The sequence below is a fragment of the Melopsittacus undulatus genome, chromosome 18 (assembly GCF_012275295.1).
Source record: "Melopsittacus undulatus isolate bMelUnd1 chromosome 18, bMelUnd1.mat.Z, whole genome shotgun sequence".
Lineage (NCBI taxonomy): Eukaryota > Metazoa > Chordata > Aves > Psittaciformes > Psittaculidae > Melopsittacus > Melopsittacus undulatus.
The window spans coordinates 2,026,161-2,163,909 of NC_047544.1; the positions used below are offsets into that span (position 1 = coordinate 2,026,161).

Sequence of the window (137,749 nt, forward strand, 5' to 3'; positions counted from 1 at the left end):
TCAGGCTGGTCCTGGCTCTCCAGAACCGTCAGGTTTGCCTCATGTTGACTGATGATTTCTGATGGAAGAGCAGTATCATTTAGTGCAGAGCAGATCCATGGAGCAGTTGAGATGGGAACAGCACCGGATGAATGCCTTGCCCTGAAAGTACTCCTAAAACTGCCTGTTTTCCTCCTCCAACGTTCTAGATTCAACCCAAAGCCTGAGCCAAGACCTTTTGTAACCTCCATCTCTCCCCTCATTTAACTGCATTGGTTTGTGTGTGGTTGAACCCTGAGGAATAACAATCCAGGATCTCCCTTTCTGGCTCTGCACGTTCTCTGCTGCCTCACACCGGCCCTGTCGCCTTCCTGACGCTTCCCAGATGTTGTCCCATCGTGCCTGGCAGCAGCTGAACCGTGTCCATTAGAGCTGGCTCTGGCCAGGAGAGCAGCTGCTGACGCAAAGCCATGAATCAGCCTCTATTCGGGGACAAGAATCTGGGGTTGTTTGGGCTTTTGGGCAAGGGGAGAGGAAGTGGAAGGGAAGTTTAGATGGAAAAAGAAAAGGGGGAGGGAGAAGATGCTTTCAAGTGGGGCTGAGAGGATGCAGGAAGTTGGGAAGCCTGGTGGTTGCTTAAGGAGAAGTAAATGCTTAAGGGTAATAAAAAGGGGTCAGGAGAACATTTGTGGAGGAAAGGGAATGAATTCATTCCTGTTCTATTTGACAGAAGCAAAGGCCTCTGGCAGTGCAGTGCAGAACGAAGAGCAGCCTGATGCTCACAGGGTTGTCTGTATGGATGGCCCCAGGGAAATTCTCTTCTTTACAGGGACTGCTTTATATCTAATATGGAAAAGAGGAGGCATTTGGGGAAAGAAAGAAGGTCTGTTGAGCGCTGGAAGAATGCAGATCCAGATGACTTCACTCTTTGACATATTGCATTCTGAGCAGGGCTGTCCTCCAGAGTGTAAGTCTCTGGATGTTCAAATGTCAGTAACTGTACGGTAGCTCATAGCCAGGGTTCTGTTTTCTCTTGCAAAATACCATGAGTTTCCAGGTATTTCAAGAGATTGGAGGACTTCACTGCAAACATCTTGTTTCTCCAACCCAGGGCCATGCCACAGCAGTGGTGCTGCTCTGCTGTAGACCTGAATGCAGTCGGTGCATCAGCCCTTTCCTGTGGTAAAGCATTGTGCAAGGATGAAGCTTTCCTCCAGAATGGGGCTGTTTTGGTGCTGATCCATTACAAAAGGATCTTTCCAATGTTCCTGCCACACTGGGGACCTGCTGCAGGAGCTCCATGGCTGGTTGGGCTCCTGCTGCCTTGCCATAGCTCCCTGTGTGTGGAGCTGTATCCTTCCCTTCATCCAGGTACCAGATGCTGCAGCCAAACTGCACAGCTCATGGCTCTGCTCCTCTCATCCCTTCTGGAAGATCCTGGCAGTTGTGGGTTTGAGAACTGCCTGACCCATAGAATCCCAGACTGGTTTGTGTTGGAAAGAACCCTAAAGTTCATCCAGTTCCAGCTCAGCACCTCGCCACCCTCACATAAAGAGCTTCTTCCTTATCTCCAACCTGAACTCCCCCTGTTTCAGTCTGAACCCATCACCCCTTGTCCTATCCCTACAGTCCCTGATGCAGAGCTCCTCTCCAGCATCCTTGTAGCCCCCTTCAGACACTGGAGCTGCTCTCAGGTCTCCTCGCAGCTTCTCCAGGCTGAACAACCCCAATATTCTCAGCCTGGCTACAGCACTGAGGGTAATAGGAGAAGCTTCTGGTTCTAGAGCAAGGCTTGGATGACAAATAAGGCTCTGGCTGAGCGCTGATGGATGAGGATAATACTGAACATTATTGAGCATCATCCACTCTGGGCACTCAGCAAAGCAGCTGTGTCAGGGAAAAAAACAGTTAAATAAGCATTTATATGGCTTAATGGGGTATTATGCACAGCAGCTCTGGAGAAAGAACAGGCACCTGACTTGAGGCTTTTCTCTAGGTTATGAGTGCTTCAGTTTATGCATCCTCAGTGATGTTTTCCTGTTGCTGTTGTGTGGTGTGTTTATGTCATTATGCACTTTTTAATGCTATGAAGTTGCTGGAAGGACGTTTGGAAACAGGATTCTGGAGTCCTGTGGCCTGAGCCAGTGGATTATCCCCCCAGTGTGGTGTTTATAAAAGCAAAGGCTCATTTTAAGTCAATCTTACAATTTCTTTTATGTCTAGAACAAAGCGAACTGAAGTTCCCAAGCAGTGTCCTAGCAAAGGACACTTCTCTTAGTAGCAAAGCTGCTTGAAATATGGAGGTGAATAAACCAGACGAGCACAGGGTGCCCAGAGAAGCTGTGGCTGCCCCATCCCTGGCAGTGCTCAAGGCCAGGTTGGACACAGGGGCTTGGAACAGCTGCTCCAGTGGAAGGGGTCCCTGCCCATGGCAGGGGTTGGAGCTGGAGGAGCTTTAAGCTCCTTTCAAACCCAAACCAGGCTGGGATTCTATGACTCTGTGATTCTCTGCTCTTTATCTTTTCATATGCGTTCTGTTGTTAGCAGCAGATTGTGCTCCCCAGGGCAGAATGGAGCAGTTCCTCTGCAGGCAGCTCCTTACCACTGTTGGTGGTGCGAATGGCACCAGCTGGGAGGGATGGTCACCAGTGGCTCCTGGCTCAAAGATGCTGTGTGTAACTGGTTTCCTACCGCTTCCCAGAGCCAGGTTCCATCAAGAAGGGAAGTCAGGCACCAGACTTGTACCAAGTGGTGACATTCAAGCATAGAGCCAAGGAGTCAAGCTCGTGCCCACGCAGTGAGCTCCCAGGGAGGCTCTGCTCCCAGAGATGGTGTGAGGAGCACAGCAGTGGTCTCTGCCAACTCAGGCACTGGGTAAGGCTGGCAACAGGGTTTAGAGCAAGCACCGCACCCAATGCTGCATCAGGCATTGGAACAGGCTGCCCAGGGCAGGGCTGCAGGCACCAGCCCTGCAAGCATTCACACACCCTCAGTGCCATGGGTTAGTGGTGGCCTTGGCAGTGCTGGGAATGGTTGGACTGGATGAGCTTAAAGCTCTTTTCCAACCTGGTTCTAAGGTCCCTTCCAACACAGAGCATTCTGGCATCCTATGAACTATCTGTGGAAATGAAAGGGAGAGAATGTCGTGACTCACTTGGAGTGAGCTATGACTCCCCATGGTATAACTACAACCATAAAACCAGTGCTTTATTTGAACAAACAGCACAATCTGCAGCAGCATCTCTGCTGTTTTTCTGGTGCCCATCATGCAGGAGCACTCAGAGCAGCCCTTGTGCTCAGGGTTTCGTGCTTTCTGTCAACTGCAATTAGCCAAATCCAGCCCCACTTGCCACGGAGAGGCTCAGTGCCACGCTGTGCTCTTCCAGCAATATGGATTTTGCTTAGCGTAAAAGAGACGTAAAAGCCCTGCAGGGCAGGAAGAAATGACTCGGCACAAAGGTTCTGTCCCTTCTAATCACATTTGTCCTGTGCTCCACTCATGCCCTGGTCTAAATTAGTTTCTCCATGTTCCCCCCATACTCCTCCCCCTTAAGCCTCATCCTTTAAAGCCCCAAGTATCAGCCCATTCATACAACTGCCCCTCATATCTTCTGCCTCCCCTTAGGCATGGGTTAGTGGTGGACTTGGCAGTCCTAGAATAAAGGCTGGACTTGACAATCTTAAAGGTCTTTTCCAACCTGGTTGATTCTATTCTGTTCTAAACCATTCCTTGAGCTTTCTCCCAGCCCCTCCTTGGAGGGTTTGTCCTGCTCTTCCCAGTAAGATCTCTACCTGCAAAGTACCTCCAGGACTCCGTGGCTGATCCCACCTTCCTTCTTGGCACCTGTGCTGTGTTCCAGAGCTGCCGCTCATCCCTTTAGCAGGTGAGTGTAAACTGCACTTAGAGCTTTGGTTTGCCTCTTCCACTCAGGGATGTTGCAGTCCTGCCTTCATATTCTGCCTTCTCTGCCTGGTGTAAAGCAATGGCCTTTACCTTTTTCCTAGAGCACTGGGGTAAGCCCAGCCGTGTTGTGCATTCCCTATGTGAAATATGGATGTGCACGTTCACAGCATTTCCTTTCTCCTTCCTTAACACTCAAGCAGCTTGAGGTTGTTAGGAATGCTGGGTTTAACTAAAAATAGCCCAGACAGCTTAATGCCATGAGAGATTCCTGCCTCCCAGGAGAACTGACTTTGTTCTGTGACAGAGCCAAGGGATAAGAGGAAGGAGGGGAAAAAACCTCAGGGGGTAAAAAGCTTAATTGTGGATCAGCAGTGATTGATTCCAAATGATTTCATGGATTGGTTTTGCCTATGAAGGTGTTGGGAGACTTGTTTTAACTGGAAATAATGCAGTTATTAGGAGGTCTGTTTTTGTGGCCTGCATGGACAGAGCTTGCTTACAACAAGAATCAGGAAGCCAACACTTCCTTCCTCTCCGCTGCACTTGCTGGATACCAAGCCATGATGCTGGCCTTCATCTCTGGAGCAGCATAACGGCTACTTTGGAGCTTGCCTCTCTCCAGTAACACATAATCCATTCGTGAATCCATACAGAGCTTTTCCAGTTCTCAGCAATTACAGTAAGGACCAAAACTGTGACCGATCTTCTTTGAGAGGACTCTTTCTGCTCTGCTGAAGGAGCTGCTTTGGCACTGAACACCTCAGTTCTGTGGAGGAATCACCATTCAGGGGTGTTCAGATGGGGGAGAACAAAACCCATTAGCCACCACTAATTCATTTGATTGTGAAACACTTACTTGGACTGAAGTAGGAGCTGCTCTTAAGTCTTTAAAGGATTAACTGCCTGCTGGTCTTCCGTGCCTGCAACCATTTATCTAAGCTACTGCTGCAAATCGTGCTGTTAACCTGTCAGGCAAGGCTTGAACCTTTGTTTCCTTGTGGGTGGGAAATGCGTGGTACATGTGGGATTGCTGATGGGATAGTGGGAAATGACTACATCCACAGTCAGAATGTCTGGGTTCTTTCCCCAGCTTCTTAAAGGAGGGAAAAGACAGAGAATGAACATATTGATAATTGGTTACTTGAGGATATTGCAAAACCAAATGAGTTTAGGGAACATGAGATGTTTGCAAATGCATCCTGCCCCCTGCTTCCATCTCTTCCATGGGCTGTTACCAGGGCAGATAATTCCTCTCCCTCCTGCTGACCTGTCAGCACGCAGCATTGCCATCCTGCTCCATCCTCAGGCTTGCATTTGTCGTCCTGTGTTGCATCATGTTCAGCACAAGAGGTCAAAGCAACTGGTCAAAAAGCAGCTGCCAGGGGAGGGTTTGCTCATGCAAGAGCATCAGTTTCTGAGCTAAAAGCCATGCTGAGCAAAGGAGACTTTCATTCCAGCAAGAATCCTTGAAGAAAGCTGGGAATTCACCTCACAAGGGTTATTTCTTCCTCTTACACACATAGTATCTTCAGTGTAAAGGGAAAGATCTCATGTCCTTAAGCCTACAAATACTGATTAGCATCACCCTCTAATTTTCTAGCAGTTGTTACCATTGGTATGTCATTAGGAAAAGTCATAGTGATTTTCCTTGTCTCTCCACACACCAGTTCATGTTGCAGCATGACTTCTCCACTGCTATTTCGGGTGCTGCTTTCCCAGACAAATATCCCCTTTTCTTTGCGTTTGATCCTGCAGGTCAAGTGAATCCTTGCTGCCATTGATTGCCTGAGAACAGAGGTGGGATTGTAACATGGGCCAGGGCATGGTCTCCAGCTTCTAATGCAGAAAACTCTATTTGTCAAAGTTTCTCTTTGTTGGGTGGCTGCGTTTCAAATCACTTCAAAGTTCAGCTCACAAACAGCTTGTGTTCTAATCCTCCCCATGGAACAAGGGAGGCTCTTTGACTTGTGCCCACAGCCACTGAGACGCTGAAGGCTTGAAGCTGGAGCCTGATCCACTCCCTGGAGTTTATCACAGAAGGGATGGAGGGAATGTTGGAAGGGATCTGAAAGCTCATCCAGCTCCAGCCCCTGCCACAGGCAGGGACCCCTTCCACTGGAGCAGCTGCTCCAAGCCCCTGTGTCCAACCTGGCCTTGAACACTGCCAGTGCCTGTGCCAGGCTATAGCCAACCTGATCTTCCCCTGTTTCAGTCTGAACCCATCACCCCTTATCCTGTCACTACAGTCCCTGATGAAGAGCCCCTCTCCAGCATCCTTGTAGCCCCTTGCAACTCAGACTGACTGACACTAATCATGAGTTGTGGAGAGGTGGCACTTGAGGCAGGGAAGGAGTTAACGCAATAAAGGGCAATTTGCTGGGGAGAAGTTGGAGTTCATTGTTCAAGGCTCTGCTGTGGATTTCCCTTTTATCCTCCCCGAATCTTGGCTCTCATCATAAAAGGCATTGCTAGTCCTTCCTCTGCCTGTTTTTATTTAGACTGTGAGCCCTGCGAGGCAAGGACTGTACCTTAACCTGTGTGCAGCAGTGCAGTGGGAAAGCTTCATCGGCAGGGAGCTATAAATAGTGAGCCTGGGCAGCCCTGTGGCATCCATGCTTGCTATAATTGCCTGGTTTGTGCTCCTGTGACAAGTGTTAGTTCAGCTGTCAGGGAAAGGAGGAACTAAAAAGCATTACCAGGGACAACTTCCAGCTCTCGGGTTGCCCATTGAGCTTCTGGGCTCAGTTCTCCCTCCTGCCTCCGAGTTCTTCTTTTCCTATGTGTAAATGATGCTCAGTGGGATTTGGGCACTTCCAGAGCTGCAAAGGGCTTGTCGTGGTGCTGCCTGTTTCCATCTCGTGCCTCAGCACCACACATTTATTCTGTCCTTTTCCACTTGCTGGAGGAGGTTGATTCTGCAGCAGTGGTTTTCCTGTTGCTCCTGACATCACTGTGTTTTGTTACTACATGCTCTCATGAGGAATTAAATGAGTCATGGGGCAATAGTGGATAAAAGCAGTGACAAAGTCCAAGCCCACCCTTCTGTGGCTGGGCTGTCAGGATGGCTTGCAAGTGGGTTTAAGTGATGAAAGGTTAAACCAGCAATTCTCCCTCTGCTACCACTAGGAAGGTCTGAGTAAGCAACCACGAGAGTGCTGCTGCCTATTCCTTGTACCATAAAGGGCCTTCATTTGAACTCCCAGTGGAGATGGCTTAAGAAAACATGGGGTTTATTCTATGCTATAAAGTTCCTCTAATGGACTTACTGATGCAGTGTGCCAAGTCCACATCCTTTTGGAAGCAGTTTCAGTGGAAGGAAGTTGTGCTGGTCCTGCCTATGCACATCTGTCAACAGAAGCTGCCATTTACTGCCACAGCTTTCAACAAGAGCCATGCATGAGCTTGACAGGAGGTGGCAAAACCAGCTTGTCCCCTGCTTGGAGACTGTCTCTCCAAGTGATGTGGGCTTCAGCTGATGGGTAGCTACAAGCAAAGCACCAGTGTGAATGTGCACCAGCACAGCAAAAACGTCAGGAGCTGTCACCATGGGCTCTGCAGTGCCTCTTATGCTGCCACAACGTCTCAGTCAGATGTGGCCCCAGCAATTCAGCACTATTGGCAACTAGAACCTGGTAGGAAAAGAGAACAGGGAGGATAAATGGGTTCTGCTTTCCTGCCCCCCTCCTGCTCCCACTCTTCCCAAGGTGTAAGAGCTAATTTCAAGGGCTGTGCCTTTGAAAAGAAGGCTGGGAATGAACTCTGAGAGGTGACTAAGCCCATCTCCTCCTTCCTCAAGCCTTCCTCCTGACTCAGCAAGTTAAATCTCATTTATTTGCTACAGCCCCTCAGGTACCAGACATAACAGCATCAAGAAAATTAGCTTCCCATCCAAAGCATGAGCTGTGCAGATGAGTTAGTGTTACTGTAAGTGTTCTTGCTTACTCTTCCTTCCCTATATTCACTGAAAACACGTGGTCAATGTGGTTTGAACAGCCCTAGAGCAAGAAGCACAGGAACCTGCTCTGGGTTGTTTGTACTGTGCTGGCTGCCACAATCTGCTCTCCATTTACAGACAAAGGTGAAGGAAAGGTCTCGTCTCTGCAAAAGCTACCAGAGGTAAAACCATCTTGATAAAAGCAGCAGGGATCCAATAATCCTGCAACCATACAGATTGTTTTCTCCTCCTCCCCTATTGATTTATGATGTGAATTGAGGCAACTCTAACTTTGCAGCCCCTGCCATTTATCTCCCTATATAGCAAGCACAGCAGTACATCTGCCTCTTGGATCGCTGGCTGAAGCCTCAGTAATTTGAGTACTTGGATCAAAGTCGGCTGAGATCCTTGGACCAAAAGCCCTCTTTGCTATTAAGAGCACTTTGCACTAATTAAACTTCATAGAATTCTCTTTGGGTTTTCCTGCCTCCTTTTTGCAGCTGACACAAGTGAGGGTTTAGCTCAGATGAGGTTGTTCAGGTTTAGAAACAGTTCTTAGAGATCGGTTTTTTCACTGTCTCTATTTCCATATAAGATAAGAGGGGAAACAGCAATCGGGTCATGGCTTTCCCCAAGAGAAACTACGCATTTAGGGAGGTGGAGGAACCCGAGGTGGTGTTTTCCACTAGGTGGTGGTAGACAGCATTGTTTAAGGAGGGTTATTCACTCTTCCCCTCTTTACCTGGTACAACAGAAGGGTCGGTCCTGTTCCATGTTCTCTTTCCATTGCAGTTACTACTCCATATTCCAGGGAAAGAAGCCAGAACATCACTGCTGGCGAGCTTCTAACTCTTTTCTTGGGGAGGTTTCTTTCCACCTCCCAAGAAGCTGTTGAAACACCAGAGTTCTCGTTTCTATTTGTGCAACACAGTAAAAGCTATTCCCATTATCCATATACATGTGTGCTGGGTTGGTCTTAACTCCTGGATCCCTCCATAGGAATCACATAAAATAGTGTTGATCTGCTGGGGGGTAGACTATTTCCTTGTATAAAACAACCCTCCAACCCAAAACACACCACGAAAACCAGCCAGGGAACTGGAAATGAGCCATGGATCCCAGACCCAAACCAAGCATCCTTGGATCGAACTGGATGTGAAGTTTGGATTTGGTCTTTTGGAGCTCCCAGCCTCAGATCAATGATTCACATCCCTGTTTGAGGCAGCACTTTGGTTTAAAATGGAAATATTGAGTAAACAGAAGGGATTCCAGCCAAAAACGTTTCAGTTTCGGTTAAATTTATGCCGCTAACGTCTAGGCTGCATCTCAAGAAAACCCTGACCTTCTGTAGCCCTGTCCTTACCCTTCTGTTTGCACAGAGCCATGAAGAAACAAACAACACCAAGCTGGCAAGCTTGGGGAACACACTCAGTAAAGGTTACCTCCGACTATCGCAATAGTCTTGTGTTCTTTGGCTGCAGAGAAGGACACAGAGCCCAGCCTAAAGGCTCCACTACAACAATATCTCCTTACAATGACTTGCAGCTCCACATGGGCACAACCTCACCACAAAATCAAGTCCCTGCTTGCATCTGTGGTAGAGATGCTGTGGTGATTCAGGCTGGCAGGTATCACAGAGCACAGTTTGCTCATGTGCTCTCTATCGTTACTACTGTGATTACATTAACACTATAATGTTTATCCTGAGTTATGAAAGCAAACGTAATGAGTGATTAGTACAAAGAAGAAAGGGAGGAATTTGGACTCCAGGAGTGCAGTGTGAGCTGCAGAATGTCAGTGTTACAGGAACTTGGGCCAGTTAAGGCAATGGCAGCAGGAATTGAGGCTATCTCATTTTGATGGACAGGTATCCTATACTGGTTGAAGTGGGAAGACTGGTGTAAGCCTTCTATTGTGCCTAACTGTCACCTAACCTCACCTGATCAAGTAAATCCTCAAGTGAGCTTTCAGGAGCTCAAATAAGCTCCTAGATTAGAGGAACCATAGCAAAGAAAATAACAGAGACTTTAGCTCTGCACAAGAAACGATTTAATGATTGCTGATTTCTCTTGACAGCATTATTCTTATGAAGGACGTGCACATGCACATCCTGCGTCTCCAATTCTTCCGACTGTTTTATGGTCCTGTGAATCATTCAGGCAGAAAGTGACCGAATGTCTTTATAAACACCTCATGGTTCGTCACTCCATCTTAATAACAGAAATTATATATGCCAAGTATTCCAGTAAAACAGTTATTACTTCTTCTACAGCATAAAATGGGCTCTGGCTCCCTGAAGGAGTGAAATGCCAGGGCATTTGCTGGACCTCCACAGCACACAAGGCCACCTGGAGGGTAATTTACCTATGTAAGAGGAACAAAAGGCTGGAAAACACATCTGCTGGGTTTGAGCCCATGGTTCCAAGGGGTTAAGCTGCGTCAAATTCAATTCTTGGAGCAGTAAATCCACTTTTATCATCTTTGCCCTGCTTGTCCTTGGGATTATTGTGACCCCAAGGTCTCTTTCGCTGTTCCATTTCAATCTGACTGATGCCCAGGTCTGCACTTCTCTTGTATCTCTTGTGTTGTCCCTTGCAGCTCTCTTGTGTTACCTGTATTTCACTCTGCCAGCAGAGGGTTAGGGAATTATAACACTCATAAAGAAAAGCTGTGTCTCTGCCAGTAATTTCTGAACACAGAAAGGCTGCATCACTGCATGCATCTGATCCATCTTCCTGCACAAACTCCTGTCAACAGCGAAACTGCTGCAGTCTCAATCAATCTTGCATTACTAAAATGGCTCTTCCATCACAGTACTATGCTCCTATAACCTAACAAACAAAGGCTATTACCATTTAAAAGCTGCACTAATTCCATGGGTAGGTTTGGGATAAGGCCAGGCACTGAATAATGACTAAGGGATCAATATTCAGGCTGTTCAACCTGGAGAAGAGAAGGCTGCATGGAGACCTCATAGCAGCCTTCCAGTATCTGAAGGGGGCCTATAAGGATGCTGGGGAGGGACTCTTCATTAGGGACTGTAGTGATAGGACAAGGAGTGATGGGTTCAAACTGAAACAGGGGAAGTTTAGATTGGATATAAGGAAGAAATTCTTTACTGTGAGGGTGTTGAGGCACTGGAATGGGTTGCCCAGGGAGGCTGTGAATGCTCCATCCCTGGCAGTGTTCAAGGCCATGTTGGACAGAGCCTTGGGTGCCCTGGTTTGTGTGAGGTGTCTCTGCCCATGGTAGGGGTTGGAACTGGGTGATATTAAGGTCCTTTCCAACCCAAACTATTCTATGGTTCCTAATCTAGAGCAGCACTAGAGATGTGTTGTGATTTATCTGGGTCTTATCCACTTCTCCATATGGTTCACTTGAAGACCTTTTAGAAGTGTAAGGAATGTATTGTAGTGACCATGTTAAAAAGACATGCACAAGGAGGATGAGAGGCACAAATGCTCCAGAGGCCTTGTAGGGTCTCTGCTCTTAAGCTCCTGGGTTCTAATGGGATTGGATGAAACCCTCTTTAGAGGGCCAAGGGGATGGAAGGGGTCAGCCAATGGGTAAACATCCTGGTACTGAACTGTGCAAACAGCAACTGGAAAGGCAAAGACCTGAAAGATCAACAAAGAACTGGAGGTCTGGGTACAACTGATGCAATGGTTCCACTGCGTGTCACTGGGCTCTGCTGTTGACTGCCGGCTACCAGGCACCTGCATTGAGTAAACAAAGGTAGATATTAGGGGGGTACAAAGGAGGTGGAAAGGGGACAGAAAGGAGGTAAAAAGGAGGTAAAAAGGGGGTAAAAAGGGGGTAAAAAGGGGGCAGAAAGGGGGTAAAAAGGGAGCAAAACGGAGGCTCAGCTCTGGCTTCCCAGAAGAGCACCAAGTGCCCAAGGTTCAGCTCTTGGCACAGCCGAGAACTACCTACTGGAAGGGGCAGAAGCCAAGTGAGAGCGAGTTGATGTTATCAGACCCCATTAGGGATTTTGGGATGTGGGAGGCAGTGTCCATCATCTATGGGGTATGGGGTGTGAGAACAGCCAGCCCCATGTGCTGGTGAGGGATCACAGTGGGTTCATCCCTGTTAACATGAGATGCTGGGCTGGAGGGATGTGTGTGGTGGAGGTGACATCTTTGCAGGACAACCAACGGGTTTTTTGCCCCCTAAGTTCTCTCTCCGGTTAGAAATGATGGATTTTTCCAGAGGGGAAAAGAAAACCCAACCGGAACACACCAAAACCCAACCGGAACACACCAAATCCCAACCAGAACACACCAAACCCAACGGAACACGCCAAAACCCAACCTGTACACACCAAACCCAACCTGTACACACCAAACCCCAACCAGAACACACCAAACCCAACCAGAACACACCAAACCCAACCTGTACACACCAAAACCCAACCGGAACACACCAAACCCCAGGAAGGGCCATGGCCGAGGTGACACCGGCCAAACACCATCTTCCTAGGGGCTGAGGATGGACCCTCCTTGACAAACCCCCTTTACCACAGCCTTATCCCCCAGCCCATGCCGCCATGCCAGCAGGGCCCTGAGGGGAGAACGGAGCCCGGCGGCCGCCATCTTGTCGGGGGCGGAGCATGGCCCGGCCCGCCCCGCCCCGTGCTCTGCCTGCCGGGGCCGCCCCGGCCTCGCCGCACTCGCCGCTGCCGCCCGAGCGGAGCCGCAGCCCCGAGCGCCATTGCCGCCCTCCGCCCGCTATGGCAGGTGAGCCCCGTCCTCGTCCCCTTCCTCCTCCTCTCCGCATGGACGGTGCCGTTCTCCCCTCAGCCCGTTCACTGTCACCTCCATCCCTCCCCACCCCGAGAGCCGCGCTCCATCCCCACACACCCGCGGCTCGCCCCTGAAGGTGGCTCGGGGCTCCCCGGCAGCCTCCACCATGTTGCCCGGCCGCCCTTCACCTTGGCCGCGGGGCTCGGCGCCGGCCGTGCCGCTCCTCCTGAGGCCTTTCCGCTTCTCTAGGGCTATTTTAAACCCTCCCCGTGGGCTCCGGGCCGGCGTTCCCCGCAGCCGGCGTTGGGCGGAGGGGAAGGGGCTCCTACCTGAGCACGGGGATGCCTGAGGGGAACCTGCGTGCGGGGCCTGCTTTGCTCCGTGCTGTTATCGGCTGCGGGTTTTGGGTGTTTTTCTCTCATTATTGTTATTTTATGTGCTTAATCCGACACAAAATGGGTGGCAGAGCCGCAGGCTCGCAATTGGGATGGAGAAATGCAGGTTAATTCTTCCCTGGTCCTGAAGGGGTGGCCACGCTTTCTTCTCTGAGCCCGTTCTCGTGATAGGCTTTGGGGTGGTGGTTTTTTAACCCCCTTTTTATTTATTTATTTGGGATATTTTTTTGAGGGGGGTATTTCGGGCCTTTTTAATTGCTTTTTGTGGCTTTTCATTTATTTTTTTCCCAGGGCAAATCGCAGCCATAAATATTTCTATTTTCTGCCTTTTATTTGGTTTGGTTTTCAAGCCCCATATCGTGTGTGATTTTCTTTTGTTTTAAGGCACACTTTGGGTAGCAATAAGTGATGGAGGTAGCGCAGAAAAATGTCTGAACAAAGCTTGGTGAAAGCCTTCAAGGAGGTTCCCCTTGCTTAATGGATAACATCTACCTACCTAGAGCATGCATTGCTGTTGGTAGGGGGCTTTTGCCTTTCCTCTTGAAGGATGAGGATGCAGGCAGAGGTTTGCACAGCTCCATTCCTCTCCTTTCCTTTTGGAGCCGTCGTTGTCATGTCATAGACTGGGCAGACTCAATGCAGTTCAAGGGGATCCCACACACCCCATCCTTTACCTTCACCGGGTAAGTGCAGGTAGGGGCTGGCCCCCAAAGGCAGCTGCAGGCAGAGGCAGAGGGGCCGGCAGGAAAGAGAACTCCCCAGATGTATTTAACACAAGGTAAAGACCTTGCATTTTAATTTTTTCCCATCTTATCGCTTGCCCCATCGAGTTCAATGCCAGGTAAATGCTCCCTGTTGCTGTTGAACTTGACCAGCTGAAACAACACCACCAAAATGCTCCGTTTTGACAGGGAGCTTGATACCTCTATGCTCATATTGCCAGCCTTCAACAAGCTTCAGATTACCCAGTTTAAGCTTAAAGGAATAGCTGGTTTGGGTAGTGGTTTTGCTGGCAGCTGGAGTTTGGTGCAGGCTATAAAACCTAGTGGAGAAGCTGGACAAATGCTGGAGGGATGAGCTGCTGATGTGTTGCGCAGTGCCAGAGCTGCACACCTTGATCTGCCTGGTGATTTCACTACAGATAAAGGATTACTGCAACAAGGAGCTCAGGTTAGTAAACTGGAAAATAATCCTTGAGATATGTAGAACACTTGGATTAGGAGTTGATTTGCTTCTTACAACCCTACTCCTAGCTTCGAGTCATCATCCAGATGGGTTGGAAGTAGAGCAGTGTTAACATGGAGATGCATTGAAACAAATCCAACCTTGCTGAGGTTAAACTGAGATTTTTATCATGGATTTAAACAAGCCTTTGGCTTTAGTAAAGATGCAAATAGGAGCTGAAAATGTCTTGTCAGACCCCTGCAGATAAGGGAAGGAGTTATTGTCAAGGGTGGGCTGTGCTCCTGCTGTTCCTTAACAGACTGAGCTCATATGGTTTAAAATCCATCCCAATCTGTCTCTTGTCTGTAAGCCCTGCTCTTAGCTAGGCTTAGATGTGGTGAACTTTCTCAAGGCACCTGGCTCTTGGTTCAACCAGATATAAGGAGCTGGATGGAAATGGGATTCTCTGAATATGGGTCTCTTGCTCCTTCTGCATCCGTAGCACAGCAACAAATCTGAAGGCAAACCAGCTTTTCAAATAGTAATTTGGGCTGCAGGTTGGTGACTGTTTCCTTTGGTAGCAGCACCAATTTAAGTAGCCCCCATCCATCACTGGTTGTGCATTCCCAGCCCTGCAGTGACCCCTCAGTGGTGCTGGTACCCACTCAGTGGGGTCAGGGATGCAGCATTTGTCTGCAGTTCAAAGGTTTTTAAACTAAACCAAGTCGAGTTTTCTTTCTTTGATGCTGTCAGTTTGTATCTTGGGTTTTGTTTGGTTTTTATTTCCTGATGTAGCCAAAGCTGTCAACTTCCTCAATGTAATGAACTTTCTTATTGTGCTGTGAAGTGGTTTTGTTGTGCTGTTAAGGTTGATTGGAGACTTGAAAAACTAAATGGGTGAACCTTTACCTATCTTCAGTGTGAACTCATCCAGAAGTGGCTGTTAAGCTGCTCTGAAGACCTAACCTGAATGTCAGCAGTTAACCTCTTCTGATCCTTGTGTGTACAGGGTTAAGACAACTGATGCACTCTGAGCTGTTCCAGCTGAGAGCAGCTTACAAATTGGTGTCTTGCATCAGATGGTTTTTGGAAGGTCTTACTCTTCTGCAGCTCTTCCTGTCAATGTATGTGAACCACATAAGAAAAATGGAAAGAGAACTCAAGCCCAAAAAGACTCTGTGGGCCACTTCAAGAGATTTATTTGACTTTCCAGCACCTTTATGCATTCATCCGTATGAGAGAAAATGCCGAGAATGGTTTTTCTTCCATTGAAGATGATGGTTCTCGCATTGCTGGAAAAATCTATTTGTATCAAGTGTTCTTATTTATGAGTCATAGTGGTCATGGAATGGTCTGACAGCAGTTACAGTGGGCTTTATTTTACTAAAAAGCTGCAGGAAGCAAATATTGACAGTTAGGATGAGTAAAGGAATGAAGTAAATCATTGCAAATGAAGGCCGTTTGCCATGTTCTCCAGCCGTTCCCAGGGGTGACATGCACTAAGTCATCGTGCTAACACATAATGCTCCCATCAGAACTGGGGGAGCATGTTTTCTTTATTGCTAAATATTTTTAGTTGTTATGAGCTGTCTTCTGACAATGTTTATTTGAAGGCAATTTGCTGATGTTTGGCCATTTCCAGGTTACGGGAAGGAAAGGTCTGCTATTTGGGTGTTCTTCTCTTAGAGATGGATCTAAATGTGGATTTCTTGCCATGGTAATTTGGCCATGAAATAGGTAGAACTCAGAACACTCCCTTGGGAAAGGGAATTGGGCTGTTGAAACATTGCTGGCACTCGGTGGAGGAATGAAGTAGGAGGGAGAACTAACCTTGTAGTTAAAGAGATCTCTTGCTCTGGTTTTATTCCTTGCTCTCAACCTTAATCTTGGCCTCTTTTTTGGCCAAACATAGCAATAAGAATGTGTATGGCATCAGAATCCACCGTGTTCTCGTACACTGCATGCTCAAAGGTTGGATTAACTTGGTTTTTGGTACTCAGTGTTGTCACCAGTGTAGCAGTGAATCATCCTTCACCTTGGGTCTGCAGAGAGCTCTGATTGTCTTGGCTGTGCCACGGCCCCAGAATAGAGTTGGGCCTTTTGGTTTGGGAAGGACCAATTGGCCATCGAGGCTGTTGCAAGGGAATCCCAAGCCACATGTTTGGGGAGGGTCTCCATCCTGTGTGGTGGGAAGAGACTGAAATACTCTTTGTTCCTATCTGACAACTCTGTTTGATCTGCAGAGGAGGCTCGAGGTAATTGTAAATCTAGTCTTTTAATGGGTTTATAATTAGACATTCTATGATCTAAATCTCTGTGTGTCTCAGTTCTCAGGCCAGAAGATGAAAGTGGTAGTTGTGGTGGGCTGGAAATGCACCAGCCAAGTGGCTGGTCTTCAGTTTGATTTGCTTTTATATTAAAAAGCAAACTGCTTCAGGAGAGAATAAACTTTGCTCTATTCTGGTGAAGGGGGATTTCCAGAGTTTCTTCTCGCCACGTTCATGCAGCCAGAATGCTTTATTTCCCCCAAACCTGTGTTGATAAGCATGTAATAAAATTGATGTGTATTGCTAAGAGTGTGTCCAAGGCCAGGTCAGACAGAGCCTTGGGTGCCATGGTTTAGTGTGAGGTGTCCCTGCCCATGGCAGGGGGTTGGAACTGGGTGATCTTAAGGTCCTTTCCAACCCAAACCATTCTCTGATTCTATAGGTGATGATGGTATAGCTGGAGTTTAGCTTGTGTATTGTGGAGCCTGATGGATCTTTCACCTTTGAATGATGTTTTGCTTTTATTTGTGTCAGCAAAATGCCTGAGAAAACAAGCTCTGATAGTTGTGTTTTTAGGAGCAGATTAGTCCGGTTGTAAGAGCTGGAGGAGCTCTTAGTAGCAGTGCAGTACCTGTGAGTATTCCTGAACTCGTAGGCTCTTGCGTGGCATGAAAGCAATAACTGAAGTTTATGTGCATTTAGATTGAACCAGCATTCCTTTGTCACCTCCTTTGTGATAAAAGGGCCTGGTTTAATTCAGCCTTCCTTCATGCTTCAGATGAAAACTGCTTCAAGTATGGGCTCAAATTAGTAGAAATGATGAGGGAGAGATTGAGTCACCGTTATATTTTGGTTTGGCTGTTTTGCAATGCTGTGAGTCACCGAATGGCTCTCAAATGGCTCCATGTCCCCCAAATTTGTTGTCTGAATTTATATTTAATAATATTGCAGTGCTTGTGTCGTTCAGCTGAAGCATTCTGAGACTGCTGGTGGACAGCAGTGCAGGAAAGGCAGTAAAAAGCCATTGGGAGGGGGGGGTCTGCACTCGCATTCCTGGGCATTAACATCACCTGGAGATGCTTTGAGGAGTTTGAGCTCTAAATGTGGGGCATGGGGATTTCCTCTTGATGTTGCATGGCCATGAAATGGCAGCCTCAGGCAATAAGGCCATTTTAGTGGTGTGCTGGCTATTAGTAGCTTGTAAGATTGTTAAAGTTAAGAGAATAAAGCACAGTTTGGAAGCTTTAATAGGAAGGTGCCTTAAACACTCCTTTCCTAAGTGTGCTGTTAGCTGTGTTTATATGATGAGGCAGTTAATGTGCTGTTAGTGAGTTTATCCTGCTCTTCCAGTGCTCTGGATGCTATTGTTGACCTGGTGGTAGCAATTGGAAAGCAATGCTGGAGCATTAAGCATATCTTTACTGAGCAATCTTTCTTTTCTAGCACAGAAGTAGCTACCTAAAGAGTTTCTTTTATCCTGCCCTTGTTCCTTTTATCACTTACCTGTATCATCTTGTATTGAAGCTCAGTGTGCTCTTTTGTTGTGCTGTTCAAGAAAACCGTGTGTATGTATTCTTATGAGTATTCAAGGTCATGAAGAGCATCTCCTAGAAATGGGCATGTGGCTCCACATCAAGAATTTCACTTCTAGTCGAGAAGCTTGGAATGGAAATAAAATGCTGGGCTGCAAAGTTATTTTGTGGGCTGAATAAGATGAAAGTGACCCAGAGCTAAGCGCTTAATGGACTGTGCTGTGACCAGCTTGGATGAATCCTTGTGGCAGGAGATAAAAGTCATAAATTCATCAATTTTGCCCTCTGTTTTACTTGCTCTTTGTGTGGAGAATCCCCTATTCAGACCCTTACCAAAGAAAACCCATCCTTGAGCCTTCAGGTGATGAAGCACCATTAGCTTCACAAGTTACAGCAGCTTTTCTTCTTCATATTTGATATAAAATGAGTTGTATCTGAAAGCTGAGGAGATGTTCCTGATATAGGAAGCATTTGCTTGGTCATATTTGAACAGACTAGAGTTTGTGCTAAAAGCCTAAGGAGTATGATTTCCTGAGGAGCACTGCATTGTATAAAGGCCAAACCTAAGGCATAACTGGGATTCAGACTGATGAGAAGGAAATGGGAGATGCAGGACCCTATTCTGTAGGATCAGACCCCAAGATATTACTGCAGTATTCTCATGCTGTTCGGTGCCCTTTAGTATATAGGAACAATAACAGTTATCAGCCCTTTGCTGATACTGGAACTGTGTATTTTGCATGGGTACCATGTAATTTTGTGTGCAGAATTTTGGGAGGTTATGCTGTGCATAATAGTTGTTATCAATGTAATAACTTTTATTGCTATATACCCAAGTGTTGTGATTTTGTTGTAGTAAAATGGTGTCTCTATATATTTCATCATAGGATGGTTGTAAGGGACTTAAAGCTCCTCCAGGTCCAACCCCCTGCTATGGGTAGGGACACCTTCCACTAGAGCAGCTTGCTCCCATCCCCCCTGGCCTTGAGCACTGCCATATTTTGTATTTGCTCTAGTTAGAAACTGGAAATTGAATGGGAACAGCTCAATTTGTGCTGTGTTCATTTCAGAACAGAAAACATCAAATCTGGCCTGGTATAAATTATAATCTCTAGTATTGACTGCCCTTATGGCTTGAGTTTTCCTGGGCTGCAGGGTACATTCTGACGTCTATAAACTGAGGTGGCTTTTACAAGGCTTTCGGATGAGCCTGTTTTCATTGTCTGTGTGCCTTGTTTGCAAAGAGCAGAATAGGCAAAGGATAAAGGCTGAGCTCCTTCCGAGACAGTACGTGATCCTTCTGGTGAAAACAGAGCTCTAAAAAGGCCCTTGTGCAGACAGGGAAGAACTCCTGTAATCTTGAGCCCTGGGTACTTGTAAACATCCATTGCTAATGAGCCTTCCTCTTCTCTGGAAGGGATCAAACACATTTAATGCTTTTCATGAAGATGCCTAATAAGGCACAGTTGAATGAAGCAAAGCTGTCAGTGGAGCCTTCTGTTAAGTTTCTTAGGATAAATGAGTCTAAACCCCAAGCGTTATCTGAGCTCTCCTCCTTGGCTCTTTGGGTTTGCTAAAGACTCATGATCAGTATTAGCCTGATATTTACTCTCACTTAGGAGACCTGTTCTTGCTGTGTGAACCCACTGAATCGTAGATGCAGAACAGTGCACAGAGTGTATTAAGACCTGAATGTAATTCCTGTTGTTGTTCTGGGGGCTGTTGTGACAGAGGATGTTTTGTTGAATGGCAGGTAAGAGATTTATTGTGGAGGCAGCACAGCGTGTGGGTACCTTCAAAGGAGACTCAATGTATGTTGGCCTTTCCTTCACTTAATTATTCAAGTGGGTAATTTGGTTTGAGGGCAAAATGTGTGCCTAAGTGATGTGATTCCAAATAGCAGCAGCAAAGAATTCCTGCATGTTAAGGGATGCCAATTAGGCAAGAATAATTGTGATCATTTTCTTTTAAAGTAGTGCCATGCAGCCATCTGCAAAAGAGCGTGAAGATGAAGGAGCCAGGAAGGTACAATATTGAAACCCGAGTATACTGGCAAAAAAAGGGTTGTATTGCTGGCAGAAATCACAAAGAAGTGTTGAGCTAAGTGTTGCCAAAATACTTTCTTGTAGAAGGTGTGTCTTGTTGGAAAGATAAAGCTTTTCTTCAATAAACTATGGTTGCTTATTTAAAGTAATGTGAACTCTGTCAAAATATTACAGTTTCATAGAAGCTGGAATGGTTTGGGTTGGAAGGGATCTTAAAGCTCATCCAGCTCCAACCCCTGCCATGGCAGGGCCCCTTCCACTGGAGCAGCTGCTCCAAGCCCCTGTGTCCAACCTGGCCTTGAACACTGCAGGGATGGGGCAGCCACAGCTTCTTGGGGCAGCCACAGCTTCTCTGGGCACCCTGTGCCAGCGCCTCAGCACCCTCACAGGGAACAGCTTCTCTCTTAGATCTAACCTGACCTTCCCTTGTTTCAGTTTGAACCCATCACTCCTTCTCATATCACTACACAATCCCTTGTGCTTTTCCTGAGCAGTCAGTTTGGTGTTAAGGGGACTGTTCCCATTCCTGTCACTTCAGTTGGAGAAGAATTCACTGAGCCTCCTTGAACAGTTTTGTTGCTTGCAGGGATGTTTAATGCATCAACATATAATTTAATGCATTCTTAATTAACTACTAATGTATGAAGGGAAATCTTCAAAGCTTTTGGACTAAATTACAACTTGCAACTCCATGTGGTAACGTGTTATGTGACGTACAGGTTAGGTGTCAGCAGGGTTTCAACATGTTCTAGTCACCTCCTGGCTTCACTCCTTGTCCCTGTGGAGTCAGAGGACTGGACCAGTGGCGTCACGTTAACTCCCGAAGCTATGAGTAAGATGTAGAATGCATGTTTATGAGGAAGCAGATGGTGATAGACGTGTGTGTGAACACTTTCACCTCAGCCTGCCTGAGATGCGAGCACAGGAAGTTCAGCAGCAAGTCTGGGTAAGCACAAACCTGTGTCTAGAAACACTTCCAGGCTCGCTGTGAAATGAGTAAGTTGGTAATTGGCTGGCTTAATGTGTGTCGATCAAATGCAGGGCTGGGTACAGTCGTTTAGGATGTGGGCAGAGAGTAAGTAGTGCTGGTTTAACTTAAAAGTAGAGTAAGTAGTGTTGGTTTAACTTCAAACTCTTTAATGGCAATGATGACTTAATTTTTCCCCATGGCTATGGGAAACCAAACTGTGCTTAGTGACCAAAACTCATGGGACAAACCAGTTGGTCAGCAGTTATCAGTAGTTATAATAGTAGTAATGTTGCTAGTGTAATAATAACACCCATTATTGCTCATATAATTAATAATAGCTCTTCTTATTGCTCTGTGGCACCAACAGATGATCTGCTTGTGCCCTTCCTTTTGCCAGAAATCAGTTCTCTTGCTGACTCTATAAAGGACCTGGGGGCTCTAAAGCCCAGCTTGCTTCTTGCTATTTGAGCAGATGTGCTGGGCTTGCACTCCAAGCAGTCAGTGGTCTGAAGCCAGAAGCTCCTTGGCCTGCAGAACTGAGGGTACTGGGTACCAACAGCAGAGCTGCCTGCACCAAAGCACATGAAGAATCATGTTGCCTCTCCCCCTCAGCACTTGGAAGCCTTGAAACGTTTCCTCTGTGAGTGGTAGGATTTGCTGATTATTCCCAGGAAAGACTTCTTGAAATAACCATGGAAGAGTGAAAGGTCACAGAGCAAGGGGGGGGCACAATCCCAACTGGATAATTAAAGAGAAAATTAAAAGTAGGCTAAGTTGGAGGTTGACTCGTGGCCATGCTTTGAAGATTCAAAGGGCTTTTCTCCATTCAGCTGGAGGAGGTTGGGGTTGGGAAGAGGAGTTGCAGCTGCAGTAGCACTTGGGCAGTGCTCTGGAGCTGCATTTGCTGTTTGCTTCCTGAATTGTGACTAAGATACCAGGATCACTGCACAGGAGGGTGGTTATCTGCAGTTTCACCCCCCCTTTTTAGAAGCATTTAGTCGTGCAGCTAAAGTTTCCAACCTGCTCACTTGAGGGAGTGCAGGTGGTTTTTTAGGCATCGGAGCAAATGGCATTGAATGCAAGACAATATGAATGTGTTTTGTATAACCAAGTTTTGCCTTTAGAAAGTGGAATTAATGATAATTCAGCTAAAGGATGGAAGTTTCCATGTTCTTTGCACAGCCTGTAGCAAGATCAGTCTGCTCTTCTTTTCTGTAGAGATTTAGCCTGTGCTTTTCAAGCTATTTGCAGTCACAAAAATGGGAGAGGAAACTAAAATAGGAGCATGCTAACAGCAAGATAATGCCAAAATAATACCCAAAAAAGACAAAATAGCTACTTCAGCAGATAACACCAGCAGATGTTTCAAGTCTAGATTTAGCATATGAATTTGCATATCTGCTCCATAGCATTGAACAGGTCAGAGCTGTTGGGCTGACAATGGGTGGCTAGAGCCTGTGAGCACACCTAGGATGTTTGAGATGATGAAACACCTGATGTTTGAGATGTGAGGGGATTGAAGTCCTAGATGTGAGGTTTTAACTGCAGACCTTCAGTTTACAGCTTTATTTAGATGTAGGGTTATTACCTACTTGGGTTCATTAGGGTTGTTCCCTTGGCTGAGTTATTGCATACTTGAGTTTGGATCATCCTTTTAAGTGCACGATCACAGAATCATAAACTGGTTTGGCTTGGAAAGGACTTTATAGATCATCTACTTCCAACCCCCCTCTAGATATGTCTAGAAACTTGGGGGGGCAGGGAAGAATGATTTGGGGTTTAGGCTTTAATTACAGCATACGTGAAGCTCCAGGAGTGACGTAGGTGTCTGAGGTAGTTTATGGACATGGTGGATACAATCACACACCACAAAACACACATTCCTTCACCTTCGTTTTGAAAGCCCTTTGATCTGTGCCTGTCGAGTATGTGCCTTTGGCTTCACTACTCTTTTGTTGTTGCTTTTTCTTGGAAATGATTTCTTATTTCTTGCCCAGAGATCAGCCATAGGTATTTTTAAAGGCACTTCCATCTGGTAATTACTTTATGCAGAAGAACCTTTGGTCTGCTTTGATGTACATCTCAGACCCTAAATCTTTCTTCTAAAGCATTGTATTCTCTAACTGGAAAAGTGGAGTTCACTTGTGGAATGTCTCTGGTATCCTTTCTGTGAGGATAGTGTGTTTTAAGGGGCTGAGTCACCTACAAGAAGTCTGTGCTTAGGACCGTGTGTCCCTCCTTGAGTTAAATAGTGAGTCAAAGCAATTTCAGTAATTCTTTGTGATGCAGGATTAGGAAAGAGAACAGATGTCTGTATATTAAAGCTTATCTTCTGGTGAGTGCTTTTCCAAAGAATTTCTAATTCAATGAGTTAATAAATGTTCCTATAAGAGCAAATGTAACGGCTTCGTCTTTCTGCTGTTGTAAGTTGTGGGTGGAAGTGGATCTATTTATTCTGGTATGTGATGCTGGTTTATTTTTTGCTATATTCTGTGAAGTGTATTCTGGAAGATGTTCATGGGAGGCTGCTGGATAAATTGAGTCTTTTCACTGATGTAAAAGGTTACATACTTGATATGGGTTTGGTGCAAAGGATACTTAAATTAGGAGATAGCTACAAAAATCACTGGCAGTGTTCAAGGCCAGGTTGGCCGGGCTTGGAGCAAGCTGCCCTAGTGGAAGGTGTCCCTGCCCATGGCAGGGGGTTGGAACTGAATGAGCTTGAGGTCCTTTCCAACCAAAACCATTCTGTGACTCTGTAAAATGGACAAATGAAGCTGGGACTCTCATTTAGCCATCATAAATGAAATGAGGCATCCGACACCTCACCCTCCTCATGATACTGGATGTTCTTGCAAAGAAGATGGACAGCAGTGCTCTGAGGAGGTGTCTTTGCAACATCTGCATACTTGTGAGGCATCTGCTGTGCTGGAGCCAGCTGCTTTAAGATAAGTTGTGGAACAGAGAACCTCTTAACAGTTTCTCAGTGACTGCATCAGACTTGTCTTTTTGGTGAGTGTGTTTCTTGTTATTGCCTGCAACATGTGAAGGTGATTTCATTACAGGTGTTTGTGGTCACAGTATCACATTTTGATCCTGTGAGAGAACCGTTGCATCCATCCTTACACACTCAGTGTTTTCAGTGCAGTGGAAATAGGTGACTTCAAGGAAGAATTTTGTCCCGACTCTGAGTGCTGCCCAACTAGGGAGGTGGCCTCAGAGTGAATATTCAAACTGAGAACATTGCCTCTATGATGACAGTTAGTTCCCAGTGTGTGTCTATCAGCAGGTATTTGTAATTTGACTAATGCACTCTGAAGCATTTGTTTCATCCTTATACTGAACTCAGTGTCTGAGAATGCCCAAGACTGTATTTTCTCATAATAATCAGAAGTGAACTCCTCCGAGGAGTAACATTTTCAAGTGAGAGAAATCCTCCCATCAGTTTGAATTCCTGATACTAAGCAGGTAATCAAAATGATGACTGGCTCTGTAGGATCATCGTGACACCGTTTCCTGCACTGAAGCGGAGCAAGATGAATTGTCTGCTGTGATTTGACTTCCATCAGTAAATTGCAGCAATACATGGAGCTTTTCATCTGCTCACTCCTGCCTGTTTTTCACACTATTGCAGACTTGGAAGGTGCACTGTAAAATATGCCACATCTTGAAGCAGTAGTCATAAGAGTTATGTCTTGAATTAACATTCATCTCCAGCAGGGCACTGATTAAGCACCTTTCACTGCAAGGAAATGGAACCAACCAACGTGCGATCGGATCAGACTGTCGATCACAGAAGGTTTTATGTGAAGGCATCCAGATGAGTGGGTGGTTTATTTGAACTGAATTATTGAGTGTAAATACTTAAGTAGTCGGAAATAAATCTGAGTGATGAAATTCTCTGCTCACCAGGGATGAACAGCGGGGCGATTAGTTTTAATGGTAAGGTAAATAGGCAAGGTTTGTTTAATGGGATACTTAGGTTATGTTACTGGCTTTGAACTCAAGTATACTTTGAACTCTGATATTCAGGGCAAGCAGCATTTGAGTCCTGACGTGGTTTAATGCAGCCATATAAAACAAGTTCTGGACACTGGAGTAAAAAGCAAATGGTGTGTTCCTTCCAAAACGTTATGGATTTATCTTGCCATTGATCTCTTAGTGCTGTAGTTCCTTGTGAGCACATCAAATGCCTCAAATCTGCAATAATTTCCAGTATATTCCTCAAAAATCTTGTAGATAAGTAATCAGTCTGTGGAGTTATGGTACAGCAGTCAATGTTTTATGGTCTTAAAACTTCAGATAGTCTTAAAACTTGGTCTTTATAGCCTTAAAACTGAAGATACAGTGATGCTTGCATTAAGGGTGTAAGTGTTCTCCATATTGAGCTAAGCTGGTGTTTCTCTTTGTGAAAACATTTGGAATTCAGCAATAAAGAGCAAAGAAAATAATCTACCAACTGGAAAAGGAGCAAGCAGAGGAAGAAACTTTTCAACACCTCTTTGCGGTGGAGCTTTAATGCTGGCACATAACGTGGTTTTCTCTGCGCACACATTGCATAAAGTGATCAGTGGAGATAGTTGGCTTTCTTCCATGCATTCTTAGGAAGTGATGAATAAAGAGTATTGCACGTAACAAGTGTCAGCTTCCAATTAACTGGGCCCTATTCAGTGGCTAGTTCTTTGATGCAAGAACAAGCACATGCCGGTTGCTGATGTGCTGGTGATCCGCAGCTTTCAGGTCTTGACAATGAAGGAGAGCAGAAAAACCTCTTATGCCAAACTCCAGGCTTGTGTAAGCGGCCCCGCTGACCAGCGGGGGGAGCCAGATGGTGCCAGCGATGCGGCTTTGCTCCCAAATTTGGGCACAAAAGGTGTGTTTCAGGTAAAGTGAGCTCTTTGTGCTGCATTCTTGGCCGGCTCTCAGTTAAGTAGAAACCTGGGGCTTGGGTGCTACTTTCTGGTGGCCTATTCTAATTATCACTTGCAAGTATCATAGACTGGTTTGGGTTGGAGGAGACCTTAAAGCTCATCCAGTTCCAACCCTTGCCATGGGCAGGGACCCCTTCCACTGGAGCAGCTGCTCCAAGCCCCTGTGTCCAACCTGGCCTTGAGCACTGCCAGGGATGGGGCAGCCACAGCTTCTCTGGGCACCCTGTGCCAGCGCCTCAGCACCCTCACAGGGAACAGCTTCTGCCTAAGAGCTCAGCTCAGTCTCCCCTCTCTTGGGCAGGTTCAAGCCATTTCCCTTGGCTGTCCCTACATCCCTTGTCCAAAGCCCCTTTCCTTTTAGTTACTTTAGGTATTGAAAGACTGTTACAAGGTCTCCTTGAAGCCTTCTCTTCTCCAGCCTCAGTTGTGTAAGTGGGGGTTTCCCATTAATAGTACAGTCACACAGTGTACTTGGAGAGGTGGTTACTTACCTTGTGTGATGAGGGGATTGTGTACAAACTTGATGGCAAACTTAAGGCAGGGGCTGTGATGTGATGAGTGATAAAGTGATGCTTGGGAGTGTAGGACAGCCTTAAGCCAGCGCTGTTGTCCTGCAGAGAGAGGGGTAAATCAGGGAAACAAGATCTACACAGATCCATTTCTGTTATTGTTTCAGTCCTCCCACTTCTACTCCTGTGTCCTTTTCCCCCTCACTTTGCTCTGCAGCCTCAACATCCCTGTTACACAGCATTTTCCATTAGGGAAGTGAATGTGCCCGGCACCAGTTACATTGTGTGTTTTCAGCTCTCAGCCAGGTTGTGGATTGCTAAACCTTATCTTACAGAACAGAGCCTTGAGATCTGGGACCTCTTCAAAACTGCCTAATAGCTGCTAAAAATACTTCCATGCAAGTTGCACAACGGAGGCTTATGGAAATGGAACCTGATGGAGAAAAATCCCCATCCTGATTACACCACTGGAGTCAGGCATGTAAACATTTATGCAATGTGAATTGGGGGGGCCCAGCTGGGTTTTCTGCCTGTAGCACTGCAGGTTGTGTAAAAGGCTCGGACCTCCTCCTTGGGATGATGTGTGCACACTCCGGTGGTATGCAGCGACTGTCCTTTCGCTTACATGTTGTAGCTGGGAGGGTGTAGTAACAGTTTGTGACCGTGTGGTGTCTTCCCACAGTTGAAGGGTTGTGTAACGCGCAGAGATTGTGATTGGGCACAGGACAGTTATACAATGGAGTGAGCCCAACCAGCTTATAAAAATCCTCCTTCGCTATGTCTGCATCCTTTCAGGCTGCAGCTTGCAGCTCGCGTCTTGCACTCAGCATAGGCTGCAAGGAAGGAGGTGGAGGAATTGCCTGCGACGGGCTCTAGAAGTTGGGGCAAGTTTCTGGAGGTAAGAGCTTTCAGTTCAGATGTTAATGGGATGATTACCAAGATTCAACAGCTTTAGTGTGGGCATTATAAAGTAAGGAAACCTAAACCTGCCCAACTCAGGTCTGTGATAAGTTTCACTGTCTTAAAGGTTTGAGGACTTCGCATCATAAAATGAGAGACTCAAAAGCATTTACCTTTTTTCCTAAAAGTTCCTAAACTTTGTTAGGAAACAGCTTCCCAAACTTTAACTTTCTTGAAGTTTTAAAAATGGGAGAATTATATCTAAGGTTTGTGTAGTAAAAAAGTTCTAAAGAATGCTTGACCCCAGAAGTTCAGCATCTTGGTTAGTCTTTGAAAGCTTCTTGAATTCCACATCTTTTGTTAAGTTCTGTTAAATGGAAGTGAAATATTTAGTTCAAGCCAAGCCTAATAGGTCAGCTCAGTGTAAAGTTTTCAAGTGTGTAATCAGTTACTGGTTTTATGTTGCTTACTGGACTAGAATCCCTCTCTTTCAGCAAGGAGTGAGTATCTGTTTCAAAAGCCTTTGGAAAGAAGCTTCGTATTCAGAGTTGAAAAAGTTGGCGCATTCCCCTGATTTGCTTAATAAATGGGATTTTTCCTAGATGAGTCTCTAACTTCACCTTTGTTTTAATGGGATTAAGGTCTTGGAAGGAAAAGAAAAAGTAGCTTTCATCAAAGTGCCAAGTAGAAGTACAAAGAAAGCTGAGAAAGGAACCAGTGTGTGCTCAGGTTGCTTTTGGAATGCCGCGAAGGAGCTTAATGAACTGTGTATTAATATCCATAATGATGTGGAGGTAGCTGAATTCTGGGGTTATTAATGCTCCACAGGGGGACCAGGAGGACTGTATACTATTATAAGTCAGATGAATGTGTGCCATAAACAGTGAGAGAGGTAGATGGTGCTGCAAGTAAGACTATAAAGTGGTGATGTGTTTGATAAAGAACAGTGATCCCCTATTTCATCTTTATTTACTGGAAGCATCATTGCTACCTAGAGAACACTGCAGATGTCATTTGATATCAGTCACTTCATGTCAAGCTGTGAAAGTGTTATCTCCTACATCTTGCTTCTGTGAAACATTATCTTGTGACTTCTGTATAGGTCCTCCTTGGTCCTTTGTTAGGACTCTCTTAACACAGACCATCAAGCACGCTGGTGGGATCTCATGCTAAGGGTGGCGCACAGAAATTGGGTGAAACTTGCCTATTGGAACAACAAAATGAGAGGAACAGGGTGAAAGATGAGTGAGAAACAGCTTGACCTATACTTTTGGCCAAAATCACCTTCAGCTCGCTGGAAATACTCATATTTCAGCTATTTGTGTTTGGAATCACAGCCTAAATAAGCTCTGATGAAATAACTTGAGGAGTTTGAAAGCTGCGAGATGCTTTGTGAAACATCTCGGTTGGATTTAAGTCTCTCCTCAACAAGCTCATTCACACAGGAAGTTAATGAGATTTAACTAATGTGCTTTAAATCAGCAGAAGGTTGGAGCTCGGCATAACTTTCCTGGGTGTCTTTGTACAGACATGCCCTAATAACGTTGGTCAGTTGTTAAGACATTCTATATTGGATAGCAGTCAAAATACCAACTACTTAAAAATTCATTAGTGCCTCCAAAGAAAGAAACCCTTTGTGCTTTGAAGACCTACTTTGAAGTGAGGGGAGAAACTAAGGACCGAAACTTCTTAAAGTGCCCAGCAGCTTGTGTGTTTTAGAAACCTAAATGGTTTGAGCAGGTTTAGCAGTGCTTCACTTCCACAGCAGGTAAAGGGTGGTGATGTCTCTCTGTGTAGTGTTGTGTTAGGCATTTGAAGCATAATTCTCTGCTTTAAGTGTGGATGTAGTTGGGGTTGAGTGAAGCGAGGAGGAGGGAAATAGAATCATAGAATGGTTTGGGTTGGAAAGGACCTTAAGATCATCCCATTCCAACCCCCTGCACTTCAGTCCAATTTCATTTCATGGCTGCAAGAGACACCTGGTAAAGACAAACCACGAGTGTTTTTTGGACCACAGAGGCTCAGTTTCCAAATAGCCTGAGGAAAAGCTCTGCTTAAGACTAAAAGGAGGAAGATGGTTTCTACATGTAGCAACAGAAGATTCCACACGGGTGCTGTGCAGCGTTTTGCATGTCTGTAAGATGATGAAAACCCCCTTGGAAGGTTCAGAAGATGCCCTTTGGGCACACGTATGTATTTGGGCAGTGTGGAGCTGAGGACCTTGTGGGCACCGTATCCAAGTACCTATCTGGAGATGTAAGAACTCGTGAAGCAATTGAACTTGTGGTTGTGGGTCTGCAGACAGCACTTTGGTTGCATCATGTTAAGTACTTGTTGGCTCGCTCATGAGGTGCTTGTTGAATGCTTAGAAATGGGGAGGACCTTTTTGCTTTGGAGGAAAACATCAAGCAACTGTCTGGATGGTTTTGAGTAGTAAAGTTGCTACTGTTTTGATTGCTTGTGATTTGGTCATAATTAGTGTAAATCCCCATGATAATGTGTTATTTGCTTTTGAACAGTTTCTCAGAAATACATTTTTCAGGCTTCTTGTATTTTAGATCTAAGACAGAAGCTCTTCCCTGTGAGGATTCAAGGCCAGGTTCGATGGGCCTTGGGAGCCAGGAAAAGGCAAAGTATGAGAAGCACCATGTTGTCAAACCAGGCTCTGCAGTGGCTTTGTGTCCTGTCCTGATGGTACCAGATCTGTGTGTGTGGAGTAAAGGCTCCTGGCTACGAGGGCTTTCCTCTGGTGAACTTGCACCTGGACTATCCCCTGCAGTAGGCTGCTTGTCTCGATACTCATCTTATCTAAGCCCTCGTAAACCCATGTCAGTGTTTGCCTTCCTGGGTTAATCATGTATGAGCAGCGAAGATAATTTGGTCTAGAAAGAGATGGATGTTAATCAGTGTCTTGGTGGAAATTTCACTTGTAGCCTTTCAGCTTGATCCAGGGTGGTTGATAATGCATTGGGCTGGGTGCACGTAGCTGATGCTGAAGGAGGTTTATCTCTGTTTTCCATTACTTTACAGCTTTTAGTTGGTTAGGGAAGGCTATAAAATGTCAGTCACCTCCCTTAGCTATGCTCGGTGGCTAAGAGGTCTGATAAAGAAGCATGATACCTTTCAGGTAAGCTGACCTGCTGCTGCCTAAAGATTTCTGTTTCAGTTTGATTGCAGCATAAAAGTCCTCTGAAAATCTCATTAGTATCTGTTCCATGAATGCAAGAGAAGTTTGGAAGGTTGTTCTCCTTGTTTTCCTTGAATCCCTTCCCCTGACACATGTGTTTGTTGTTAGTGTGCAGGTACATGTATGGACACAAAACACCTTCCCTCTTTCTAGGAAAAGCAGCTGATGAGGCTGGTTTTACCGGTTAATTTGAAGTTGCTCCTTCGTCACCATCTGGGAACCCTCATGCAAACACTGTGATTGTAGGTGTTGTGTTTCAGCTCCCAAGAGTTAATCCAAAGCACAGCTTACGTGTGTCCTCTCCTGCTGTACTTCTCAAGACCAATTCCCAAGGAATGATCACATCTTCTTTGAGAAGATAGGAGTCTTAGCGTTGTGCAATGCGAAGTGGAATAGGATTACGTGGTCTTTTGCATCAGTGGAGATGTTAGTTAATGCTAACTAAGAAGCTTATCATGCCAGAAAACCTTAAACCAGCTCTCCTTGATGGCAGGTTTCCTGCTGGTGTAACTCTCTCAGTGGTGTTTTATTGGCATGGCTGCATTGGTAGGGAGGTGGAATTGTGCCTTTTCCCTTTTCCTTTCCAATGCGAGATGATAAAGCTGCCAGACCAAACCACGCCTGTCTCCATCACTGATTTTCTTGGAGAACAAAACCCGTCTCCATTGACAGAGCAAAGCAAATGCTTTTCTTTTCTTTTTCATGTGTGCTTCAACAAAATCCTCCACCCTTTGCAATAGAAGCAAACAAACCCCCTCCAAAAACCCCACCCCAGTCATCCCTCCTGCCCCCAGACCTTGAACTGGTACCTGCCTCTTGCCTCTAACCTGCTCGCATCACTCCCAGGCCTGCCCAGGCAGCCTGGAGAGGAAGGTTCCTGTAGGGATTTGAAGTGGAAGCAGACAAACTCATTTCACATTGCTCTTCATGTCTGGAGATTGGCACTTCTGATGAGAAGTCGGTGGTTACTGGAAAAATGGGGATGCCTTTTTTGTTCAGGTGAGCACTCAAACTGGTTTGCTCCTTCAGTCTGAAGTGAGAAATAACTGATTATGCTCTTAATATTTAGGAAACAAGGCTTAATGAAACACTTATTTGAAGGCAGTACTTGCATTCCTTTTGGGTTTAGTTGGGAGTGCTCAAGGGTATCTCAGTGCCCAAGTGCTGTTTCTTAGGTACGGCTGTCTTCTGTCTTGAAAAGTGAGATTGCTTTGAAAGATTAAGCTCTCTTTAACCTCAAAGAACCAGAGTCTTCTAGCAAATGGACAACTAACAGCTATGAAGAGGTTCTGAAACATCAGTACTTGGTAGTTTCTCACCCAGTCCACTGGTTGAAGGGTCTTTGTCCAGTCTCATGTTACTGCAGTTCCAGTTGACATCCAAACTATTGGCGTGTTCCTGAGCAGTGTTTTGGAAGAGAAGCTTAAGAATGAAACCAAACCCCACTTTTGGGGGTTTCTGATACCTACATAACTGTGGGTTTTTAATGCCCCTTAGTGGCATTTCCACCTCTAGAATCATGGAATGGTTTGGATTAGAAGGGATGTTAAGATCATCCAGCTCCAACCCCTGCTATGGGCAGGGACCCCTTCCACTGGAGCAGCTGCTCCAAGCCCCTGTGTCCAACCTGGCCTTGAGCACTGCCAGGGATGGGGCAGCCACAGCTTCTCGGGGCAGCCACAGCTTCTCTGGGCACCCTGTGCCAGCGCCTCAGCACCCTCACAGGGAACAGCTTCTGCCCAAGAGCTCATCTCAGTCTCCCCTCGGGCAGGTTCAAGCCATTCCCCTTGGCCTGTCCCTGCAGGCCCTGATGAAGAGTGTAAAATACCTGCTGCTTTGACAGCACAAGTAATGTTTTCAGTGGGTGTTTGGTAGCAAACTCCCCTCTGTTGCTGCATAGCTGGGTACAGGAGTACTTTGTTCCCAAAAATGCCATGGAAATGACTATGATATTAAAGCAAGATCAAGGTTTCAACATAATTGAAGACCACAAGAGAAGACTGAGAGAATAATCAGCACATTCCCATCCTGAAAGAACTTTAAAATACCATCAACTTTATCTTTAAACGCTCATCTGTTAATGATCAAATCAAAAAGAAATGATAAGAGTTGGTGAGTCGGGAGTGTGAAAGGAAACCAGGGCTGCAGGGCACAAGTCTTTGTACATATATCTTGGGTATTGAAGAAAAATGCATGTCTCTCTTCAATTCTAGGTGCCATTGATGTTAATGATACTTAGAAGAGCAGCCCCAATGCCCCAGCTGGATTACTGAGCACTTCAGAGATACCTGGACGTGCTGCTGTGGAAATAAGGAATTGTCCTTGGTCCTTGGCCTCTCACCCCAGAGCATCCCCTTGGTGACTGTGTGCAAGTCCTTGGCATTCTGGAAACGATGGGGATTGGTAAGAATACCACTTCAAAATCAGTGGAGGCAGGAGGCTCAACGGAAGGCAAATATGAGGATGAAACTAAACATCCCACCTTTTTCACCCTGCCTGTAAGTAACACATCCAGGTAATATCCAAATAGTACTATACATATCCGTATAATACTATACATATCCATATAGTACTATACATATCCATATAGTACTATACATATCCATACTCCAAGCTCAGTGCGAACGGGTTAATAATGATTTGCTCTAATCGTGTTGTGCAAAGTGTTTATTTCCACAAGTAGCTACTGAAACCTCCTTTGCCACTTGTTGTTTGTATATAAACATGGCCAATTGTGGTGTCTGTGGTTATTTCATCTGTGTGCTCCAAAGCACTGCTGGTCCCAGGACATGCAACACTCCAGACAGCTCCTCAGGAGAACAGTTAGAGTCATGGCATGGTTTGGGTTGGAAGAGACTTTAAAGGTCATCCAGTTCCAACCCCTGCCACGGGCAGGGACCCGTTCCACTGGCGCAGCTGCTCCAAGCCCTGTGTCCAACCTGGCCTTGAACATCCCATGTCCCAAGCCCCTCTCCAGCTTTCCTGCAGCCCCTTTAGGCCCTGGAGCTGCTCTCAGCTCTCCCCTTCAGGAGCCTTCTCTTGTCCAGGCTGCCCCAACCCAGCCCTTGCAGCAGCTCCATGGCCTCCTCTGGCCTCACTCCAACAGCTCCAGGTCCCTCTTGTGCTGCTGTCTCAGAGCTGGATCAGGACTGCAGGGGGGGTCTCCCCAGAGCACAGCAGAGGGGCAGGAACTTTATAACGTTTCCATGGTCCCACCTTTCCAACCTGTCCAGGTCCTTCTGGATCTCATCCCTTCCCTCCAGTGTGTCACCCAAACCACACAGCTCAGTGTCATTGGCAAATGTGCTGAGAGTGCTCAATCCCATGCCCATGTCACTCACAAAGATATTAAATGGCTCCAGTCCCAACACCAACCCCTGAGGAGCACAACTCATCACTGATTTCCACTTTGACATCGAGCCATCGACTGCAGCTCTTTGAGTATAACCATCCAGCCAATTCCGTATCCAAGTGCTCCATCCATCAAGTCCATGTCTCTCCAGTTTAGAGACAAGGAGATTGTGAAGGACAGTGTCATCAATTTCCTTGCAGAAGTCCAGGTAGATGGCATCAGTCGCTCTTCCCTCATCCATCAATGCTGTAGCCCTGTACCACTGTTGACTGTCCTACTACAGAAGGCACCAGCCCCTGGTTATGTCCTGATTTGCTTGACTAAGGAGGCAACAAGGAAATATTTATTGTCTTTTCTTATGCAGGTTTTCTTTTACATCATTCTGTTTTGCACATCTGCCTCCTAAGAACTCTTCCCATCAGTCTCCTGATGGTTTCTTCCCACCCTCAGTGGACACTGTCCAGGCTTTGGGGAGCTGTATGTGATGCCCGTCTATAGCATGTCTAGGAATACAAATGGTTGCTTGCCATACATGTAATGGTTTGTGACAAGATGTCAAACACGAGGAGAGAAAATGGAGTGACCTGAGGTGGGATCCCAAAGAGAATGTTCATTTGAAGACCTTGTGTTTCTTTTTCCTGTTTTATTTCTAAGGTTGTGATAAATGGTGGAGCAACATCCAGCGGTGACCAGGATACAGAAGACACCGAGCTGATGGCCATCTATACTACAGAAAATGGCATAGCAGAGAAGGTACGTAGTGCTTTCCTTCTAGGTGAGAACTCATTCTTGCTTTCCCAATTCTGTTATTTGTCCACACTGGTTTTACTGGGCCGAGAGATTTCCTTTCTCCCATCAGCCATGCTGACTTGCAGATTCAGATCAAGCCTGGGGGAGTTGTGTCCTTGTGACTCTTCTGGTCACACGTTCTGGTTGCAGAACACAGGGAGTGACTCAGCAGATGTTAGAAGCACTTTGACCTGGCACCAAAATCTGTAATAGGCAGTTTTCTGATTTCATTTCCATTGGCCTTTTGCATGATTTCCATGGTAAGGTCATTCTGTGCTGTTCTTCAGGCCTTAACTACTTCTGCATTTAGTCAAGGAAACTGGTAGTAGTGAGCGCCTTCAAAAGCAGAAGCTTTCTCATTCTCTTTCCTCCAACCTCATAAACTTAATTTTTCTAGTCCTTTTTCCAAGTAGGGGACTGTTTATTATCATAGAGTGACAGCTTTATGAATGGATTTCAGGTCATACATAAACACCCTGGAACATTTTTCCTTAGGATATTGATGATTGTATCTGAGATCATTCAGGATCAACACAGTTGAGGCCTCCAAGGGAACTGGGGCTGTTTAGTCTGGAGAAGGCTCACAGGGGGCCATAACCCTGTCTACAGCTGCCTGACAGGAGGATGGAGCCAGGAGGGTCAGGCTTTTGTCCCAAAGAACAAGGGATGGGACAAGAGGAAACGGCCTCAAGCTGCACCAGGGCAGGTTTAGATGGAGCTGAGGAACAATTCCTGCCCCAGAGGGTGCTCAGGCATTGGAACAGGCTGCCCAGGGCAGGGCTGCAGGCACCAGCCCTGCAAGTGTTCACACCCCCTCAGTGCCATGGGTCAGTGGTGGCCTTGGCAGTGCTGGGAATGGTTGGACTGGATGAGCTTAGAGTTGTGTTCCAACATAGTTGATTCCATGATTCAATGTGGTTGTGACTTCCCCAGGGTTTTTCTCAATTCCATCATTCCCCAGGCCTGTTCAGTAACATCCTTCCAAGTAGCTATGGTGTGAGTCTGCGCTGCTGTTTAAAATGAGAGGATTACAGTAAATCTGAAGAGCACCTTTCTGTATATACTTGGCTTTGTGGTTAAGCCTTATCTCCAAAAAGCCTCAACTTGGCCAAACTGTATTTCCAAAGAACTCCAGGAATGCCACAGTGTGTTTTCATCCACTGTTAGGGATGGTCTGCCTGTACATCTCAAGTACTCCCTACTACCACCTTGATCATGCTGATGTTTTCATGGGCACATTTTGGCAGCTGCTGACCTGCAGTGTCTGTGGTGGCTGGTCCATGGAGCACGCTCAGACTAGCGTGGAGAGAAACCATCTGATAAAAAGCCTTGAGCAAAAGGTGCTGGGATGAAGTTGTGCAACCAAGATAAGCGATCTCTAGACGTTGAAGCATGTCTTCATGGCCTGTTTTTACCATGTTTCTCTCCCTTCCACTTGATGCATGGGATCAGAACGGTAAATGTCTGTTGATAATTCACCTTAAAGAGACCATGAGCTTTTAATCAACCAAATCTGCTTGAATTAAAGCTTTGCTGTGGCTTATAATGAATGAACAATGAAAGGAGGGGCTGCAGCAGTTAAAGCCTCATCTATTAAGATAATATTTCTGGTAATCTGGGCAAACCTCCTGCTTTTCACTTCAAATAAGTGTGTGCATGAAGCATCTTCATGGCTTTCCATTCCTCTTGAGAGATCATTCCCCAGAAAGGCAAATGAAAGACCTTGATTAAAAAGCCTCTAACAAAGAGGACTGAAATGTATTTAATTGCTGGAGGATGCCCAGTGCTTCCATTGACTCACAAACGAACGCTCCCCCTGTTTGTACTTATTCTGTGCTTCTTATTCCTTTTTGTGTTGTCCCACCCTTGGCCAGTTAAAAAGAATTAGTCTCTGATTGGTATCTCCCTCAAGAAGGTGCAGTTTGTTCCCAGCAGTTCCCTATGGCATACTTGGCAAGTACCAGTAGTACATTAAACCAGCAGGCACATGCTTAAGGTATGGGAGGGCCAGTGACTACCCAATGACTTACCCACAACAGTCAGAGCCAGACCTCACCTGAGCTCTCCAATTCCTCACTCTTCAGTCTTGGTCTCTTTCATGTTAGTTCCCTTTAGCCATTATCTGTGTTCAAGGCCAGGTTGGACACAGGGGCATGGAGCAGCTGCTCCAGTGGAAGGGGTCCCTGCCTGTGGTAGGGGGTTGGAACTGGATGAGCTTTAAGGTCCCTTCCAACCCAAACCAGTCTGGGATTCTGTGATTCTGCTCCCATCCAGTCTCTGACCAGCCTGGCATTGTGCTTGGGATGCATGAGGATATACAGGTGTTTTCCCAAGTCCCACTTAGAGACAAGATGCATGCAGGTTGCTCAGTGCTCGCCCTCCAGTATGAGGTGAAGCTCTAAAACTCAAGTTCCTGCTTCTTTTCCTTTGTCAGTGTTTCAGGTCAGGAGAGTGTCATTCCTTCATTGACTGGGTAAAGACAGGCATCAGTTGGCAAGATGAGTTGTGCAGTGAACCATTTCCTTGTTCCTCTATATAGGAGCTGTACCTTATTTAAACTCACTTTGGTGAGGAGCTTGCTCAGTGCTTGATGCTGTTTGAAAGTGGTTTCTGATGTTAGTTTTGCTGTGTTTTGCTTTTCCACTGTGATACCCTCAACCTTTCCATAGTGATGCGGTCACTTGCACTCCCTCAATTGGAATGAACCCATTGGCATTTGTTTTACTAACAGAAACCTGAGATAAGAGGGAAATGCCCTGGCTCAGTTTGGCTTCCTTGACCTTGGAACCAAAGGGATATTATCTAAGCGCAATCTGTGGATGTGTTGTGATTTTGGAAGCAGGAAAGACCTCTTGAGGCAAAGTCACCAGTCTGCCCAAGTTCCTCATCTTTGTGTAAGGCTGCTTCACAGGAGGTTTTTATGTTCTAGTGTGGATTAAGTCAGGACAGGAGTTATAGAAGGTATTTTTGGGGTTAGTTAAGCTGAAATGATACTTCCTTCTGCTTTTAGTGCTAGTGTTGGAGCTTTGGAGCATTGTGTTTTCATCCTCAGGAATTTCCAAACCAGAGAGCTGGAACGAAGTGGTTCCACTTAGTTGTGAAGAAGGAACGATTGAGCTCAATCTTGGTTTAATGGAGAAGCTGCAGGGATTCTGCTGTGTGTATATGTGCAGTCAGTTGTCTCTTAGCCCCCTGCAAATGAGAACACATGCTAGGCTGGAATGTGGTCTCACTTAAATTCCTGTAGGCTTGGAGGAAGTCCTCTGGACTAATAGGAATTGGCCATGGATGTATTTAGTTATAATGAGCAGTGTTTTCTTCACTGCTTCAATGTGGGGTGGAAGCAAAGCTAATAAATCCTGTGGCTCAAAAAGGTTACCCAAGGCTGGAATTGAGTAAGAATTAAGTGGGAAGCAATTACTGGAATGAGGAACTGTCTTGCCTGTGATTTTGGTCTCTTATGCAAAGATAGCCAGTCTGCTCTGAAAATTGCTGTCACTGACTCTTCTGCTTAGTTCTCATTCTTCCTTTTTGACTTTAATAAACAGTTCTGTCATGATAATCCCATTTTAGGGCACCTTTTGGCTGCCAGATTGGCTGTATCATAAATGAGCGTTAGTGTAAATCAGCAGGGGCTGGCTGAGAGAAGTGAATGTGTTTGGTACAAGCTCAGTAGTTACGGATGGAGATGAGAAGAAGCCATAGGTAAAAGGCTTGAAAAACATCACACATCAGCATTGCTTGGGACTATGACACCAGTTCTGGAGTATCTGGGAATTGCCTGGCAGTTCCCGTGCAGTTTATTCCTAGGTAACACTAATCCACTTCTTCACCCTCCCTCTCAAACAGAGCTCTTTGGCAGAGACACTGGACAGCAGCGGCAGTTTAGATGCCCAGAGAACTGACATGATTTACACCATCGAAGATGTCCCTCCCTGGTATCTCTGCATATTTTTGGGGTTACAGGTATGTTCTCAACCAGCTGTAATTTTCCCTCTGTCAATTTTAGAGCTTGCTTAGTGTTTTCTGTGTAGTTCATTGCAGTTGTATATGGGATCATTCTTCCCACACGCTCTCTTGTCTGAAGGAAGTGTTAAGATAGTGGGTGATCACCTTCAGCAGAACCTAAGATTATGGTGTTGATACTGATCTATATTATTGTTTGCTGCTTATGCTTTTGTGAGGTTCATTTAAACATTTAATCTTCTAAGCTGCTGTTAGTAAATGAGGGAGCAAAGGCCAAGTGGTAAGCTTCGGGAAGTGACATTTGGTACCTCTGGAACTAAGGATGGAGAGAGAGAATGGCTTAATTCTGAGATCTCGACTATTAAAGCTGCTGCTGTAGTTGTTTCAACTCTGCAAGCTTGATAGCATCACCCTGGACCTGTAGGCTCACTACTAGACAAGGCAGGCAAATTCTGTACTCCTTGGAGTAGAAGCATGGCATTCCTGCAAGGAGCAGGACTGTGGTGGTGAGCTGGACCCTACTACCAGCTCAGCCACACACTTGTTTGAGGCAGAACAGCTCTTTCAACTCCTTTCTTTCATGAATAGTAACAATATCTGTCCCAAAGGAATGCTGAGAATTTGTTAATATCTGTAAAGTATGTTGAGATCTCCAAACAAATACATTCCAAAACATCCTTTTTATTTCTGCCATTCCTCAAGGCCACACAGGATTCTGTAGGGATTATATTTTTACTTCTGTTGAATGTGGTGAATCTTGGGTTTTGTTTGCTTCATGTTATTTGAATTGAAGAAGTAGTAATGTATTTGATTTGAAGAAGAGTTAATGTATTTGAACTGAAGAAGAGTTAATGTAATTGAATTGAAGAAGAATTAATGTATTTGAATGGAAGAAGTAGTAACAAGTACTTAGTTTCTGGTACTTGGGAGCTTATTTGCATCCTAGTTTGTGTGTGCCCTTAAGTTCACTTGTAAGCTGATGTTATTTGCACATGGCTGAAAGTGAATGGAGTTATTTATCTGCTTTTCTGAGTTGGAAGCTGTTTTCAGTGCAGTTACCTAGATACCTCCTCCTCAAGAGCAAAACCCATGTAGCTATTCAAACAACCCCGTTCATCCTATAGCAGTAGCATTGTTAGCAACAGGCCACTGGTAGCTCAGCAGGGAAGGAAGATATTTGAAGAAATGCTTAGGAGCAGGAAGTGGGAACTTTGGTGGCTCATTCAGGAGCAGAAATAGCCAAAGCAAAAGCAAAGGTGGTCATAAGTGTATTTACTTAATACTCTGTAGACAAGGCCCTGAGTGCCATGGGTTAGTGGTGGCCTTGGCAGTGCTGGGGTAATGATTGGACTTGGTGATCTTCAAGCTCTTTTCCAACCTGATTGATTCTATGATTGGCTGCAGTATCACCAACCCCTTTTTCTCTTCACAGCACTACTTGACATGCTTCAGTGGAACTATAGCAGTGCCCTTTCTGCTAGCTGATGCCATGTGTGTTGGATTTGACCAGTGGGCTACCAGCCAGTTGATTGGGACCATTTTCTTCTGTGTGGGCATCACTACATTGCTGCAAACAACTTTTGGGTGCAGGTGAGACTCTGGACTTGTGTCTAGGTGTTGAGATGATACGACTAGATATCTGTTGGGAATCCCAGGTTGCTAGCCAAGATCCAAGAGGGAGGTAATCTGTTTTCAAAGGATACACATGAAACCCAAGATAACAGGTCAAATACAGGGCAGTTAGGGAAAGTATTTGGAAAGCTGCACCCAAAAAAGGGGATATACTAAAAGACTTTTACTGATATCTTTTTAGTCAAGACTACCTGCAGTTAATCATTGTGTTTTCTGCCTGCTTGGCTCTCTGTGCTCATAGAGCAGCTTGCCTTACTTATAACAGTAAATGTTCAAGTACCTCATCTGAAAGGAGGCAGAAGAGCACAGTCATGCCCTTTGGTGGTTTGAACCTCTCTTTCAATGGGAGTGGTGTATTCTTCTTCCCCCCATTCCTTTGTGCTGTATGTAGGGAATCAAGGGCTTGTTGATTTAGGCAGGAGCTGGAAGATAAGGACTTTCATTGTTCAGCTCTAAGTGTCTCCTCCCTGGATTTACTGAAGATTAAACTCATGCAGTTTAAAAGTGCAGAGCTGTGGGTGGAGATGAACTCAAAGGTGCTTTGTTTGCCTGGACTTCTACCAATTTTCTTCTTCTGCTTGAAATCTAGCAGAAAAAGCTTAGTTTTTACGCTTCCTGACACTTGTATTTCTTCACAGAGCTCAAGTTTGTTACATTTTGGTTGGTTTTCACCCCCTCTAACTAATCTTGGGCTCTTTATTACTTACTGCAGAGTGATTTGGGGCTCTTGCAGAAACCAGGATGTTCCCATCAGGTTGACATCCCCTGTTCCTTCTGTATAATCCCACCTCTGCAGTCTGTGATGTGATGGTTTTGTTGTTGTCTTGGGGGTTTTATCCAGTCCCTTCTGCTTGCACTGTGAAGTCCTGATGCAGCTACTGAAGAGGCAATTGGGTTTGGGTTTGAAAAGAAGTATTTAAGGAGAAAATTTCCATGGTTTTATAACTCTTTCACACGTGATTCGGGTTTTATGTAAGGCTGGGAATGGGATCTAGCCACGATGTTGTCTGAATGAGATTTTGAAGTATTTATTGGCAAGTCTGTCAACTGCAAAGTATTTCAGCAAATAAAGCCACGAGGGTTTCAAAAGGTCAAATTCCATGGTTTAAAGGTCCTTAAAGATGGATTGAGCTCAGTTGTGAGGTGGAGTTGGTTTGGTACCCATACTGAGTTTAGGAATTCAAGCTATTTGGTAGATGATGTAATAAGCCAAAGATCTGGCAAGGATTCAGAGTCATTACTACATGAGACAATCCCATACAACTTTACTATACCTTAAATACATCCCAAATATACCTAAACAGTTCAGGTTTGTTGCTGTGCCCAGCACAACATTGAGCATTCCTACATCTGTGTGACATGTTCAGATAATGAAGACATTTCCAGATGGCTTTAACTGCATAAAAAGCTCTTGTCTTCACAAGGGCTGGTGCCAAAACTGAACAGCTTCATAATTTATAGCCATGAAATTAAAGTGATATCCCAGTCATAAGCTTGGTGGTCCTTTACCCAGCTAGTAATGAATGCCTGGCTTAGCAATGGGAAATGGAATTCCTAAGTCATGGTCCAAGCTGCCACTGTCTCTTCAGAAAGAGCCTGATCTTGGTTGGATGATTTTAGTAATAAGTTTAAAGAAGGTTGGAAGGGACCTTAAAGCTCATCCAGTTCCAACCCCCTGCCATGGGGAGGGACCCCTTCCACTGGAGCAGCTTGCTCCAAGCCCCATCCAACCTGGCCTTGGGCACTGCCAGGGATGGGGCATTCAGCATGGAGCAGTACCATCATCTGCATTCATCAGCCTGCAGGACATTCATCACCCTCATACAAAGGTTGAGTGAGTAGCCAAGCCACAACTGCCAAGATCTCCTGACTCAATATGTGTGCAGGGTATTTCATGAGTAACAGACCTCAGAGTCTGGACCAGGTCTCAGCACAACTGACTTCATCACCGCAGAATGTGTTTGCAATGTATATTTACAAAATCACTAGGAGGGGGACAGAGGACTGTGTAGGTGGTCAGAGGGAGTAACAGCTTGTTGCAGGTATTGCATATTTTGCCATGGGCACCAGCTTGCTGACTTTGCTCAATGAACCTTGAAAAATAAGGTGAATCATTCACTTGGTGCTACCAACTGGCTCCTCGCTAAAGAGAAAGCTGTGTTTAATTTGATGAAGTTTGACTTTCTAATGCAGTTTTCACCATTTGTTGTAGATGGGGCAGCTTTTTACATTGCTCAAACTCCTTTCTAGTGGTAGTTGAGCTACTTTAACTTCCTGCTTGTGAACTTTACAACCAGTGTTAGAAACTTGCATCTGGTTTGATCTTTTCTGGGTTAAGCTTGTGTAGGATTTTTCCCCCCATAGTTCTTTTTTCCCTTCTCTGTGCCTTTTCTGATCTCTATCTTAAGCTACTACAGTTAGTTCTTTCTCCTTTACTAGCAATTGCCCTGGTGTTGAGGCACTTCATTGCGGCTGTGAACCAGCCATAAACACGAAGCAGTAACTAGAGCCTCAGGAGCAATTAAGTGTTTCATGTGTTAAAGAGTTTGAGATCTGCTATTAAAGAGAATCTTATTGCAACCCATTAATGACAGTATTTATAGAATAGTTCAAAGTGCATCTTTGGAGTTAAGTAACAACAAGATATTTGTGATGTTATGCAAGCTCTGGCTGATTGAATGAATATGTGGCTGGTGCTGGTAGATGCTCTTTAGCTCTTAAACCTTTTGGGAGGTGTAACCACCAATGCTAAGAATGTCATCTTGAAATTCTTGCAGTCTTTGTGTTTATTGTTGGTAGCCACCTGGAACATCTAATCAGCTCTTATCAATCTAATAGTTATTTACACATACACTTAAAGATGAATGTATAAATGATTGTACTCCAAGTCATGCAGAGGGAAGGCATTGAGTATGCAGACTGCATACTGTCCTATTAAAGAGCTTTTCTGATGTGGCAGGATGGTAGAAGCTGCATGTTCAGCACTGGGGCTGGTACTTACATCAGGCTGTGCATCTGTATCCTTGTGCTGCTGAGTCAAACCCAGCCAGAGTCTGGTACCTACGTGCTGGTAATCAGTTGTTACAGTGTTGTATTAACTTCATGCATGTAGCATCTTCTGTCAGGTCTTGGGTTTGTGAAGTCTTAGTATATAATTTCTGTGGCTGTTCTTTTTAATAAGACATCCCACTTGTAAGAACCCCCAGCAAAGGATGGTTTTGAGGATGAGTTGTAACTGATAACCTGATGCGGGACTGTAACAGCAAGAAATGTCAGTGTCTCTTCTTTCCCTTTCCACCAGGTTACCCTTGTTTCAAGCGAGTGCTTTTGCATTCTTAGCACCTGCTAGAGCAATACTCTCCCTGGAGAAGTGGAAGTGTAATAACACAGGTAATTGTCATTTATGCTTGTTCAGGTTTAAGTGACGAATGACCCAGATCACATAGAGTGTGACTGGCAAACCTTTTGATACAGAAACTGGAAGTAATGAGTATGGAATGTGAAACAGTCTCACATTTAACAATGTTAACACTTTTGTGCTGTGGAATAAGATTCCTAAAAATGCCCTTGTGGGATTGTTGGGGGGGTAATACAGAAAACGCTGACAAGAGACAATCTAGCAATAGTATGAAACAGTCCTTTTGTTAACAATGTAGATAAAGACAGGACTCTATAAATGTTCCTTTATGGCATTAGGATACAGTGAGTCCAGTCAAGTGCTGTTAAGTTCAGTAGTAGGAAGTTGCAGCATCACCTTAAGACCTCTGTTTTAACCTATTTAACTCACACCTTTAGGGTTTTTTTGAGCAAGATTTGGCAATATTTGCATGTTCATTTTAACTTTTCCTCTGCTACCATCATCACCCTGAAAAGTTTTGACTTTATTCAGATGTGCAGTAGAACTGGTTGGGAAGGGGCTTTTACTTTAACTTAGGTAAGAAAACTGAAGTGGAAATAGCTCTGTTATTTTAATGGGGAATGGCTATTCAGTAGTAAGGCTGTGGGCAGTGTGAGACAGGAGTATAGAGAAGGCTGCTTGCTTTTAACTCAAGTTCTTCCTAGGGGTCCTTTTGATGCTCTAATCATGTATATTGGTATTATTTACATGTTTATACATCTCTTTTAATTCACTTACGGCCATCTAGTTAGTTTTCCTGCTGTTTTTTCCTATAGGAACTTAGCTTTGGGCATTCACAGTTTCTCCCTGGGGAGTCAGATTTAGCTACTGGGATGTAGCCCAGGGGTTTCCATGCCTGAGAGGTAAAGGCAAAGTGTGGCGTTCTTTAGTAAGTGTGTTGGAGGTTTCTGTGCACCAGAATGTGCCAGTATCCTTATACAAACCTTGCTGAAAGCAAGCGCTGCCTGATAACCTTTGATGGCAAAGCAATTTGTTCCACTACTTCAGCTTTTCAAAAGAAGCCTTTGCTGCATCTCACTCTTGAACCTTTTAACCTTCCAAAGGTGTCAGATGGGGTTGTTACCACGGGTCAGTTCATCAGGCAGTGAGTGACCTGAAAGGGTGAACAAGAGACGTTGGAGTACTTGATTCCTTGTGTGCACTTGGGTAATTCTCCATTCATCTGTTTAGTGGAGTTGGAAAGGAATCCCCTAATTGTCCTTTCTTTGTGAAAGTTATGATGTGTTTTCCACTTTGGGACAGTGGATAGAATTAGTGGTTAGCTCTTGGGGAGTGCACGTTCCTGCTTGATTTGTAGCATTGCAGAACCTTTATTGTGTGGAAATCAAGGCTCACTTGTCAGGCACAGCTCAAGGAGAGAATTATTTTGTATGATGTGATGGCAGAGTGGCCAAGGAATAAATCCCTGTGTTTTCTTCTCTTCTTTTTGTAAGATCTAACAGTTACAAACGGAACAGCAGAACTGCTTCACACTGAGCACATCTGGTATCCCAGAATACGAGAGGTAATGTAGGAGTAGCTTTTAGCTGTTGATCTGTCCAATTCCAGTTAAGTTCTCACCTAACCATCTGCGTGTTCTCTTCTTTAAGTTGATGATTTCTTCTTTCACTGTGATTTTCATTTGAATATATCCCTTTACTCATTTCCTGGAAGCCTTCATCTTTTCCACTTGTTCATTGCTGGACAGCAAATACCAGGAGCTAGTTCCCACATTCCAAAAGATGCTCAGACAAATGCACAAGTGAGATGCATTCTCTTTGCAGTTTGTGCTCGCTGGCAGCAGCTGAGCTGCTACCAGACCACTTGCCTGCTGTCACTGTTCAGTAGGCTGTCCCATGGAAGGTAACTATGCAGCTAGCAAAGCTGGTTCATCCCTAAGTGGCTTAAGTTGGAGACTATTCCGATAAGGTGTTGGTTCTCCCAAGAGACTTGCTGAAATAGATCCAACTCCTTCTCCACTCGCAGCACTGCAGTCTGAACTTCGTCGTGCTCTGCAGAGCCCAGGATGGGGGTTGTGCCCAGGCATCCCACTTAGAGTGGTAGATAGAGTAGTCCAAATTGAGGCGTGTGTCATGGAATTTATCTCCCATCCCGTTGCTTTGGGCTGCAAACCTTTTTCTTAATTAAAAACAACCCCTCTCTCTTCCCCATGTTCAAACCATAGCTACATCCTGCCAAGAGCCCTGCAGCCAAGAGGGCTGACAGTCTCCTGAGACCACAACGCTGCTCTATCCCAGCTTCTAAGGAGCACTTGTGAACAATGCAGCATACACTCTGCCCCTAGGAGCTAGGAGCATCACCTCCGTGGCGCCAGCAACCCTTGCCGGTTCGATCTGAAAGCTTAAAGGTTAGCCTGGACCCCAGGTCTCCTGTCTGACAGTGTCATGTGCTATCCACACAACTACCAGACTGGCCCACTGGTCTGCTGTGTAATAGTTTTGTGGAGAAAACCATAAGTGTTATGCTTAAGCAATAAGTCACTTAAACCTAATGAGCTGTTTTATGACGAAAAGAATTGGCTGAGTTCTTCTGTGTCACTGAATTCTTTTAACTGCAGTTTGTAATCCAGAGCACAAAAAAAAGAGATGTTTGGGGTTTGCTTGTAAGATGTGACTGAGCTGTCTCCTTCCCCTTCTTGTGTGTTCAGATCCAAGGTGCTATTATCATGTCCTCCTTGATAGAAGTGGTGATCGGTTTGCTCGGCCTTCCTGGCGCCCTGTTACGATACATTGGACCTCTGACCATCACACCCACTGTTGCTCTCATCGGCCTCTCTGGTTTCCAAGCTGCTGGAGAAAGAGCAGGCAAACACTGGGGTATCGCTATGTTGTAAGTACCCCTGGGGCTTCTTGGCTTAGGTCCCAGTTGGTAAGTTGTCATGCAGGAGTCCTGGAGTGCCAGGGAACAGCTCAGCTGCCCAAGGTAGCATTGCAGTGATCCCAGCATGAAGAAAGCCTGTGTGGAGGAATCCATGTGGCTATGGATAGGGTCAGCTGGCAATTTGGGAATAAGGACAGCAGCATCTTAAAGGGGCAGGAAAGGAAAACAGCTGAAAGTGAGGTGTGAGAGCAGAGAGTTTTATAAGGCAATAGTTCTGGGAGCCCTTGGCTGGGTCTGATCCAGTACTAGGGAAAAGACCATTCAGCAAAGCACCAGGGAGGTTAGTGACCAATTTCTATTTCTATTTTTATGCTGCTATTGTGAATGTTTCTTATTCTTATTAGCAAATACCATCAGTAGTAATGGCCCATTTGTACTTATTCTGGTTTGCTTTTCTATAGCCAAGTGTGTATGATGGCAGAGCACATCTATTTCTATGATCACCATCAGTCCAGGAAGCCTAAGAAGAGAGATTTCTCTTTAGCAGACAAAAGGGCTTTTAGAGTGAATTTAGGGCACGATGCACGTGCTTCTGTAGGTATAGATGTCAAGGAGATTAAATAATTAAGATTAGTGGTATGAAAGGGAATAACTGAGAAGAATGAGATGAAGAGAAGACAAAAGCTTCCTGTGAGCTGCTATTTGAGTCAAATAAGAAGGGAAACCACCTTTAGGGAGGAGGAAGTTGGCTGAAGCAGTTGCTGTATTCATTGTATAGTGACCAACTTTGGGCTGGCTCTGGGAGCAGAAGGAATGACTTGATGAGATGAGGTTCTGGTCTGACAAATCTGTTTGCACAGTGCTTTGGACATGTAAAATATGCTATAAGTGCAGCCTATGATTAGAAGGGCTCTTTAATTCTCTTTTCTTTTGGATGCCAGCATCACGAATATTTTTGTAACTCTATTCTGCTAAGCAGCTGACCCAAAGAAACATCTTATTTTCCTATCAAACAAATTCAATGCAGATTGGGCCTCATGTTAAATCAATCAACCAGACCTTCGGTGGATCGGACATGGAAACGTGGAATTAAAGCTGACGTTTTTCAGATGGAAAAAATACATCCATTTCAGAACAGGATTGAAATATGACCCAGTCAATAAGAGATTCTGGCTTCTGTCACACACCAATGTGCACTTAGAGTGTCCAAATAACTCCACGGCCACCTAGAGCCACTCCAAAGTAACTTGATTTCTACAAGATGTGGCACTTGAGATTGTCTTGGCTGTTCTGCAGAGATAAAACTGCTGTGCTGCTATCTGCTGTAGCAGAATAATCCCTGTGGCAGGGCTGCTCTCCTCTATTAGCTGCAGATGCTGTTTGACATGACTCTCAGGTTCCCAAACAGTTCTCTGGCCTTGCTTGTTCTTGCAGGTGCCAAGCTGAAGTAATTTCATCCCTAAACCACATCACATCATGATGTGTGGAGAGGGAAGTTATTCCTGAATCAGGCTTTGCCTGCATCTCTGCTGAACAGACCTGTTTGTTTGGGAATTTCAGGATTTGATGTTTCACAGAACCCCCTGGTTTGTAGCCAAGATAATAGGATTGAAAATACTTGAATTTATTATTTCAATGATTATTTCCCACTCTATTTGAGCAAGCTGCTCCAGTGGAAGATGTCCCTGCCTGTGGCAAGGGTTTGGAACTGGATGAGCTTTAAACTCCCTTCAGTCCAAACCATTCTATGATAAAATAATGTAATATTATTACATTCCTTACAACTCTGTACTAAATAAATCAAGATACACCCACCCTCCCCTAAGTCCTCAGGGCTGCTGTCAGGGTGTGGAGCCCATCTTTCCATAATGGACTTTGGGAGAGATGCCAGAACGTTCCCTGAATGCAAGGAAAAGGTGCCTTTATCACTTGAGTCAGGGTTATAAATGCCACCCTTCTGCTGAGCTCTTTGTTCTGGAGCCTGAGGGAGAATAAAGCTGGGTTTGTTTCTTACAGTCTGAAACTGATCTGGGGCAGAAAAGGGAGGTTTAAACATCCACCTCCTTCTGCTTTTTAAGTCAGCTGATAAAAACTTCATCTCCGATTTCAGAACAGCTTTGCTGCTTCAGACAGTTTGACTCTTTGTGTGGCCTCTTTATAGCAGAACTGGGATTTGGCTGCTTCAGAATTGAGCAGCCTCCCCTGGGCTTGTAGTTTGCATTGCAGTGGGTACTTATTTTAGCTGTAGAGTTGAATTAATCGTTACCACGTAGAGGAGCTTAGTTTTGATGAGGGAGGGAATGCATGATACTTGAGGCTTCTAAAAGCCGTGATAAATTGGGTCACTCCACTGCAGTCAAATGGATTCTTGGGGTTTTGGGCTTGATTCTGCTTAATTTACAGCTGCTTAGTGAAAGATATGTGTACAAAATAAGAAATGGGGATTATTCAGAACTGAAGAGAATTTCCCTTGACAGGAGGTTTTCAAGTGCTTTGGAGTTTTATGCAACTGTTGGAAGTGTAGAAATTCATTTACACTGGCCTCCAGTTTCCCAGGTTCTTCCCATTTGGAGCAGGAACCTGTGGGCTTCATATGAGGAGCAACCCTGGCCAGACAGTTTGAGTCCAAAGCAGGCAGCAGCGCAGCATAGCTCTTTGCTCTGAAGCTTCCTTTAGTTGCTTCATTTCCCTGTTTGCTGCTGGCTAGTTTTGCAACACTTTAGAATACAAATTACATCGATTTGGCTTTTGTGGAATAATAATCTATTTTAAAAGTATCATCTTGTGATGTTCTGTGCTGAATTTCGGATGTCTTCAGGTGTCTGAAGAGCCTGAACAGGTTTGTGCTGAGAAGGATGCTGAATGCATCGGTGCTAATGATGTGTCTCTCTTGTCCCACCCTCCTTCTCCTTTTTTTCTCAGGACTATTTTCCTAGTATTGTTGTTTTCTCAATATGCCAGAAATGTCAAGTTTCCTTTACCCATTTACAAATCCAAGAAGGGATGGACAGCATACAGGCTGCAGCTCTTCAAGATGTTCCCTGTGAGTAGCTGAACTTGGTCTTCAGTTGGCTAAAGAAACCGGTTTGTGTTTGGGGTGGGTTCTTGATTTCTCTTAGCAATAAAATCATAAAGGTGAGAAGAAAACTTAAATAGACTTATGAGAAAGTTAACTGAATGGTTCATTTATATCTATACATTTAATGTATATATTTATATAGATGTCTCATTAACATCAGTGCTCCATCCCTGGCAGTGTTCAAGGCCTGGTTGCCTAGGGCTTGGAGCAGCCTGCTCTGGAGAAAGGTGTCCCTGCCTGTGGTAGGGGGTTGGAACTGGATGAGCTTTAAGATCCCAACCCAAAATGCTCTGTGATTCTGTGGTTTGCCACAGGAAATAGCCTCTTGCTGTAGTCTTGCAGATCCCATTCTGGTCTCTGACCCTCACAAAGAGTCACTGAAGTGATGAAGATGAAGGGGAGTCATTGAAGTGATGAAGAGGGGAGGGAAGGGGATAGAGAAGAAAGTATGTTTATGCATGCAGTGAAAGCCTAAACTGAGCCCTCCAAAAAGGGATGGTGAGATCATTATCTTCTAGTTTTATGAAAGCAAGACATGGTGCTCCATGTGAAAGGCTTTTCTTTAGTTCTCTGGTAAAATTGAGCCTAATTCACTGGTTTGTTTAAGTGCCCATTTGGAGACTTTCCCATTTGTTAGCAAAGAGAGGAGGCTTGCTCTAATTCGAAAGCTTTTGTAACAGCACCTTTGTAAGGGGCCAGAGGGAACCACCTCATGGATCTGTTACAGGATTAGCTGTTTGTTCAGACTTAAATATCACTTAAGAGCACACTGGGATATGTGTGTAACAGATACCCTCTGCAGGAGCTGTTTGCTGTTGATGAATATTGCCAATGATAGTAAACAGCTCCTTTTTCCCCCTTTTCTTTCACAGATTATCTTAGCTATTTTGGTGTCGTGGTTGCTTTGCTTCATCTTCACTGTGACAGACGTCTTTCCCCCTGACAGCTCCAAGTACGGCTTCTACGCTCGCACAGACGCACGCCGGGGAGTGCTGTTGGTAGCTCCGTGGTTCAAGGTTCCTTATCCTTGTAAGTATGCCTGGGATTCAGAGCTGCCTTGCTAATAATATGCCCGTGGGAATCATTCCTGTTGTTTTCAGAAGCTTTGCTCTTTCCCTCTCACTTCCATGTTCTGATGCACTTCAATGTGCACTAATCCAAAGGCACTGTAGGTGGGGGTATGATGTTCTTTTGTCTGTTTTCCTCTTTAATCTGATAATTTAAGGTCTTGCCCAAGAAAGGCTGAGTTTCTGAATGTGTAGAAGGTATTTGCAGGGTTTACCTAGGTCGCTCTTGACTTCTAATAACATAGTGTGACCGTACATGTAACATGGAGGAAGGTGACTCCCCCTCTATACAGCCCTGGTGAGATTTCCTCCTCCTGCAGTCCAGATCCAGCTCTGGGGCAGCAGCACAAGAGGGACCTGGAGCTGTTGGAGTGATCCCAGAGGAGGCCATGGAGATGCTGCAAGGGCTGGAGCAGCTCTGCTCTGGAGCCAGGCTGAGAGAGCTGGGCTGGGGCAGCCTGGACAAGAGAAGGCTCCTGAAGGGGAGAGCTGAGAGCAGCTCCAGTGCCTAAAGGGGCTGCAGGAAAGCTGGAGAGGGGCTTGGGACAAGGGATGTAGGGACAGGACAAGGGGAATGGCTTGAACCTGCGCGAGGGGAGACTGAGCTGAGCTCTTAGGCAGAAGCTGTTCCCTGTGAGGGTGCTGAGGCGCTGGCACAGGGTGCCCAGAGGAGCTGTGGCTGCCCCATCCCTGGCAGTACTCAAGGCCAGGTTAGACAGAGCCTTGGGCAACATGATCTAGTGTGAGGCATCCCTGCCAGAGCAGGGGGTTGGAACTGGATGAGCTTTAAGGACCTTTCCAACCCAAGCCATTCTGTGATTCTATGCTCTCAAAGGTCTTTTCCAGCCTAAATAATTCTATGATCCTATGAAACTGCTGCACGTTTTGATACCTGAATCCTTTTCTGTGGCACAAGAGATTTCAGTTTTCTTTCCTTCACAGTTCAGTGGGGACTGCCAACAATTTCAGCTGCTGGAGTAATAGGAATGCTCAGTGCCGTTGTTGCCAGCATTATTGAATCAATAGGAGATTACTATGCCTGTGCCAGATTGTCCTGTGCTCCTCCTCCACCTATTCATGCAATAAACAGGTATGTCAACAAAAAACGAGTGTTTTTCAGTGTCTTCAGCTACTTTTATGCTTTTATGGGGTTTTTCCTCCTTGGAATAATGGAAATGTAGCATTGGAGACCTACTCCTATTCCTGTTGGAGTCTGTGGATGCTAATAGTACAGTTTCTACAGGGACAGAGTCCCTAAATCAGATCTGGAATCGGGGGAGCCTGTCACATTCACCTGAAGTGCAGCTCTAGAAATAAAGAGCAGCTAATGCAAGTTTGACTCTTATTTTTCCCTGGTTTTGATTTACAGAGGGATTTTCATTGAGGGTCTCTCCTGTGTTCTGGATGGAGTATTTGGGACAGGGAACGGATCAACTTCTTCCAGCCCTAACATTGGTGTCTTGGGCATCACAAAGGTATGTGCTTTACCTTGGTTACTCTGTGATGTATTTTTATCTCCTCTGGTGGGTGGCTCGTGGCATTTTCATGTTTCCCAGCATGATCCTCTTCCAAGAAACCATACTGTTTACCACACTTTACACAGTGTTCTGAGTTTACCTGAACATGACAAACTGTATAGAAATTGCTATTCTTTGGGCTGTCTTGATTCTGAAAACATCACTGGAGTACGGACTGGGGTTAATGTCTCACTTGAACACTTGAGGTCCTTGGGTTTTATTGGAACCTGTTAGAGCTAAGTCCAGAGGAGGGCATGGAGATGCTGTGAGGGCTGGCCCAGAGAAGCTGTGGCTGCCCCATCCCTTGCAGTGCTCAAGGCCAGGTTGGACACAGGGGCTTGGAGCAGCTGCTCCAGTGGAAGGGGTCCCTGCCCATGGCAGGGGTTGGAACTGGGTGAGCTTTAAGATCCCTTTGAACCCAAACCATTCCACGATTCTATGATTTGTCTGTGTCTGTTGACACAGCTGGAACAGGAGCTACAGTCAAGGTAGCTCTAAAGTTAAATGCACCCTCAGGACTTGTTTCCATCATGGTCAGGTCTTAAGGCCCTGAACATTCTTAGGGAATTACATATTTTTGGGGTGATGCTCAGTGAAATATCTAAGCACTTGAGTGCCTTTGTTCCCATGTGGGACTGGATGTGTGCTTGAATGCTTTGCTGAACTGGGAGACCTTGGACTGCAGGCAGACTTGCTTGATATTGTTAACTTAACCTTGTTTAGAAATCATCAGCAGGGACAGTAAGAGTAATTTATGTTGCAGATAGGTACATCTTGTTGCACTGGGACACTGTAAATCTTCATGTGTACAAGATAGAAAACAGATCTGACAATAACTCATCCCTCTGACTAAATCCACTGAAGAGGATGAATTTCTCTTCAGCCATGTTTTCCTCTGGCACAAAGGCTGATTCTGTTCGGGTTTAGGGTGGAATCTAAATGCTAACAGCACCATCTGCTGACTGTGTCAGGCTTCATTCCGTTGGGGATGGAAATTTCCTAGAAGAAATTTCACTTGAAAACCCCTGAAATAAAGGTTTATTTTCTTCTGCTTCCTCTCTGCAGTTACTTCATAGGAGTGGATATGAATTAACAGCACTTATTTATTCACAGTCCACAGCAGCACGTGTATGTTTTGCTTTGGAACAATGGAAAATGAATGTAAAACTGGCAGCTGTTCCAGAGAACAGAGTTAACTACAGTCTCCTCTGTTCGGAGCACATGATGGAGAGTGAATATGCCTTATCCAGAATGGCACAGCTGGATGGCTCTGCTCCAGTGTTTTGTCTTGTTTTCCTGTCTGCATGCTCATTCCTAAAAACCTCATACTTTTCAACTTCAATTTACATCAAAATAGAAGTTTGGCATGTAGATACTCTGCTGTTGGTTTGGGAGAGGAAGTCTTGAGTGGGTAGAGAGTCCTGGTGATCCCATTAGGCCAGTGCAACAGTTGGGAAAGCATTTACTCCCTTGACATTAGTATATGATTACACTTAGAAGAAGGCTTCAGCTGGATGTAAATAGTGCAGAGTCTTTGAGTTAGGCTGTGACTGAGTTTTAGTTGGTGAGAGGAGACAGTAAAGTCTGGTTAGCTGGGGCAAAAGCCTAGGCAGCTGATGCCGAAGTGTTGATGATGAAATAGATACTCAGGTAAGGGGCCAGCTACCATATCACACACTCCAAAGTAATCACATAAAGTGTGTCTACAGGAATAAATACATAGTTTGGGAATAAATACATATCCTGGGAATAAATACATAGTTTGAGCTAAATGCTCACCAGGATGCTTTGAGTCGCTTTGAAAAGGAGCTTAATTTGTTTGCCTTGTAATAGTTCAGCATTTGAATAAATATATGTCTTTGTTATGTGAATGCTGTAAAGAATCTGCCTGTTTCGTGGTGGAGGATAATTCTAGAGCAAGATGCTGGTGGTCTGAAGGAAATTAATCTTTGTATGAAGCAGAGAAAGGTGGAAGCTGATTTCTGTTGTTCTAGTGAAGACCCTGATTTACTGGTGTAGCTTCTGTTTGTAGGTGAACATATCTCACCTGACAGCTAAATAGTGAAGATGGGCATTGATGGTGAATGCCCCATTCCTGGCAGTGTTCAAGGCAAGGTTGGACACAGGGGCTTGGAGCAAGGTGTCCCTGTCCATGGCAGGGGTTGGAGCTGGATGAGCTTTGAGGTCCCTTCAACCCAAACTATTCTGTAATTAACAAATTTGTATCTACTTCTCTTAATAGGTTTTAACAGGAAACCTACAAAGGGCTTCAGTATAAGCCACCGTACCAGTGTAACCGGTTGGGTTGGTTTGGTCCCTGGGGCACCTCTTATGAATTATAGAATCCCAGACTGGTTTGGGATGGAAAGGACCTTAAAGCTCATCCAGCTCCAAGATGCTTAAAACAAAACTGGGAAGTGTAGGCATTTGGTTTCACAGCATTAGCACAGCCGTGATTTGCATGTGAAGTGAAGTCACTTCTGATCTCAAAGAGGGATGTTATAAAATCAGTTGATAATCTTTGTCTAGAAAGCCTGCATCTAGTTGACTCTGTGATAGGTAACTAATTCCTGCATTCATGGGTGAAAGGGCAGCAGCATATGGATGTGTTCTTCTTCTCTTCATTTGCCTTGCAATGGATGTTTGCCATCTCCTAGTTATGATCTGTTTTCTTTATGGGTCTGCACCACATTTCATGGTAACAGTGGCTATAGTGGTTACAGATGGCTTTAAAGATGACTTGATGTTAGGGAAAACAAAATCAAACAAAGTTATGTTATAACTGGAATGCAGCCATGTTTCACTTGAGCCCTCCAAGACATTTGCCAATGTTCTACAGCCTGTGTTATAACACAACCAAAAAGCTTGAAGCTTGAAATGCAGAAAAGAATAAGAGAATGAAAAGGCATCAAATTGGACTAAATGTGGACTTTTTCCTGTGTCTTTTCCCTTTTGTTCTGCAGGTTGGAAGTCGCAGGGTGATTCAGTATGGAGCAGCCTTCATGCTCCTGCTTGGGATGGTTGGCAAGTTCAGCGCTCTCTTTGCATCACTGCCTGACCCTGTGCTCGGTGCCCTCTTCTGCACTCTCTTTGGTAACGTATGTTTTTTGCTCCTCCGTGTACTGCATGGCCAGATCTTTACTTCAGTGCTCCTCTCTATGTATGTTGCTAGCTTCTTTTGAATAAGACTATCTAAAAGCTGGGATTTGTTTTATTTCCTTAGGGATGATCACAGCCGTGGGTCTGTCTAACCTCCAGTTCATCGACTTAAATTCTTCTCGGAACCTGTTTGTCCTTGGATTTTCCATTTTCTTTGGACTCGTCCTTCCAAGCTATCTCAAACAAAATCCACTGGTCACGGGTATGTGTCTCTGCTCATTTACATGCAGCTTACTTTTACTGAATAAGAATAAGGGGGAAGACCAAGGTGGAGCTTGGAGGCTGGGAATTCGTTTGGGTTTTGACATTTTATGTCACTGGAGACATGTATTTGGTGTTTATTTTTAAGGGAAATATTAGCTAACTTTTTATATCTGTCACTTCAGAACCAGCTATAAGAGCATATCTGATCTGTTTCAAGTTGCTCAGAAATGTCCATCATTCAGGCAGAGTTAGATGACAATATATTAATGCAATGTTCTGCTCTGAAGTCTTGCCCTTTCAAAAAGTGAAGGTTTATAAAAGGAATTACTTGAGTCCACAGGATTTTACATTATGAACATTTCTCCTTTTTCCAATTTGTAGTTTTCCATTCAGTTTAAATGGAGCAGTTGTCTGCAGTAGAAGCTAAAAGGGCATTTCATGACATTTGTATAAGCAATGAAAGCTTCTGGAGTTACACTTTGGGAAAGAAGGGGTCCCTGTGGTGGACTATGTCAGGTGAAGGTTCTTCTGCATGTATTCCCAGGTCGTTTTAAGGATCCTACTTGAGCAGTGAATTCAGTAGCAAGTTTTGCCTTCATGTACATCAGTAGGACATGTATATGTGTGATGTAAAGATGGGATTCTAAGTGTTTTTACCCTGTTCTTGTAGGCATAGCAGGCATCGATCAAGTCCTAAATGTCCTCCTCACTACAGCCATGTTTGTCGGTGGCTGCGTGGCGTTTATTTTGGATAACACCATTCCAGGTCAGTCATTTTACTTGAGATAACATCTGCCTTTCTGAATGGAGGTAGCACAGCATTCCATGGAGGCAGGAGATGAGCAAGAGGGTACTGCTTTAGTTGTTGACTTCTTCAACACCTCAAGCAGATTGCTGACCAGCCACGTGCCTCAAGGAACACTTGGTTAAGGTCACCCATTTTACTAAACATATGAAATAGCTGATAAAAATCAACCCAGAACAGTCATTTTCAGAAGATTGTTGCTTTAAATACTTCAAAGATCCAAACCTGTTTCCATTCATTGGAGAGCAAAAATTTGCCTCGACTTCCAGTTACAAAATAAACCAGATAACAGCCATTTCCAGTAGAGTTTTCCCTCTCTTCCTGCCTCTTTGTGGAGTCTGGAAGATGGTTTCATTGCTTTGCTGACCACACTTGGGGTCTTCTTTCTTCTCTTAACCTCTACTCTATGTGTGTTTAAATGAAGATACTTACAGATGTATTTTTTCCCCTTTTGACTTCTAGGGAGCCCTGAAGAAAGGGGAATACAGAAATGGAAGAAGGGGGTTGGTAAAGGAAGCAAGTCACTGGATGGCATGGAAACATACGATTTGCCTTTTGGCATGAACTTTGTTAAGAAATACAGGTGTTTCAGCTTCCTGCCCATCAGCCCAACCTTCATGGGTTACACATGGAAAGGCTTCAGGAAAAGCAGTAACTGCAGGAGTTCAGATGAAGACTCAGAAGCTACAGTATAGCCTTAGCTGAAATTCTATTATCTAGTTGTAGTAAAAGATGTATTTGCGGTTTCTTGCTGATTAAGAAGCATTAAAATATATGTTTTGTATATCTGCATTTAAATTCTGGAACCAGAGCTGAGACAGATTTAAAAGAGAGAAAAAAAAGCTTTCCTGTTGTGGGTGATGGCACCAGATTTAGTGTCTCTGGGTCAAATCTGCTGATGCTCCTCTGTGTGATTCTCCAAAGCTAGAGATCCTTGCTCACCTAAGCCTGGGTATTTGAAGTGGGGCTTAGTTTTCCCAAAGTATGGAGGTGCTGTTGACAGATGTTCCTACTTACGGTGATTGATGTAAGGCATTGACTGGCGGTTTTGGCACGTTCATTGCTGGCAATGGTAGTTATGCCAGAAAATCTGAATCCAGTGAGAACAGGGGAGGGGTGGATTTACTTCTAGTCGTGTCACATCCCATACATGTTGTTTTCTACGCGTTGATTTGCACATTCCATGTTTTCAGCCCTTTGGAAACCAGACTCAGTTGATCCTGGCAAAATCATGAGGGTGTTCCTTTGAATTCCTGATCCTTCAGCCCATATCCAGTGTTCAGACAGAAAGTTTCTGTGATAACTTTGCCAATGCAAACGACTGACTGCTCACAGCTTAAAGCTGTAGAAGGAACCACTCACTTCATCTCACTTTGCCTTTTCTGCCTGGCATTTAACCACCTGATTAGAGTGGCCAGAGCAGGTTTTCTTTAGAGGATCACATATAGCTTCGGTTTTAGAGACATGGAAAACCTCAGGCTTCCAGATGGAGCCCAGTAACAGTTTTTACAGCCCAATGCCTGTATCCAGCAGGACATTTCCTGGATAAAAATGCTCATTTGTTGAGCAGTTTTAAGCAGTTAACGTGTGTATCCACACTGTTCTTCATACAGGGTAAGCCACATGGTCACAGCACTGCCGGCATTCCCTGGTTTGGATCTGTGCTGAGTATTCCCAATTGGATATCAAGAGACGGTGCTGCCTACAAGCAGCTTATGTTGCATTGCCTTCTCTCTTTGTGGGGCTTTGGACTGCTGCAGAGGTGATCTTGAGACACTCCATTTGATGTCCTCACCCACTGGATGGTTTCACGGGTATTGGGTCCAGTCAGGGCACCATTCAGATCTTTTTTTTCCTGGAATAGTCTCAGCTCTGATGTTATGTGGGTGTTCATGCTCATCATGCATTCATAATTAAAAGTTTTATTCATGTTTAATGTTCTTACTATTGCAAGTTAGTTTTTAGACTTTCAGTGTTGGCCCCAAAAGCGTTTTTAAGCTGTGGAGATCATCAGGGAAATGTAGTGTAATGTAATTTCAAGGCCAGTATGCTCTACGGTGCTTGCATTTTGTATTCCTGGGAAAAACCCAACAGTAGATCCTGTAATTCACTCATATTTATCCAAGTTTGACTACTGGACAGGAGCGCAGGAACTCTGTTTTCTCTGAGTCTACTTCCAGGTGCATTTGTTATTGAAGCATGGAAGGGTTGGGGTGGGGAGGGCAAAGGAAAGAGCTTACCAGATCAGTACTGAGTAGTGTAGAGTTGGAATGATTCCATTGATAACGTTCTCAGCATGCCATGGCTGTTTCCAGCAACTCTTTTATACCACTTTTTCCATAACAAAAGCATGTGTTTGTTCCTGCTTCAGGGAACTTTCAGTAGTTTGCGGTCTTGGTGTCAATTGGACTATGTTGAAAGCTGCTCGGAAGAGTTCTAGTGTAGTAGACAAGGTTAGTATTGCCTGTGAAACCAAGTGATTTTAATCATTGTTCAAGTTTTCCTCTTCAGGTAGAGAGGGGTTAGGTTTCCACATCCACTTGCAGGTAGTTTGAGTACGGAGACCTCTAATCAGTGGCACGAAGCTTCCAAATTTCCCAACTTTTATGTGCAACCAAAGATGTGTAGGAGACATGGGAGAGGTAAAAGATAAATATATATATACATATATATATATATAAGGAATACAAATAAAAGCCACCTATGTACGGTGGTTGTAAGGATGTAAAATGCCAAAGCTGGTTATCTTCTAAGTGTTGAGAAAGGGAGGCAAAGGGTTTTGTTTCATTTAAACAGTGCCACCTCAGCTCTATTGGGATGTCAAGTCCAGCCATGGCACTGGGCACAGAGAGCCATGGGGCTTTGCTGGCTTCTCCCCCCATATACACTTGATAACTGAAATGCTGATGCAGTCGAGAGACGAGGTGATGAGAAGTGGCATTTCTCTTCTCTCACCTTGGGCTGTGCGTGTTCTGTATTGCCATCATACGGACTGGGTTGGGCTGGAAAGGACCTTAAGATCATCCAGTTCCAACTCCCTGCCATGGGCACCTTCCACTAGACCAGGTTCCTTCAAGCCCAATCCAACCTGGCCTTGAATACTGCCAGGGATGGAGCTTTCACCATACTTCAGGCAACCTTTTGTAGTGGGAAGTGACAATTACAGTGCAACGCATCCAAGGATGCTTGTTCTTCCTCCTTGGAGCAGAACACTCCTGTCTTGCAGCAGAGGAAAGACCATCCGAATCAATCAAATCCAGTTACTGTTTAACTGTTGGATTTAGTTCTTTTTGTGACTTTGGGTCCTACCATGCTGATCCTGTTGCCTGGCTGAGGGAAGCGCAGTAGCATTTAGCCAGCGTGTTTGCTGTTCTAGCCACTGACCTTGATAACACTAAAGCAAGTAGTTGTAGTTAGCAGTCGTTTTTGTAACCAGATTTGTGTCTGTAACAACTCTCTCCACGTTATTATGAACATGAAGGGTTAAAGAGGAGCCTCAGGTTTGGGAAGATCTGCTGAAGCACCTGTGATGTGTAGTGAAAGGGTTAGGATGGAGTCATTGGCAGTACCTTGACCATGCAGCTGCTGCACCAGGCTGTGCTTTGGGGAGCAAAGGGTGGAAAGAGAAACTCCCCTTTCTGGTGCACCTGAATCCATCCCAGAGCTGCCAGTTGAAGCAGATGCATTGCTTTATGAGGGCAATACCTCTGAATTGCCATGTGGGTTTTGCCATCGTGGACCTTAAATCTTCCTTCCAGGTCTGCTTTTCCAGGCTGGCTGCTGTGGACCAGCCTGGTGCTGCCGGATGGTCAGCAAGAGGATGAACTTACAGTTGTAAAAAGCATTTCAGTGCATCGTGTTGGTGGGTTCCATCCAGGCTTTGCTGTATGAGCCTATAGAAACCCACTGTAAATGCTATACTGTGTTTTTCCCTTGCTGTGTTACTGCCTTTCAGGCTGAACTAAAAACCACCCAAGGGAAGTGACACCTGAGAGGTTGAGATAAGAGGCTGTGAGATGTTTCAAGCAAACATTTGAAGAGAGAAGGGCAAATATTCATGGTAGAAATCTCATTTTGTCATATCAAAGATGGTATCAATGTACACTAAAAAAACCCAAAACTTGGGACTTTTGTAATTGATATTCTCTTGTATTCTTTTGTTTAGGTTAAATTAAGGATTCTTGCTAATGTTCAAACACGTTTTCTAAAGTCAAGACTTGCAAATTATACCTCTGGAGATTGAGGTTTCATAGCCAAGAGCTATAACTTCATGTTGTCATATCAGAGTGCTTTGGCAGAGGGACTGAAATCAGGTACCTCGCTCCTTAAAGTTCAAACCTTCAACCCAGAATTTGCTTTTCTGCCTTTTTAATACTGACTTTAAATATGGCAACTTGGTTTGTACATGAATATTGCAGTATTTTATTTCCATATATTAAAAAATAACATTTCCACTCAGGATCACGAGCGCCGTGGTCCTGGGAGGGAGTGGTATGATTGTCATGACAATGTCATGTGATGGTAGAATTTCTTCATTGACGAATCTATAGTAGGTGTGTATACTTTATTTACCCATTTTTCTGTTCCTACCAAAAAAGAAAGGGTTTCTTTTCTTGTTCATCTCCCTACTGAGACCTTGGTACTCCCGATGCAGATTGGCAAACTGAAATCCTCGGTCCTGCGTATACCACAAGGAGCATGTTCAGAGCATTGCATCCTGTGTTAAAGGTATTGGAAAGGGCATCATTTGTGGTCCAAACAGCACTCCAGGCACACGTGGTTTAAAAGCCAGCTTCTGATGGCTTGAGTGAGCCATTGGATGCAGCCTAAACCAACCTGTGCTTGACTGCATTTGTGTCTCGATGTAGAAGCGCATGTGTGCCAGACCAGCATGTCCTATGGTGTTCCTTTCACGTGGCCTTCTGAAACCAAAAGCGACTTCATTTTCCCTCTTTCCTGTTGTTTTAAGGGGGTGGGGAGCAGCAGGTCACTCGTTTTGGCAGAAAACATCCCTCTTGGTGCATGTTTCTTAGGGTTTCTTCAGGCTTCCGGCCATTGGGCCATGGGATGACAGATCCTCTGTGCTCACACATCCATACAGCTCCAATGGGTCATTGCAGTATTGGAGGAGGCCACGACTTTGCCAGTGTTTTGCTTCTGCCCATGGGTCTGTACAGCTTCATGCTGGGCTGCATTGAAGTACTGGGGATCCGTGTTCAGAGCCATCCAGAACCTTCCTGTCTCGTTCCAGTTTGTGACTGTGTGTTGTCAGCCGTACCTATTGCTAGGAGAGGTAATAGTTAGGATTGCCTTGTGTCCTATCTGGCATTGACTGCATCATCTTGCTGCCAGTCCAAATTCTTCTACTTTGTCTCTTTCTAACAACCTTTGGCTTAACAAACTATTGACTGTTCTTAGGCAGTGGGGATAAATAGATTCCTTCTCTGTTTCCCATGACTTCGTGACTGACTTGGGCTGTAAAACACTTGGGTTTTGTTAAACAGCAAGAAGAGGGGTTGGTTGGTTGTTTTTTCTTCCTTTTTGGGTTTATTTTTTGTTTTCTGAGATGTGTAATTCTTTTATGGAGGGTTTTTTTTATTATTATTATTATTTCATCTTTTTTTTTTCTAACATTGCTTCATTAAACAACTAAATATTTAAAAATGTAATATTTGGACCAGATGTTGTGAATAATAGTAGATAAAGCTATTTTATTCTGTATTTTTAAAGCTGTTCAGTATAAATAAACGCGGGCATAGATGCAACGTTGGCAGCGTGGTGGTTCCCTTCCTTTCAAACATCCCCTTCACATTCCCATTGGGAATGCAGGTGATGTAAAGACCAAGCAGCTCTTTGTACCCTACAACCCCCAGGCCTTCTCCTGACCCTTCTAGCTCTCAGCACCAAACTTATCCCATGAAGACACAGTGAATTCCTTGGGTTTCTTTGGTCTGCAGCTCCTGGGTTTGGTGCATCCCTGCTCCCAGCCAAGATGTGTCCCCATGGAGCTGCTGCTGACCCCTCCATACCACACTTTGCCTAAGTTGGGTGGGAGGAAAAATGGCCCAAACTCACCTAAATCCACATCAATAGGGGGTGAAAGTGGATCTGGGATCAAGCTGTGGGATCAAAGCCAAAGGAGCAGCTGGTTAAGCAGCACCAGGGGTTCCTCATGGTGCCTGAGCTGGGCTGGGTTTGGATGTGTGCTCAAAACCACTTTGCTCTTAATCCTGGTTAATCCTCTGTGCTATGGGATCAGAGCTCTGGCAATGGCTCCGTGTTCCCCTTACATCTTGCCTGGATCAACATCCAGCATCAGCTGCATCAACCCACTGAGAAGGGCTTTATCCTAAGCAGCAGCTCAGAACCTGAATGAAGCATCCTCAGCTGGAGACAGGCAACTGACTCCAAGACACATGGACTGAGGACAAGCAAAGGCCTCTTCAGGAGCCAGGTCTCTTCCCATCTGCTTCCTGGAGGCTGTGTAACAGCTCCCAGATGCTCCCGATGTGTATCCACATGCAATATTGTTTGGTATTTACTGACAATCACCTTGGGGGTCTTAAAGCTGCACTAATGGGAAGCTGCACTAATGGAAGCTGCCAGGGGATGGGAGGGGGGAGTTCAGATGCTTGCTCAGTTTGGGGGGAAATAGTTGGATTTTGGAGAACTTTGGAGCTGGTGCTTTATGCTTGGGCCTGATTGAGGTCCTTGACCTCCAGGGGAATGGAAATAGAAGTAAATCCATTGGAGCTGATGGTTTAAAAGGCATCGATCGTGTTCCCTGTGTGGTGTTTAGTGCAGGAACACTGATGTAAGCAGTGGTACAGGGGCTGAGGCATCCTCTGCAGCTGAGCACAGGCCCTGCCTCTGGAGCATCCTGCTGCATCCTTTCCCCAGGCCTGGGAGGGATGCTCAGCTCTGGTCTCCTCCTGGAGAGGGTTTGGTTCCTCTTGGGCTCCTTATCCTCACACTGGCAGCCTGTGTCCCCTCCTTGCAGGGGGTCCTCATAGGGCAGGAGCAGCTCAAATCCCTTTGCTTTAGGGCACAAACGCCTCCATCCAGGCTGATCCTTTCTGAGCCACCCCCTGTACATTGAAAGCAATGAGCCAGGATGTCAGAAAATCGGGATTTAACCCCAAATTCCCACAGCAAAACCCTCGATTTCTTGTTTCCCCTTTTCCCCTGCACAAGCTGGGAGCAGGAGGTAGAAGCTTTTCCCCTTCTTTGGGGCTAAATCCCAGGGTTTCGGGGCTGGCTCTGCTCCATTGTGCAGCAGGGCCAGGCTCTTCCCATGACAAAGGGCCTCTGAGCTCCGCCAGCCCTCGGAAGATGCTGCTGGAATACAAATCCAACCCTCATCCCGGCTTCTGCCGAGTCAGGCTTTTCCCAAGCCAGATGGCTCCTCCTGAACCTCTCCTTTACATCCAAATCACACGAACCCAGGGAAAAGCAAGCAGAAAGGGTTGGCTACAACCCGTGGGTATAAGGAGCTGCTTGTTTTACCCCAGCGCCTGCTTGGATTCTTCCTTTGTTTTATGCACTTGGAGGGTTTTTTTCCCTTCGTGTGGGCTGATTCAAGGCGAATTCCTTAAAAAGGAGGAAAACAAAACGTCTGGAGCAGCCCCAAAGCGCTGGGAAAGGTCAGGAGCAGACAAAGGAGGAGGGACACAGCCGCAGCCCTCCTTAATCCCCACAACTCTTCCCTGCGGAGGGGCAGGATGGGGCCCGCAGGCCGGGAGCAGAGGATGGAGCCCAGGCACCGCTCCGGAGGTAACCGTGATCCCGACCTGCGCCAGGGTTAAGATCCAGGTAGATCCAAGCAAATCTGAATGGATTTGTTTCCATTTATTTCCTCCTTAATCTTCTCAGGAGTGGGTTTGGAGCCGGATGGGACCCCAGGGCCATGGCCCCATTGCACCACCCCAAAAGCAACAGCAACATCAAAGTGTGATGCTTGCGTGGCTCCAGCATGGAATATCACAGGGTTTGGGGAGTTATAAGACAGGAATAACCCCTTTAGTCAATGGGATGCAGCCCAACAGGCTCCCTCTGGGAGTCCTGTGCAGAGCTGGGGCTGACTCTAAGAGCGTCTCCAACCTGGATGCATGGGATGGGGCGCACTTTGGGATCCCTGGCACTGGGAATGTGGTCCTGGTCCTCGGTGCCAGCAGCAGCGCATCCTGTAAGAACCCGGAGCCGGAGGGGGTCAGGGCCGGAGCATCCTTTGGGACCCCAGGCCGGGCAGGGGGGAGGCAGGACCCGATCCAGGGGCATCCTCTGGGATCCGCGTTCCCGGTGTCCTTCGGGATGAGCCGAGAGGGGGGACCCGGGATCCCGCAGCCCCGCCCCGGCCCCACCCGCCGAGGGGCGGCCCCACACGGGCACCGGCTGCGGAGCTGGACCGGCACTGGGTGAGTGCGGGCGGGGATCCCCATCCCCATCCCTATCCCTATCCCTGTCCCTATCCTCATCCCTATCCCCATCCTTATCCCGGTCCCTGTCCCCGGTGCGGCGGAGCCGGAGCTGCCCCGAGCCCGTTCCGCAGCCGGTAGAAGGGGAAGGCGGCTGCGCCTTGCCCCGGGGCAGGAAGAGGAGAGCATCCGGTCCCTTCTGCACCCCCCGACCCCTGTGTGCATCACCGGGGGCCCGCAGGGACCCCCGAGCCGCCCGGTTCCCATCACACCGGGTTGGGAGCCACCGGCTCCCTTCTCGTAGCCCACCACAAGCCGCTGGTGGCCACCAGCTCTTTGGAGGGGGGTCCGACCTGCTGAGTGTGGCCAATGGGTCCCTTTGCTGGCCCCCGAGCGAGGTGGCCCCCCCATAGCATCACCCACCGGTGGCTCTGCCGCCCCTCACCGCTGCCCCGCTGTTCCCTGTGCAGGACGGGGCTGGAGAACAATAGTGGAGTGGAAAACAATGGAGCTGCTGCACCTTGGAGCGTAGGGATGCCGGACGGAATTCCAGCTTCAACATAACCCCTTGGGCCAGAGCCGCAGCAGCGTCAGGTTGTGGGAGCATCCGTGGAGCCAAAGGATCTGCCAGGACGGGGTGAGAGCACTCGGGTGGATCACATCCCATCATATCCCATCGGTGTTCCAAGGGGGAATCGTTGCCTCCGGATGATGCTGTTGGTTGTGTTGGGGTCCAGGCTCCATTGGGCTGGTTAAAAGCCACCCGGGATGCAGGAAAGCACCAGGGGTTGTACAGGGGGAGCATCGCGGCCTCCCCCGGCAGTGGGATATTCCCACAATCCCTTGCATGGCCGGGGGGAGCAGGGAGATGTCAAAGAGGCAGTGGGGATGCTTCCAAAGCAGCGGGAGGGGGCCAAGAAAGCAAAACCCCTTGGAAACTGCTCCTTTCTGTGCAGGAGCAGGGAATGATGTCCTTTTCCTGCTGAAAACATGGTCTTTGGGGTTGGTTTTCCTATACTTCTGGTAGGTTTGGGGTTGTGCATCTCCCCAGAGCTCAGTACAAGTGCACTCTCATCCCTGCTCCATGCAAGGCACCTTAAGCATGGCCAAGCTCCCTCTGGAGCTGTATGGATGCAGGGAAGGGCCTTGGGAAGGTTGTTCTTAGGGAGGGGAATGAGCCTGGGGCCCATCAGACCTAAAAAGCTCCTGTGGGAGCAGCCATTGGATCATGTTGGAGGGCAGAGAGGGCTGAAATCCTCCTGCCATGTGCGCAGAGAGAACCCATTGGATCTGATGGGGTTAAAAGCCATTTGAGAGGTAGCAGCAGAGGGAAAGCAACAGCTCGGGGTGGGGAAACTGAGGCAGGAAGTGAAGACAGCACCGAGCAGCAGAGGTTGAGCAATGGGATGGACGATTCCCGTGGTTCCAACCCTTTCATGTTGGCCTTTTCCAGCCTTTTTGGTAGCCCATCGGGGGCATGGGGGTGACTGGGATCTGCCTATGGATCCCCAGCCCCTTCCACACCCAGGCCGGTGCTCTCAGGAGCCCAAATAAGGAGGAATTTGCCCTTTCTTGCTGCTCAGAAGGGGATGTGGTGACGGAGTGAAGATGGTGGTAAACAGGAAACCAGGTTCCTTAACACAGGGGGGTGAACCTGCCCTTTGGGGCTCCCTTCAACCCAATGGGAGCGTGTTTTCCCAGCTGGATTCATCCCATCATCCCTTTAGATGGAACCAAGGCTTCAGCTTCACCCCTTTGTATCACCACGGTGCCATGGAGTGAACCCCCCTTTGGTCCCAAAGGCTGTGCTGCTGGAGGGGGGAGGCTTTCACCCATTTTGGTATTTTTGGCCCCATTTTGCATGAACCAAGCAGCTCCTGTGTCACTTCACCTCCCTGGGTGCAGCAGGGCCTCAATGGGGACTTCCCCTGAGCTGCTCCATCCGCTTTCAGGGGCACCCACAAGCGAGATGCTTGTTTCTGCCGTTCCTGTATCTCACATCTGGTAACCCCAGGGTCCCTGCAGCACCCATCCCAAAACTGGATCCAAATCCCCTCCTGATACCATTGTTGAGGGTTGTTATTGGGGTTGTTCCCTGCTCCTCACTACATTGAGGGGCTGGATGGGGACCAGAGGATGGGTGATGGAGCTGGAGCAGGGCCTGGAGCACAGGAGATGGGGATCGGCTGAGGGACCTGGGGGGTTCGGATGGAGAAGGGGATGCTCTAACAGGGCTCAGTGGTGGCCTTGGCAGTGCTGGGGAAGGGTTGGATTTATGAGCTCAAAGCTCTTTCCCAACCTGGTTGATTCCATGATTCCATGGATGCGGCGCAGGAGGAGGTTGATGCCCATTTGCCATGTGGGATGCGCACCCGGCTCCTCCGGAAACCCAAAGCTTCGTCAGCTTTTCCGTGTGGGTTTATTTAGGCTCCGGGTTCCTCTTCTGCTTTCCCCATGGGCCCATTTCCTGCCCTTCCCCTGCCTCCTTCTGCCCACTCAGACACCAGCTTTGCTTTGGCCACCTCCTCAATGGTGACACACAACAGTGTTGCTATTGCATAGAATCCATGTGCCGGGATGCATCCCAAAGTGTGGGGTAAGAAGCAGGAATCTCCTCTGTGCTGAGGTTATGGAGCAGGTCCCTCCTTCAATACAGGCCTTGATTGAGTCATTTATCTGCCTGGATGTCATTGTGGGATGGGGTGTGCAGGAAAACAGGCAGGATCCCATGGGATGGGGAGGAAGCACGTGGTGAGGAGGGAGGTGGAAGACAACAATGTTCTGTGGATCAAATGCTCTTCTCTCACCTCTGTTTCTCCTTTTGGGATGAGGGAAGATGAAAACCCATCCATAGGAATTCCCATAAACACCCAAGGAACAGCCTGGCCTGAGAAGCCCTTTCTCATTGCTCACAACCAACCCTGATGTTGCACTTCCAGGTCTCTCCAGAGCCTTATTCCCAAAGCCCCTGAGGCTTTCACATGGAAGTTCATTTTAATCCCACTTTGTGGCTCCAACCCAGGGCCATTCCCAAGGTGGGATTTTGGGAAGGGGATTCCAAGTGTTTATAGGAAAGAAATTGGGATGCTTTGTCACTGGAGGGAACAGCACTGTTAAAACCAAGGTTGAGGAACCAGCTCTTGCGCCTGCTGATCCGGTCGGATCCAGCTGCTGATCCAGTCGGATCCAGCTTCCTTCTCCAAAGCTTTGCAGCAAAACCCGAGTGAAATAAAGGCAGAAAAGGGACAAATCCCACTGACAACCCTCCCACTTCCAGGCCTGGCATTGCCGGGACACATCTGTGGATGCTCCAAATGCAAATGCCAGCGTAAGCGTATCCCGCCGGTATTAAATATTCAGTGAGTTTGCACCACCTCTCCCCTTATCTGATTTCCCCTCCCTCATTCCCATCAGTTTTCCCACAGGATCCACATCAAACTTCCCCCTGCGGCTGCATCCGCCGGAGCCGTTTTCCCAGGAGCAGTCCCACATCCCAAGCACTTTATCCCTTTGCTCCCGTCTCCATGGGCGCCCATCAGGGATGCGCTATTGGGGCGGTTCACACTGGTGCTTTTCTCTCCTCCCTCTTTGCAATTCAGCTCCCATGAAAGAAGAGCAGGAGGATGGATTACGGAGGCTGCGAGTACCCGGTTCCCTGCGGGAAGGACAAGTACATCTCCAAGTAAGATCCAGGGCTGGAATACAGGGATATCAGTGCTGGGAGATGGGAAGTTAACCTCAGTGCTCCGGGTGGGGGATTTGAGCTGGGAGGAGTGGAGGGACTCTGGGATTTAACTTGGTTTGGATTGGAAAAGCCATTTTGGGGCAAGAAATGGTGATTTCCTTTAAAACAATGGGGTTGTTGATGGGATTTGGAGATGTTTTCTTTCTCAGGAGCGTGGCCAAATGCTTCTATAAACCATGAAATAGTTCATGGAGTTCATGAAATAGAGATTCTGCTTTAAAAGTCCCCTTTAGGAATTGCTCTTTCATTCTTTGGCAAAGAAGTAAAATGCTTCCCAAGTTCCAAAGGGGATTTTTTGGGGAGATAAAGCAGCTTTGTGCTATTTCCCCCTTCTTTTTACTTCCTCCAGACCCCAAATCCCTGTGCTTTGTGCTTCTTTATACGGGTCTGCTGATGCTGAGCATCCTCGAGCCACCCAGCTGAGTTAAGGACAGCTTTGTGATGGAATGCCAGGGGCATCGTTTCCCAGGATCCCAAGCTGGGAATGGGATATCTTTAATGTTCATTGGGATCTCTGTAATGTTCATTATTCATTTGCAACTGGAGCAAGGCTCAGCCTTCATCCCAGCCCAGTGTCAGGCTATGGAGCGAGATGCTGATGGGATGGACTCGCCTATGATAACTTGTGACTCCAGCATGACCCAAGGGCTTGGATGCTCCCAAAACACACTCCTTTTTCCAGCCTTGTGACCACATCCCACAAGGTCTGACACGTTTCCTTGGGCCTTTTCCCAAGGTTTATGGTTGCAGGGAGCTTCTCCCTCTAAGGATTGACCCCACAGTGGATACCCCCAGCAAGGGATACCTAAAGGCAGCAAAAGACCCACATTTGCCTCAGATGAAGCTGGTTTGGGTCCCCCTGCAGTGGTGCAGGTTCATCAGTCAGCCTGACACTGGAAGCAATTCCTGCTTTCTCCCACATTCCCACAACTCAGGGCTGCTTCCAATGCCCTCCCCTTGCTCCTCCATGCCTTTTCTCACCATCTTTCCCATTTTCCCCCCCAGAAATGAGCTGCTTTTACACTTGAAGACATACAACATCTACTATGAAGGACAAAACCTGCAGCTGCGGCACCGAGAGGTAAGAAACCCCCTTAGAGCAGGGACCCAGCAGCCAAAACCCTATGGAATGGGGTTGAATTCCCATTAAAAGCATCATTCCTTGGTTCTATTCCTTGCTGTTTGCATCTCGGAGCCTGAGCTTCCCATCTCTCATGCAGGAGGAAGGTGAGCTCATCGTAGAGGGGCTGCTGAACATCTCCTGGGGCTTGCGGAGACCCATCCGCCTGCAGATGCAGGATGACAACCAGCGCATCCGCCCTCCACCATCCTCTTCCTCCTGGCACTCGGGATGCAACCTGGGAGCACATGGGTGAGGAATGGGAGAAGGATCATGGGATTAGGGAAAAAAGAGGGGAAAAAGGGGGAGGTTCAGGTTTGCTTGCGCAGGTTGGGTGCTGGAGCTTGTAACAAGGCACTTTTGGGATTCAGCATCCCTTCCTGGGAAGGGCAGCTAGGATAAGAGCCTCCAAAGGGTTTTGTTGGGAGCAGAACAGGATTTGGGACTTATTGAATGACTATTGGGATCCAAATTTGGATGACAGGATGACTATCTGGGACAACTAGCTTGTGCTGCAATCCTAAGGGATGGTTATCTGCCAAATCCGAGGGAGAACAGGCTGCTTCCATCCTGGAAACAGCAGCATGGGGGCTCAAAGGGGAATTTATCCCCGTTCCCATCCCTGCTACAGCTCTTTGCTAACAGGACATCCATCATTATCCATTGCCAGGTCCATGCTGAAGCCCAGCACCTTGCCAGACATCCAGGTCACGGATGCAGAGGCTGTGCCAAACACAGAGGCTCCCCGCAGCTGTGCAGGTGAGCTGGGCATGGATCCGGATGGATTTGGCTGGGAATCGGGAGCAGCTGCTCCATGCTCCAGTTTCATTAGAGAAAATAGGGATTTATTCTCTCCAGCAATCGTGTCCTCATTGTCCCCCAGGTTCCTTTAAGCCATTGCCCTGATGCTGAAGCCTTTCCAAAGGGATTTTGCTCAGGGAAGGGATGTGGTGAAGAGGAGCTTGGAAAGAAATAGGGGGATGAAGCAAAAAGCCTCGTGGGATCATAGGGAAAAGGATGTCGGCACTTCCCCTTCCCGGAGGCTCTGCTTTTAGGGAAGAAGAATAGGGCTGTTGGGAAGTTCCGTTGCCATGGGGAAGTCAACACTGCTGCCAAGTGTTTTCCCCTCCCTGGTTTCTCCTCTGTATGGAGGGGGAAGAGCCCATCCACTGGTGCTTCATTAACCCCTTGTTTGGCAAGCACAAGGTGCCTCATCAGCCATTCCCACTGGGAAAAACGGCTTTATGCATTTTTCCCATTAAATCAGGGCATTTTGCAGGGTTTTCTGGCTATTTTAAAGGGTTTTTTTGGGGGGGAGTGGTGATATTTGTATGGAAATATACCCTGCAGACAGAGAAGAAGGAGCCAACCCTTCCAGCTCCGGGATGCTCACCCACTTCCCAGCTTGGGAAGTGCAAAACTCATTGACCCATGAAACCCTTTGCCCCGTCCTTCATCCCTCCAGCTTTTCCCCTTTCTCTTTGTGATCTATCCATGCACAACACTTATCCCCCCCTTTAATTCAAGCTTGCCCTGGTGGTACCCACACCGCATCGCTCCATAGAGCTACCCCATTTGAGCCCGATGACGTTAATCCTCCGCCAGTGCATAAGAAAGAGCTCTTTTATCCCATTTCTTCCTCAAAAGCCTGTTCAAATCAGTGCATAACATGCGTGCCCAGCTCCTCCTGAGTGCTTAGTCACTGTGGCCTGTGGTGTGCATCTGGAGAGGAGAGATTTGTCTCGCTGCAGACATGCTTGGAATGAAAACATCCAAGCTTGAGCCCCAGAGGTTCATTAAAAATGGATGAAGAGCTGGTTTATAATAATCTGGAGCCAGTTTTCACACAGAGATCTGAGGCGCTGGCCTCGTTTGTCTGTTCTCATTAAGGGAAAAGAGAAAAATGCAATAGTTAGATAAGGAAAAAGCAAGGAAAGATGCTCCAGCCCCTGGGACAAGAGGCTTTATCCAGGTAGCAGCTTGGATTTAAGCAGTTCATTATGAATTAATGACCTCCTTTAAGAGAATAAACCAGTAGCTGTCATGGTTTAAACTGGTGGGTTAGACCTGCACTGGGCAGTCCCACACATGCATCCATGGGGGGATTCCCATGTGCTCCCTTCCAAACTCATCTCTTCCAGGCACCAAACCCCAAGCGGAGGAGACGCCGCAGCTGATGCGGACACGGAGCGATGTTGGGGTCCGGCACCGGGGCAGCACCCGCACCCCCGGTGAGCAGCGGCGCATCCGCCGGCACCGCTTCTCCATCAACGGGCACTTCTACAACCACAAGGTGAGCTCCATGCTCCCCAGGACCCATCCCTGTGGGAGGAATCCAAGGTTTAAATGGGCTTTGCATCCCACAGACATCCGTGTTCACGCCGGCGTACGGCTCCATCACCAATGTCCGCATTAACAGCACGATGACGACCCCTCAGGTCCTCAAACTGCTGCTCAATAAGTTCAAGGTACTTGAGGTTTCCCACCCTGATGCTCCTGGGATGCTGTGCATGGGGGGAGTTATACCCCATGGGTACAAAGCGCAATGGCAGAGGGGAATAATGGGGTATATTCCTTAAAGCTGGGGGAATCCTGGGTGGAAATGTGGCCCTTTAGCAGTGATTTATGTCTCCATTCAGATTGAGAACTCAGCGGAGGAGTTTGCTCTCTACATTGTCCACACCAGTGGAGGTGAGTATCCAAACCCCCCCATGCATCCATGGCAAAGCCCCATCACACACTGGGACATCCATCGGTGCTTTTGGCATTGCAGAGAAGCAGAAGCTGCGGGGCAGTGATTACCCCCTGATCGCCCGCATCCTGCAGGGCCCCTGCGAGCAGGTCTCCAAGGTCTTCCTTATGGAGAAGGACCAAGTGGAAGAAGTCACCTATGACGTGAGTTTGCACATGGGATGGGCTTGGGATTCAGCTGGGGATGGAATAGGGGGTGGACATAGAAACCGAGCCTGGTTTGGTTGGAAGGGAGCTTAAAGCTCATCCTGTTCCAGCCTCCTGCTTATTGTTTGCTGTGAAAACAGCAAGGTCTTAAATAAGAACAAAGCTCAGTTTAGCTTTCTGGAGCCATTTATTTCTATAGAAATGAATAGAAAACCTTCACTAAAGAAAAAGGCCATGAATATTCGCCACAAATTGCTGTTAGCTGCCTGCTCCCTCCATACACTGCTTCTAAAAGGCTTTTAGTTCACTTCTCTGCTTTGAGCCCTCATCTCCCTATGAAAACTCCCCATCTTATGGCAAAAACCTTGTCCTGTGCCTAAAGAGCAGCTTTAAACCAAGAACAAACGCCTGCAGCCCTGTTTTACCACCCCAAATCTGAGCACCGAGCAGCAATAGCTGCACAGCCTCGGGTATAATTCATACCTTCCCTGCTGGGAACCGCTCTGCGGGGTGGGAATGGCTCCGTTGTGCCATCTGCCGGCTTCCTCCCACCTTCCTCCTCAAACCAGAGCCAAATGAAGCCCTTTTGGGGTGTATTTGTGCTTACAGAGCACTGTTTGCATGGGCTCACTATAAGAAGGAGCCAAGTCTTGCAGCCAGGGGGTAAAGCAAGTGAAGTTTATGGGTGTTTTGTCCCCTATAATTAGCTGGCTGTGTAGGGAAATGTGGATTCATTTAGGGTTTGTTGTGAAAGGCAATGGGGAGTCCTTGATTTCCCAGTTAAATTAGGGGAGATGATTTATTTTATATATATATCATTTATACATATCATATATATATATTAGATATATGTATCAGATAGATATCATTCAGATGATGCTGAAGGGTCATGCATCACCCTTTTCATGGCCTGCCTTGGTGTTCCTCCTCCACCCAGGTAGCTCAGTACATCAAATTCGAGATGCCCATCCTCAGGAGCTTCATCCAGAAGCTGGAGGAAGAGGAGGATCGCGAAGTGAAGAAGCTAATGCGCAAGTATGTAGGGCTCATCAATGGGAGATGCTGGGAGTTAAGGACATGGTTGGGGGGTTATTGTGGTGCTGAGCATTAATTCGCACAGCTTTTTATCCCTAATCCATGCATTATTCCAAGGTTTTCTTGCCTTGATGCCTCAAACATCCTCTTTTCCTTGTCCTTTGCCTCTCTAGGTACTCCATCCTCCGGCTGATGATAGAGCAAAGGCTGGAGGAGATATCCGAAGGTCCAACAGCAATGTGAAACGCTTCACCAGCTCCAGGTTGCATTGCACCAAGAGCCATTTGCCTGCAGGATGCACTGTACCAAACCCCAACCCCACATCATTCCCGGAGCGCTCCCAGTGTCCTCCCGGATCACTCCGGCTCTGAGCCAACCCATCCTTCATCTGCGCAGCATCCTTTGGGTTTTCCTTGTCTCCCAATGGGAGTTTTCCCAGCAAGGCTCTGGGCATCTTCAGCCAAAACCTCAAATCCCTGGAAATCCATGAGCAGGATGAAGCCACTGAGGATGGGGACAAGCAATTCCAGGCTCTGTTGGAGGATCCTGGCTTCAGCAGTGCCCGTATGGGGCTCCCTGCATAGAACCCACCCCTTGGTGGCAAGAGCACAAACAATTCCTCTTTTCCCACCTGGAAAAGCACATTCCTATGGCAATAATCCGCAGGTGACAGGAAGCTTTTGTAAATGGAGTGGATTTTAACACTTTTGCTGCCCAAAACGAACCTGGGGACTGAGGGTTGGAGTTACAGCAAAAGAGTAAAATCCCCTTTTGTTCCCAGCACATCCCCTTAACCTGCATCTGGTCTCATAACCCCCATCCTGATCCTTTCTAATTTGCACTAATGTTAGGGAAGGAAAAGCAAACCACGATGTCAAACCTCTCTGGTAGCTGCAACATGCCAAATTATGCTTGGGGGAATAGGGGGTGGTGAGGAGCATCTCCCAAAGGATGCTCTATGGGAAGCAGGAGGGATGGCAAGAGGAGGAGAGGCAGAAATAAAGGGGTTTATTCTCCACGTGGGTTTTGCAGCACATTGTCCTGGGCTCAGCGGGACCAGGATTGGGTCTGTTACCCCCATCCCACCTGGAAAACCCTCTTTCCTCCCAGGCTAAACCAGCAATATCCATTTGATACCTCGATATGAACTAAAACTAGCGACTTTCTCCTTCCTTTTGAGTCTTTGCAATGCATCTTTGTAAGGTTCGGGGTCTGATTGTGATGGTGCCTTCATCACCTTGAACATGTGGATAGGGAAGTATTGCACAGCAAGACAAGGTCTTTGTGTGTGTGAAGGATGGTTCTGTTGGGTAAGAAGGACACAAAACATGAAGCAACTTAATACAGAATGAAGCCCCCTCGGGTTAGAGCCTGGTTTGTTCAAGCTCAAGCACTGTGTGGGTAGAAACGCTACTGAAATGGGCTCTATGGGGAGCAGGAGGGATGAAGGGAAGATCAAATCCTGCCTGAATCCCAGTGGAGTTTCCCAAGGAAAAATGTTCCCTTTTTGGAGAGTCACAACCAAATTGCTGGAGGATTTGGGGGGCAATATTAGGCTGTTGTAGGGTTTAGAGACTATTAGTGACTATTTAGCCCCATGCACCATGGGTGGTGGGCTCCATCCTCTGGCTATTTCTCTCCCATAAGGTAAAACTCACCTCTAGAACACCTCTGCATTGCTGAGCCTGGTTTCAAACACTGAGGGCTTTACAGCTGATGTATGAAGGGGTTTTTGCCCCTTCGAGGCTGAGCTCTGCATCCCCAAGGTTATCCCCAGCCACACTTTGCTTTCTCTATCCAGCCCATTGAAGCCCATTTATCCCTCCCCGTGCAGAAGGGGGATTCGGGTGACGTTGGCTCCGCCTATCAAAGCTTTATCCATTGGGAAAATCGAGTGGAGCTCAGCGGGCACAGACGGGAAGAGCAGCACAGGGTGCACGGTAAGGGCAGCTTCCTTGGCATGGAGCTGAGGGATGAAAAGAGGAGGAATTGGGTAGACAGCAAGGGGGGAAGTGGAGGTTTTTGGGGTGAGCTGGAGGTGGGGATGGGGAGAGCAGCCCATGGAGGCACCACAGGCTGCTTCAGCAACAGGCTTTTCCCTGGGTTGTGATCCATAAGTTTGGATGCTGTAGAGGAAATAAAGAGGGGGGAAAACAGGAAGGAAAACAAATCCTCACATCTTAAATTGTGCAGAGATTGATGCTCAGGTTTGTGGTGTTTCAGAAGCGGCGATGCAGCTGCAAACAGCTGGAAGGGGGATGCAAACAGCTGGAAGGGGGATGCGTGCTTCTCCAGGCCTCCCTTCCCAATAAACTACATTACCTGGAGAGCCAGGGCAGCAAAATGAGGCAAATTAACTAATGAAGCCTTATTTTTATGTTTTCAAAGTGCTGGATTCCAAAGGTGGGGGGGGGAGAGGGGGGTCAGGCCTGGCACCTTCTAGCAGGGGCTATGGAAGGGAAACGCTGACACAGGGAAGCTGCAGCCAGGGGGGCTCTGCTGGTTCAAAAGGCTTTTGTCAACACAGCTCCTGCTATTTCGGGGATGGGTTTGGGGCCTCGATGGCTCAGCAGCTTTGGTACAATGAGCCTGTTTGCTGAGCTGCTGGCTGGGGGTGCTGCAGGGTGGGGGTAAAGTGAGTGTGATGCTCCTGTGCTTTGAAGAGGGGTGGGAAAATGAAGGTGTGGATCGGGATGTCACAGAACCATGGAATGGTTTGGGGTGAAGGGACCTTAAAGCTCATCCAGCTCCAACCCCTTCCACTGGAGCAGCTGCTCCAAGCCCCTGTGTCCAACCTGGCCTTGAGCACTGCCAGGGATGGGGCAGCCACAGCTTCTCTGGGCACCCTGTGCCAGCGCCTCAGCACCCTCACAGGGAACAGCTTCTGCCTTATCTCCAACCTGAACTTCCCCTGGTTTGGGTGGCACCAAACTGACAGTGCCCACTCTCCATTGTAATTAAATATATAGAATGTGGTAAATATGTGCAATAATACATTCATTATATTAATTATTTTATTGAAAGCTGAGCTGGTTCAGCCTGGACAAGAGAAGGCTCCTGAAGGGGGAGATCTTAGAGCAGCTCCAGAGCCTAAAGGGGCTGCAGGAAACCTGGAGAGGGGCTTAGGACAAGGGCCTGTAGGGACAAGACACAGGGAATGGCTAGAACCTGCCCGAGGGGAGACTGAGCGGAGCTCTTAGGCACAAGCTCTTCTAGACAGATTTGGAACTGGATGAGCTTTAAGCTCCCTTCCAACCCAAACCATTCCATGCTTCTACCGCTGTGAACTGCAGGCTGCCCCCAGCCTAAGGCATCAGACCCATGCTCCCTGTCCCCCCCTGTGCCCCCTCCGCAGGTCGCGCAGGATGAGGCCCCGCGATGCCTGGCGCTGGGCGGCTCTGCTGCTCCTCTTCCTCTTCAGCGACGTCTGCGGCGGCCGCCGCGGTGCTGGAGGCAGAACCGGCTCCCGAGGCGGAGGCTTCCGCTCTGTGTCCCGCAGCGGGGGCAGCCCCGGCCGTGGTTCCAAGGTGGCCGGGGCCATAGCGGCCGGTGCTGCCGCAGGGTACGGGATGGGGCTCCTGGGGCGGCCGCGGCCGTCGCGCCTGGGTCACGGCATCCCCGCAGCGCGGCCGCCGGCGGCCGCCGCTGGGTTTCATGCTCCGGGTTGGCCGGAGGTGGGGGTGAAGAGGGGACCCCCCAACGGAGCCCATGGGCACCGGAGCGGTGGCATCAGCCCCGTCTTGCTGCTGGCACCCGCGGTCTGCGTCGTGAGCCGGGGGCTGCAGCGCTGACGCCTGCGGGCTCAGCCCGTCGGGGTTCCACAGCCAACGGCTTCCCTGGGAGATTGGATGTGGCTTGGGGACGTGGAAGAGATGCTCCTTGGTTCCCCCTCTTCGGCGTGATGGGACCTTGCTGGAGGTGGGCATCCATTCCCCGTGCCGGTGGGGCCACCCGGATCCTGCAAACCCCCATCGGGAAGAGGATGTACAAGAGAAATCCAGCCCTTCACGAATGTGTGGATGTTTGCAGCTGGAAAGATGCTGGATCAGCCACTCCGGTGCTTGGTTCTAGTTTCTCACAGCATGGTTTCACCAAAATCTCGTCCTTTCCTCCCAAAAGAGTGCTGGGACTCAGTGCAGGGGAGTGATGTGGGGCTTGAAAATGGACCTGTCTGCCTTGCAATAAAGTTTGGCCTTGAGGCATCCTCTCCTTTTTTAACCAAATCCACCGTGTTTAGCACCAGGAGCAACCTGAGGAAGAGCTGCAACTTTGAGAGATGCTTGCAGGGAGGGATGAGCATGATGCTTGAGAACAGTCATCTCATCCTATCCCATCTCTTTGGCTTTGATACAATCAAATGACACAATCTTTAGCGTCCCCTGCCCAAAACACACCCAGCTGTGGGACTGACCCTCCCTCAGGTGCTTTGTGTTTGGCAGAGAGGAGGCAAATCCGCCCTGGGAAGAGCTCAAAAAGAGCTGTGAGGGTTGGTTTTACTTCCAGCATCTGCATTTGCTTCTCTAGTCCCTGCCTTGGGTGGTTAAACCTTCCCTAAGAGCTGGTTTAGCTGCAGCAGCTCAACCATTGCTGTAAGCAAAAGAAACAAACCAGTGCCAAGCACAGCATTAGGGATCCCCCCCAAGAGACCTGTGGGCAGCCACAATCACCAACAGGTAAGACATTCACCTTTATAGCCTGGATATCTGTGTGGGGGTTGTCTCCCCTTGGAATTAGAGGGGTTTGGGGTTATGAATATCCTTATCATGGCATGGTTTGGGGTGGGAAGGACCAATTCCAAGCCCTTCTTCACCTCCCCAGGAGAGCAGTTGAGACAGGTCTTGTATTTACCAAGGGGCAGAAGGAGCCTGGCTGATGGATGTTCATTTTCTGGTCTCTTATACACCACTTTCTTACATGTTATGGAAGTTGTTTGGTTCCTGAGGGATTTAACAGCACCTTGGGTGCAGGGGAGCACAGGATTCACCCCAGGCTGATGCTCTTATGGCTGCCCAAGTGGCTGTGATCTCTCTGCTGGCTTAGGGACAGCTTTTAGGTTGGACAAATCCAACTCTTCCCATAATGGGCTCACGGGTTGTTTTAATGTCCTTGTTTAAAAGCAGCAATGACCCTGGCACAGACTCCAATCTGCCTTTTCCCAACGTATATTTTGCATCCCGACCTGTCCAGGTTACGCTTCAATGTCCAAACCCCAACACCAGCATCCTCCACTCATAGCCCTGATGTGCAGCCCGAGCTCAGAAACACCACAGGGATGATCCCACACTTCCTGCATTACATTCCCAACTTTCCTCGTTTATTCCCTCCCACTGGTGTACAATACAGGGCTGGGTTCAGACAGGAGATGGTGCTGTTCGCTCAGTGATGCCTCTAATCCCCGACATGGGATCTGATGCAGGGACGAAATCCAACCTGGATGGGGTTTTAGCCACTTACTTTGCATTTTAAGCCTCCAAATAACACTATTTCTCCCCCAGCTCGCTGCAAACTCACTGCCCATTTTTGGGCACCCAAAATCCCCTTTTTTTCCAGTGAGGAAAAGGTGTTTGTGGGGATGAGGGATGCAAAGTGCCCTGGGATGCACATTTCGGAGGGGAGCATAAAAGAGGGCTCCAGGGTTATTGGATCCAACCATCCTTAAAGGACATGAGGACGTGGACCATGTCCTGCTTGAGTGCTTCCAGAGCCAGGAAGGGGCTGGGGGCTGGAACTGGAGGAGCTTTAACTTCCCTTTCAACCCAAACCAGTCTGGGAGTTAATGATCTATGAGAGCTCTAGCTCTCTGTTATGGACCTTTTAGGGTTTCCTCTTAGCGAGCAAGCCGCTTGCACACAGGAAAAACAATCTATTTAGTGCTGAATGTTCCTTTTCCCTTCTTTTTTGGCCAAAAGTATGTAAAAGAGTCACATCTGGGGATTACCTGTGATGCCGCTTAAAGACCCACTTCTTCAGCATCCTTGTGGGCAATAAATCACATCCTGCATAGGCTCAAACCAAACAGGTCTAAGACTTAGTCTTGAGCTTAAAATTGAAGCTGAAGGGTCCAAACTCTTCCACCCTTCTAATTTCTAACCCATAGTCTAGATAGATAGTCATAGATGACCATATCTATGACCATAGATGGTCCTAGATAGTAATCTAATGGTGATGCTGGTTTAGGTACCAAGGAGATAGGGGATTCTGGCAGTGCTAAGTAGGGCTTGAGGCTTCACATGAAGTAGGTTGGGCTTAATGCCATGAAACAGCACATGTAAAAACTTCTTTATTCGACACAAAATAGATGGGGTAAATACAAGGAATAAATGTGGGTTGGCTTTCTATGGGGAGAAGAAGCCCCTGGCCCCAACCAGAGCATTGGCTTTAGTGGAAACCATTTATTGGGTGATAGCGATAGCATTAGTAGGAGCAGGGGAGGAGAAAGTTAACTGAAATGGTGGGATTTAGGCCAAATCTGGTGCTGAAAGGGAACAAAAGCTCCCACAAACAGGGTGAAAAATGCTGCTTCTGTCCATAGGGAGGGCCGGGAGCTGTTTGCATGAAGGAGGCTGACGTGTGTCTTGGCTTTATCCGTTTTAATTGGTACCAGACGTGGAACACTTAGAAAAGTATCAGAAGAGCACATTTCAGACATGCACTAGGATGGGATTACAAAACATCCGCGTATCACAAAGTCCGCGTTTACCCCAAAGCCCTGCTTTTCTGGTGAATACCCCCAAAAGATTCCTTTCCTCTCTATTTATATATAGATATCTATTCATTTAGCTTACACCGAGGCGAAAAGTGAGTTAGGATGGTGCCATTCAGTGCCCTGCAGAAAAATACACGAGAGATGCTCAATAGAACTCGGGGTGATGGCTTTGACAAGCGCAACTTTATGGATGCTACAGGTTCTATGCAACCCAGCATCGACCTAAACACCAAAAGCAGGAATTTTACCCACAAATTACTTGCAGAATGTGGGTTTTTTATGTATCTCCCATCCCAGGCTTGGTTTTCCCAATGCTGTTTGCTGTAGCCATGTGATTTAGCTGATTTATGCCTCTTGCTATGTGCTTAACCCCCCTAAACATCCTTTTTGCTGTGTTATAACATCCTTTAGGTCAAGGTACCGAAGTGTGAGTGTGACTTGTCACCTATAGCACATCCACAATAGCTTTATCTTGGGCTGTACCACAGCAAGTGTTCCCACTTTGAGGCTTTTAGGGCACATTCAGCAGCACTTTTTGCCTTTAGACAGGCTAAGAAAGACAGTGAGGCTCAACCAAAAGCAAAGCGGTGCTGGAGGGGGTCAACCAAAAGCTGGCCAAGGGTTTTAGCCTTGCTGTGGAGGAAAACAACCAAAAATCACTTTATTTCTGTGTGTTGCTGCAGGGGTATTTGCAGCATGCAAGGTGCGGAGCGGGCAGGTCTGTATGTACATAAGGAATAGTGGGGTTTGGGATTAAAAGGGTGGGAATTGCAACCTGGTAGCTTGTTGCTTGAAAACCCCAGAGCTGACCCTCTTAAACCCGCTATGGGGTATGGATGGGTGCAACACCACGGGTGCCTGAGGGAAAGGGGTCTTGATGGCAGCGGGATTAAGGGATTAGATAAAACCCTGCTTGATAGCAAAGAGGATCTTCGGAAGCGCCCTTGCAGAGATGCCAAGGACCGGGTGAGCTCCTCTCTGCCCAGCCCTCTCAGGATGGCCCTGAGGAAGAGGAGGTGGTGAAGGCCTTTTCTTTGGGCATCCAGCTCCATCACTGTCCTGCCACACCAGGGTGGAGAAGGAAAGCTTCCTCCAGTCACCTAAACTGGAGGCAATGGGGAGAGTTGGTGCCCGTGTGCCCTGAGGGCTCTTCATCAAAGATGACCTTAAGCAAGAATAGGGGAGTTCGGGGGTCCCCAAAGGGACACGGGTGACATCTGGAAGCCGCGGGGTGCATCAGTGCATGACGAAGAGGGCGAGGAGGAGGAGGGCAGCAAGGGAGGCATCGGCAAGGTGCAGCCGGATGCCGGAGGCCAGGAGGTACTCGCGGTACTGCTGGACGCACATCTCCCGGATCACCTTGGTCACCACCTTGGTCTCCAGCTCTGCTTCCGTCTGGTTGGTGGCTGACGCAGCCTCTGAGGTGTTCTTCTTCACAGCGGGTCCAATGTTGTACTCGGTCACCGTGATGTTGAAACAGTCGGCGACAAAGACATCCTGCGACACGGGGCTCCTGTAATCCCGGTAGTAAACCTGGTTGGGGTAACGCGCCGAGTTCTCGTTCCACCACCGGTACTCATCGGGGCTATCGAAGCGATACTGCATCCCCGACATGACCCGTCCCATGGCATAGCCCCCCAGCCCTCCCACCACAGCACCGGCTGCCGCCGCCCCGGCCACGTGCTTGAGGTTGGTCTTGGATTTGGGGGGTTTCCATGGCTTTTGGTTGTAGTAGCTTCCGCCGCTCGATGGGTTGTAACCCTGGCCCCAGCCCTGGTTGTGGGGGTAGCCGGGGTTGTGGGGGTACCCTGGGTTGTGGGGGTAGCCCGGGTTATGGGGGTAGCCTGGGTTATGGGGGTAGCCCGGGTTATGGGGGTAGCTGGGCTGCCGGGGGTAGCTGGGCTGGCGATGGCTCCCAGTGCCCCAACCACCACCACTGGGTTTCGTTTTGCCCTTCTTGGAGAAGGCAACGTCGGTCCAGGAGCCGAGGAGCAGGAACACCAGGTAGGAGGTGATGAGGAGCCTGGCCATGGCTGTGGACACAAGGACAGGCAGTGTTACAGGCAGGAGGCAGAGGCCCTCCTGTGAGCATCACAGGCTGGAGGCTCCCTTGCTTGTGCTTCATATAAAACACACATTGTTCCATGTAATCCAGTTGTAGGATAAAGAGCTTTGCATTTAAATGTGTATTTAACATCCCCAACCACCTTTGGTTTTATATATATAGTAAAGTATTATATATATAAAATATATCTACAATACTTTACATATATATATTTATAATGTTATAAATATACATCTTTATATAATATATATTATATAAGGTATTATATATTATCACAGAATGGTTTGGCTTGGCAAGGACCTTAAGATCATCCAGGTGCAACCCCTACCACAAGCAGGGACACGTCAAACTAGAGCAGGTTGCTCCAAGCCCTGTCCAACCTGGCCTTGAACACTGCCAGGGATGGGGCATTCACACACACATAAACACACATATATATATATGTATGTATATATCTCCCCAACCTCCCAACACATCCTCTCCTAGCAATGACAGTTTTAAAGTAGCAAAAGAAAAGCTTTTGGGAGAAATGCTTCACTTGGTTGAGAGGCAAAAAGTCCACTTATTAAATCCTAAATCTTCAACAAACTATTAAACCCTAAGCTTCAATCCTGCTCTATCCAATTGGATAACTGAGATTTCTGTTGCCTATGAACAGATTCATCCTAACCTCCAAGCTTTAGGGTGCCGCAAGGAAGGCAGCCCCAGCTTTGCCTTGGAGGGTTGTTCTTTTGTTCCCTAAAGAATGAAATCCAGCATGTTTTCCCCAAATCCCTGTTTATGTGTAACAGACCTTAACCAAAGAACAGCAGGTTTTGAGTTTAATGTGCTTACAAATACATGCTTACTCAGCGTTTTGCTGCTGGCATCCCACGGGCATGCCAGGCATCTCCCACATTAGCTGGTGGGCTGACAAGGATGCAATCCAATTTCAATGAGTCTTTTCTCTCCCTGGGAATAATCCTGCCTGTATAATTCACACCAGGTCTGCAAATCCTTTGGAAGCACCTTTGGAAAATACCTCCCAAGCTGCAAATTCCCTTCAGATTCCTCCCCACCACACCAAGGAGCATTGAATTACTCTTACCCTCATGTTTAATATGTGAGTCCAGTGATAGCAAAGGGGTTTTCTGTCCTGTCTGAGGCTGAGCAACCACTTATAAACCCTCCTGTGCATGCCAGGATGCTGAGTATGGAGAGCAAAGCATTCCCAGGATAGTGCGGGTTGGCATTTTGCAGCATCCTTGGATGCTTCCGATGCGCTTCTGGCTCATGTTACAGCACAAGACAATTAAGGCTTGGGTCCTGAGTGGGGTTTTGTCAGTAACTAATGGACCAGCTTCTTGAAGAGTCACCACTCAACCCAGAGATGAGTTTGATGCGGATAAGAGGGGATGGTCTCTTGTGAGATACTGCCTTTAACAGCATAAACAGGCAGAACATTAAGCCAGAGATCCTTTTGTTGCACCTTTGCTATGGTTTTATGGTCCCTAAAAAGCAAATTATTGCCTTCAGATAAAACCCCAAAAAATCTGGTCTTATGTCAGGAAATGCTTGAATGAGGGTCCTTTAATGTCAGTGTTCTGATTGGGTTCGTTAGCAAGAGGTTTAATTAAAAGAGCATCATCCCTTGTGATGGGGAGGAAAGCCAGGCTTGTGCTGCCTGCTCATAGGAGTTCTGGTTGCAAAACCCACCCACTTCCAAGCAGGTTTTCTGTTCCTGTCTCCCTACAGCAACCACTCATCGGGAGCCAGGATGGCAAAAACTGGGATGGGCAAAGGCTTTTTGGGCCCTCACCAAAAAAACAGGGAATGGGGGGAGGAAAAGCAGGAAATTGGCCATTTTTGCCATATTTTTTACTCCCTGCAATGAGTAAGGGGAAAAAATGAACCTCTGGATGGAAACAGGTTATGGCAAAGCCCTGGAGGGTATTCCAAGCCTGGCAGCACTAACCTGCTCCTCTAATTGCCTTTATAGAGATGAGCCCTGATGAACAGGGCAAAGGCTCATTTGGGTTTGCACTGCTAATGACTGCGCTGAGCTTTGCCCTGGCTACGTGTGGTCACTTATACAACCCCTCTGTGCACGATGGGGTACCAGGGAGCTCTTTCCTCGGGCTCAGAGCTCGGTATTTACAGTGTGATCATTGTATTACTGTTGAATTCCATTATCAAATGGCTTCGCAGGGTGTTTTTCCCCATCTCTTTTTACCTTTCCTCCCCGATTTTCCCCTCTCTCTGCAACGAGGAATTGATTCAGGTGATTGATACGGGAGCGATTTACACCTCGGAGCAACAGAGGAAGCTCAGAGCTGCTTCAGGGCAGAGAGGGAAGCGGAAAATGGAGGATGAGAGGAGCGATCGCAAGCAGCAATTATGTGCGCAGGGCTGGCAAGGAGGAGGTTTGGGGTTGGGAGTGGAAAACCGACACCCTGGTGCCAAAATAACAGCGGAAATAACCTTGTTAAGGTGCTCGGGGTGGGGGGAGAAAAGAAGGGAAGGTGGGAAGATGCTCGGGAATGGGGGCATCCAGACCCTCATGGTGATGCTGAGAAGCTCCGGGCTTATGGGGGGTGGGAAACCAGCGCTGGGGCTATGGGGAAGGGGGGGGGATGCAGGCTGGCACATTTCTAGGGTGTAAAAATCCCCGTCCTTTTGTTATTTAACCCCCTAATAATGGGAATGGTCCTGGGCAAGTGGGAGCCATAGGAAAGAACAAACCCCTCTAATAGGTCTGGGGAAGGGAGCAAGAAGCGAGGTCTCACCAGCGTCAGCTTTGAATCAGTAAACAAGCCCCAGCATTGCTCCATCTGTTAAGGAGGACGCTGCCTTCAGAGCTGGAAATGCCTATTTGTAGGGAGAGGAGGCAGTCCCCGTTCCCTGCGGTGCTGCTCGGGGTTAAACCTCCCTCACCTCTGGGTTTATCCCACCCAAAGCCCCCGTTTCCCCGCACTCACCGGCTACGAGCCCGTTGCTTGCTCGGTTCGAGGTGATTCAGCCTCAGCCACAGAGCTACGGGGAGGAATAAATAGGGAGAGGGAGGAGCTGGCTTCTGCGCAGCGCTGCACGGCCCGGCCAGCATCCAGCCGCCTTCCATAGGGAATAGCGCAGCTGGCACTGGGGTTCAGCTCACATCAGCCCTCCCGGCAAGTATGGGCAGGGGAGGCAATGACTGGGAAACGGGAAACCACTTGGATGGTTTATCCAAGGAATATCAATGGGATCAGGAGGGTTTGGGGGGGGTTGGAAGTCTCTGGGCTGAGGGTTTGGGAGAGGAGAGGATGCGGTTGGCAACTGCAGCTCCAAATCTGTTATGCTGGGAAATAGATGCTCTGTGTGTTGATGGATAGGAAATTCAACCATATTAGGAAGTTCAGCCATACAGGGGAAAGGATGGATCTGCCTTCCAAGTTTGTGTCATTCCAGAACTCCCTCCTGGGTAAATGGGTTGTGCTTTATGTTGAGATGCCCCAATATTTAATAGGGGAACACCACAGAAGGCAATTAATAATGATATGGGATGCTCATGGCAAGCTGGGGCTTTTTAGCACCCTGTTTTGGAGGGTATGTGTGGCTGCAAAGACCTAAAGGGGATGGGGACCTAAAGACCTGCAAAGACCTAATGGGGAGTTTTCCCATCCTTAGGGTTAGGATGGGCTATAGGAAACAGGTCCATGGTGGTTGGGAGATGCAAATAAGGCTTGAAACTAATTGTGTTGGGATTCACTTTGGCCTGGCCATGCAATATAGCCAAAAACCCCTCCTGAGGTTTTGCTGCCTGGAATAGCCAGGTACCACTGTCCTGGGGATGCTCCCATCCTTGGACCACATCTGGCCATAAAGAGGATTTCCACCTGCTGCTCCATGTGCTTGTTTATCCATCTGGCTGGATTATGTTAACATCATCATCATTACAGTATCTGTCTGGTAGGGAAATGGGTTGTGAATATTCATTTCTAGAGGGGTAAATGAACTAAAAGGAGCAGGATTAAGGTCAGCAAGCCTGGAGAAGCTCTTCCCTATAACACAGGCATGTTTATTCCCATGAGCAGATGGCTCCTGATTCCCTGGTTTTGGTTCAAATACTCTCCAGTGGGTTATTTAAAATCCAGAGCTGGGAATGGGATGGTTTAGGATTAATTCATCCATGGCTCCATGGATTTTTTTCCATAATAATGTATTTCAGAGGAAGTTTTGGTCCTGTTTGGGGAAATGCTGAAGCTCTGTTGGATCTCAGCTGCAAATGGAGCAGGAAAAGCCTATTGACTATTAAGTCTTAATTCCTTGTGGAAGTTAGCAGTGCTAAAACCACCCAAACCAGTGTGTCCACAGCATCAGTTTAGTGTATCCACGTGCCACATGGATCTCAGGGTGAAACCTCTCCCAGCAGCAAGACAAGAGCTGCATTGATCTCCAATGGAGGTTTGGCCTTTCTCCATCCTCAGCCCAAGCAGCGGCAGGGGACAGAGGAAATAATGCACCATTAAGTGCAATGGGGGCTCGTGCCAGGTTAGAAAGCATTAATGGGATGGGGTTTTCTCGTAACAGTTGGGAAGTGCTGACTTTGGTTTCCTGATGAGCAGGGAAAGGACCCAGCTTCACCTGACCCCATTTCATTGTTCCCCATTGATCGTGGTTTGCTTTAATTCATGCTAAATGCCTTATTTACAGAGCTGTGGGCTTGGAGAGTTCACTGCAGCTCACAAAGGCATTGAAAGGGGATTCAGTGCAGTTTTGGGGTGAGTTGGGGGGGTTTGGGATAAGGATGAAGTCCCCCAGCTCATCCCCATCCTGCTGTCACTCCCTGGGGCTGGCAAAACCTGGGCTGCAGGGACAGCTACCACTCCATTAGGCTCTGTTGTCCCATGGAAGGGTGTATTTAGCAACCTGAAGCCTCATCAGGGTATATTACATTTCCTTGGATGACAAGGGCTTTGTTACATTCATTACATGGGATAAAGCCACCCTGGGGCTCACAGCACAGCAGACCCCATAAAGCACAGCTCCCCTCTCAAAGAAATGGCATTTTTGGCCCATTTTGGGTAGCAGAAGGGGTTTTCCATGTGTTTTCCAGACAGATCTGTGTTAGAGCATGGGATCATGCAGCCACCAGTGGCATTTCTTCTTGCTCTGAACGATTGTGAGGTTTCCTGTAAAAAGGGAAAGATGAAGAAGATACAAGGATGGTATAAACCTTTAGCCTTTTGATGTGGGTGGAAACAGGGTGGAAAGCTGGCATGGAAAAACTACATCAGTGTGTGGCTGCTCTAGGAAATGGGGCTCATTGCAGCTCATGGTATTGAGGATCTGCTTTCCTCAGCAGTGATGCCTTTGATGTATGGGCAGATGTGACACTGGGTCCTGCACACATCTGCCTGCTGCTGGGAGGCTCCAGTGAGGGACAACCAAAAGGTGGTTTTGGGGAGAGAAAGCAGAGAATAAGGCAAGTGTTTTTCTTGTGTTTCAAAGACAGAACTAGAGCCTTGAGGAAGAATATTCCCCATGGGAATTCAATGTGAATTTGAAACCAAAGGAATGTGGGTCATGGAGGGGACCCTCTGCAGTCCTGATCCAGCTCTGGGGCAGCAGCACAAGAGGGATGTGGAACTATTGGAGCGAGGCCAGAGGAGGCCATGGAGATGCTGCGAGGGCTGGAGCAGCTCTGCTCTGGAGCCAGGCTGAGAGAGCTGGGCTGGGGCAGCCTGGACAAGAGAAGGGGAGACCTGAGAGCAGCTCCAGTGCCTAAAGGGGCTGCAGGAAAGCTGGAGAGGGGCTTGGGACAAGGGATGTAGGGACAGGACACAGGGAATGGCTTGAACCTGCCCGAGGGGAGCTTTAAGCTCCCTTCCCACACAAACCAGTGTGGGATTCTATGATTCCATGAACTTCTCTTCTGCAGAGAGCAGCATCTGATCTATAAAGGAGCACGCAGCCTCCTTCCCTTCACTGTTAGACAACCGTCCTAGAAAGGCTATAAATGTTCATCCAGCTGCTGCAATCTGATTAGCAGTGTAATAACCTCTGCTCGTGTGCTAGCTGCTATTCCAGGCAGGGACATGCGTAAGCTCCTTAGGGATGGGATGGGATGGGAGGGACCATCCCTGGCCGCAGGCTGATGGTTTCCCAATGATGCACTGTGACTTTGGAAGATAACGTGCATGGGACACAGCTCACAGATATGTGCTTTTGACCTCTTCTGGGGTTGACAGCATCACTTGGGTGCTAGAAGGTAAAATAACAGCTTTCATTATATATATATATATATATATATACACATATATACATGGGCTCTTTTGGAAGTACTTTTCCATTTTGGAATAAGCCCTTGTAATAAAAGTGCTTTGAAAGGAGGAAACCAAATCAAATTTGGCTATTTCAACCTGCTCTAGTGTGAGGTGTCCCTGCCCATGGCAGGGGGTTGGAACTGGATGAGCTTTAAGGTCCCTTCCAACACAAACCATTCCATGACTCAATGTGAGCCTTCCCCTGCCAGCTGGATGATGGGAAACGGGAGCAGTAAGCCAAGCTTGTTCAAGGGAGACATTTGCTCTCTGATCCTGCTTCATTCCAGCTCTTGGTTTAAAAATAACCTGCTTGGGAGCAGCTGCTGTGGGACACGCTGGGTCTGTGCCTCTGGGCTGAACAATTCCCTTCTGTATCCTGGGGAATGAGCAATGGGAAGAGCCGTAACCCGGCACAGAAAGGGCTCCTTATGTCCTTTCGTGTCAATAAACCCCCTGGTTTCCAGGCAGGCAAAGCCAGCTCCAAGTGTGGACTCTTTTCCACCACAGTGCCCATCCATAGAGCTGGAGGAGCCCTCACTTTCCCAGCGAGGCTCTGATGCAGCTTCCCATCAGCTTCCCCAATACCCAGGAGCTGGCTCCTGCATAGGAAAGGCTGAATACGGCTCCTTTCCTTAGGCAGCAGGGTCTGTGATACGTGTCTCACCACGAGGTTTCCTTTGCCTTTCTCCCATGTATTTTTAACCTGTGATCCCCTTGGAAGACTTTCCGAGCTCCGAGGATGGAGCATGACACAACACAGCTGGGCTGAGGTCACCCCTTCAAAATAAACCGGAGCACACCAGGGATGGGCGAAGGCACTCCCATTGTCATTGCTTTGCCATCAATCATCCATGCCAGCCTCACATCCTGCTCTGGGGAATGGCTCCTATCCCGGGATGCCTCAGCCCTGTGCAAAGGGCTTGTAGGAACGTGCTGAAGTCCCAACTGATGTATTTAAATGTAGTTCCCAAGTAGAGCCGCGGGCAGGAGCATCCTGGATGTGTGATGGGTGGAAGGATCATGCTGCAATCCTTGAGGCTCCCTATGGATTCCTGGCAGGGTTGCATTGGGAAAGAGGGAGGAGAAATCAGTCTTCCCAGTGGGAAAAGGGGGATATGGGTGAGATGGGGAAATCTGACCCACAGGAAATAGAGGGAATTGTTTGATTTTCAATTAAAAACCAAAACCAAGTTAAACAATGAACTAAAACAGGGACCAGATTGGAGATGGGGATACATTTAAAGCAGCAGTTTAACCTTTTCTCTTTGTTATACATTTTTCTTTTAGATCTGATAATATTGGTGCAGGTCTTCACCTTATTTATTCACCTGAGATCAAATCAAGCTGTTACATCCCATGACTCATCCCTAACTCATGTGCTCCATGAGGATGAGCTGATTAAACCCAACTCACTCACTAAATAGTGATGCAAATCCTCTTAGCTGAGCTGGTGAGTATGTTTCCACCCTGATTTTCCCCTCGCCCTCCATAGGAAGCATTCCCAGGGTTGGGGTTGACTTTATGGGGTTTCATCCCCTATTTCTCCTGGTGGAATAAGCAAAACCAAAGTGGCCTTGGGAAATGGGTGCCTATGAGGGAAATCTGGCCAGAGTTTTAGCCATTGGAGTTTTAAATGCATTGAAACAGTTCCAAGTATCATGGGCATCTTTACATCCATTTTGGAGCATCTTCCAGTTGTGATGTCAACCCAAAACCACGTGTGATTTAGTCCAAAGCTTTTCTTTCCCCTACAGCAACAAATTAAAAGGGCTTTATAAAGCTTATGCTGAGGATCAGCCTGACATTACATACCAAAAAGACATTAGATGCCAAATAATCAGGCATTGGATGCCAGATCTGCTCCATATGTTTCATTCTTTGTCCTTTTATCTTTATGTTGAGCTTTACCATTGCCTGTGTGGGAGCACGAACAAGCCAATAATCACTGCCTGGTGCAAGGAAAAGCCCAGGGAGAGATGAGGCTCCTTGGAGATGCTCAAGATGCTCATGCAGAGTTGTCATGGGCACGATCCTCTCTGTAGTTATCTCCATGGCTACCTCAGCTTGCAAGCGATGTAGGAGCAGCATTGTTAGCCTAAATGCTGCCTGCTCCCTCTTGGCTGGTGGCAATAAGTAAGGCTTGGATCATCCAAAGGAGTCATCTCCAGGGATAACAGCTGGTTTTCAGCTGGCAGCTGTGATTGCAGGGGTTTTTCTTGGGCATAGATAAGTTGAGCTTTGACCCAGATGTGAGAAGGGAACGTTTTCAAATGAGGTTTTTCCCCCTTTCTAGTGATTTGTCTTGCTAAACAACAGCAAAACCTATGCACAATGGGACCATGCAGTTCATGCAGCCTGGAGCTGAGAGGTGCTGGCTTTAGGGGCAGAGATGCCAGAGCCAACAACTCCCCTATGTCTCCTTCATTTTATCTCTTTATCTTTTCCAAAGCAACTCCCAACACTGTGGCTCACAGCCTGCTTGGATGAAGCCAGGATTAGATGGGATCTAAGGCAGAAACTCCTCCCTGTGAGGTTGGGGATATATATATATATATTTATGTGAGTGTGAATGCTCCATCCCTGGCAGTGCTCAAGGCCAGGTTGGACACAGGGGCTTGGAGCAGCTGCTCCAGTGGAAGGGGTCCCTGCCTGTGGATGGGGTTGGGACTGGATGAGCTTTAAGGTCCCTTCCAACCCAACCCAGGTTGGGATTCTCTGCTTCTGTGTTAAATCTGCACAGAGGGCTTGAATTACCAGGGGAGAAGCCCCAGGCCATGATCCCTGTGCCATCAAGAACAAGACAGTGGAGGTGTCAAGCACAGGATGTGAAGCATTTCAAGACAGAATAAACTGCTTTATAAGATGATGAACACAAACCTTACCACGAGTCCAGCCCTGGAGGACAAACCCCAGTTTAAGGAAAAGGGTTTTGCTCCAATGATGGGCAAAGAGATTTGGTTTTCATCTCTACAAGAGAGAACCCAGACCCAAAGCTGTGTCTGGTTGAGCTCAGCTCCATCGTGCCCTTTTCCCAGCTGCTCCGGTCACGCTGGCCTCTTGCTTGTTTTTCAGTGCATTTCTCAGCGAGCCCAGAGGGACTTTGCACAGAGAATACTGATCAAAGGCCAGAAACGGGAGGAAATGTGTTCTGCATTCCCAACAGAGGCTTGGGATATGCTGCTTATCCTGAGCTGGGGGCAAACTGTTCACACCAGGCTTGGTGTGAGGGGGTTTCCTGCAAGCGAAGCCCCATCCACAGCCATTAAATGCAGTGAATAATCAGCACTAACAATACAACAGAGTTCATTGTTCCTGGGGTATTTTCTTGGTCATATTCTGGCCTGGGATATTTGTGTTGCTCAAGATGCTGTTGTGGTATCAATAATCCAAGGAGCTTGTCATGTGAAAGGAAGCTGGAGCAAAGCCTATGGGACTTGACTCCTCACAAAGCTGAGCTTGTTTGGGAGCCGGGTTATTCTGCTAAGGATTCATTAGCTAATCCATTGCTCAAAAAGAAAGTTGGCTATAATTATGTCAATTCCTCAGCTGAGATTTAATGGAATAAAGCTGAGAATTGGGGTCTTATGGCTCCTTTATTAATTGCTACAACTCCCTTGTACAAATGACCTTAAAATGATCATTTCTAGGGACCGGGATGGGATTGAGCCCTTCATGACAGCTGTTTTGTATCTCAGCTCTCTGAGCTGTTTCCAGGGGATGATGCCAAAAGCAGATGGAAGGGTCAGGGGCTTTTTTGGGAGCAAAAAGGAGGTTGTGTTCCGTGAAAAATAGGGAGAAGAAGAAAGGAAGGAAATGAAACAACAATAGTAAACCTGGAGCCTATTTTCATTCCAACTCCTTCCATTCAACTTCAGGAATAGGCTGATGCTGGCAAAGGCTTTTCCTGTATTTCTCCTTAGTTCCGGCAATAGAGAAGATCGATTTATGGCTTGAAATAGGTGGTGGTGGGGATCCACACCTGGGCTGAGCCGAGCTGCAGCCCCAGCCCTTTGAATTATTGATCTTATGTATATTAATTATATATAGGAGCTCTTGGGGCCAGCAGGGGAGCAGGAGGGGGATGAACTGAGTGTGATGTAGCAGGAGTTGGGTTTCAAGTGAGGAGGATTTGAGAAGGGAAATGGTTTGATTAATACCGGTTTAGTTAAGCCCTAAGAAGCTCATAGGACACAGATCCCACACAAACTGATAGGGAAAAATGATGGAGGAGATGATACCTGCTTTCCACAGAAGAAAAACACATCCAGGAGCTGGCAATGGGCTCACTTCACCTTTAACTTATCAATACAAGTCATCAAGAGGAGGGAAGGTGGGAGAGCCTATGGAAGGGGGTCTCCCTTGGGGAGGGATCGGAGGTTGATCATACCCCATGACCTTGCTTTGGGTGAGGAATCTGGCCCCAGCTTTCCTGGTTTTTCCCTGTTTCCTAAGAAAATCAAGTGCTTCCAGTTGGTTTAGGACAATTTTCTGGATTATTTGTTAGTGATTTACTATTAACTCAGAGCTACAACTGCTCACATTTTAACCCATCCGAACCCCAGGCTGGACGTAGTGCTGTGATATATATACACACACATGTATATATATGTATATACACTGTAATATATATATATTACAGTGGTGACCAGATGTATTTATAATACACATCTATTCTGGGGTGAATTCCACTGTTATTCATTAGTTATCTGTGTGATCTGCTATTTATTGTGACCCAGCTACAAGAAATAACTTAAGGAAGAAGAACCAGCTGAATCCAGCTTGTTATCACTGCCTATCGTTTCTTAACCAAAAAGGAAATCAGCTTAACAAGTATTATATCATTTATGTTACTGTATAAAGTAGATAATCATAGCATCATGGAATGGGTTGGATTGGAATGGACCTTAAGCCCATCCAGTTCCAACCCCTTGCCACAGGCAGGGACACCTTCCACTAGAGCAGGTTGCTCCAAGCCCCCCCAGCCATCACATTGCTTCCAGATGTGCTGAGGACACCCCTGGGCATGGTTGTTCCTGCCGAAATCCTCCTTTGGGCTTCAAGTCCTCAAATCCCTGTAGCCAAAAGCCTTTGCAATGCTGACCTCTGCAGGGTGAATACCGAATAAAGCAGCTGGCCCTATGAACCTCAGCAATGCATGAAGCAGGAGGGGTTGTGCTTTATTGCTGGCTGTGGGTAGCAATAACCTTGTAATGATTGGGTGGGCATCACTTGGGGGGTGGAATTAGAGAAAACTGGGGTCTAACAGAAATTGTAGCATTATAGAAACGCCTTTTTTAGGGTAAAATAGAGGGGTTTGTGGTAAAATAGAGAGGTTTAGGGTAAAATAGAGGGGTTTAGGGTAAAATAGAGGGGTTTAGGATGAAATATGGTTTCACAACCTCCTCTCTTAGAGGAGCAATGGAGGGTGGAGTGGAAACACCTCTGTTGTTCCCTGCAGGGATGGGAATTGGATGGTACCATGCAGCTGATAAGCCCCATAGCAGCTGTTAAATGGAAAACAGAAGATGTGCATGTCTGAGCCAGCAGCTGTGGTGAAACCACTTTCCTTAGGTGAACCTTGCTCATTGCAATATGCATTCACACCTCTGTCCCAAAGTTACCCACCTCCAAGGTACAGGCACACCTCACCGAGTGTGTGCTTTATGGGTTTTAACAGTTCTATCTTAGAGAAGAGAGGATTTTACACCAATCAAGAATAGAATGACTGGAGACACTGAAACTCCACCAAGTGCTGTTCCAGTGTCCTCAACATAAGGACATGGAGCTGTTGGAGCAAGTGCAGAGGAGGCGACAGAATGATCAGGGCTGGAGCAGCTCCCATATGGAGCCAGGCTGAGAACATTGGGGCTGGAGAAGAGAGGCTGTGAGGGGACCTCAGAGCAGCTTCCAGTGTCTGAAGGGGCTACAAGGATGCTGGAGAGGGGCTCTGCATCAGGGACTGTAGGGATAGGACAAGGGGTGATGGGTTCAGACTGAAACAGGGGAGTTCAGGTTGGAGATAAGGGAGAAGCTGTTCCCTGTGAGGGTGCTGAGGCGCTGGCACAGGGTGCCCAGAGCAGCTGTGGCTGCCCCATCCCTGGCAGTGTTCAAGGCCAGGTTGGACACAGGGGCTTGGAGCAGCTGCTCCAGTGGAAGGGGTCCCTGGGTTGGAGCTGGATGATCTTAAGGTCCCTTCCAACCCAAACCAGGAGCAGATAGGGAAGACTCCATCTGGGATCAGTCAATGGGCTGAACCTGTCTTCTCCCCCATAGGGACACCCATTGGGTAGGAGCTTTATCTTCTGTGCCCTCAATGACTAACTCACAGTAGCTATTAGCGGTTATGACCTGGTTATGCATCTCTTCCAGCTTGGTTTTCCAAACAGCATCCTATCATCAGCATCTCTGAACCTTATCCTGTCACAGCCCCCTGGGCTTCCCTGGGAGGGGGAAGAGCCATAAACTACCTTCAATATACCCCCCACACACACCTTAATCAGCAGGTTTGACCCCACCTCTCATTAAGCACTAATTGACAGCACCCTGCTGTAACCCCACCTCCAAGGCCTGAATGGTTCCCAATGGGAACAGGAGGAGATGTGGTCACAAGACAAAGAGGCAGAAGTGGGTTTGACTGGAAAGGACTTTAATGTGCCAGTGTGGGGCAGCGGGCGGGTGTCCTTCCCCATGGGTCTGCAAGGGGTACACTGGTGGTTACTGGGAGCTGTGTGGAGCCTTCATGGATCATCTGGGAGCATCCCTGATGGGTGCTCAGACCCCAAAGGTGGCCAAGGGAGAGACATCAGAAGGAGACCCCAGAGCATGGAGAGGAGTGTCCTGCACCCAGAAAGGATGCTCAGACCCCAAAGGACACTGAGGAAGAGACGTCAGAATGGACCTGAGCCCTGTGAGACGTCAGAGGGACCTGGAGCTCTGCAGTGCTTGGGCACGGGTTTGATGGGAGCTCCAGGAGCACAGGGAATGCTGCTGCAGCTGCCAGGCCCCCGGCTAGAGCTTGAGTGCTGTGACACGGGGGATGTGGAAGGGACAGGTCTCCTCTGACCCTGTAGAGCTGCAGAAGGAGAAGGAGACATCATCAGGGCATCAAGCAGGAGCCCACATCTCCCTCCCTGTGGCTCCCACCCCATGTCCAGTGCTTACATGAGCCGGTTGCGGATGGGTCGGAAGTGTTTGGTGAGCCTGATGGCGAAGATGATGTTGGGGATGAGGAAGAAGGTGCAGCATCCCAGGCTGAACCAGAAAGCGTTCTGCAAGGAGAGAGCATGGGGGTCCCTGCTGAGCTGCGTGAGGAATGCTCCAGGCTGAACATTCCCAGTGTTCTCAGCCTGGCTCCATATGGGAAGTGCTCCAGCCCCTGAGCATCCTCATGGCCTCCTCTGGACTCCATGCCCTTACATTGGGATAACACAAGGATAACAGCAGTTATCCTTACCCAGGGGTCAGCAATGCGGTCGCACAGGATCACCCTCCCATTGTCCAGCGCTGTGGCGAGCGGCTGACACGAAGCCACATCCTCCCTCAGCTGCAATAAATGGAGACAAGGAATAATCCCATTCCTGGCTTTGGGCTCAGCAAGGGGCTCCCAGTCCCAAAGGATCAGCACCTACCGTCTGCCCGACCCAGTTCAGGTACTGTGTGAAGTAGCGCAGCTCCCTCCTGGTGAAGCAGCCAATCTCCTGTGCAGAGGGAAGGCAGCATGGAAAGCAGGAATTGCGCTTCCCAGCCCTGCTCCAACCAGCTCTGGGCTAACACCAGGCTTGGAAGCAAGGACTGGAAGCCTCAGGTGCCACTTGACCCCTTGCAGTGCCCAATTCCCACTCTTTCATTCCAGCCCCAGGGAATTTTGTCCCCCCTTGAGGGCATATCCAGCCCTGCTCACCTGCCGGAGGATCTGCTGGGCTTGCACAGGCAGCCGGGCTTCCACAGAGGCTATGGTGGCCAGTGTCGTCCTCACCCGCTCCTAGGGAAGCATGGGAAGGGCAAAGCATCCTTAGAGCACCCAGCAGCAGGATGGGTGCCCCGGGGTGCCAGGAGCAGGGTAAGAACCACAGAGCTCCCAGCTGGTTCTGGGATATCAGGGAAAGAGGGACCTGCTCAAGCAGAGAAAACCCCTGGCAAGAGGAAACGCCTTTGGATGCTCCTGTTGGGAATGCTGGAATGCCTTCAGGGGGATTTGCAGCTCTAAGCACCAAAGGAGATGGTGTTTTCCCTGCCTCTCCCACCACCCAGCACTGGGGATTCAGGACCCATTGGGCATTTCCAAGCTGGCATAAACCACACAAGTACCTGGAGGTGTGGAGCCAAGCGGGACAGGAACTGGACGCTCTCTCCCATCTTCTCCTGTGGGACAGGAAGGTGAGAAGGGTTCCAAAGCTCCATCACCCCATTCACATGGGCAACACCAGGCAGACACCAGCAGCACCATGAGCCCCACATACTCACCACCAAAGCTTCCTGTGCTTGCACTGTGGAGTTCTGCATGTGCCATAGGGCCTGAGCCTCAGCAGCCAGGCGCCCTGCCACCGTGCTGTTCCTCTATGGGGTGGGCACACAATGGGGTGAGGATGTCCCTATGGGCTTGAAGGCAGCTCCTGATGCCCTCCCCATCACTCACCTGCATCTTCTGCAGCCCCTCGAGGCTCCTCGCCAAGCCAGGGAGGCTGGTCTGCACCACCGGCTTCCTCATCTGCAGGAAGATGGACTTGGTGCTGGATGCAATTCCAACCCTGGAAGCTGCTCCCTGGTGGGCTGCATCCTGCTCATTGCAGCAAGGACCACGAGCATCCCCTCACCTCCTCCTGGAAGCGCCCATAGTCCACCTCATCCACACCGCTGCGGGCGAAGGTCTCCAGGTCCTGCCTGCCCTCGCTGCGGAGGAGCCGCACATCACCCAAGCGTGCTGTGAAGTCAGCCAGGCGCTTCTGGAAGTCAGCTGTGTACTGTGGTGGTGGCATGGATGTCATGGATGTCATGGATGTCATGGAGCTGGGCATGGGAGAGCCAAACCTCCCCCTGTATCCCCAGTAAAGCTCGCGCCATCCCCATGGCATCCCCATGAGCTCTGCCTGGATCCAGCCCTCACCTTGGGGGTCTTGAGATGCTCATCCAAGTCATAAGCCCTGTCAAGCTGCAGCACCTCCCACAGCCCTGCTCCGCTCTTGCACTCCCTGGAAGGCAAAGGGATGTGATCCCAAATCAGCCCTCCCCATGTGGAAGGGCAGAGCAGGGCTCCGGTGGTACCCACCGGTACGTGGTGCTGAGGTTGGAGTCCCGCCTGAGGTTGAGCTGGCGAGTGAGGTTCATGGATGGAGGCAGGTTCCCAGGGGTGTCGATGAACTGGGATGAACAGGAGGAAAAAGAGGGCCATGGTTGTGATTTTGGGGTGTTCTGGCCTCACAGTTGCATGTTGGGGTTACCCCATCCCAGCCAGAGCTGGTCTCGCTGCAGTGATCTCTAGAGCCTCAGTGGGTGGTGTTCAAGGGGAAAGCAGAGCACAACCCCATACAGGGACATGTGTAAAGCCATGGGACAAACTCTGATCCCATTCCCAGCCCCTCTCTCAGCCCCATTGCAGCCCAAAGCACCCTCCTGACCCCATGGACCAGGGGACAGGGTCCTGCAGGTAGGAACATCATCGCCTCGAGTGATTGAACAGCACAAGGGTAATTTCCTGCTGCTGATGCAAATCCAAGGTCCTAATCCTAACCTTAATCTGCTGAATGTGGTGGGGCTTTTCTGGGTGGGTTTAAGGGGGAGGACACAGAGCATTTGGAAGCATTTTGGGGCATGCAAACAGAGGTCTATGGGGTGATGGGAATCATGGAATGGTTTGGTTTGGAAGGGACCTTAAAGCTCATCCAGTCCCAATCCCCTGCCATGGGCAGGGACACCAGGGAAGAGCTTCTCCCTTATCTCCAACCTGAACTTCCCCTGTTTCAGTCTGAACCCATCACCCCTTGTCCTCTCTCTAGGGCTCTCATGCATGACCACCCACCTTATAAATCTCCTGGTTGACCCAGTTCCTGCAAACCAGCGTCTGGATGTTGCCCCCAACCAGGAAGGTGGCGAAAACCAGGAGGACGAGGAGCCAGGAGAACAGGAAAGCCAGGCCCACACCACTGAAAGAGGGAGGGAGAGGAGGCGCCGGCGGCTGCTTTACAGACCCAAGAGGGCAGAAAGGCTTGTGGGGACCTGCCGGAAGCCCAGCGGCTCCATCCCGCGCCCGGGCACGCCGGATTGCTTGGGAAGGGGTGTGCCGGGCAGCGGGAACGGGGTAAGGAGCTGCCAGATCCCAGGGAGGAGCTGCTGCTCCCAAACCTGCAGGCACAGGCGGTGGCTTCAACCTGTCCCTCCCTTGGCTTTGCCCTCTCTGTATTGTAGGGGGGGAGATGGCAATAACCCCCCCCCAGCACCCAAATTGATGCTTACACCAGGAGGAACTTGGCACCGGCTTCTCCTCTGCACTCGTAGTCACTTGGATCCTCCCGCTTGGAGAGCCCGTATGCACCCAGTGCCATCCCCACCACGTTGCAGGCGAGGATGAGGAGGATGATGGAGCACAGCACAGTGCCCGCGATCCACCTGTGGGACAGAGCAGCCTCGAGATGTGGGGCTGGGGGACCAGGCAGGGTTTGGGGTAGGGGTCAGCACCCATCCCTGCTGCACCCCTCTGTGCCCCCCGGTGGCACCTGTACTGCTCAAAGCGCTGCACCTCCCGCAGGTACGGTTGGCTCCGGTCCTCTGCCTTCACCAGTGCTTCGCTCATGGGCCTGGTGTAGTCATGCAGGGGGAAGCTGTCGGCGATGGACTGGATCTTCTCGGTCGTGCGTGCCATCTCCTCCCGCAGATCTGCAGGGACAAGGGCATGCAAGGGATGGATGGTCCCCAAATCCATCCATTATGGGGTTATTCACCCCACAGAGGGTGTCCCTGCTCAGTCCACCCATGCCACTCACCTTGGATGACCTGCGCCATGCGCTCCACAGCCAGCTCCGGGATGGAGTTGAAGGTGCCATTGCCCTGTGAGGACAGAATGGATGCTGAGTGACTTGGATGGGGCTGCCCATCCAATGGGGACCCCCTTACTTCACTGTAACCCCCCCAAACCTGGCGAATCATCTCCGCAAAGTCACTTCGGGGCAGCCCAGCCAGCGCCTTCAGAACCTTCTCCACCGACGGCACCTTGCAATGGGAGAAAGCAACCATGAATCCCGGCGCTGCCGGAGCAGTGGTGTCGGTGGGTGACCAGCACCATGTCCCAGCACCTTGCCATAGTCAGCACCCAGCTCCAGGCTCTGTGCCCTGCCCAGGACGCTGGCACAGGAGGTGCAGCGCGGGTCATCCAACAAGGCGACCACGCGGTGCCGGCGCTCCCGCAGCACCGGGTCCAGCTCATCCCGTGCCGCTGCCAGTGCCCGCGCCGTCTGCTCCAGCATCTGTAAATGGTGCAGCGAGGTCTGTAGGTCTTAAAGAGAAAGCCCAGGGCTCGGTCACGCTGCTCGGCTCGGCCACCACCGGCCTTCCGGCGAGGCTTTGGCACAGGCCCTGAGGGAGCACCGCGCTCGATGGTACCTCCAGCCCTGTCCTGCAGCTCCGCCAGTGCCGCATAGGTCATCGCCTTCAGTTGTGCATGGATGGAGAGCCCCACGCTCCGGCTGAGCCCTGCAAGGCAATGGGCACACTGTGAGCATCCCATCCTGATGGGAGCTGGCAATGGGACCTGTCAGTGCTTGGTGCAGTGCTTACAGCCCAGGTCGGAGGTTATCTGCTCTCGGGGCACCTCGAACTGATCCACCACCATCTGCACTCCCTGCCAGCAGAGATGAACCGGTCAGCCAAGGGGAAGCAGCCTCCAGGAGGGGAGGAAGCCCCATGTTTCCATTCAAAATACATTCATAATGCAGCCATTCCAGCTCCTTTCACCTCCCACACTATTCCAGGAGGGAAACGCAGCCATCCCTGGGCTGCGCCCCATGCCAGGGTGGAGAAAGCCACTTGGGGACCTACCTGGGGGACATTGGCAATGTGCTGCCGCAGCGTGCGCAGGGTGCTTGGCACAGCCCCAAGCCCCGGCTCCATCTGCACCTTCACCCTCTGGCTGGTGACAAAGGCACAGATGACGCTGGCCCTGCAGGGGATGAGCAAGAGGTGACGGAGCCGCTCCTGCCGGACCCATAGGATGGGGTTTAGGGTGAGGGTGCAGGGATGTGGGTGCTGTGGGCACTCACAGGATGATGAGGGAGGTGAGGGACAGGCAGCCCAGCAGGCAGTGGCGGCGGCAGCCCAGTGAGCGCCGATGGGCACGCAGGCGGCCTCCGCACCGCCGCCGGCTCCGGCAGTAGCAGAAGCACATCCCGGCCATCGGCACAGCCACGGTGAAGAGCAGAGCCACAGCGGCACAGACAACATAGCCCAGTTCATACTGCACCACCTGTGTGATGGGAGAGCCGGCTCAGCACCGGTACTGGGTGGGTACCATTCCTATGGGATCTGTACCCCAACATCCTGGCTCACCTGCGATGTCTGCACCGAGCTGGGGTCGTTCAGGGCTGCCCTGAGCAGCTCTGCAAGAGAATCATGGCACCGGTAAGAGGTCCAATCCCATCCACACCCAACCCTTCAGGGGGTGATGGAGGCACCATAGAATCATAGAATAGTTAGGGTTGGAAAGGACCTTAAGATCATCATCCTCCTCCATTGGAAAAGACCTTTAAGCTCATCAACGCCATGAATTGGCTCACACACACATACACACACACCCCGAGCAGATCCATGCGGATCCCGGCTCCGTGTCTCACCTGTGGGCAGCGGGTTCTGCTGGATGAGGTCCAGGCAGCGCCGCACGAGGCCGTAGAGGGGATCGAGCGAGCTGGGCACCCGGTGCAGCGCCGGCACCCGAATCTCAGCATGGGTATCGGTGAAGCGGAGGACACCCCCGGGGCCGGCGTTGTGGCATTGCTGGGTGCCAGCGGGACGCAGCAGTGCCCAAGCCAGCAGCAAGCCGGCTGCACGCATGGCGAGGAGAGAGCCGGAGGGGCTCCGTCAGCCTGCGAGCAGGCAGAGGGGCATTCCCGGCTCCCGATGCTCGGGCTCGGTGCGCTGCTAAGGGAAACCTGCCTGACGGGTCAAAGCCCAGACGCTGCCGTGGCTTGTTCCCTTGACGGGCTCCCCGGGGCGGCTGCGTTGGAGGCGTCTCCCAAACTATCCCAGGCTTGTTTCACAACCCCCAGCATCCCTGAGTCACAGCCGCGGGGTCCCCTGTGGTCCAGGTTGTTCCCGAAGCTCATCGGGGTTTTGGTGGCCGTGAACCCCCCTGTCTTCAGGCTGCAGGGTGTTCATCCCATCACAACCACCTTCGGGTCTGGGATTTAGGCATCACTTAGGGGGGAAAGCCCTTAATGGTGGATGTACAGACTGGGGTGCCCATGGGGCAAGAATGGCCCTTTGCAAAAGCATCCTGGGATCTGGGTAGCAACGGGAAGGGAAAAGGAAAACAAGGGGGAACCCATGGAAAGGGCCAGTGAGTCCTGGCCGGTGATCCCGCTCCATAGCCACGCGTGTGATGAGTTTTCCAGGCTCAGCCAGTCCCTGCCTCACACCCCGAGGCGGCCAAGGCTCCTTCCCAGGGCCAGATCCTGCTCGCCAGCATGGGCCAAGCAGTAATTACAGGGCTGAGCTGGAAAGGAAGGAGGTTGAACCTGATTTCCCCAGTGCGGGGGGAGCATCCCCGTGTGCTCAGACAGCCACAGGGCACCCTAAGAGCAGGGCCCCTGCTTGGCCGGTGAGTCGAGCCGGCCCTTCCCCATCACTGCTGCTGGTGCCTCCCTTCTCCCATCACTGATGCTAATCCGGTGGCTTTCCTCCCTCTGGAAAAGGGGTTTCTCCCAGAGTTTTCCAGGCTGGGCACAGGGAGGTGCTCCCACCACCCGCTTGGGAATGAGATGCTGTGGGCTGGAAAATCCTGCCCAGGCTTGGCTGAGTCCCTGCCCAGGGATAAAGCTGCCAGGGCCAGGGAAGTGTGGAGTCTGGGGAGTGATGGTGTGTACAATGCATACGTATATGTGTATGTATGTATATATGTATGTATATGTATGTGTATATGCATATGTATGCATATATGTATATGGGTGTGTGTATGTATATGGATGTGTATATACATATATGTATGTATATATGTATGCATATGTATGTATATATGTATATGTGTATGCATATGTATGTGTATACTTGTATGTATATGTATGTGTGTATGTATATGTATGTTTATATGTGTATATGTATGTATATATGTATGTATATGTATGTGTGCATATGTATATATATGTATGTATATGTGTGTGCATATATATATATGTATGTAGATATGTATGTGTATGTGTATGCATATGTATGTGGATATTTGTATGTATATGTATGTGTATACATCTGCATACGGCAAAGGAGCCCCAGCTGCTCACACCGGTACTGGCGTGCCACTGATGCCAGTACCAGTGATGCTGATTCCAGTGGTGCCATCAATGATGATGCCAGTGAGTGCAGTCACTGATGCCAGTACCAGTGATGCTGATTCCAGTGGTGTCAGCGATGACGATGCCAGTGAGTGCAGTCCCTGATGCCAGTACCAGTGATGCCGGTGCCCGTGGTGCCGCCAGCGCCGTTATACCCACTTCTCACCGCTACGCGGCGCCCTAGACACACAAGCCGCCTCGCAGTGGCCGTGCTCACACCACAGAGGGGGCGTGGCCGAGTGGACTACGGGGCGTGGCCCAGCTTTGGGGGGCGTGGCTTTCTCATGGCTCCACCCCCCAGGCATCGGCCCCTTAGGGCCGTGTGGCGGAGGCGGAAGTGACGATCCCGGGCTCGCTGCTGACGCCGGCGCCGCCATGGTGGGCAGAGGAGCGTCCCGTATCCCGGAGCGGTGAGCACGGGCCCAGGGTCCCCTCGGGCTCCCCTCGGCCTCCCCCGGAGCCGCCGCAGGGAAGGGGCCCCGGGGCATGGGTGGGTTTGGGGGTCCCCGGACGGGAGGGGATCGGGGGGAGGCGGCCCCGGGGCCGGGCCGCGGCTGAGCCTCTGAACGGTGCCGTGGTGTGGGGTGTAGGTGGACCGACTACATCCCGCTGGGCAGGAGGATACCGGGAACGCGATTCATCGCCTTCAAGGTGCCCCTGAGGAAGGTGAGTGCAGGGAGGAGGGGGTGGAGAGGGGAGGAAGGAATTCCTTAAGGAACAGGGGTTGGAGCTTGGTCTGTGCTCCCAAGGAACAAGGGATGGGACAAGAGGAACCGGCCTCAAGCTGCACCAGGGCAGGTTTGGATGGAGCTGAGGAACAATTCCTGCCCCAGAGGGTGCTCAGGCATTGGAACAGGCTGCCCAGGGCAGGGCTGCAGTGTTCACACCCCCTCAGTGCCATGGGGCAGTGGTGGCCTTGGCAGTGCTGGGAATGGTTGGACTGGATGAGCTTAAAGGGCTTTTCCAATCAAGCTGATTCTGTGCAGGATCCTGCTCTGCTCTGCAGGGGTCTGAGCAGGGCAGGTACTCCTAAAGCAAAGGGATGATCTTTGGGCTGTTCTGGAGCATTCCTGCTCTTCCCACCAGTTGCAGTTCACCTGAGTTTTAATGTCAGCTCTTAAACATTATTTCCCTTTAGAGCTTTGATCAGAACCTTCATCCAGAGGAGAGATTTTCACCCCGTGACCTCATCAAGAAAGTCAAAGAGCAGAAGGAAGAGCTGGGCCTGATCATTGACCTGACCTACACCACTCGTTACTACAGGCCAGAGGTGAGTCTTGATACTGCTGCTGAGGAAGTAAAGCTCTGTGTAAGTCTTGACATTGCTGATAAGGGGGAAGATGTTTCTTGCCAGAAGATAACTTTAGTGTGAGGCACTAAATGCTCTGGCAGAGGAGTGAGTTGAGTCATTGAAGGCCCATTGGAGTGTGGTTTTCATCCTCAATCGAGTTCAGACCTAGAGTCTTTAAACTCTGTTGTATAGATCCTCTTTGTCCCAATCAGCACAAGTTTTGTGATCCCCTAAACCTGTTGTAGGCCTCTCCTGAGCAAATACCTGCTTACAACCAGCTTTGCCTTGTGGTATCAAATGTGTGGATAATGGCTTGGAAAAGTGTTCCAGCCTCTGCATGTTTCCTGGGGAGGAAAGGCAAGAGAAATGAAAATGCCAAAAGGCTGCTCTGGAATACTGGGCTTGTGCCCAGGGGGTGAAGCAGAAGTGTTTGTACCTAAAACAGTGCTGCTGCTCTGTTAGGCTTAGCTGAAAAGCTGCTTTTGGGTTTATGGCGTGTGCTTATGTGATAAGGATCCTTGTGCTTTCTGTGGAGATCACTGACTGACTTTCTTGTAGGAGCTCCCAGCCTCAGTCTTCTACTCCAAGATCTTGACAAGGGGACATCAAATCCCAAACAGGCAGACTGTTTCTCAGTTCAAACATGTTGTAAAGCAGTTTCTGGAAGACAACAGAAACAACAGTAAGTGTGGGCTTCCTTTGGGAAGGGCACTGCAGGGCTGGAGGCCAGGGATGTTTTAATCATACAATCCCAGCCTGGTTTGGGTTGGAAGGGACCTTAAGATCATCCAGCTCCAACCCCAACACCTTCCACTGGAGCAGCTGCTCCAAGCCCCTGTGTCCAACCTGGCCTTGAGCACTGCCAGGGATGGAGCAGCCACAGTTTCTCTGGGCCCCCTGTGCCAGCACCTCAGCACCCTCACAGGGAACAGCTTCTCCCTTATCTCCAACCTGAACCTCCCCTGTTTCAGTCTGAACCTATCACCCCTTGTCCCATCCCTACAGTCCCTGATGCAGAGCCCCTCTCCAGCATCCCTGTAGCCCCCTTCAGACACTGGAAGCTTCTTTGACGTTTCCACACAGCTTCTCTTCTCCAGGCTGAACAGCCCCAATGTTCTCAGCCTGGCTCCATATGGGATTATGATTCCATCCCTAATCTGGGCTTGCTCCAACAGCTCCATGCCCCTTTTATGTTGAATAAGCAGCATGAGTTTCTTTTCCTCTTCTTGGCATGTGAATGTCAAGGCAGTGAGTTTGGTTTGTTGCAGTGAAGGAATTCCTACTGCCTCTCTGATAATCTGGCACTGAGTTGAGCTTTAATTGCATTTGAGACTCCATCTCTAGGCTCTCTGTAAACACAGATGACTGTTAGTGCTTGGGAAACGTGGGATGGCTTTTTGTGGAGCTTTTAAATACGTCTTCTGGGCAGTGAGCTGTGTGACCATGCAGATAAACTCAGGATTAACTGAGTTCATGAGTTGGATCAGTGGCTTTAATTAGGCATAAATATAGTGATGTTGGTGTGTGGTCCCTTGTGGTCATTTATGCTGGTGTCACTGCTGGAGGGTGAAAGCAAATGGGCTTGTTCTGGTGGGATTTCGGAATAAGGCTGTTTAAATATCACCTGATTTTGTTGTCTTGCAGATAAACTCATAGGAGTTCATTGCACGCATGGCTTGAACAGAACTGGCTACCTGGTTTGTAGGTGAGTCAAACTGGGTTCAGTGGTGGCATTCCCAGCTGCTTGGTGCTCCAGGAGGAAACAGTTGCAACAATAAGTCAAGAGTCAAGTGAATGTGTCATCCCAGACTTGCAGATTTAGAGCTTTCCAGCTTCAAGAAGGTTGTTGTTGGGGGCACTTCTTGACCCAAATATCAGCAGCCCAAATGCTGATCCTCCACTTTGGCACAGAAATAGAAGCTCTAAAAGCTTCCCCAGTTACTCCTTGTTGAGTTAGCTCAAACCTCTCAATGTTTCCATAGCTAATTGTGTAATTGGAGTTTTCTTGCTGTACAGGTACCTGATTGATGTTGAAGGCATAGAGCCAAACACTGCAATTGAGTGTACGTACGTGTGATGTTCTTGTTGGGTGCAGGATATTTATTGTGGGCTTGTGGTTTTAGATGGTCAGAAGACTTGGGCTCGCTCCAGGAAGGTAACTGTGGTTTAGCTTTGTGTGTGTTCCTGTAATGTGGAATGGGAGCTGGATCAGGATTGCAGAGGGGGGAGAATCCCCTCCTGAGCTGCTGCTCACGCTCTGGGGGTGCAGCCCAGAATATGGGGGTGGTTCTGGGCTCAAGCTCACACTGAAGCCAGGTCATGGGGAGCTGCTCCTCACCCAGCACCCCAGTTCCTTCTCCTCAGGGCTGTCCCATCCAGCCTCCCCCAGCCTGTGTTTGTATGGGATTTCCCCAGCCCAGGGGCAGGACCTTGCTCTTGGCCTTGTTGAATTCCATGAGGTTTTCACTGACCCACCTCTACAGCCTTCAGGGTCCCTCTGGAATTAAGCTTATGGCCTGACTGTGGAGCTAAGCCTGGTTGAGGGAATGTGGTGGGCACTGAACAGGGATTGGATCACTGCAGCTCTGCCCTATCCCAGGCTGTGGTGTGAAAGGCAGTAACACCGAGTGAAGTCACCCTGTGTGACCTAAGCATGTTAGTGTTGGTTGAAGGGGTTAAAACCCTTCTAAAGGGTTTAAGTCCTCTACAGCCCCAAAGGTGACATTTACAGAGTGTTGTTGCAACTCAGCCCTATTTCTCTCCAGTGTTCAACAGAGCTCGAGGGCATCCTATAGAGAGAATCAACTATATCCAGCATCTTCAGCAGAGACCTGTAAAGAAGTGAGTCTTTGTGTGCATAAGCAAGTGTGTGCTCAGGGAGAGTTGGTGTCAGGCAGCAGATGCTAAGTGGGACTGGTTCCTAGGAAGGGAGATTAAAGGAGGAAGATGGGCAGCTGCGAGGTTGAAAGATCTGCTGCCATTCTTGTTTGAGGGGCAGTGATGCAGAGGGATGGGGGATTTAAGTGTTAGAAGAGCTCTTTAGATCATTTATGAATGGTTTGAACAGTCAAAACATGCAGATTTCTCTTTAAGGAATTGGGGACTAAACAGCTTGGACTCGGACTGCTTTAGACAAAAAGCTGCCCCTACCCCAACCAGCAGCAACCAGATGATCAGACATCATTCGCATCATGCAGACCAGTTCCCCATAGCAGTGCCCAGGTAGGTTTTTGGCTCTTGAATTCCTTTCTCATGCTTAAGACCCTGAAACTTGGACTTTTACAAGCTACATCTCAGAGAGCATTGCAAGAGAGCCTTGCTGGCCCTGCAGAGATGAGCTCTAAGGTCCCTTCCAACCCAAACCACTTCCCTTACTGTGACTTCTGGTTCTGACTCCTGGCTTCTCATTCCAGGAAATCTGGCAGCCGCAAGAAGAGCCGTAGGAGAGGTGCCACAGCACAGGCATCCTACGAGGTGCCAGCACATGAGCTCAAGGCGATGGATCCAAGGCAGCCCCATGGGCTGGCAGTGAGGAACTGTCAGCTCTTGCTCCCCACCAAGCAGCAGAGCAATGGACTGTTCTTTCCCCCTCAGAACCCCCAGTTCTGCCCAGCTCAGGGAATGCAGCCAGCCAGGAGACGCAGGCACCATCACCGGAAACCTGTTGGGACAGCATAGGGAATGTTGTCCATAAGGAAAGCCCATCCAGGGCTGTTTGTTCCATCTTTCCAGGATGGGTCTCAGCACTGGCTTTGCTATAACCTTCACCAGCCATTAGGAGCTGTAGTTGTTCCCAACGCAGCTCTTTTAGCTCTGTTTTCATGTAATTTTTCTGGTGTTTTTACAAATCCCACAGGAATTTTGTCTCCTCTGGAATTCCAGAGTCGGAGCTCTGCTCCCTCAGGGAAGAATAAACACAGACACAAATGGACTGATCCTGAAGAAACATCCGCAGGAGTGTCCCTTTAACCGTCAGCTGAAAGAGTCTTCCTTATTTTTCTCAATACAACAGATTTTATTCAGCCTAAACTCCATTATTTGGGTTTTTTGTCTTTTTCACCCTATTTCGCTGCAGTAAATCCTCACAGTATGTCACTGCCCTACAAGTGCGGCTTGGGGCGTATTCCTCCCTGCTTGGTCCGACCCTTCGGCCCTCCCATGGACCCGGCTTTGCGCTCTGCCGTCCCCACCGTTTTGGGGTGAAAAAGTGTGTTTTCAGGTTGGGTCGCTGCCCCTTTAAGGTGACGACGCTAGCAGAAGGGAAGCACCCTCTCGTCCGAGGGGGAGCGGGTGGTACCCGGATGTTGCCGCGGCTCCTGATTGGCTGTTTAGAGCGGGGCGTGGCCGCGCAGTCGGCGTCGGGGGCAGAACCCGGAAGCGCTGAGGGGAGGCGGCCGCAGGTCAGGGCCGGCGCCGGGGCCATGGCGGCTCAAGGGGGCCGGGGGGGCCGGGACAAGGGGGCTCCGGTTCCGTTAATGGGGCTCCGGTTCCGTTCATGGGGCTCCGGCCGCGGCCGTTGTTGCTGATAGGGAGGGGGATGTGGTTTGGGGCTCCCTTGGTTTGTTGTGGGGCGCTGGGGTTCGGCCGAGGGTGCGCGTCCGTGCCTGTGGTGGGGGCTCCTCCGCTCTCCCCTGAGGGGTGTGAGGGAGAGCGCTTGGAAATGAGAGCCCTGAGGGGGGTCTGGGGGGTCTCGGAAGGGCAGGTTTGGGTTAAAGGGATCTTAAAGCTTCTCCAGTTCCAACCCAGGGACCCCTTCCACTGGAGCAGCTGCTCCAAGCCCCTGTGTCCAACCTGGCCTTGAGCACTGCCAGGGATGGGGCAGCCACAGCTGCTCTGGGCACCCTGTGCCAGTGCCTCAGCATCCTCACAGGGAACAGCTTCTCCCTTATCTCCAACCTGAACTCCACCTGTTTCAGTCTGAACCCATCACCCCTTGTCCTATCCCTACAGTCCCTGATGCAGAGCCCCTCTCCAGCATCCTTGTAGCCCCTTCAGACACTGGAGCTGCTCTGAGGTCTCCTCACAGCTTCTCTTCTCCAGCCCCAATGTTCTCAGCCTGGCTCCATTCAGGAGCTGCTCCAGCCCCTGAGCATCCTCTTGGCCTCCTCTGCACGTGCTCCAACAGCTCCATGTCCTTTCTATGTCTTGGTGTCCAACGGTGAGAGGAGGAGGGCTGTAGTTTGGTGGCTGCAGCTCTGTTTGTACTTAGGCACTCTATCTCTTGGGGTGCTGTAGGGATTAAAGGGGGAGCTCTGGATTGAAGGCACCAGGGAGTTACAACATGGGAGTGGTGTTTGTCCTGTCCTGGGGGAGGAGGACTATGGAACTTGGTTGGGGGGTGACTGAGAGCTCTGTCTTTGGGGAGCGACTGAACCCACCCCTGGTAGGAGCAGCAGTAAGGAGGAGAAGCTCAAGGTCACTCTGGGCCCCATAAGTAAGTACTTTGGCATGGCTGCTTCTGGCAGGACTGCATCCTACAGCCCTTATATAGGGGAAGAGGCCTGTTGAGCCCCCTCCAGGATTTGGGCTGAGAAACAGGAACCTTGCAGCCTGAACAAGGACTTGTGCTCCGGAGTAACTCTAGAAGGACACCTCCTCTGCTGCTCAGGATCCTCAGGTCAGATCCTTCCCTCAGCTCAGGACCTTTCCCTTGGTTAGGAATGAGTCACAGTAAATCATGCTGGGACAAAGGGGAATGGCTTGAACCTGCCCGAGGGGAGACTGAGCTGAGCTCTGAGGCACAAGCTCTTCCCTGTGAGGGTGCTGAGGCGCTGGCACAGGGTGCCCAGAGCAGCTGTGGCTGCCCCATCCCTGGCAGTGCTCAAGGCCAGGTTGGACACAGGGGCTTGGAGCAGCTGCTCCAGTGGAAGGGGTCCCTGCCATGGCAGGGGTTGAAGGTGGATGAGCTTTAAGGTCCCTTCCAACCCAAACCATGCTGGGATTCGATGCTTCTATGTTAAATCTGCACAGAGCTCTTGTTGAGTTGTGCCACGGCTGTGGAGGCTTTTCCAGAGGCAGGCCCATGGATCAGGTCGAGGTGCATTCCTGGGGTGTCGGGTGTGCCTGCTGCAGCACGGAGCACAGAGGGATTGTGACTGTGCCCAGGCAGGAACAGTTTGGGCCTGAGCTGGTTGGGTGAGGGCAGATCTGCTGAGCAGCTCTGGCTCCAGCTCCCTTCCCGTCTCACTGCTGTGTAAGCGAAACCATGTACACTGTGAAGCTGGTTCTGCTTGAGGCTGAATGAAAGGCTTTGACCATCTCGCCCCAAACCAGTGCCCAGAACTAGTTCTGTTGTGCAGAGAGACAAGTGGGAAGGAAGGGCTGCTTTGGGTAGGATTTGGTTGGGTCTGACCCGTGTCATCATTACCATGGCCTGATCTTGAATGTGTGGCTGCTTTTCAGGTTGTCAAGGTGAATATCCGAGCACTGTCCCCAAAAAGAGCTGGGCCTCTCCCAGTTTTCTTCCTCAGGACCTTGCTTGGCCCATTAATTAAATGCATTTCTGCTGAGGGGGGTGATTTCTATGGAGGAGGGCAAGGTTGGACAGAGCTTTGGGTGCCATGGTTTAGTGTGAGGTGCCCCTGCCCATGGCAGGGGGTTGGAACTGGATGATCTTAAGGTCCTTTCCACCTCAACCCATTCTGTGATTCTATACACTGGGTGAGTTACTTGTTTGACACTGGTTTTGACGTGTTTGCCTTCCCTCCCACCACAGCTTTGATGTGTGGGGTTATGCCTGACCACGCTGACACCAGCCTCCCACCGGAGGAGCGAGTGCGACGCCTGATCCAGGTGGGAAGTGCTGTGGAAGTGAATGAGGACATCCCACCACGACGCTACTACCGCTCCGGGGTGGAGATCCTCCGCATGGCCACCGTTTACTCCGAGGAGGGCAACATGGAGCATGCCTTTATCCTGTACAACAAATACATCACGTAAGAGCAGTGCTGCTTGGCTTGCAGCAAACATGTGGTCCAGGCTTGGTGTTCAGTATTTAGAGCCTATTTAAACACCATGAGGTCTTGCTGAGCTGGAAGAACTGGGTTCTGTCCAGAGCTCTGCTCCTTTGGAATTCCATTTCCCACAGAGGTGAGGATAGAGCTGGTTCCACTGACCAAGTGATGTTGTAAAGGTGTGAGGCAGAAACCCACAAACACCACTCACCTCTGCAGAATGTTTGTAAAAGGTCCTTTGGAAACCAGGCTCATCTTGTGTTCCTGTGCTAGAGAATACTCCTGTGAGCAGGAGGGAGGTTCTGTCAGTGTTTCATGGGGTTTTATCACTAGAGTGGTTATAGATTGGCCTTGACTGTCTCTAGGTTAGCCATGACATCATGTGGATTGGCAAGGATCCATGATCAGGGATCTCTGTATCAGGTGTCTACCTGGAAAGGACATAGTCTGGTTGGTGGTTTCTGTAATGAACCAGCTTCAGAGGAAAAACCTGCTTTTACACTGGAATTACTACAGCCTTTTCCAGCAGGCTGCAAGTTCCTCCTTCAGGTGCAGGGACCACTTGTAGATTTAGTTTCACATCTCTGAATATAATCCCCTCTCAACCATGCACATTTACACCCAAACCCTTCTCAGGAGGGATGTAAGAGAGAGTTCTGGGTCCAAAGAACTTAATCCCAACCAACTGTTGAGGTTCTTGGCTACTGAGCACCCTTCTAGAAAGCTCTAGATCATTTATAAACCCAACCAACACATTGCTTAGTGGTTTGGCTGCCAGGTCTCCAGCTGTAGGGTCTACATTCCATGTAGACAAGTGCAGAGCTGCATATTCTTGCTGTCATCCCTATAGCTGCTCAGAAACAAGCCATCTTGGGTCTGAAGCCCCACTGCTGTGTCTGCCAAGCCAACGCGTGCACTCTGGTGACGTGGTGTCAGGTCTGGATCGTGTCTGAGCAGCCTGAGTACGAGCAGAGCAAATGTGCTTCTGTAGCTGTGCCTGTTGCTGTCTAAAGGGCTGAAAACTGGGATCCTCAGAGAATATCCCAATGGCACAGAGTGTCCTGTTCCTGTGGGTTTGTTGGCCAAAAGCCTGGCCTCTTGCTTCCATTCAGCGCGCTGTGCTGTGGTCTCTGCTGTGCCCACACTACCCACTTATCCAGAATGGGGCTTTTCTCTCTGCCTACCCCCGTGGGCAGGATTCCTGCTCCTTAAATCCAATGCATTTTTCTCTGATTAGCTTTTCTTCCTGCCTTGCACTTCCTGAGCTTTTATGGGCATCACAGGGAGGCTGCACAGGGAGCTGGGGAGTGTAAAGCCCTTGGGAAGGTTTCCAGGCTGGTTACGTAGCTGTGGCCGAAGGAGAAACTCTTTAACTAAACAAATGAACTAAAAGCACCTTCTCTGGTTCATGAGGACATTGATAGGTGCTGGTGAGTTCTTCCTTCAAATACTCATGGCATTTATGTTTGCCTGGCTGCCAGGAAGGGGGAAACCTTTCCTGGGTGTGATATCTCCAGTGATGATGCTCCTCTGGCATCTCCAAAGATAGGAACTTAATGTCATCATCTCATTTCCTTAAATGAAGATGTGAAGCCATAGCTTCACATTGCTCTCCTCTTTCTAGAAATGGGACCTGAATTCCTTCCCCACGTGTGCAGTCAGTGCTGTGTTGTCCTTCCTCAGAGCCCAGCTGCCTGCTGGAGTGTATGGCAGCTTCCCACATCAGGCTGTGCCTTTGAGAAGGGGAGGACTCCAGCTATGGGAAGTACATGAGAGCTTCTTGGCTTGGTGTATTTGCTAGGATTCTGTATGGGTCATTTTGGCTGCACAGCACCTTTCTTATGCAGAAATTAAGCTTATTGCCCAGCCCTCATGGGAGGCAGGAGGGCAGCACAGCTATCTGCTCTCATAAGACCTGAATTGGAGCACAGTGTGCAGTTTTGGTGTCCTCAACATGAGAAGGACATGGAGCTGTTGGAGCAAGTGCAGAGGAGGCCACGAGGATGCTCAGGGGCTGGAGCAGCTCCCGTATGGAGCCAGGCTGAGAACATTGGGGCTGTTCAGCCTGGAGAAGAGAAGCTGTGAGGAGACCTCAGAGCAGCTTCCAGTGTCTGAAGGGGCTACAAGGATGCTGGAGAGGGGCTCTGCATTAGGAACTGTAGGGATGGGACAAGGGGAGATGGGTTCAGACTGGAACAGGGGAAGTTCAGGTTGGAGATAAGGCAGAAGCTGTTCCCTGTGAGGGTGCTGAGGCACTGGCACAGGGTGCCCAGAGAAGCTGTGGCTGCCCCATCCCTGGCAGTGCTCAAGGCCAGGTTGGACACAGGGCTTGGAGCAGCTGCTCCAGTGGAAGGGGTCCCTGCCTGTAGCAAGTGATTGGAACTGGATGAGCTTTCCAACCCAAACCATTCCCTGATTCTCTGTCTCTTAAGACTAATCAAACTGGACTTTGAACATGTGTATTGTAAGACATCTGCTTGCTTGTCTCCTTGAACAGCTTCTGTATTGATCTGAGTGGAATGTTTTCCATACATCCCCATCAAGCACACTAGATTTGATTTTGCTGGAGCCAGATCAGAAAGCAAGCAGCCAGACATATCTTTTCTGTGGTGTTTGGGCTCCTGGTTTGCTGTGTGCCTGTGAGCTGCCAGGATTGGAGCTGGGGGTTTGTGTGGGGTGTTTGAAGGCACTCGAGGGACGTGGTTTGGCACGTGTGCCACAGCACTGTGTATAAATAGCCTGTGATGTGGCTGCTCAGTGCCAAACAGCTGCTGCTTGGGGTGGACTCGGGAGCAGGAGGAGCTTTGAACAAGCTCGAAACTGCTGGTTCCAGTGTTGCCAGGCCTTGCTGGGATGTCAATAGGAAACATGAACAGTTCCTGCCCTTCGTCTGCCTCCATCCCCAGCCTGCCACTGCCTGGTCTTGTGTCAGAGATTTCCTCTGGCAGCCTGAGTCCCCTCTCATGCTGCTGCCTGCTTTTCCCCCTTCCTGACATGTGAAACCCCAGCTGTCTCCGCTGGTTTTTCCATCCTCTCCAGGCCAGCATCTGCTCTTAATCCCTTTTAATTAATGCCTTCCATTTTAATCAGCTCGCTGCTGGCAATGAGCACTGCCTTGTTTTGTCTCCTCGACACAGTGACCTACTTCATGAACAACCACTAGCTGGGAGCAGGGACCTCGCTGTGTGTTTCAGATGGAGAGGGAGCTTCTCTGTGGCTCCAGGCTGTGACGTGGTTATGCTGATCCCGTGGCCTCTGGCAAGAGCATCCTCACCCTCTCCGTGGCAACCAGGAGCATTTGGGGTTGCCAAAAGTCTTTCTTTTTCCCAGAGGCCTGAGGTTTGAAGCAGCTGGGTTTATTTACTGCACACACACAGGCTTCTCAGCGTGAGGAGTGTTCTCACTCTGTCCCCTCTGAGTTCTTCCTGCTTGGTTTGTTTGTGCTGCTCCCTGGGGTACTGTCGTGTCCTCACTACCCTTGTTCCTTGTGCCTAAAGGATCTGGAGAGCATCCTCCTTCAGAGGCTGAAGTGGTATAAGAGAGCCACAGAGGAGGGCAGGGATTTTGCCTTATGGCCACAGGCTTTTGTGGACCTAGAACAAGCACAGCTCCACTAGCAGGAGACAAGGGCTTGGTTGAGCTCACCTTGAGCACACTGTCAGCTTGTGCATAGCTGGGGACTTGATAACAGAGAGAACTCAGGGATGCCTCAAGCCTGGGGAGCCTCACAGAGATGAACCAGAGTGAACTGTCCTGTGTTTGCAGGCTGCTTCCCTTGTTCTAGGGCTTGCAGGACTCTTCTTCTGCATCTTCACTGCAGAGCTCACTGGAAGGGGAACATTGTAGAGAAGCTGAAGCTGAACCTGTTCACAGTCACAGGGAGTGGAACTGGATGAGCTTTAGGTTCCAACCCCACCCAACTCAGTCTGTGATACTATAAAGTGTGCACAGAAGCAGCTCTGCTGCCTGAGACACTGCCCTGACCTCTGGGAATGGTTGAGGACACAGATCCAGAAGGCTCCTGATGCCGAAGCTGAGGATGTGAATGTGCTTATAGCTTTCCTGCAAGTTTTCTCTTTTCAAGGTCTGAGCTGATTTCCCCATCTCTGGCACAAAGTGTTCCTTTGTACAGGAGCACCATGTGAGCAGAGTCAGCTGAATCCTTGAGCTTGTGTATGATCCCCTTGGATGCTCACAGCGGTGTAGGCAGGTGCCCAGGGACCTTCCCGAATCTCTGCCATAGTCCTTGGTGGTTTAGACCAGCTTATTAATGTTTCTGTTCAAAACAAATGCATTTATCCCTGAGGATCATCTCCAGAGTCCAGGTGTGAGGTGCTGGGACTCAATGAGATCTGCATGCATGAAGAGCTCAGGAGCCTGGTACATGGTGGCTTCCTGCAGAAAGAAGGTGACTGTCCTGACTGTGGGGAGCACAGGGCCCAGGAAGGTGGCAGAGCAAGGGGACAGTGCTAGAAGGGAATGATCCAGGACCCCAAAATGCCACTTAGGGTCTTGTGTTTGTCCCTTTCTGCTCTGAGATGCGGTTTGTCTCCTGTATTTACAGGCTCTTCATTGAGAAGCTGCCACAGCACCGTGATTACAAAACTGCTGTCATACCTGAGAAGAGGGAGACAGTGAAAGTGAGTAGTAACATGGCCAAGACTTTAATGCTGTTGTTGGAAATCCTTTGGGGTTATCAGCCCCATAGGGTTTTCATGGCCCTGGGATGAGTGAGCCACACAAACACTGGGAAGCAATATCTGAAGGGGGCCAACAAGGATGCTGGAGAGGGACTCTTCAGCAGGGACTATAGCAATAGGACAAGGGGTGATGGGTTCAGACTGAAACAGGGAGGTTCAGGTGATATATAAGGCAGAAGCTCTTCACTGTGAGGGTGCTGAGGGGCTGGCACAGGGTGCCCAGAGAAGCTGTGGCTGCCCCATCCCTGGCAGTGCTCAAGGCCAGGTTGGACAGAGCCTTGGTCTAGTGTGAAGCATCCCTGGCCATGGCAGAGGGTTGGAACTGGAAGAGCTTTAAGGTCCTTTCCAACCCAAACTATTCCATGATTCTGGGTTGTGGTTGACCACTTTACTTGCTGCTGAGCACTGGGATGTCTTTTTTGCTCCTGTTAAACTCCTTTTATCTCAAAGACCACTTGGCTTTTGCATGCATGGTGGCTGGATGCTCAGCGTGGTGATGCTCAAGGGATTTGCCACAGGATTCTTGGATGCAAGAGGCTACTGCTCCTCTCTTCCACATTGAGCAGGAGAGCAAAGGACAATCCTGCCTAAGCTCTTGCTCAGTGTTGTTGGTGTTGCTGTTTGTGTCACCCAGCTACAACCTGTCTGCAAGCCTGTCCACACATGGTGGTGGAGCTGCTCAGCCCTTCCTGCCTCCTGGATGGTTTATAACCTCTGGGTGCTGCCTGTCCATCGATTCTTGCATCTCTTCAGGTCCTGTTTTCCTTGCCTTGGGGCTATCACCCTCTCCTGACTGTGTTTCCTCCCTTCAGAAACTGAAAGAAGTAGCCTTCCCCCGAGCTGAAGAGCTCAAGAAGGAGCTGTTAAAGAGGTACACCAAGGACTATGCTAAGTACAAGGAGCAGAAGGTGAGTGACAGGAGACTGAAGGCCTGTGCTCCCCAGAAGACCCTCAGCAACACAGCAGGGCTCTAGGGCTCCCTGGGTGTTCTGGAATGTGATGCCTGGGTAACCTCATCACAGCAGCACAGTGTTGCTGTGGTCGTGTCTCTGCTGCTGGTATGTGAATGAATCTGACATAGGCCCCTCTGCATCTTTGTGCACCCTGGAGGCAGCGTGAGCTGGGACTGCTGGTTGGAGTTTTGCCCTCTTTGTCACATGAGGTTTAGGTCTTAATGTTACTCAGCAGGTAGCTGGTAACAGCACGAGCAAGGATCTAGGGTTGTGTGGGCAAAGTAGAAAACCGCAGTCAGTTTTGCTGCAGACAAGTGCAGTTTTAGAGGTAGGATAGAGGGGAATCAACCTGGAATTCCATTTCTGTGGAATAAGGAGGGTAAGACAGCAGTTTTACTGCCCTGGTCTGGCTGGCTCTCCTGATGGAGGTGTGGATCTCTGTTATGAATTGAAGCTTCCTTGCAGGGGATGCTTTTTACTGATTACCTTTTGAAACCCCTTGTGATTACTGAGGGTCTGCAGTGTGGAGGCCTCGTGTTCCCTGCCTGCTGATGTCCTGTGGTGTTTCCCCTTGCAGAAGGAGGAGGAAGAGGCATTTGCACGCAATTTGGCTTTGCAGCAGCAGCTGGAGGAGGAGAGGAATCGGGTGGCCCTGATGAAGCAGCAGCAGGCAGAGCAAGAGCAGTTCCATGTCTTTGAGGAGATGATCCGACGACAGGAGCTGGAGAAGGAGCGCCTGAGGATAGTGCAAGAATTTGGACAGCCAGAAGCAAGTCCCATGGCTCTGGATGGGCCCCTCATCCCTGGCATGGAAAAGCCCCCAACTGATTCACTCCCAGTCTCTCCAGTTCATCCTGCGAGTCCATCAGCGGGGACTGTCTCATCCAAACCTCCTGTTGTGGACAGGTCTTTGAAACCCAGTGCTTTGGGAAGCACAGAAAACAGTTAGTACCCCTCAGTGCACCCTTCTCCCTTGCTGGCTGAGCCAAACAGCCAAGGAGCTGACTTGTTGGGAGGCTCTTGGAAGTATCTGATTGTGATTCCATCCCATTGGGGGGTTTGGCTTTCCAAGTCACTGGATGTTGTCCCTCTTGTCCTGTAAAGGTTTGTAGGGCTGGGGAGAAGTATTTCCTCTTGGGAATTGCCCCCACCACGCTTCTCCAGCCCAGTCTCTCTGCTGATCTAGAGCCTATGGCCTGTTTGGCTTTCCTAGATGCAAATGTTGGAGATTGGGGTTGAGTTCTTGGCTAAGGCTGATGGAATCCTCCTCACCAAACCCTCTTTAGCTAAATATAGCCCCCAAATACTGCTTCAGACACTTTAAATGAGTAGTTCTTGACCAGTGGCACATCTTATTTAAATGCCATTCTGTAAGTGGAGGGGTGTTCATTGTTAGTAACAAAATACTGGGGGCTTAACACATTGCTAAAGGTGTTTCTCTATGTTCCTTTACCCTGTTCTGAAGGAGATGGTGACTGCCCTTTCTGAAGCACCTCAGTGACTTCAGTGTCTGTGACTGCCACTGTGAGGGTCACCATTAGAGCAGTTCATGGGTTTAGGATGATTTTTCTCAGCCTAATCCCTTCAGGTACTGCCCTAAAGGCCCATTTCTCCAGTGTCCCTGACTGTTGTTGTGCTCCCATTCTCCCCACAGATGCAGCTATGAGTATCCTTCGCCAGGTCATTGTCCCTAGGGAGCTGTGTCAGAAGTTCCTCCAGCTGGCTGATGCCAACACAGTCCGGGGTGTGGAGACGTGTGGGATCCTCTGTGGTAAGCTGGTAAGGTGCTAGTCCTGATTAAGACCTTTCAAGTGGCACAGGGACCATTTGTAAAGGTGCAATAGCTTTAGGAGTGGCTGGAGGACCCTGGTTCTTGCCACAGAAGGCTGTAGTTAGGTTTAGCTGATGACTGGGCTTCCATGTGAGTGTTAGGGATAGAATCATAGAATGGTTTGGGTTGGAAAAGATGAAAGACATCTACTCAGGGGATGATCATCTAGTTGGTTGGAACTGGATGATCTTAAGATCCTTTCCAACCCGAACCATTCTATGATTCTAGTTCCAACCCTCTCCAGCATCCTTGTAGCCCCCTTCAGACACTGGAAGCTGCTCTGAGGTCTCCTCACAGCTTCTCTTCTCCAGGCTGAGCAGCCCCAATGTTCTCAGCCTGGCTCCATTCAGGAGCTGCTTCAGCCCCTGAGCATCCTCATGGCCTCTTCTCCATGTCCTGATATTGAGGACAACCAGAACTGCACACAGTGCAGCAAATGGGGTCTTATGAGAGCAGAGGGGCAGAGCTCCGTTGACCTGCTGGTCGTGCTAGAGGATGATCTGCCTCTTCCTTCCCTCTTACATTGGGATTTTCTTATCCTGAGTGAGGTGCCAGCTGCCAAGTCCCCATGGCTATCCAGTTTCCTCTCTTCTGCCTCAAGCACTCCCATGTTGCCAGTGACAGGCAGCTCTGGTGATCTGTCCTTTTGGTACCAGCAGACTGAGGTGTCTCAGCTGTGAGCTAGGACCCAAGACAAGGCTGTGCAAACACTCTCTGGAGACAGTTAGTTCTCCCCCAAAGAGCATTTGCATGCCCAGGTTCCTCATGGCAACTCCATCCTGTCTCCCTGAGGTGCTTGGGGCTGCTTTGCTTGCAGAAGTGTGCTTTGAGATGCACTTGTTTGATGTGGCAACTTTCTGCAATGCAGCTGCTTGCAAACTCTTGATGATTGTTTAATTCTGAGGCATCATCTCCTGGTGAGTGCAGAGATTCACTCAGTGGGTGTCCAGGGCTTCTCTGGGCTCTTGTGGGTGCTCTGCACAGCAGGGGAAATTAAATACAAAGCCATGTGGCATGCTCAGACTCAGAAAACCCCTTGACTCCTTTGCCAGTAACTTGCAGTTACCATTTCTATGACCCATAACTGGATGGTGAATGCATCCATGGGCTTGTTTCCAGCCCTGCTGTTCCCCTGGCCAGGCCCCTGAGCACTGAATGCAGAAGGAGCATGTTCCAAAGCTTAGGAAATTACCCTTGTTTCCTGCTTGGGGGTGTCTGGTGGGTAACAGCCTCCCTGTGCTGCCTTGCAGATGAGGAATGAGTTCACCATAACCCACGTCATCATTCCTAAGCAGCATGGGGGCCCTGATTACTGCAACACAGAGAATGAGGAGGAGCTCTTCATGATCCAGGATCAACACAGCCTTGTTACACTGGGCTGGATCCATGTGAGTCTCTGGTTCCTGTTTCACTTCCCAATTGGCCTTAAATTCAGGCAGGAGAGAAAGGGATGCGTGGAACAGGGCTGGGAGAGGGGAGTTTACTGGAGGAGATCATAGAATCACAGAATGGTTTGGGTTGGAAAGGAGCTTAAAGCTCCTCCAGCTCCAACCCAGGGACCCCTTCCACTGGAGCAGCTGCTCCAAGCCCCTGTGTCCAACCTGGCCTTGAGCACTGCCGGGGATGGGGCAGCCACAGCTTCTCTGGGCACCCTGTGCCAGCGCCTCAGCACCCTCACAATAAAGAACTTCCTTATCTCCAACCTAAATCTCCCCTATTTCAGTCTGAACCCATCACCCCTTGTCCCATCCCTACAGTCCCTGATGCAGAGCCCCTCTCCAGCATCCTTGTAGCCCCTTCAGACACTGGAAGCTGCTCTGAGGTCTCCTCACAGCTTCTCTTCTCCAGGCTGAACAGCCCCAATGTTCTCAGCCTCTCTCCATATAGGTTATGCTCCAGCCCCTGATCATTCTGTGGCCTTCTCTGCACTTGCTCCCACCGCTTGGCATGGAGATGGCAGCATCCTCTGGTTGAGTTTCTCCCTCTGCTGCCATCCCAGTCACTATTCACACTGCTGGAGACACCCAGGCCTGTGTTAAGTTTGGGTCCCTTCCTAAAGCATCGAGCTCTTTGCAGTGGGACACATGAAGCTGATGTTTCATTGGATAAAAGCTAATTCCAGGGGAATCCCTGTGTTCTAGGGCATCCCGAGCTCCTGCTCTCAGCACAGGGCCTCTCCCATGCTGCATCCCCATAGTAGTGCTGCTTTTCACATGGAACTGTGTGCTGCTCTGCCCTGGGATGTGCCAGCTCCAGATTCCTCCGCTGGCTCCAGCAGTGCCCTGTTCCCTGTCCCTGTGGAGCCTTTGGCAGTCAGATCTGTGCCAAGCAAAATGTTTGGTGCTGCTGAGTAATCTCTCGAAAGCAGCAGCTGCCTCGAGGGCTTTGACAAGTCAATGCCTGCTGCAGAGTGCCTCATATGTGCAGGGTGCCTGCTTTGGGGTTGACCCTTCAGTGACAGCTCCATGACAGTCAGGGACCCTCAAGGGTTCCTTGGACCTTTCTGCTGGTCTTGGCAACAAAACCAACCCCTAACAGACAAAACAAGACCTTTAGGTTGTGAAATCCATCTGTGAGATGGGGTTAGGTGAGGTGCAGGTTGTCTCTGCAGCCCTTGGCCATCTTGGTGGAAGTGGCTTCTTGAAGGCTTTGGCAGTGTGGTACCTGGAAGTGTTGTGCCTCGAAGTGTGACTTCCTGTGGGATATGGCCAGAGATGTGGAACTCCTCCTGTGATCTGAATGGAGAAAGTGGAGATGTTTTATTATAATCCAAGCCCATTTTCAGTCCTTTCTCTGTGTTGCTTCTTGTGTTAGACACGGTCCCTTTGGACCAGCTCTCCAACCCTGCCTTAACTTCCTCTCTTACGTTGTTCTGTGTTGCAGACTCACCCCACACAGACAGCCTTCCTCTCCAGCGTTGACCTGCACACACACTGCTCCTACCAGATGATGTTGCCAGAGTCCATTGCTATCGTGTGTTCTCCAAAATACCAGGAGTGAGTATGGATGTGGGTAGGGAAGGCCTTCCCCTCTGCCTGTGCTGACCAAACAAAAGGGGGCATTGAAGGGGTCTTTACCACAGTCCTTCCTCTATTGGATTCCTGATGTGGGAATAAAGCATCAAGTCATCAAATGTGGCTGGAAAAGCACATGTGAGTTGACAGCTCTTCTGAGCTGGTTTGGGAGGGTTGTATCTGGGCAATGGATGCTCACCTATGGAAGGGAGCTTTGGACAAGGGCCTGTAGGGACAGGCCAGGGGGAATGGCTTGAACCTGCCAGAGGGGAGACTGAGCTGAGCTCTTAGGCAGAAGCTGTTCCCTGTGAGGGTGCTGAGGCGCTGGCACAGGGTGCCCAGAGAAGCTGTGGCTGCCCCATCCCTGGCAGTGCTCAAGGCCAGGTTGGACACAGGGGCTTGGAGCAGCTGCTCCAGTGGAAGGGGTCCCTGCCCGTGGCAGGGGTTGGAACTTTAAGGTCCCTTCAACCCAAACTGTGCTGAGACTCTGGATTCTATGGAAGGGGAATGCTCTGCAGCTGCAGGGCTGTGGAGAGGAGGTTCTGCAGCACCCTTCTCCCCTCTCACTTGAGGTGAGCAGGCTCAGGTGTGCTCCTTGAGACCCAGCAGAGGGGCTTCTCTTTGCAGAGCCTTGAGCCACACGGAGCTTGTGTTTCTTTGCTCTAGGACCGGGTTTTTCAAGCTGACAGAGCATGGCCTGGATGAGATCTCTTCCTGCCGGCAGAAAGGATTCCACCCGCACTCCAAAGACCCCCCTCTCTTCACTGTAAGTGACCCCACGAGGCAGCAGGGCCTGCAGGACCATGAGCTGAATTGGTGCCTGTGTCTGTGCTAGGCTGTGGCCCAGGACTGGAGGGTCAGCCTGGCAGGGGCTTGGCTCTTCTAGATTTGAGGTGCAGAAGCTTTCACTCTTGTGAGTGCTGTTGGTGTGATGCAGAGCAGAAACAGGTCGAGGAGGTGGCAAAGGCTTGGGATGTGTATTTGTGTCTTGCTATGGTCCCTGTGGCACTGGGCAGGGCACTGGTTCTGTGAAGTAGCATGGGTGCAGGTTGTGTCAGGAGGCAGAGGAGGCTCACCTGAGCTGGATAACATCTGGATAACGTCAGGATAACGTCTGGATAACCCCTGTCCCCTCTTTCTCTTCCCTTCTCTTCCAGACCTGCAATCACGTGTCAGTAGTCGAGAGAGACGTGGTCCTGATGGATCTCCGATAGGCCTCTTGCCTCTAGCATATACAGAAAAGCATCCACCCAGTTTCTAAGCCTAGGGAATTGGTTTTGTCTCCTGTAGCAGATGATTTCTACCGTGTAGTGATCCTTCCCCATCCTCCCCCAATAAACGCGGTGAAGTCAGTGCCCTGACCTCAGTGGGAGCATATGAAACCTCAGTGCCTGGCATTGGACTGGTGAAGTGGTGCTGAGGTTCAGGGTGCGGGGAGAAGCTAACTGGGAATTCAGAGATGGGAACTAACACTGAAGCAATTGTTTAATACTCTAATCTATGGCTTAAATAGCTTCTGGGGAGAGGATTCCTCATGACTTGCTGCAAACAGGAGCTGGGGCAACCTCTTCAAGTGCTTTCCAAAGTGGGACTTGCCCAGATTAACCCATGCTAAACCCATGTTTTGCCTCTCTGGGTTGCTGTGGTCTCAGTGCAGCTGGCTGGAGTAGCTAAGTCTTTGCTTTAGCTTAAGATTAAACCTTCCTAACCCCTCTTACCCCATGCCAGAGCTTATCACTGCTGAGCCAGAGCATGCCCTGCTTGCTGGTACCCAGGTCTTCGCATAGTGAGGTAGGAAGGGGCCTAAACCCCTTTGGGAACCCCTGTTTCAGGGAGAAGGTGCTTTGATGCTCAGGCTGCTTCATTGCAGCAGTGCTGAGTGGGGTCTGGTTGCTTTATGCCTTTTCCTGGATGAGGGATTTGCTCCAGGCCTTTTGCTGCCTGATGAGGGCTCAAGTTCAGCTCATTGCTGGTGTTACCATGGATGAAGCTCTCAGTCTCTTACTGTGAAGGCTCTGCAAGGCCACCATGCCTCTGAGGTGGGATTCCAGCAGCTTCTGCCCCTCGGATCCTCCAAGATCATCATGGCCAATGGTCCCTATGCTTCTCAAAGCAGTGTGAAGTCTGTCCTTGCCAAAACCAGCGCTCCGTGACATCGCCGTGATGCGGTACCAGCCAGGGACCTCCCAGTTCCTTTGGTGGGATTCCAGGCTTCCCAGCCTGTCCATGCGGAGCCTCCATCCTCACCGAAAGGGAAGCAGCAGCACTGAAAGGTGGAAAGCATCTGGCCTCAAAGGGCTGAGCATGATCCGCATCATCTCCACATCCTCTGGCAGGATGCTCTGATGATCAGCACATGGCCCTGTGGGGAGGAGAAGAGGCTGGAGTTGCCTTCCCACCTGGCACGCATACATACATGTTCTGTATGTCACATCCTTGTACTTCCACATCCCAACTCGTTTGGTGTGCAGTTTAACACAGATGGATTCTATTATCCTGGCTGGGTTTCTTTTGCCACTTGGTTTCTTTGAGCTAACTCAGTGGGGCTGGTTTGCCTTAGAGCAGGAGGGAACCCATTCCTTAAGAGGGGTGTTTATGTGCAGCAGCCACCTCCTGCGTGACAAAGTGCAGTTGGTTTTGGGAAGCAGGAGGACCTCAGGACATCTGTGGGAGCTTTCAGCCCTGATTTATTTAACCCACGCTCAGGGGTGTGTGTTGTAGCCTCAGTGTAGGACATTCCTTCATCCCACAGCTCCATGAGGTTCAACAAGGCAAAAGGCTGGGTCCTGTGCTTGGGTCACAACCACCCCATGGAACGCTCCAGGCTTGGGGAATTGTGGCTGGGAACGGCTCATGGGGAAGGAGCTGGGGGTGCTGATGGAGCTGAGCATGAGCAGCTTGTGCCCAGGCAGCCCCCAGCACCCTGGCCTGGATCAGCACCAGTGCAGCAGCAGGGCCAGGGCAGGGATTGTCCCCCTGTGCTGGGCACTGGGGAGGCTGCACCTGGAATCCTGTGCTCAGCTCTGGGCCCCTCACTGCAAGAGGGACCTTGAGGGGCTGGAGCGAGGCCAGAGAAGGGAACGGAGCTGGAGCAGGGCCTGGAGCACAAGGGATGGGGATCGGCTGAGGGAGCTGGGGGGTTCAGATGGAGAAGGGGATGCTCTAACAGGGGTCACTGGTGGCCGTGGCAGTGCTGGGGAAGGGTTGGACTTGATGAGCTCAAAGCTCTTTTCCAACCTGGTTGCTTCCATGATTCCATGCAGGATGGAGGCTCTGCTCTTCACCCCCATAGCAGTAGGGGGTGAATCCCAGCTGGCAAAGCAGCAATTCCTTCCAATTGGTGTTGAATTGATCTCAGCTTCTCATCCCTGAAGGGCTGAGGCTTGAGCTGACCCCAGCATTGAGCAGAGGGGAGCTGGTGGCAGGTCACTGTCTCCCTCATCAGCCTTCCCATTGCCTAAAGATATTCCTGTGTTCCTCACGTCAGGAGCCAGCTCCTGCCTATTGAATCCCATTTTATCACTTAAAGCCACTGAGTCATCCGGTTATGGGTCGGGATGAGCGCTGCTCCCTGTGTCCCACTAACCCATCCCATCTCCAGCTGCTCCAGATGTGATGGAGACACCTTAAAACAGGGTTGAAGTTGGTGGGAGCTGAGCCCTAACATCAACCACCCATTGCAGGAAGGGTTTATTCCCAGGTTCTATGTGCTGCAGCCAAGGAATGATGCTTATCTGCGCCTCAGGGGTGGGAACAGACCCAAATCCCTGCTCCAGCTCCCAGCGCTGGTTTGTCCATCCTAGGCAGCAGCTGGAGAGGTTTAAAGCGTGAACATTTCCCTTATAGGGAGGTGCTGAGGACCGGGAGTCTTGAAATCCCACACAAAGCAGGGATTGCCCCCTCCTTTATCCCACATCCATCAGCTTTGCCTGGGGGATTCTTGGCGTTCCTGGGAGCATCCCAGGGCCGTGGCCACCCTCCCGATGCTCCCAAGCACCGGCAGCTGGATTGGCTGCGGTGGCCAAACCTTTCCTTTTTAGGCTGCACGCCTGCTCCTGCCTGCTTGGAGGCTTTGCTGCTGCGGTCCCAGCTCCGAACCGGCCGTGCCGACGCTTCCCATCCATCCCCACTGCGGTGCCGAGGGATCCTGCAGGGATCGGGAGCTTGGAGCTGGACCCGTCTGTGCCTGGTAAACAGCAAGGATGGAAAAGCAGCAGGACTTTGTGCTGTGGAGCAGGGGGTTGGGTTGGTTTGCACCCATTCAGGAGGGTCTTTGGGGTCCCCTCGGGGTCCATGCAGCCCCCAGCATATCCGTGCTCCCTCCGTATGGAGCCTCCAAGCACCAGCCTTGGAGGATCTCCATCCATTCCCATTATTGCTTCCCCCCCATTGGGTTTGGGGTTAATTTTGCCTCTTTTATTTCCCCCAGCATGTCATATATGGCAACCTCCTGCCTGGGTGACCTCATGGTTGGCAGTGGACCAAGGGAACCGGGTTGGGATGGGAGGTGGCAGAAGGTTCCTCAGGGCGTGGGGTTGGGATACACCACCCAGTGCACATCCAGGGGACAAATCCAGCCCCTGTGTGCTGAGGATGGGGATAACCGGGACCCATGGGGGGGTTGTTGTGAGCTGGTTGTGCTGGGACACACCATGCCCCTGTCTGTTGGGGCTGGGGAGGGGGGGGGACACTCTCATGTCCCATCTGGTGGCAGTGATGGGACCCTGCAGCTCCTGGTCCTTACCTTAATGTCCCTGCCCTAAGCACAACCCAGACCCTATAGAGCAAAGCAGGAAGCAGCCGGGGCACCCTGTGCCTCAGTTTCCCCACCTGCAACCCAAGCCCCATAGCTCTGGGTGGTGGCTTTGGGGCATCAATCCTGCTCCCCCCCCCAGTGTCCTGGGTGCTCAGGGAGCATCCCCATTGCCCTTAAAAAGGCAGACAATGGCTTGGCAGCTGCTGGTTGGCCTCTGGAAAGGCCAAAGCTGCATCTGCAGGGCTGGAGGTGGCTCCATCCGTGCTGCATTCGGGACAGGAGACAGGGAACAGCACCCACATTGCCCCTGGTGGGGATCCAGGCTCATCCTGCATCCAAGATCCTCCTTTGGAGGAGGTGAGCATCCACAATGCAGCCACCCTTGAGCTGAGGATTTGGGGGTTTGGGGGCACCAGAATGGGTTCAGAGAGAGGGAAGACCCCATCCCAAAGATGCTGCCCATTGGGGATAGGGGGAGAACGAACCCAGGAGGAAGTGATGCTCCAACCCAATGCATTCCCATCACCTCGGTGATGCCAAATCCCCACCCCAGCTGTGGGGTGTCCCCCCTGACACCCGGATGAGGTTTTCCCCACGTTGTCCCCAGGACCCAGGCATGGTCCCACCTCCTCTTTGCCGAGCCCATCACTTATAAGGGCTTGAGTCTCTCTTGCTTATGAGCACGGAGCATAAAAGGAGCAGACTCAGGGCTGAGTCCTCGCCTCCCAAGTGCCTCCACATGGCTTTTGTCTTGCAATAATTAACAGTGCTGGGCCCGGCCACCAGCCCAAGGTCAAGTTAATGAAATAAAGCACCTTATATGGCCATAAGGCCAACACACCATCACTGAGCCTATTTAGGGTCTTTGTTTAGGCAGGACCCGCCTCTGAGCCTTCACGTATTTATTCCAAAGGCTCATCGGGATTCGGTCCCAGAGGAAAGGAGCCCTCGCCTCTGTGGTGAGTACAGCCCAGCCCCTGCATCCCCTTTGCCTTGCAGGACAAGCACCCCAACAGGGTTTTGGGGTGCCCCAGTGTTGATGGGGGGGACCCCGGTTCGCTTTGCATGGCACAGGGATGGTGCCAACCCCAGCACGACCCCGCAGCCAGGGGGTTCCATGGAGGTGGCAGAGCTGGGATGTGGCCAAAGCGGGTCCTGCTCTGCCAGAATTCCTTATGATTTGGGGGGTTTTTGGGTGTTTTTGCCTTATTCCCTCTGGATTTGGGAGCGCATCCCAAGGAGGGGGACACCCCTTGGGATGGTTTTTCCCATTTTTGGGAAAGGATGTGAGGGCAGAGCAGCAAGAGGCAGCCACGATGGGACTGGATGAGAGGGCATTGCCTGCCTTCACCCTGCCTGCTCCAGGGACACGGGCCAGGCACAGCCACACCGGAGCTCCCATAGGAATGCTGCTGCTGGGCAAGCACAGACGGGAGCTTTGGCACCTATTTTGGGCACTGGAAAGATGGAGAAGCAACAGAGCGGAGCAGCACGCATGGGGAATGAGCATCACCCTGATCCCACCATCACTGTCCCATTCCCAGCTTCATCCTGCTCTCAGCTTCATCCTGATCCCACCAACATCATCCTGCTCTCAGCTTCATCCTGATCCCACCATCATCATCCTGCTCCCAGCTTCACCCTGCTCCCAGCACCATGCTGATCCCACCATCATCATCCCATTCCCAGCTGCATCCTGCTCTCAGCTTCATCCTGATCCCACCATCATCACTCCCCTCCCAGCTACACCCTGCTCCCAGCATCATCATCCCATTCCCAGCATCATCATCCCATTCCCAGCATCATCATCCCATTCCCAGCATCATCATCCCATTCCCAGCTGCATCCTGCTCCCAGCATCCCCAAGCCAGGGCTGGACCCAGCAGCTGCCCCTCTCCATGACCACCAGATGCTTCTGGGGACCCATACATCCCCACAGCCTCCATCCCTCCTGACACCCAAACCCGGACACGGTGCCACGTTTCCCCCCTGTCCCCCCAACCCTTTAACCCCCATTTAAGGTGTTTCCCCCCCCCTTGCCCCAGCTTTTCCCCCCAGGTCCCCCCTGACCACCAGCAGCTCCCGGCCCCACCATGTGCGAGGAGGAAACAACCGCCCTGGTGTGTGACAATGGCTCTGGCCTCTGCAAAGCCGGGTTTGCAGGTGACGATGCCCCTCGCGCCGTCTTCCCCTCCATCGTGGGGCGGCCCCGGCACCAGGTTGGTACCCGAGGAGGGGAGCAGCAGCCCCCATCCTGCTTTAATCAATGCCATTAAGCTAATGAGGGCATCTCTTGCTGGCATTAGGGTGTCATGGTGGGCATGGGGCAGAAAGACAGCTACGTAGGCGATGAGGCGCAGAGCAAGAGGGGTATCCTCACGCTCAAGTACCCCATTGAGCACGGCATCATCACCAACTGGGATGACATGGAGAAGGTGAGACCTGGACCAGGATGGGGGGCTCGGCCCTGGCTGCGGTTTGGGGTAAGACCCCCCAATTCTTTGCCTGCCTTTAGATCTGGCACCATTCCTTCTACAACGAGCTGCGTGTGGCCCCCGAGGAGCACCCGACCCTGCTCACTGAGGCACCCCTCAACCCCAAGGCCAACCGGGAGAAGATGACTCAGGTGAGCCACCGGCATGGGGAGGGATGCTCTGGAACCATGGGATTTAGGGGTTTAGGGAGCCAGTAGGGGCTGGCACAGAGCAGAGGAGCCAGTTGTGAGGGATGAGAGGAATGAGTGATGCACTCCTGTGTTCACATGGACCCACCGCAATGATCCACCTACTTTCCCATTCAATGCAATGACCTTTGTGGTTTCCCATGCATGGGTTGGGGTGGGATGTGCTGGGGACCCCCATGCTCCCCCCTAACCCATTGCTGCTCTCCCCCTTCCAGATCATGTTTGAAACCTTCAACGTCCCCGCCATGTACGTTGCCATCCAAGCTGTCCTCTCCCTTTACGCCTCCGGCCGCACCACCGGTGAGTAGGGCACCAGCATCTCGAGGACCATCTGTAATGGGGAAGGCACCAAGCTCCAAGCCTCTTCCCTCACATTCCCACCCTTCCCAGGCATCGTCCTCGACTCTGGGGACGGCGTCACCCACAACGTGCCCATCTACGAGGGCTATGCACTGCCCCACGCCATCATGCGCCTTGACTTGGCTGGCCGCGACCTCACCGACTACCTCATGAAGATCCTCACCGAGAGGGGCTACTCCTTCGTCACCACCGGTATGGGGCCGGGGTCTGGAAGGGATGGGGGACCCCAAACAGCACCAGGCTGAGCCTGTTCCCCATCACCTCCCGCAGCCGAGAGGGAAATCGTGCGTGACATCAAGGAGAAGCTCTGCTATGTGGCCCTGGACTTCGAGAACGAGATGGCCACGGCTGCCTCCTCCTCCTCGCTGGAGAAGAGCTACGAGCTCCCCGATGGGCAGGTCATCACCATCGGCAACGAGCGCTTCCGCTGCCCCGAGACCCTCTTCCAACCCTCCTTCATCGGTGAGTGCGACCCGAGTTGTCCTGTGGTCCCATAGGACGTGGAGGTCTTGGTGCTTCCAGGGTCATGGTGGTGCTGCCAACCCCATGGTGATGGCCTTGGTCCCATGCTGGTGCTTCCAACCCCATGGTGATGACCTTGGTCCCATGCTGGTGCTTCCAACCCCATGGTGATGGCCTTGGTCCCATGCTGGTGCTTCCAACCCCATGGTGATGCCCTTGGTTCCATGCTGGTGCTTCCAACCCCATGGTGATGACCTTGGTCCCATGCTGGTGCTTCCAACCCCATGGTGATGACCTTGGTCCCATGCTGGTGCTTCCAACCCCACGGTGATGCCCTTGGCCCCATGTTGATGCTTCCAATCCCATTTTGATGCCTCCAACCCCACGGTGATGCCTTTATCCCCCTGATGATGCTTCCAAGCCCCTGTTGATGCCTTTAGCCCCATGTTGGTGCCTCCAGTGTTGTGTTGGTGCTCCTGACCACATCCCCACCACCCCACCAGCAGCAACCACCTCCCATAGGCGCACCACAGCAGCATTCAGGCCTCTCCCGAGTGCTTTGCACCCCAAAATGAGGGGGTACAAACCTCTTCTGTGGGGCATGGCTGGAGGTGAGGGTGCTGACAGCCCCCTTGCCCTCCAGGCATGGAGTCAGCCGGCATCCACGAGACCACCTACAACTCCATCATGAAGTGTGACATTGACATCCGCAAGGATCTTTACGCCAACAACGTCTTGTCCGGCGGCACCACCATGTACCCTGGCATCGCCGACCGCATGCAGAAGGAGATCACAGCCCTGGCTCCCAGCACCATGAAGATCAAAGTAGGTGATGGTGATGGTGATGGGGAGCAAACCCATGGCCACCACCACCCCAAATCATCTCGTAGGGCAGGTTTGGGGGTGGGTTACCTTATACTGGGTTATGGTTACCTTATACTGGGTTATGGTTACCTTATACTGGGTCATGGTTACCTTATACTGGGTCATGTCCCCACAGATCATCGCCCCACCGGAGCGCAAGTACTCGGTGTGGATCGGAGGCTCCATCCTGGCGTCCCTCTCCACCTTCCAGCAGATGTGGATCAGCAAACCCGAGTACGACGAGGCCGGACCCTCCATCGTCCACCGAAAATGCTTCTAAGCCCCCTTCTCACCCCATGGTGGCCCCAACCACCCGGCTGGGGCCCCCTGCTCCTCCTCGGTCCCCACTGCTCCTCCCCACCGCGCATTAAAGCCTTTTCTCCAGGTTCTGGCCCTTTTGTGGGAGGTTTTGGGGTGCTGGGGTGGGAGGGGGATGAGGGTAATGGGGGGGAGAGGTGGGGGACCCTCTACCTCATTGGTGTTCATCTTCCTATGGTGGTGCCCTGATGTTATGGTGATGGCCTCAAAGGTCTCTTGGTGCCCTTGACCCCATGTTGATGCTTCCAACCCCATGTCAATGGCCTTGGCCTCATGTTGGTGCCCTCAATGTCACACTGATGCCCTCAACCCTGTGTTGATGGCATCCTGTGCCAATGCAGCTGACCCCAATGTCAGGCTGATGCCTCCAACCAGGTGTTAATGCCCTTGACCTCATGGTACTGCCCCCAACTTTGTGCCAATGCCCTCGATCCCATGTTAGTGACCTAAACCCCACTTTGGTGTCTCCAACCCTATTTTGATGCCTTTGACTCTGTGTTAGTCACTCTGGCATCGATGCCCTCAACCCCATATTGATACCTCCCACCCCATATTGATGCCCTTGTCCCCACGTTAGTGCCCCATTGTTGTGTTGGTGCTACTGACCCAATGTTGATGCCCTTGACCTCATGATGATGTCCCCAATGTCACACTGTTGCCCTCAACCCTGTATTGATGCCCCCTACCCTATGCCAACGCAGCTGACCCCAAACCCAGGGTGATGCCTCCAACCGTGTGTCAATGCCCTTGATCCCATCTTGCTGACCCCAACCCCATTTTCATGACCTAAACCCTATGTTGATGCCCCCAACCCCATATTGATGCTCTCAACCCCATAGTGATGCCCAGAACCCCATATCGATGCCCTTGACCCCATGCTGGTGCCCCCAGTATCATGCTGACAACCTTGACCCCCAGTACACGCAGTGGGCGGGCTCTAATTTGCTCCTCCTTCTCCCCCCCCGCCTTTCCCGCGCGGTGACGTCAGGGCGCGCCAACGCACGCCGCTCGTCACCACCTCATTAGCATATGCCGCGGGAAGGCGGAAGCAGTGGCGGGATGGGGCGGTGCGGGGCCGCCCTGCGCCTGGCCCTGGAGGGGAACATCGGTAGCAGGATGGGGGGGACACGGCACACAACGGGGGTCCCCCGGGGTGACGAGGTGGCTTTTGGGGTGCGGGGGGGTCCATGGGGGAGGGAATGGGGGGGGGTGTGCGGGATTGGAGGGCGTTTGCGCAGCCTGAAACCTCTGGGGCTCTAATTGAACGTCGGTGATGGATTGTTATTGAGGACCCCCCCCCTCACCCTGCGCCCCCATCCCCGTAGCCGTGGGGAAATCGACCTTCCTGAAGCTGCTGGGTGCCACCTTCCCCCAGTGGCACCTGGTGACCGAACCGGTGGCACAGTGGCAGAAGGTGCCAGCCCGCGGCCCGGCGCAGGTAACGGGACCGGCACCGGTTGCATGGCAGCACCGGTGGGCACCGCGCCGTGGTGGGACCATCAGCACCATGTGCTTTCTCTTACAGGCAGCCGTGAGCTCCAGCAACCTTCTGCAGATGATGTACCAGGAGCCGGCCCGCTGGTCCTACACCTTCCAGACGTTCTCCTTCTTGAGCCGGCTGAAGGCGATGCTGGAGCCGCTGGATGAGCCTGAGAGCCCCAGCCCCGTGCAGGTCTTTGAGCGCTCCATCTACAGCGACAGGTACCCGAATTGGAAGAGGAAAGAGGAGGGATGAAGGGGTTGGAAGAAGCAGTTGAAGGAGGTGATCCTGCCTCTCTGCTCTGCTCTTGTGAGACTCCTCTTGCAGCACTGTGTGGTTCTGGTGCCCTCAATGTAAGGTCATGGAGCTGTTGGAGGAAGTGCAGAGGAGGCCACGAGGATGCTCAGGGGCTGGAGCAGCTCCCGTATGGAGCCAGGCTGAGAACATTGGGGCTGGAGAAGAGAAGCTGTGAGGAGACCTCAGAGCAGCTTCCAGTGTCTGAAGGGGCTACAAGGATGCTGGAGAGGGGCTCTGCATCAGGGACTGTAGGGATAGGACAAGGGGTGATGGGTTCAGACTGAAACTGGGGAAGTTCAGGTTGGAGATAAGGCAGAAGCTGTTCCCTGTGAGGGTGCTGAGGCGCTGGCACAGGGTGCCCAGAGCAGCTGTGGCTGCCCCATCCCTGGCAGTGCTCAAGGCCAGGTTGGACACAGGGGCTTGGAGCAGCTGCTCCAGTGGAAGGGATCCCTGGGTTGGAACTGGGTGTGCTTTAAGCTCCCTTTGAACCCAAACCATTCTGTGATGGTGTTGGCTGTGAAGCTCTCCCACTGCCCTGTCCCCTCTCTCCATCCCATCCCAGGTACGTCTTTGCCAAGAACCTCTCCGAGGCCGGACACTTGCAGCCCTTGGAATGGGCCATTTACCAGGACTGGCACAGCTTCCTGCTGCGGCAGCTCGGGCCCCGCACTGTGCTCCATGGGCTGCTGTACCTGCGGGCGACACCGCAGGTGGGTGCGGTGAGACCCCGCGTCCGGCAGCATTGGGATGAGGCTCCACTCACACCCTGTGAGCCCTTGAATTGCCAAAGTGTTGGGGTTTAACCATAAACGGCAGCTCTGTTCCCATGGGAATGTCAGTGAGGGGTTGGCTATGATCCTAGAGTGGATTTTGGGGAGGGAGGGCTGCAGCATCACCCTGGGATGTGTGATGCCTGGCTGCAGTCCCTTGCATGGGGCTGCTTTTCACATCCCATGTCTCCCATTCACTTTCCACCTCCATATCCTGTTCACCTCTCTCCTGTTTACCTTCCACCTCTCCCATTCACTTCCCATCTCCTCTGCATCCCATTCACCCCCCCCCCCAATCTTTCCCTTTCACTTCCCACTTCTCCCATTCACCTCCCACCTCTCCCGTTCACCTCCCATCTCCTCCACATCCTATTCACCCCCTGTCTTCTCCCATTCACTTCCCACCTCTCCCACTCACCTACCATCTCCTTTGCATCCCATTCATCTCCTGTCTCCCTCATTCACCTCCCATCTCCTCCTCATCCTCTTCACTTCCCATCTCCCCCATTCACATCCCATTCCCCTCTCTCTGGTGCGCTTCAGACGTGCCTGGAGCGGCTGCGGCGCCGGGCGAGGAGTGAGGAGCAGGGCATCCAGCTGGAATACCTGCAGCAGCTCCATGCCCAGCACGAGCAGTGGCTGGTGGAGAAGAGCACGGAGTGAGTCCGAGCCCATCCCGTGGTGCTGCCCCCGGCACATGGACCGGAGCTGGGGTTGGTGTGGGGCTGATCTGGTTTATTCCCTTCCTCAGGGTCCACTTTGCAGACATGAAGCACACGCCTGTCCTGGTGCTGGATGTGGAGAAGGACTTTGAGCACGACGTGGCCGCGCAGGGCGGCCTCATGGCACAGGTGGGAATGGCCAAGGCGGCATCCCAGGATCATGGGATCCTCTGAGCTTCCACCTCACCTTCATCTTGCCATGGGAAAAATCATTTGGACACTTGGTGCAGGCTGGTTTAAACCCCAGCCATCCCAGTGCCATCCCAATGCCATCCTGATGCCATCCCAGTGCCATCCTAGTCACATCCTGGTGCTGTCCCAATGCCATCCCAGCCACATCCCAGGGCTGTCCAGTGCCATCCCAGTCACATTCTGATTCCATCACAGTACCATCCCAGTGCTATCCCAGCCATATCCTGATACCATCTCAGCCACAACCAGATGCTATTCCAGTGCCATCCCAATGCCATCTTGATGCCATCCCAGTGCCACCCTAGCCATATCCTGATGCCATCCCAGCCCCATCCCGGTGCCAAACTCAGTCAGCTTCTCTTTCAGGTGAAGGCTTTTGTGACCATGCTTCAAGCCAAAGCTTTGCCATCACATCCCGACCCACTCTGAGCGGCAGCAGCATCATTCCTGCCCTCCAGTACCCACCTCGAGCCAGCTCCGGCCGCAGATCCCAAAGGACAAGGGCCAAATCCTGGTCCCAACTGTCCCCTTTACTCCTTATTATCCGGGGTGTATTTAAGGCGCTGGCAGTACGGGATGGTTTCAGGGTGAATGATGAGCTCCCTGTGTGCTTTGGGGACCAGGTCATGACCAAGACCCCTTCCCCATTTATAGGGATTCCCTGTATGGATGCTGGAGCCAGGATGCTCCATAAGGTTCAATTCCAATGGGAAATCATTGTGGCTCACATTTAGCTCACACCAGCCCCTGTATTTAGTTCTTTTGTAGATATTTTATGCCCTTAAATTAAAACCTTAAGCTCTTCTGCACCTTGAGCTGCTGGTGGGGAGCATGGGGCCGGGGGGGCTGCAATGGGTGCTGCCCCATGGTGGGAGGACACATTGTACCTCCACTTCTGGGGTGTTTCTGTGACACCAGGGGTGTGGGTCAGGCTGGGATGGGGTTTGGAGTGGGTTTTGCTGGGGAGGGTGGGTTTGGCTCTTTAGGGTGATACCCCCCCCCATCCAGCCATCCTACAACAACACCCAGTGCAGCCCACATCAACCACCCTACAAGAAACACCCCCAACTCACAGCCCCCCAAACCCTCCAACACCATCCCAGTGCCCCCCCACAACAACCACTCCCTCCCTAACTCCCCCCCCCTCACTTTCCCTCTTACTCCCCAACACCACCCCAGTACCCCCCAACCTTCCCCCCCCCCATAGCCCCATCGGGTTTGGGGGTATCCCCCCCCAACCTCACTCGCTGCAAAGCAATGGGGGGGGTTCACAGGGCGCTGGCCTTGAGCCCCCCCGGCCGGCGCTGGGACCCCCGAGCGAGCGCCTGTAGAACAAAGGAAGCAGCAGCAGCAGCAGCAGCAACAACGTGCAGCTCCGCTGCAACACCCGCTCGGGGTGGAGGGGGGAAAGCTACAACCGCATTTCAACCCCTCTTCTGTGTATCCCAACGTCCCACACTCCGCTGTGTGTGCACGTAGCTCCGGCTCGAACCCCCCCGACCCCCGTTTCCAAGAGGGTGCTGTACCCCTTTATTCCGGTAATGCTCTTTTCTATTTCATTTTTGGGGTGTGGGGGGGTGTGGATGGAAAGTTGTTGGTGTGCGGCTGAAGTTGTGCGGCGCAGGGGTGAAGTTGTGCGAAGCTTGTGTGGATTTCAGGGGAAAAGCAAGGACAAAATGGGGTTGGGAATAAAAAGGAGGTGGGAATAACGAGGATGGGGGGGGGGGGGGGGGTGGCAGCACTTTGTTTTGGTGGGATTTGAGTGGGAAGGAGGAATGGGGACTCAATGGAAACAATGTGGGTGTCCCACGTCACCCGGCTCCCGGTACCCGGTCCTTCTGCCCACCGGGATCAGGCACCGCTTCCCTGTGCTGCCCCGGAGCAGGGGGGAGCCCCGAGATGTGGCTTGAGCCATAGGGAGAGGTGCAAAGGGCTTCTATGGGAGGTGAGTGCCCCCCCAAACCCACCCGTGTCCCCCCCGCCTGCGACACTGTTACCTACATGGGGTGATGTGTGGCCTCTTTGCGGTGGTGGTAGCGTCACCGGTACTTGTGGGGGGGGCTCCTGGGGAAGCCCCTTGTTGGTTGGTGGATGGGTTTATCTTTCTGAGGGTATTTCCATAGGAAATGGGGCTTTTGGTGCCTTAAAGGCCACTTTGATGCTTTAAGCCCCTCCTCAGATCTCAGCTGGTACCTGGGTAGCCCCAAAACACGGTTGCAGTGAGGACACATAGCACAAACCCCACTTGTATATTGAATTGCTTGATGTAAGAAGGCAAAACACTGAGAAATCCAGCTGCCATCGAGGGGGTGTCCCCAAAAAGAAAGGGGTGGCAGGAAGGGGGCACATGGGGACGTCAGATCTGTGCTCAAGCTAACAAGTGGTGGCATTGGCATCCCCAGTGCTTTCCTTTGGCACTTAACTGGGTTTACTGGCTGGGGTGGTTGTAACTGGGATTTCAATATCACATCCCAGCAGGCAGAAGGATGGGGGGGACAGCTCCGGATATGGGGGTCTCCATATGGAGAGGTGGGGAAGGAGAAGCATCTCCTTGGGAGTCACTTTTAGGATTTTGCCCCCCCAAAACTGCTGCTCTTGTTCTGTTTTGTGGTACTGGGGGGGTTGGTGTGTGTGTGTGAGCGGCTGCCTTGTGCCTCTGGAGCTGTATCCAGCAGGTTTTGCCTTTGGGATGATGGGATGGGTGGGATGATGGGATGGGGACTTAGGGACATGGGAACAGAGGGCTCGGCTGGTGCTTGGCACAGGGAAGGGCAGGGGATAGGACTTTGCCCTTGGCAAAGCACCGGTGCAATGGTGGAGATCGGAGCCCCAGCACTTGTCCGGGTGAGCTAAAGATGGTTTATAAGGATGCTGCTGGAGATGGGGTCAGTAGTGGTGGGATTCCTTTGGGAAGCCAAGTGCCTGCTCCAGGCTGGGCCTGGTAGCACCGGGTGTGCCACAGTTCCCACGTCCCGGCACCTTTCCCGGGGTGGTTTGGCAGCCGAAGCCCCATTCCCAGCACCCGTTCTCCCAGTTCATCC

At 49.7% G+C, this 137,749-nt stretch overlaps 8 protein-coding genes across 14 annotated transcripts; 6 read left to right on the forward strand and 2 right to left on the reverse strand.

Annotated features, from left to right (window-relative positions):
• Window positions 1-12,497: 12,497 nt before the first annotated feature.
• SLC23A2 (solute carrier family 23 member 2) lies at window positions 12,498-62,032 on the forward strand. Its single transcript, XM_034070397.1, has 16 exons — window positions 12,498-12,553; window positions 32,673-32,957; window positions 34,466-34,564; window positions 38,450-38,566; window positions 39,999-40,156; window positions 43,500-43,588; window positions 45,050-45,120; window positions 46,264-46,445; window positions 49,359-49,479; window positions 50,388-50,544; window positions 51,525-51,672; window positions 51,952-52,057; window positions 55,063-55,192; window positions 55,323-55,460; window positions 56,133-56,228; window positions 56,730-62,032. Exons 2-16 carry the CDS (start codon window positions 32,853-32,855, stop codon window positions 56,960-56,962), a joined length of 1,950 nt encoding a protein of 649 aa, XP_033926288.1. The 5' UTR covers window positions 12,498-12,553; window positions 32,673-32,852; the 3' UTR covers window positions 56,963-62,032.
• Window positions 62,033-63,922: 1,890 nt separating this feature from the next.
• Window positions 63,923-74,651, forward strand: RASSF2 (Ras association domain family member 2). 2 transcript variants are annotated; one of them, XM_034070617.1, is made up of 12 exons: window positions 63,923-64,079; window positions 65,152-65,318; window positions 68,281-68,363; window positions 69,432-69,507; window positions 69,647-69,798; window positions 70,217-70,305; window positions 71,688-71,839; window positions 71,913-72,014; window positions 72,186-72,237; window positions 72,320-72,441; window positions 73,382-73,479; window positions 73,653-74,651. In XM_034070617.1, exons 3-12 carry the CDS (start codon window positions 68,305-68,307, stop codon window positions 73,720-73,722), a joined length of 972 nt encoding a protein of 323 aa, XP_033926508.1. In that variant the 5' UTR covers window positions 63,923-64,079; window positions 65,152-65,318; window positions 68,281-68,304; the 3' UTR covers window positions 73,723-74,651. The 2 variants fall into 2 exon arrangements, with proteins under 2 accessions (XP_033926508.1, XP_033926507.1); XM_034070616.1 differs by lacking the exon at window positions 63,923-64,079 and adding an exon at window positions 64,573-64,681.
• Window positions 74,652-79,746: 5,095 nt separating this feature from the next.
• Window positions 79,747-85,448, reverse strand: PRNP (prion protein (Kanno blood group)). Its single transcript, XM_034070566.1, has 2 exons — window positions 85,208-85,448; window positions 79,747-82,218 (listed from the first exon to the last, which is right to left on the reverse strand). The coding sequence occupies exon 2, from the start codon at window positions 82,214-82,216 to the stop codon at window positions 81,422-81,424; it is 795 nt and encodes a 264-aa protein (XP_033926457.1). The 5' UTR covers window positions 82,217-82,218; window positions 85,208-85,448; the 3' UTR covers window positions 79,747-81,421.
• A 9,711-nt stretch (window positions 85,449-95,159) lies between these two features.
• Window positions 95,160-101,719, reverse strand: LOC101869958 (prominin-2). The gene is made up of 23 exons (XM_034070497.1): window positions 101,353-101,719; window positions 101,069-101,118; window positions 100,783-100,985; window positions 100,562-100,682; window positions 100,301-100,364; window positions 100,127-100,216; window positions 99,820-100,019; window positions 99,662-99,736; window positions 99,511-99,574; window positions 99,244-99,403; window positions 98,984-99,136; window positions 98,550-98,673; window positions 97,800-97,891; window positions 97,638-97,722; window positions 97,348-97,494; window positions 97,170-97,241; window positions 96,998-97,090; window positions 96,842-96,895; window positions 96,435-96,515; window positions 96,163-96,231; window positions 95,988-96,077; window positions 95,696-95,802; window positions 95,160-95,606 (listed from the first exon to the last, which is right to left on the reverse strand). Exons 1-23 carry the CDS (start codon window positions 101,567-101,569, stop codon window positions 95,543-95,545), a joined length of 2,475 nt encoding a protein of 824 aa, XP_033926388.1. The 5' UTR covers window positions 101,570-101,719; the 3' UTR covers window positions 95,160-95,542.
• Window positions 101,720-103,344: 1,625 nt separating this feature from the next.
• On the forward strand, window positions 103,345-108,390 carry LOC101870124 (RNA/RNP complex-1-interacting phosphatase). Its single transcript, XM_034070610.1, has 9 exons — window positions 103,345-103,472; window positions 103,653-103,728; window positions 104,201-104,332; window positions 104,912-105,035; window positions 105,998-106,058; window positions 106,370-106,416; window positions 107,119-107,194; window positions 107,447-107,575; window positions 107,767-108,390. The coding sequence occupies exons 1-9, from the start codon at window positions 103,438-103,440 to the stop codon at window positions 108,029-108,031; spliced, it is 945 nt and encodes a 314-aa protein (XP_033926501.1). The 5' UTR covers window positions 103,345-103,437; the 3' UTR covers window positions 108,032-108,390.
• A 314-nt stretch (window positions 108,391-108,704) lies between these two features.
• Window positions 108,705-124,303, forward strand: STAMBP (STAM binding protein). 3 transcript variants are annotated; one of them, XM_034070509.1, is made up of 10 exons: window positions 108,705-108,753; window positions 111,069-111,288; window positions 115,871-115,946; window positions 116,819-116,914; window positions 117,537-117,903; window positions 118,614-118,738; window positions 120,041-120,178; window positions 121,674-121,786; window positions 122,471-122,570; window positions 122,962-124,303. In XM_034070509.1, the coding sequence occupies exons 2-10, from the start codon at window positions 111,074-111,076 to the stop codon at window positions 123,016-123,018; spliced, it is 1,287 nt and encodes a 428-aa protein (XP_033926400.1). In that variant the 5' UTR covers window positions 108,705-108,753; window positions 111,069-111,073; the 3' UTR covers window positions 123,019-124,303. The 3 variants fall into 3 exon arrangements, with proteins under 3 accessions (XP_033926400.1, XP_033926401.1, XP_033926399.1); XM_034070510.1 differs by lacking the exon at window positions 108,705-108,753 and adding an exon at window positions 109,555-109,970; XM_034070508.1 differs by lacking the exon at window positions 108,705-108,753 and adding an exon at window positions 110,316-110,764.
• A 710-nt stretch (window positions 124,304-125,013) lies between these two features.
• ACTG2 (actin gamma 2, smooth muscle) lies at window positions 125,014-131,317 on the forward strand. The gene is made up of 10 exons (XM_034070390.1): window positions 125,014-125,993; window positions 127,474-127,519; window positions 128,606-128,779; window positions 128,867-128,995; window positions 129,076-129,186; window positions 129,459-129,543; window positions 129,634-129,795; window positions 129,874-130,065; window positions 130,709-130,890; window positions 131,066-131,317. Exons 3-10 carry the CDS (start codon window positions 128,654-128,656, stop codon window positions 131,207-131,209), a joined length of 1,131 nt encoding a protein of 376 aa, XP_033926281.1. The 5' UTR covers window positions 125,014-125,993; window positions 127,474-127,519; window positions 128,606-128,653; the 3' UTR covers window positions 131,210-131,317.
• Window positions 131,318-132,290: 973 nt separating this feature from the next.
• On the forward strand, window positions 132,291-135,517 carry DGUOK (deoxyguanosine kinase). 4 transcript variants are annotated; one of them, XM_034070451.1, is made up of 7 exons: window positions 132,291-132,355; window positions 132,573-132,685; window positions 132,773-132,948; window positions 133,587-133,734; window positions 134,338-134,453; window positions 134,546-134,645; window positions 135,075-135,517. In XM_034070451.1, the coding sequence occupies exons 1-7, from the start codon at window positions 132,307-132,309 to the stop codon at window positions 135,135-135,137; spliced, it is 765 nt and encodes a 254-aa protein (XP_033926342.1). In that variant the 5' UTR covers window positions 132,291-132,306; the 3' UTR covers window positions 135,138-135,517. The 4 variants fall into 4 exon arrangements, with proteins under 4 accessions (XP_033926342.1, XP_033926343.1, XP_033926345.1 ...); XM_034070453.1 differs by having other exon boundaries at window positions 132,333-132,408; XM_034070452.1 differs by lacking the exon at window positions 132,573-132,685 and having other exon boundaries at window positions 132,291-132,408.
• Window positions 135,518-137,749: the final 2,232 nt, after the last annotated feature.

Coding starts and splice junctions, on each gene's coding strand:
- STAMBP (XM_034070508.1), top strand. CDS start 110,737: ATGTGTGGCTGCTTTTCAGGTTGTCAAG. Junction 121,787..122,470: donor TGTTCTCCAAAATACCAGGA/GTGAGTATGGAT, acceptor TCTTTGCTCTAG/GACCGGGTTTTTCAAGCTGA. Junction 122,571..122,961: donor AAGACCCCCCTCTCTTCACT/GTAAGTGACCCC, acceptor CTTCTCTTCCAG/ACCTGCAATCACGTGTCAGT.
- RASSF2 (XM_034070617.1), top strand. CDS start 68,305: ATGGATTACGGAGGCTGCGAGTACCCGGTTCCCTGCGGGAAGGACAAG. Junction 69,799..70,216: donor TGCAACCTGGGAGCACATGG/GTGAGGAATGGG, acceptor ATCCATTGCCAG/GTCCATGCTGAAGCCCAGCA. Junction 70,306..71,687: donor GGCTCCCCGCAGCTGTGCAG/GTGAGCTGGGCA, acceptor CATCTCTTCCAG/GCACCAAACCCCAAGCGGAG.
- ACTG2 (XM_034070390.1), top strand. CDS start 128,654: ATGTGCGAGGAGGAAACAACCGCCCTGGTGTGTGACAATGGCTCTGGC. Junction 129,796..129,873: donor CTACTCCTTCGTCACCACCG/GTATGGGGCCGG, acceptor CACCTCCCGCAG/CCGAGAGGGAAATCGTGCGT. Junction 130,891..131,065: donor CCAGCACCATGAAGATCAAA/GTAGGTGATGGT, acceptor ATGTCCCCACAG/ATCATCGCCCCACCGGAGCG.
- LOC101869958 (XM_034070497.1), bottom strand. CDS start 101,569: ATGCGTGCAGCCGGCTTGCTGCTGGCTTGGGCACTGCTGCGTCCCGCT. Junction 101,119..101,352: donor GCAGAACCCGCTGCCCACAG/GTGAGACACGGA, acceptor ATTCTCTTGCAG/AGCTGCTCAGGGCAGCCCTG. Junction 100,020..100,126: donor GCTGCAGGACAGGGCTGGAG/GTACCATCGAGC, acceptor TTTCTCTTTAAG/ACCTACAGACCTCGCTGCAC.
- PRNP (XM_034070566.1), bottom strand. CDS start 82,216: ATGGCCAGGCTCCTCATCACCTCCTACCTGGTGTTCCTGCTCCTCGGC.
- LOC101870124 (XM_034070610.1), top strand. CDS start 103,438: ATGGTGGGCAGAGGAGCGTCCCGTATCCCGGAGCG. Junction 103,729..104,200: donor TCAAGGTGCCCCTGAGGAAG/GTGAGTGCAGGG, acceptor ATTTCCCTTTAG/AGCTTTGATCAGAACCTTCA. Junction 106,059..106,369: donor ACTGGCTACCTGGTTTGTAG/GTGAGTCAAACT, acceptor CTTGCTGTACAG/GTACCTGATTGATGTTGAAG.
- SLC23A2 (XM_034070397.1), top strand. CDS start 32,853: ATGGGGATTGGTAAGAATACCACTTCAAAATCAGTGGAGGCAGGAGGC. Junction 40,157..43,499: donor CAAACAACTTTTGGGTGCAG/GTGAGACTCTGG, acceptor CCTTTCCACCAG/GTTACCCTTGTTTCAAGCGA. Junction 51,673..51,951: donor CCTATTCATGCAATAAACAG/GTATGTCAACAA, acceptor TTTGATTTACAG/AGGGATTTTCATTGAGGGTC.
- DGUOK (XM_034070451.1), top strand. CDS start 132,307: ATGGGGCGGTGCGGGGCCGCCCTGCGCCTGGCCCTGGAGGGGAACATC. Junction 133,735..134,337: donor ACCTGCGGGCGACACCGCAG/GTGGGTGCGGTG, acceptor GGTGCGCTTCAG/ACGTGCCTGGAGCGGCTGCG. Junction 134,454..134,545: donor CTGGTGGAGAAGAGCACGGA/GTGAGTCCGAGC, acceptor TCCCTTCCTCAG/GGTCCACTTTGCAGACATGA.